General features: G+C 48.3%; 5 protein-coding genes across 6 annotated transcripts; 2 read left to right on the forward strand and 3 right to left on the reverse strand.

Annotated features, from left to right (window-relative positions):
• Window positions 1-143: 143 nt before the first annotated feature.
• Window positions 144-4,884, reverse strand: LOC137306756 (trichohyalin-like). Its single transcript, XM_067976125.1, has 3 exons — window positions 4,836-4,884; window positions 2,589-4,349; window positions 144-1,714 (listed from the first exon to the last, which is right to left on the reverse strand). The coding sequence occupies exons 1-3, from the start codon at window positions 4,882-4,884 to the stop codon at window positions 750-752; spliced, it is 2,775 nt and encodes a 924-aa protein (XP_067832226.1). The 3' UTR covers window positions 144-749.
• Window positions 4,885-14,478: 9,594 nt separating this feature from the next.
• On the reverse strand, window positions 14,479-16,057 carry LOC137306641 (octapeptide-repeat protein T2-like). Its single transcript, XM_067975974.1, has 2 exons — window positions 15,945-16,057; window positions 14,479-15,370 (listed from the first exon to the last, which is right to left on the reverse strand). The coding sequence occupies exon 2, from the start codon at window positions 15,246-15,248 to the stop codon at window positions 14,610-14,612; it is 639 nt and encodes a 212-aa protein (XP_067832075.1). The 5' UTR covers window positions 15,249-15,370; window positions 15,945-16,057; the 3' UTR covers window positions 14,479-14,609.
• A 32,651-nt stretch (window positions 16,058-48,708) lies between these two features.
• Window positions 48,709-60,671, reverse strand: psmb4 (proteasome 20S subunit beta 4). Its single transcript, XM_067975975.1, has 8 exons — window positions 60,537-60,671; window positions 55,457-55,663; window positions 54,607-54,690; window positions 53,815-53,877; window positions 52,910-52,991; window positions 52,698-52,814; window positions 50,366-50,454; window positions 48,709-48,907 (listed from the first exon to the last, which is right to left on the reverse strand). The coding sequence occupies exons 1-8, from the start codon at window positions 60,641-60,643 to the stop codon at window positions 48,895-48,897; spliced, it is 762 nt and encodes a 253-aa protein (XP_067832076.1). The 5' UTR covers window positions 60,644-60,671; the 3' UTR covers window positions 48,709-48,894.
• A 6,494-nt stretch (window positions 60,672-67,165) lies between these two features.
• Window positions 67,166-95,122, forward strand: selenbp1 (selenium binding protein 1). 2 transcript variants are annotated; one of them, XM_067975976.1, is made up of 12 exons: window positions 67,167-67,319; window positions 73,910-73,963; window positions 76,439-76,551; window positions 83,774-83,959; window positions 85,395-85,515; window positions 87,029-87,211; window positions 88,084-88,265; window positions 88,694-88,772; window positions 90,863-90,984; window positions 92,089-92,181; window positions 93,081-93,199; window positions 93,418-95,122. In XM_067975976.1, the coding sequence occupies exons 1-12, from the start codon at window positions 67,316-67,318 to the stop codon at window positions 93,578-93,580; spliced, it is 1,419 nt and encodes a 472-aa protein (XP_067832077.1). In that variant the 5' UTR covers window positions 67,167-67,315; the 3' UTR covers window positions 93,581-95,122. The 2 variants fall into 2 exon arrangements, with proteins under 2 accessions (XP_067832078.1, XP_067832077.1); XM_067975977.1 differs by lacking the exon at window positions 83,774-83,959 and having other exon boundaries at window positions 67,166-67,319.
• A 7,325-nt stretch (window positions 95,123-102,447) lies between these two features.
• Window positions 102,448-121,467, forward strand: rfx5 (regulatory factor X, 5). The gene is given in 11 exon segments (XM_067975981.1): window positions 102,448-102,517; window positions 108,961-109,091; window positions 110,255-110,288; window positions 111,767-111,849; window positions 112,749-112,883; window positions 114,571-114,687; window positions 115,363-115,444; window positions 117,552-117,753; window positions 118,859-118,950; window positions 120,158-121,117; window positions 121,119-121,467. Coding segments are annotated over 10 exon segments (1,974 nt in total). The 5' UTR covers window positions 102,448-102,517; window positions 108,961-108,972; the 3' UTR covers window positions 121,269-121,467.
• Window positions 121,468-121,896: the final 429 nt, after the last annotated feature.

A 121,896-nucleotide genomic window follows, 5' to 3' on the forward strand; every position in this document is an offset into this window, starting at 1 on the left:
TGCGGCTCTGACTCACATGGGTTTGAGATCCGAGGAACCAGAACTCATGGAGGAGTTGACCTCCCAGGAAAGACTGAGTCTTCAGCTCTGGTCCTACAAACACTGCTCAGTCCCTGCCTGCAATTCAAATAGACTCCCTCTTGATCACTGTAGGTCACTTTCTTCTCTGGTGGGATTAATAAGCACCAAACTGGCTATAGAACTTGCAGCTGTCCCAGGACCCAGACTCAATTCTTAGTCATCACCACCACCCATGACCCTTCGCCAGCCTCTGGCCCCTAACCTACTTTGCACTGCCCCAGGCCCAGCCCATTCTCAACCCCACCTCTCTACCTAGGCGGCCTACAGTTTCCTCCCGATCACAGTTTGATGTGGCGCTATCAGGTCCTCAACTACAGGTTCGTTACAACAAAATTATTCAGGCCGTGCAAGAGGTACCTCCTGGCAGAGGGTCATTTTACTGCATTTGTTGGTCTAAAGTTGCAATTTGAGCCCATCAGTAAAGGAACGTGTGAGGGAGGAAGAGAGTGTGAGCCCTACAGAAAGAGTGATGTCAGAGAGAGAGAGAGGGAGAGAGCAAGAGCAAAAGATCGAAACGTGCACAGTGTGGGGCCAAAATGGATGGGAGTTTTACAATTTTTTTCATCCGTTAGCAACACCATGTGAGACCAACTAGTTTGTCCAGAGTAGATTTTTCTTTTAATTAGCTTTCCTAAGTTGTATTTCCCTTTGTTTTATTTTTGCCAGCACTAGTCCAAACTACACGACTGTTGAAACTCACGTTGCGGCTGCTTCTCCTCGGACAGAGATGCCTGAATTCGGGAAAGGCAGGCTCGTTTGCTATCCCGCATTGGCTGGTGCCGCCGCCGGTCCTCTTCAGACAGTGTGGCGCGCTTCTGGGAACACTGGCCAAGTTTGGGAATACGCTGGGGATCACGTTCCTGCAGCTTCTTCCGTTGAAGCTGCGCCATTTGCTTTCGCAGGCGACAGGATCGCTGCCGCTCGCGCTGCTGCCGTCGTTCCTCCTCTATACGTTTCTGCACGGACTGGGCCAGTTCGTGAAGGTGCTGGGGGTCGTGTTCCTGCACCAGCTCTGCCACGTGCTCCGCCGCCCGCTTTCGGAGACGCCAGGCGCGTTGCCGCTCACGCCCCTGGCGCCGGTGCTCCTCCAGAGACAGAGGTTTCGGATTCCGGACCCGCTTTGGGACACATTGGGCAAGTTTGAGAAGGCGCTGAGGATCACGTTCCTCTGGGTGCTCCGCGTGAATCTTGGCGATGCGCATTCGCAGGCGCCAAGCTTCAGTGCGCTCGTACCCCCACCCCCGTGTCAGGCGTGCATGCTTTTGCATTTGTTGGGTTTGTTCAGCGAGGGGCCAATCCTTAAGTTCCTGATTACATTCCTTTTCAACCTGGAGATGGGAGGCTTGAGCGCTCCTGTTCTGCTGCTGATCTTTAGTCAGAAGCCCACCTTCTTGGACCTCTTGGTCAATGTGCTCACTGTTCTTCTGCTGCTCTTCAGACTCAGACTGTTGTGTTGAGAGAGGCTGGTTGTGCCCTGGATGATGCTCACACAGTTGCTGTTGCTCTTCAGACTCAGGCCCTCGCGGGGAGAGGCGCTGTATTTGTCCCGGATTACGATGACACTGTTGCTGCTCCTGAGACTGAGATGCACCCGGTACGAGAGGTTGGATTTGTTGAACACTATGCTGAACCCCTTACAGGACAAATAAATAAAAGAAATCATCTACGGTTTGGTATATTTAATATATTAAAACCTTACGCCTGTCCACACTTCCTGACAACATTTTCCATTATAGATTCTTACATCTACATTTATAATAGAAACTGTCTATGCAAACTTCTATGCTGTAATTACATATTCCCTCCCATTGAAGGTGATAACGCCATCACTGGCAGGAGGGTGTAATTACAGTGTGACAAGTTTACATAGGTAGTCTCCATTATAAATGTGGACATAAGAACTTATAATGGAAATATAAAATTAAGGACTGAATGTATGACTTCAAAATGGGAACTAAATTACATCTGCCGCCTGGTTCAATTATTGCCCTGCCCCAACCCTACTTCACCTGAAAACTACACTTGTTCTCAACTCTCCACGTACAATGCCACAAAAGTTTACCTAATATTGTCTTACGTTTGAGCGCACTTTTCATTTTAAAATTCTACGTCCATATTTATAATTGAAACTTGCATGCTGCATTGACAATCCCTCCCCTCACCCCCTCAGTGGAGGCGGCACAGCACCACCACTGATATGAGGGTGTAATTACAGCGTGACAAGTTCACAAAGGCAGTCCCCATTATAAATATGAACTTAGAATTGAAATATATAAAAATAGGTCGGAATGTATGACTTTAAAATGGAGAATAATTAACATCTGCGCAACCTCGTCCAATCATCCCCGACCGCTAACCACGCCTCCCCTGAAGATTACACTTGGTCTTCAATCCACTGGAGATCAACTAGTTTTTCCTTGATAGAGTTTTCATTAAGTTCACCTTACTAAGTTCTATTTCCTGTCCTTGCCAACACTAGCCCAAACTACATGACTTCCAAGACTCACGCTGTGGCAAATCCTCTTGAGACGTAGGCGCAGCATTCTGGGAGCGTCGGACTAGATCGTGGCAGCGCTGAGATTCTGTTTCCTGCCGGTGCTCCAGTCGAACCTGCCCCAAACGCTTTCGGAGACGGTAAGCGCGCTGGCGCTCGCAGCCCCGCAGCCGCCGTTGCTCTTTGATCAGACTGGCACTCCTCTTCTGGGCTTCTTCGGCGAGATAGAGACGTTGGCGCTCCTGGGCTGCTTCAGCCAGACGGAGACGTTCCCTTTCGCGCTCCGCCGTCGACTTTCCGAGACGGCAAGATCGCTGCCGCTCCCGCTGGCGTCGCCGCCTGTCCTCAATACGCTTCTGGATACATTGGGCTAGTTCATGAAGATGCTGAGGATCATGGTCCTGCACTTGCTCCGCTAGTACCTCCGCCGCCCGCTTTCGGAGACGCCAGGCGCGCTGGCGCTCACGTCCCTGCCGCCGGTGCTCCTCCAGAGACAGAGGTCTAGGATTCCGTAGACGCCTCGGGATATATTGGGCTAGTTTGAGAAGACGCTGGGGATCAAACTTCTCTGGGTGCTTGGCGAGAATCTCTGCTATGCGCATTCGGAGATGCCAAGCTTCATTGTGCTCACGTCCCCGCTGCTCTGCAGTCGGACACTCGCACTTCTGGATTTGCTGGGCTTGTTCAGCGAGAGGCTGATCATCACATTCTTGCTGCTGCTCCTTTGCAAACTGGGATGCCCGTTTCTGGAGCCGGGCGCCTCGAGTGCGCTTGCCCTTACCATGCTGCTGTTCTTCAGTCAGAAGCACACATTTTTGAATCCCTTGGTCAGCGCGCTCACTGTTTTGCTGCTGCTCTTCAGACTCGAGCACTCTTGGAGACAGAGGTTGTATTTGCCCCAGATTATGGTCAGATTGTTGCTGCTCTAAATATAGTGGGTCTTGTGGAGAGGGAAGTTGGATTGGCACCAGATTATGGTCAGATTGTTGCTGCTGCTCTGCATACGGAGGCCCTTGTGGAGAGGCGCGCTGGATTGGCACCGGATTATGGTCAGATTGTTGCTGCTGTTCTGCATACGGAGGCCCTTGTGGAGAGGCGCGCTGGATTGGCACCGGATTATGGTCAGATTGTTGCTGCTGCTCTGCATACGGAGGCCCTTGTGGAGAGGCGCGCTGGATTGGCACCGGATTATGGTCAGATTGTTGCTGCTGTTCTGCATACGGAGGCCCTTGTGGAGAGAGGTGCTGGATTGGCACCAGATTATGGTCAGATTGTTGCTGCTGCTCTGCATACGGAGGCCCTTGTGGAGAGAGGTGCTGGATTGGCACCAGATTATGGTCAGATTGTTGCTGCTGCTCTGCATACGGAGGCCCTTGTGGAGAGAGGTGCTGGATTGGCACCAGATTATGGTCAGATTGTTGCTGCTGCTCTGCATACGGAGGCCCTTGTGGAGAGAGGTGCTGGATTGGCACCAGATTATGGTCAGATTGTTGCTGCTGCTCTGCATACGGAGGGCCTTGTGGAGAGAGGCGCTGGATTGGCACCAGATTATGGTCAGACTGTTTTGGCTGCTCTGCATATGGAGGCCCTTGTGGAGAGATAGGTTGGATTATTTCCAGATTATGGTCAGACTGTTGTTGCTGTTCTATATACTGAGAGCCTTGTGGTGAGAGAGGTTGGATCTGCCCCAGGTTACAGGCACACTGTTGCTGCTCCCGAGACTGCGATGCACCTGGCGCGAGAGGTTGGATTTGTTGAACACTATGCTGAACCCCTTACAGAACAAACAAAGAAAGAAATCACCTAAGTTTTGGTGCATCTAATTATCTATATAAATATATATATTATAATTTTTTTTAAATTGCGAGCCCCACTGGTCAGCCCGACCCATGCCTGTTGCTCCATTCATTTCTAGACATCTGATTGGTCCTGGCTAGCCTTTTGAAAGTTCACATGATTAGCAGAGACCGACAACCTACAAGTCAACTTCAGTAGTCTCCTACTTCAGCAACCAGGCTGCAGGTTTCACACAGACCAACAGGAGCCAAGGCAGTGCCACTGAGATTTCCTCCTGTTCTGGCACACTGAGACATAACCGCCTGGGATCTGAAGGACCAGAACTCCTGGAAGAGCCAGCCTCCAACGTGAGACTTGGACACTATTACTACACATCCTGCCCACAATTCAAATAGGCTGCCTCGTCTTCATTGTTGGACACTGTCTTCTCTGGCGGAATCATCATGCACCATGGCTGAAGTACTTGCAGCTATCCCACAGCCCAGGCTCAATTCTCGGTCTTCATCACCCATGTCCCCTGTCTAGCCTTTGACCCCTAAATCTACTTGCTCCATCCCAGGCTCAGCCCAGTACCCCAATCGCCACCCACCCACACCCCCCCCCCCACCAACCTATCTCGCCTCGAGTTTCTTTCCAATGATTGTCTGTTACACAGGATATGACAACACCAAGTAGAGCCACAGCTGGGAATTCATTGTATCATTCAGCCTACAGAAGGGCTGTATCCTGGCTAAGGGCCATTTTACTGCATTCGGTGGTCTTTATAAAAAGATCAAAGTTGAAATTTGAATCCAGCAGTGAAGGATCATGTGCAAGAGGGGGGAGAAAAAAAGTGCACGTGAGACTTAGAGAGAGTGATGTTCAAAGACAAATGAAAACAAAAGGAGACTGTATGAGAGAAAGCATGGCAGTGGGAAGAAAGAGAGATACAAAGGCCCGTGCATGCACAACTGAGTGGGACAGAAATGGAGGGAATGATGTAATTTTTTTCATCCGCTAGCAACATAAGAGATCAACAAGTTTTTCTTTAAGACTTTTAGTTAGTTTTCTTCAGTTTCATTTCCCTTCTCTATTTTTGCCAGCACTAGTCCAAACCACATGACCTCTAAGACTCTCACTACAGACACAGGCCTGTGCTCCTGTGAATGTTGGACTACTTCAAGACGACATTGGGGGTCACGATCTCTGGGTGCTCGGCTTGAAGCAGTGGCCAGCGTTTTTGAAGGCGCCAATCTCTGCTTCACCTGTGCCCCTGCCCCCCACCGATGGAGGTCCAGGATTCCAGACACCCTTTGGGTTGCGTTTGGCTCCTTTGAGAAAGTGCTGGGTAGCACGTTCCCCCAGGTGGTCGGCCTAAGTTTGTGCCATGAGCGTTCAGAGACACCAAGAGTGGCCACCCCCGCAGTCAAATGCATGCCCTTCTGGAAACACTCAGCTTCTCCAGAGAGAGGCTGATCACCACATTCCGGCGACTGCTCCCTTTCGAACTGTGCTACCCGCTTCGGGAAAGAGCAGGCTTGACTGCGCTTGCCCTGCTGTTGCACTTCAGTCAGAGGCTGACAGTTTTGGACCCTGATCATCCTTTTGCTGCTGCTCTTCAGACTCAGGGACCTTGTGGCAGGAGAGGTTGGATCTGCCCAGGATTACGAGCACACTGGCACTGTTACGAAAAACTGAGTATTAGAGGTCAGGTTTGTTGAACACTATGCTGAACCCCTTATAGAACAAATAAAGAATTCACCTAAGTTTTGGTACCTCTATCTGTATAAATAACAGTGCATTCATCCCAGTCAGCCCCTGCTCTGTCCAACCCTCCATTCCTTTCCAGACATCTGATTGTAACCTTTTGACAGTTTACTGTTTTATTGGTGAAATGATCATCAGGGGCCAACACAAACTGCAAGTCAACTTCAGTAGTCTCCCACTCTAGCCATTAGGCTACAGGTTTCACACAGTCCAAAAGGAGCCAACGCAGCATCACGGAGATTCAATCTTGCTTGGCTGCTGCGGGGGCTCACAGAGAAGAGGGACAATGGGCTGCGATCAGAGAGACCTGAACTCACGGAGGAGCCAGTCTCCAACAGGGGCAGTGAGACTCCGGCTCTGGTACTTCACACTGCTCAACCCTTGCCTGCAATTCAAACAGGCTCCCTCTTCATTGTTGGCCATTGGTTTCTCTTAAGGTGAACTAAACTTGCTGAAGACCAGCTGCAATTGTTGGTCACCACCATCCATGTGCCCTTTCCAGCCTCTGGCCCCACAGCTACGCAGTCTCTCCAAGTTCCAACACCCCCCCCGCCACCCCCCCCCCCCCCACCCCAACCTAGCTGGTCTCCAGTTTTGTTCCAAGCACAGTCTGTTATACTGTGTATAGCAGAATCAATCAAGGCTACAGCTACGGATTCATCAGAACAAGATCATTCAGTTCACAGAAGAGGTACATCCCAACTCGGCCATTTTACTGTACGAGGTGGCCTTTATAAAACGGTTAAAGATGAAGTTTGAATCCGCAAGTAAAAAAACATGTGTAAGGAGGGGGGAAAAAAAGTGTGCGACTTACGAAAGAGTGACTGTCAAACAAATGGAAAGGGAGGAGAGAGACGGACTGAAACACAGGGGAATGCTACTCTTTTTTAAAAAAATACGTTTGCAACACCATGGAAATCAACAAGTTTGTCCAGAGTAGATTTTTCTTATAATTAATTTTCTTAAGTTGCATTTCCCTTTGTTTTATTTTTGTCAGCACTAGTCCAAACCATATGACTGCTGAGACTCACGTCGCGTCTGATCCTCTTCAGACAGAGATGCTTGAAGTCAGGAAAGGGCAGGATCGTTTGCTATCCCGCATTTGCTGGTGTCGCCGCTGCTCATCGAGCAGAGTTGTACGCTTCCAGGAATGTTGGGCTAGTTTGAGACAACGGTGGGGAACATGTTCCTGCAGGTTCTCCGTTTGAATCCGTGCAATGTGCTTTCAGAAACGTCCGGTTCACTCTCGCGCACACCTACTTCCGCTGCCGTTCCTCTTCAGACAAAGACTGTAGCTTCTGGGAAAGTTAGGCTAGTTCAAAGAGATGTTGGAGATCATGTTCCTGCAAGGACTTTGCTTGAATCTGTGCCACCCACTTTCAGGGACACCAAGGTAGAGTGTGCTGGATGCTCCCACCGTCACTCTTTAGTCAGAGGTACACGCTTTTGGAACTGTTGGGCCAGTTCACTAAGATGCTGGGACTCGCATTCCTGCGGGTGCTCCATTTGAATCCGTGACAAGTGCTGTGGAGGTGGCAAGCTCGCTGTTGTTCCCGCTGTTGCAGTCACCATCCCTCCACAGACGTAGGGCGTGCACTTCCGAAAACATTTGGTGAATTCAAGAGGACCCTGGGCCTTGAATCCTTGCCGCCCGCTTTTGGTGACGGCAGGCTCGTTACCGCTCGCGCCCCATCAGCCGCTGCTCATCTGCAGGTGGAGGTGCACGATTCTGGACGTGCTGGGCTAGTTCAATGAAATGTGCGGGGTGAAGATCATGCGCCTCCGGGTGTTGCGCATGAAATCGCTGCCACGTGCTTTAGGAGAAGCCAAGCTTGAATGCACTTGTGCCCCTGCTGCTTCCGCTGCTCTTCCCACTCTAACTGTGCTCAGACGCACATCCTTCGGAAAACGGAGCTTGCTCAGCAAGAGGCCGATCCTCACCTTCCCGCTGCTCCTCCCACTAACTGTGCTGCCCTCTTTTGGAAACGACAGGCTTGCAACCTCTTGCACTGCCACTGCTCTTCAGTTGATGGCCCACCTTCTTCGATCTCTTGGTCAATGGGCTCACTGCTCCGCCGCTGCTCTTCAGACTCGGCCCCTGGTGCTGAGAGAGTTTGGATTTGCCCAGGATTATGGCCACACAGCTGCTGTTGCTCTTCAGACTGAGGGCTCTGTGCTGAGAGGTTGGATTTGCCCCAGGCACCCAAGAGTGAGGTGCTCCCAGCACGAGAGGTTAGAGTTATTGAACATTATGCTGAATCCCTTGCAGAATTTTTAAAAATCACCTAACTACTGGTGCATCTACTTACATTAAAATAATTGTGCCTGCCCTGTCTGTGGTTTCTCCAGTGTCCGTCACTTCATTCATTTCCAGATATCTGGTTGGTCTTTGCTAACCAGGAAGCAGTTTGATGCATGACTGTTCAAATTGTTAGCAAGTGTCTGGTCACAACATTGAAGGGAAATTCAATGATTCCCTCCCTTGTGCAGGGTCAAGAGAACTAAGCCAGCTCTGCCAAAATTCCCTCGAGCTGCTGCAGCTCACCATGGAGAAGTGGTGGGATGAATTTGAGCCAGCAGATCGCAGGATAAGTCAACCTGCACTAACCCACACCCTGCCCCATTGATCAAATAGGTTTCTTCATCAACATCAGCCGCTGAATATCTCCACTCGTCCAACCCAGACTAAAATCGGGTTGAAGAAATGGTGACTATTACAGAGTCTGGCTCATTTCTCAGTCACTGCCACCCCTGCCCCCTTTCCAGCCCTTAGCCGACCTGCTCTAGGTCAGACCAAGCCCCACCCTTGCCTGCAGTCTCTCTCCAATTTGATACACAGGGAATGCCTGTACCAATCTGGGCCACAGCTACGAATTCACTTCAAGTCCATTCAACCTATGGAAAGGTTACAAGCCCGTTAAGGGCCATTTTTCTGTATCTGGTGGTCTATTGAAAAAAAAGGTCAAGGATTCAATTTGAGTACCTCAGTAAAAGGGACGTAAGTGAGTGGAAAAGAAAGAAGAATGCAAGACTTAAAGAAAGTGTGACAGTCAGAGATATACAGAGGTGATAACAGGGGAAAGCATATGAGAGGGCAGAAAGGAAAGAGAAAGGGAAAAAGAGAGACAAAGTTAACATATAAGAAATAGAGTGGTACAAAATGCGGGGGTGCAGTTAAAGTGGGAGAACAAATTTTACATCGGTTAGCAACACCATGGAAGATCGACTAGTTTTTTCTGAACAGAGTTTTCGTTCAGTTAGTTTCTCTAAGATGTTTTTCCCATCAATTTATTTTTGCCAGCACTTGTCCAAACTACACAACTTCTTAAGACTCACACTGCAGCTGGTCCTCTTGAGATGTAAGTGCACGCTTCTGGAAACTTTGAGCTAGTTCGAGAAGACGCTGGGGATCGCGTTCCTGCGGGTTCTCCGCTTGAACCTGCGCAATGCGCTTTCGAAGACGGCAGGCCCGCTTGCTCTCGCGCATTTGCTTCCGCCGCCGTTGTCGCCGTTCCTCTTCAGACAGAGACGCACGCCTCCGGGAACGTTGGGCTAGTTCAATCAGACGTTGGGGATCACCTTCCTGTTGCAGCTCTGCTCGAATCCGTGCCATACGCATTCGGAGTCGGTAAGCTCGAGTGCGCTCGCACTGCTGTCGCCGGCGTTGTTCTGCGGATGGAGCTGGGCGCATCTTGGAGCGCTGGGCCAATTCGAGAAGACGCTGGGGATCACATTCCTCTGGATGCGCTGCTTGAATCTGTGACACGCGCTTTCGGAGACGCCAAGCTTGGGTGCGCTCGCGTCCCCGCTGCCGCCGCTGCTCTTCGGTCAGCGCTGCACGTTTTTGGAGACACTGGGTTGGCTCGGAGAGACACAGGCGCTCGTACTCCTGGACCTGCTCAGCTAGACGCAGACGTTCACGCTCCCGCTGCTGCTCAAACTGCGCCGCCCGCTTTCTAAGACGGTAAGCCCGGGTGCGCTTGCACTGCTGCCAACGCCGCTCCGCCTCAGACAGAGGTGCTCGCTTCCGGAGGCGTTGGGCTAGTTCGAGAAGACGCTGGGGATCGTGTTCCTGCGGGTTCTCTGCTTGAGCCAGCGCCATGCGCTTTCGGAGACGGCAGGCCCGCTGGCGCTCGCGGCCCCGTTGCCGCCGCTGCTCTTCGGTCAGGGGCAGGCGCTTTCGGATCCATCGGTCAATTTGCTTCCTGCTCTGTTGCTGCTGCTCTTCAGACTCGGGCCCTGGTGACGAGACAAGTTGGATTTGGCCCCGATTATGGTCACGTTGTGCCTGCTGTTCTTCAGACTGAGGGCTTTGTGGTGATAGCAGTTGGATTTGCCCCAAATTATGGCCACACTGTTGCTGCAGCTCCCGAGGCTGAGGTGCACCTGGTAGGAGAGGTTGGATTTGTTGAACACTATGCTGAACCCCTTACAGGACAAATAAATAAAAGAAATCACCTAAGGTTTGGTGTGAAGAGAGAGAATAAATTAAAAGATTTATGTACAATTTAGACTCCCCTGCCACCTCAGGAAGGACAATGTGGCTCTGGTGAAGTTGCAGAGAAGAGCAGCAAGGTAGATCCCTGGCCTGAGATCATCGAGCTGTGAAGATAAGACTTGATGCCTTGCAATTGTATTCACTGGAGAGACAGATTTAGAAGGATCTGATCCAAATATTTAACGTTATTAAAGGCATAGACAACATCAGGTAGATAATGTGTTTGAGGTGATGAGCTTCAGAGAACTAGGGGCCATCCAATTAAACTGAGAAAGCAGGGCTTGAGGTTAGATCTCCAGAGGTTTTACTTTTCTCAGAGGGTGATTGACCTGTGGAACTGAGGACTGTCTCTTATACAGACCTCCAAGAAAGTGTTGGATGAATTTTTGGAAAACACGATGATCACAGCATATGGAAGGCAAGACTAATTATCGTGGGAAAGTAACCAATGGGTTCGGGGGTTGCTTGATGGTCTTTCTCAGCCTGATTATGTAATATAGGCTCATCGGTCTGATTTCTTCCAGACATCTGATTAGTTCCTATTAACCACATGATACTTTAAAATATTTGTCAAGTGCTTACTACGGACCAACCCAATCCTCAACCCAATTTCAGCAGTCTCCTGCTCTGTGAAATCCAGCAGGGGCCAAGGCAGCCCCACCGATATTCCCTCCAGCTTGGCTGCTACAACTCTGAAGAAAGCACAACAGGTTGGGATTTGAGGGATCAGAACTGATGGGAGTATCTGGCCTCCCAAGAGCAACTGAGAGACTCGAGCTCCAACAATTCACACATTACCCAGGCCCATGCCCTCAATTCAAATATGCTCCCTTTTCATTAACAGTGGCCGCATTTCTCTTATCATGCTGAAGAACTTGCGGCTGCCCCAGATCCCACGCTCAATTCTTGGTCACTGGCACCCATACCTTCTAACCAGCCACCAGCCCCAAACTACTTGCTCTATTCTGGATGGAACCCTCTCCCCCACCCCCGACCAAATTCTGGCTTCCAGTTTCTCTCATCCAAAGCTGTGACACTGGATATGTCAGAAGAAATCTGGGCCACAGCTATGGGTTCATCGCGACAAGACCAGTCAAGTCCACACACACACATCCCACTCGGGGCTATTTTAAACAAATCTTTAAACTTAAAGATGCAATTTTAGCTTAAAGAACACGCGTGAGAGGGAGAGAGAGCACAAGGCTTAGAATGTGACAGAGACAAATGGAGAGACAGATAGAATGAGTTCCAGAATGGGACAAAAAAAAGGACATGCTGAAGAGTGCAGATGAACAGAGCGATCTAAGGTTTCAACTACATAACTCCCACAGTGCACGTAGATAAAGCCATAAAAAAAGTCAACAGCAATTTGGATTTTATAAATAGGGGCAAAGAGCACGAGAGTAATGAATAATAAGTACTGGTTAGGCCACAGGTAGAAAATTGTGTGCCGCGTTAGAGAAAGGAGATTAAAGCCATAGAATGCCTACAATATAGATTCAGCAGGATGCAAAATTATCGTTATCAGGAGAAGACTCAGTGGAGATTTAATTATCAAGAATTTTGATGATGTGAATTGGGAACAATTATTTTGTCCAGTTGGGGAATTATATACAAGGGGCCATCAATTTAAAATGGTCACGGAGCACGGAAAGATAGGAGACATTTCTTCATTGTTGGAGCATGGAAAGGTTTGCCACGGGGAATGGTTAAGGCAGAGTTCACTGCATCTTTAAAGCTAAAAGTGGATAAATATTTGAAGCCAGGCGGCTACAGGGGAAGAAAGCGAGTCAGTAGACCTCCTCCTGTACATGCTGTAAATGTACCGCCTTCTGTACGTGCTGTAAACAACGGCAGTTCTAGGAGGGGAGATGCACAATATTTTTCAGCCATTGTTCTTCAGACATAGGCGCATGCTTCTGGGGCCATTGGGCTAGTTCAGGACGACACTGGAATCACGTTCATGCAGATGTTCTGCTGGAATCTGTGCTGCGCGATGTCGCAGACGATAAGCTCGGGCGCGCTCACGCCACCGTCGACGCTGCTCCTCTTCAGATAGTGGGGCGCGCTTTTGAGCTTGCACTCCTCCCTGCTGCTCCTGTTCGCACTTTACCGCCCGCTTTCGGAGGCGGCAGGCTCGCTGCCGCTGGCGCCCCCGCTCGCGCCTCCGCTCTGCATCCGATGCAGGTCCGCGCTTCTGGGCGCATCTGGCCAGCTCCAGGAGCCGCTGGGGATCGTGTTCCTGCGGGTGCTCCGCCCGGAGCCGCGCCAAGCGCTTTCGGAGACGGCAGGCTTGTTGGCGCTCGCACTGCCGCCGTCGCTGTTGTTCAGTTAAAGGTGGACGCTTTCTGTTTATCCGGTCAGTGTCCTCACTTTCCTGCTGCAGCTCTTCAGACTGAGGGGCTTGTGGTGAGAGAGGTTGGATTTGGTCCGGATTATGGCCACACTGCTGCTGCTCCTGAGACTGAGATGTACCTGGTACAAGAGGTTGGATTTGTTGAACACTATGCTGAACCCCTTACAGAACAAAAAGAAAACACCTAAATTTTGGTGCATCCCTCTATATATAAAAAAAATTACATCTATCCCATCCATTGGTCTTTCCCCGACTGATTCCCCATTCATTTCCAGACATCCAATAGGTACTTGCTTACCAAGCAACAGTTTTGAATCATAGTCATAGAGAGATACAGCACAGGAGGCCATTCAGCCCAAGATGCCTGTGCCAGCTCTTTGAAAGAGCTGTCCAATTAGTCCCACTGCTCTTACCCCAATAGCCCTGCAAATTTTTCCCCTTCAGGTATTTATCCAAATTCCCTTTTGAAAGTTATTATTGAATCTGCCCTTTCAGGCAGCGCATTCCAGATCATAACTCGCTGCGTAAATTTTTTTTCCTCATGTCGCCTCTGGTGCTTTTGTCAATTATCTTAAATCTGGGCCCTCTGGTTACCAACTCTTCTGCCACTGGAAACAGTTTCTCCTTATTTACTCTATCAAAGCCCTTCATGATTTTGAACACCTCTATCAAATCTCACCTTAACCACCTCTGCGCTAAGGAGAATAACGCAAGTTTCTCTAGTTTGATCCATTACTGGTCACGTAGTTGGCAAGTGACCAACCACAGCCTCCAAGGGAACTTAAACGTCCTCTTGCGCCATGCAGGTCAAGGGAAACAAAGGCAGTCCCGCCAAGGTTCGCTCATGAGCTGCTACGGCCCACAACAAAGGCATGTTGCATCAGGATTTGACCCACCAGAACCCAGGAGAAGGCGACACCCAATAACCCACCCTTCACACCCTCTTCATCAGTGGCCACTGTCATCTCCACAGAGAGACGACCCCAGACCAAAATCATAACGAAGGAATAATGACTTTTTCAGAAGTCAGCCTGCATCTTAGCCTCAGTCCCTGCCATAAACACTAGCATTCAGCACTCGTCTCCAAACTCGCTTCTATTCTTAGCCCTTGCCTCTGTCGTTTCCCAGACTGCAGCCTTCAGTTTCTCCCTCGCTCGTGCATGCTGCAGTGGCTCGCAGCTGTGTCAATACCAGTCTGGGCCGCAGTTCCAGATCCAGATACAACAATTGGAAAACCATGTGGCCCAGAATAAGGTACCTCCCAGCCCAGACCCCATCATATATTGCATGCCCTGGGATATATATAAAAAAAGGTAAGAGATACAAATTGTGTAAATCAGTAAAGGAACGTGTGCAAGAGGCATACAGAGTGTGTGCAAGATATCCTGAGGAGAGTGAAGACAGGGTAAAGGAAAGACAAGTATGTGAGGGAAGAGAGAGAGAGGAGGAAAAGAGAGAAAACATGAATGAATTAGAGCGTGACAAAAGATGCAGATACAGTCACAGGAGGGGAGCATTATTACTTTTTTCATCCGTTAGCAACACCATGGAGATCAACTAGTTTTTCCGTGGTAGATTTTTCTTTAAATTAGTTTTCCTAAATTGTATTTCCCTTCAGTTTTATTTTTTTGCCAGCATTAGTCCAAAATACACAATTTTAAAGCTTCATGCTGCAACTGCTCCCCTTGAGATGTAGATGCACGCTTTTGCGAGAGCTGGACTAGTTCAAGGAGGCGCTGAGGGTCGTGTTCTTCGGGGTGCTCTGCTTTAATCTGTGCCAAGCGCTTTCGGAGACGGTAAGCTCGCTGACGCTCGCAGCCCCGCAGCCTCCGCTGCTCTTTGATCACAAGTGCGCGCTTCTGAGATTCTTCGGCCACACGCAGACACTCCCGCTCCTGGGCTTCTTTGACCAGACGCAGGCGCTCCTGTTCCTGCAGCCGCTCCCTTTCCAGCCTCGCTGCCTGCTTTCGGAGACGGCAGGCCCGCTGACGCTCACGCCCCCGCTCACGTTCCCGTTGCCGCCGCTGCTCAGGCGGGGGTACACACTTCTGGGCAGTTTGGGTTAGTTCAAGAAGACGCTGGGGATCATGTTCCTGCGGGTGCTCCGCCTGGAGCCGTGCCAAGCGCTTTCGGAGACGGCAGGCTTGTTGGCGCTCGCACTGCCGCCGTCGTTGCTGTTCAGTCAGAGGTGGTCGCTTTCGCATCCCTTGGTCAATGGACTCACTTTTCTGTTGCTGCTCCTCAGACAGAGAGCTTTGTGGTGACAAAGATTGCATTTGCCCAGGATTATAGTTAGACTGTTGCTGCCGCTCGTCAGACTGAGGGCTTTGTGGTGAGAGAGGTTGGATTTGGTCCGGATTATGGTCACACTCTTGTTGCTCCCGAGGCAGAGATGCACCTGGTACGAGAGGTTGGATTGGTTGAACACTATGCTGAACCCCTTACAGAACAAATAAAGAAAACACCTAAATTTTGGTGCGTCTATCTATAAACACAAGTCTATATATTGTGTCTGTCCTGTCTGATAGTCCCTCCCACAATTTGTCCCTCAATTAATTATCTGATCAGTCCTTGCTAACCAAGCAACAGTTTGATGCATAACTGGTCACTTGGTCATTCAATGGTTTCAGGACAATGAGAACTAAGACAGCCCTCATGAGCTGCTGCAGACCGTAATTAAGGTATGATGGGCCAAGATTAGAGCCACCAGAACCCAGAGAAAGTCAACCTCCAACAACAGTGGTGGCAGTGGCTCAGGCTCTTCACTGAAGGCCGCTGTCATCTGCAGTGGGGCCAACCTAGACCGAAATTAAGCTGCTGAAGCAGTACTGACTGCTCCACAGTCCCAGCCTGGATCTTGTCCCCTGCCCTGTCCAGCCTATATGCCTCCAGCCTTCTTCTCACTACTTCCTCCTATTCTCAGCCTAGGCCTATATCCTTGCTCAAGCTGCAGTCCCCAGTTTCTCACTCACCCGCTTGTGGTGCAGGGGCCCCATGGATGTGTCAACACTGGTCTGGAAGACCATTTGGTCCAGAGTAGAGATCCCTCCCAGCCCATGCCCCATCGTGTATGGCCCTGGGCTTTTTTTTTAAAAAAAGGGGAAATATACAAATTAGATCAATAAGAAAAGAACATGTGCAAGAGGCAAACATGAGAGATTGCAAGATATACTGAAGGGAGAGCAGACAGGGAAGAAGTGACAAGCATGTGAGCGCGCACGAGAGAGAGCAGAGACAGACAGAGAGAAAAAAAGATTCCCCCACCCCGTACAAACGATGGGAGACCAACTGATTTTTCCCTCATTCCATGCTGTATTTTTGTCACCGCTGTTTGACTTCCCAATTTATGTTTCATTTCTCCCTCAGTGATTCCCCCACTCTAACCCTGTTTTAGCTTATCTCCCTCGCTTCCCACAGTAATTTATTTACGAGTCATCTCCCGAGGAGAGAGTTAAAAGTCTAAGACTGGAAATGACACTACGCACTATTATCTTGCCAACACTTTACGCCTTCGTATCGAATTTGTTTATCAGTTATTCGAGCCTGTTGACATGTTAATATTGCAGACCGTCATTTCTACACTGTGAAATTTCATTTAAAAAAGTGGTTAAAATTTTTTATTTTGGTTCGTTATGTGTGGTTCACTATGTCATTTGATGATTGGCACCAGTAAGGCCAAGGATTCGACTCAGCTACGTGACAAGGAGTAGGGGCTATGTAACAGATACTCTGACAGCTGATATCATCCAGCGTGATCAATATATTTATGGGTCCCTCAAGACACCTTTTTAAAAATATATACGAGTGGTGTTACACTCGGGGAGTAAAGATGGGTGAAAGCAGGGTTAAAGGACAGGGAATAATTGGCCAGGACACACAGACGTAACTCAGTCCCCATTTTAAAGTCATAGATTCTGCTCTTATTTTTATATAATGCTTTAATTTTACATTATTTCTAGGGAAGTAGCTAAATTCCTGGCATCTTGGGAAGCAGAATTGTTTGGAGCAGAGGAGTTTTTCAGAGAAGCCAGGAGACAAGGATTGCCAACTCTGGTTGGATGCATTCCTGAAAGTTTCATCACATGAATATCCGCTTCCAAACACCCTCCCCAGTCCAACAGCCTTCCCCACCAGCCATCTCCAATATTTTTATAAATAATAAACAGAAGTGTTCAAAGAAAATAGAAAAAACGTACAATTTTGTTTAATGCCCCAATGATTTTTCTCCTTGGGTTTTTTTTTTGCTCGCAGCAGTGTCCAGGAGATTAATCTTTAATTTAAGGGCAATCCTGGAGGGTTGGCACCTTACGGGAGACTGAAAAACGAGGAGCTACAATACCATCACTGGCAGGTGGGTGTAATTACAGCGTGACAAGTTTACATAGGCAGTTTCCATTATAAAAGTGGACATAGGAATTTCTAATGGGAAAAAGTTGACACTTGGTGTGACAAACTATGACAAGAGGCAAAGTTTGATACACAGAAAGTGTGCACAGAAGCAAGGTTTTTAATATATTATAGGTTTGGACCTGCTTGTGGTTAAGATGCAACTCCTAACTTTTTTTTAAAACCTGATGTATTTGCTGCTCAATGGACGGCTGAAGGTAAACATAGTTCGTAGTTTTGCTGCCAATTGCCACCCTCAGGGTACCATAAAAAAAGTGTAGAAGATCCACAAGGTATTATTGAAAATCTCATGAAAAAATATTTTACTTTTGTGCTTGAAAAAAACCCCTCAGAATAGATTTTTTTTTGAAGAATGTTTTTGTGTGCTATTCTAATAAGATTCAATTTTCAGTCCTCTATCCTCATATGAAAGTTAATTGCTACCAATGGTTCCCTCGATAACATGAACAAAAATACATTTATCAGAACGGTGCGTGATAGAAAACTATTTAATCCCTAAAAGAATTCCTTTTGTTGAGCTTCACAATATAATAAATGGGTAGCAAATGTCCACACCTCTCAAAAAGCTAAATTTGGCAAAGTGATGGAAGTGCTTTGAGCACTTTGTTCTATTGCTCAACTTAGTCTCACATCTGGCGATCTATTTAAAGTTTTTTGCGCCTTGTGTGTGCCAATGGTTACTTTTGTGGTTGCCGATTAATTGATACTGATTAGCAATACCGTTGACCAATGAAGCGCACGAAGTGAGGGCAGAAGGGGCATTTGTCAGTATTTTAATTACAATAATTGCAACAGCCCCGAGATCCCTGAGCTCATCACCAACTCCAATGCTCTCCCTGGCTTTTGCCCCAGTCTCAAACCCATGCCTCTACCCCACCAGTATCACCATTTCCTTGTTCAGCCCCATCCTGGACAATGGTGGCAGCCTCTTGCTCCTGCTCTCCCAAGCACCAAACACTCGGCCCCCCACTCAGCACTGGGCCACCGTTTTAATGTCCTGCTGGGTGTCAAGAGGCCCAGGACCAGCCTCCCCCACCAATTCTGCAGCCAGCATCCTCACCGAGATGGCCCAGACTGAGTCAATTTCTGGGCCAGAAAGTCCCTCTATCTGCGGCTTGGCCTGTCCTGTCCCTCATCTCCTGTGTTCAACCTCACTTGGAGTAGGAGCTACACCCACACCAGCAACTCCAGCAACCAGACCCAAACTACCTGCAGCACTGGTAAGAGAATCAGGCCAATCCTGAGGATATCAAATCGTAATATAACATTCACAGGACAATGACCAAATATAATTGATTGTAATGCACAACTGTAACCATAAAAATGACAGAAGAGCCCGTTACTGGGGTCCTCAGGGTAGTGCTAAAATAAACAGTCACATGAATAATCACGTTAATAACACTATATAAATATTGAGAGAGACAGCCCACTCCTGTAGCAATAATATAAATACAGTTTTAATATATAAATAGAATATATACTAGTTAATCTCCCATGCTGTGGCTCACAGACAAAAAGAAAAACATTGATTTCTCCAAATAACTAAATCCCTACTCCTGTCCCTCCAATTCTACGTCTCTCTCTGTCTGTCTTTCACTCCATGTCTCCCTCATTCTCACCTTCTGCTGGGCTGAGACACTAAGGAAAAGCAAATCCAAGAACTCTGCGAGCTTGGGGCATACTAACCTCAGACTCAGATTGGGTCTAATGAAGGAAATTAGATGCACAAATCAAAGCAATTATAAATTGAAATCCTTGGCCTCGGTTTAAAAAGAAAACCCTCAAGATATACATAAACTCCAAAGAAATTTAGCAATTTGACAAACAGGCTTGCAGTTTTTGAAGTGCATAAAAATAGGTTTTTAGTCATGAATGGCTTCCGACCTGCCGGCAGAGGCACACAATTAATGTAGCAAGTTCCCTACTCAAGCAGGAAAAAATTAAATAAACAATATTTCCGACCATCTGGCAGAGGCTGGCATCAGTACACAAGAAATATAGTAAAACTGGTCCCAACGCAAGCAGGCAAATGATAACAAAATAAAAGCATTGCAAGGATGAACAGCTAAAGAGGATGCACAGCAAACAATTCTAAAATAAATAACACAGCTTATATTTAATAAATTACAACTCCTGTCGCTCTTCACGCCCCAAACCCAGCCCTACCATATCTTGACCTGATCACTCAGTATATAAAATCTATACCTGTCTTATCAGATGTCTTGAGGGAATTACATAGAATGTAGAGCACAGAAACAGGCCATTCAGCCAAACTGGTCTGTGCTGGTGTTTATGCTCCACACGAGCCTCCTCCTCCTTCCCCTCTTCATCTCACCCTCTCAGCACATCCTTCTAATCCTTTCTCCCTCATGTGTTTATCTAGCTTCCCCTTAAATCCATCTATGTTATTCGCTTCTACCACTCCTTGGGATAGCGAGTTCACATTCTAATCACTCTCTGGGTAAAGAAGTTTCTCCTGAATTCCCGATTGGATTTATTAGTGACTCTCTTATATTTATGGGCCCCTAGTTTCGGTCTACCCCACAAGGGGAAACATCTTCTCTACGTCCACCCTATCGAACCCTTTCATAACCTTAAAGACCTCTACCAGGTCACCCCTCAGTCTTCTCTTTTCTAGAGGAAAGAGCCCCAGCCTGTTCAATCTTTCCTGATCATTATAACCTCTCAGTTCTGGTATCATCCTTGTGAATCTTTTTTTGCACCTTCTCTACAGAGCTAGAGAGTGCCTTTGGGCAGATTGCAGAACCAGAGGCCACTGCCCCTTCAGCTAATCAAGATATACTGACCACGGCCCGTCAGACATCTGTTTCTGCCGTGGGATTTCCAGGCTGAGCATCAGAGACTTCACATTTTGGACTTCTTACATCCCAGTTAGAAACTGGTATATCCCCAGGCTCGCCGTGAGCAATGCGATGAGACGCAGTAATTAAGAAAGCTGGTATCCGGCACACCTGCAGGGCCATTTTTGTGAGTGCTGATCGGTTCAAATGCAGACCATCACAATTTACATGTAACAATCATACTTCATGGACAGTGCTGCTAGAACAATAAGGATGGAGCTTAGACAAAAATGGAGCCCAGGGAAGGTACTCACAGAAATTTTTTTTTAAATGTACACATAATATGACAACTCCAAAACTCTAACCTCATCACCAAACCTGTTGCACTCACTGGCCACCAACCTAGCCTCTGCTAGCCATCCCAACCCAAAGAACCCCTCTGCTCCTAACCTAACCCTCAAAAGCTTTTTTCCAATTCATACCCCACGACACAGCGAGATCCACCCCAGGCACCAGCTTTCCCAGACAGACCAACCCAGGCCCAGGACTTTCCCGCTCCCACTTGCTAGCCAGCGAGAGGGACCTCGCTCTCTCTGCTCTAAATCAGACACTACCCAAGCTCTCCGCCACCCCCCACCCCCACCACGTGCTCCTTTCCGTTGCTCCATGCCATGGTTCCCTCCCATTTCCTCCTAGGCAATCTCTGAGCAACACCACGGGAGATATGCTAGGATATAAAACATATAGCAATGCAATCGCACAATCGAGTAACCCACGACGCCACAGCAATGGCTGGCTAACTCTCAACTATACAATTTAGCCTCGGAACCACACTCCTTTTAAAATAAACTTCCTTGAGTAATCCAAAAATAGGAAGCTGAACACACTGCAATTGCACAAAAAAAACAAGACTTTTCCCAAGTCTACAAAAAGCCTCACAGAAAAAGGTCACCAGTCAGCAACGACTTCTAACCTTCTGGCAAACACTGCAACACTGGCACCGAGAAGAGGCTACCAGGGACCAAAGACAGGGGAGATTTGACATTCACATGATTTTAACAGACCAAGCAAATCTCTAGCAATGGGCAGGCAGGTTTTAGATTTCTATTAAAAAGTAGGCATGTCACCATCTAACTAGTCATCAAAAGGGGGAAAACAGAGAGGGGGGAAAAAAAAGTCTAGATGAGGTTCACCATGCATCGAACATCAGCCACACAGACCGATAAAGTTCTAAATTCAATGCTCAATCTGTGCTGATTCGTTGATCTCAGCCAAAGCTGTGGTACAATTGGCGGCAGCACCCTCGCGTTGAGAGGGAGGGGAAAAAATGCAAGGGTTCCTACTAGTGATCACTAACAAGTGCGCTCGCATGGGCATTGGGGGAGGACAGGCCATAGATGGGTTAGTGATGTCTCCAAATACAGTCGAATAGCAGGCTGAAACTTATCGTAAAGGCTCAGACATGAATAATGGCAACTGCATCTCAGCCAGAGAGGAGGGAAGAGAAAATAGGTGAGGAAAAGAAAAAGAGTTGCATGTTTTAAAGGGGAATGACATTCCAAGTGAGTTTGCTTACTATGCAACTTAATTTTCTTCCTGCATACCTTAATGCATTTATTGAAGGGTTAGGAGCATCACTATCCAACTCTCTTTGTTGCATCCTAATGGGTTTAGTGGGGTGGTAGTGTTGGCAGCTCCTGATATGCAGGTCCTAGCATTGCTCCTGGAAATCCCCCCACAACCGCTGGATTTGATGATGTCGGCTGTCAGGAGGAAAGGGTAGAAACGGATTTTCCAAGCTGCCTTAGAGAATCTGGCAAGTTCACTTTGAGGCCGTCTCGGCTATGCAAGAGCCACAAATTGGGAGCCACAGGCACTAGTGCCAGTACAAAGAGCGGCTAAATCAGGGTGGGCAAACAGGTCCTTTGAACCATCCAGTTGACATAGGCCACAGACTCTTTCTAAGCTGATCATCTATATTTTATCAGCAGGAGTAGCTAGTTTATCAATAATTGAATAGCAAATGAGTTAAGAGAACAATGAAAGGTTATAGCAGGAAATCAATTGCATTTTAACTACTTTTATGTAACATCCTTCCCCTTTATTGATGTACTATAGTCCTTGTTGGCTTAGTTGGAGAGTGTGAATGAATGTATGCTAATTGGCCTATTGGGTAATGCAGTTTTGTTAATGGTCTCTTTGAAATGCATTTTCGAAGGGAAAATAGTTCCAGTAATTCGAAGAGTCACATAAAGGACAATAAGTTCATCATCAATAAAGCCAGTACGAGACCAGGCATTTACACCACAATGCCAGATAATGAAGGGCTTCAATAGGGTCCGATACACAAGAACCCATTGATGTCCCTCCCCTGTTCTCACAACTCCGACTCATGCTAGAGTATGATTCTACTGGCATCAAAAGGTTCTTTGGCTTGAAGTGGCCAATCTCCATGCATGAGCCTCGACGACGTTGGTGGGCTATTTGATCCTGGAGGACGTCGCAGCCAAGCCCAATCCAGACCTTCCCCCCCTAATGTCCACACACGCACACTTTCCAGATGTCACTGGACAGCTAACCTTTGCTGACTGGATCAACAAAAAGCAGGGGTTTTAAACTGGAACCAATATCATCACTGGCAGCAAGCGTGAAGGGAAGGTAAAACCTGGGAAATACGTGAGAGAGTCAGGTCACCAAATCCTGAGGCTTTTTGTTTGAATTTTAAACTACAAACAACAAAAGTATTACTGTGGGCGGCACCACATCCCAGTGTGATCCGTCATCTCACAATCAAGGAATAAGAGAAAACGTTGCTTATATCCAGATTTTAAAACATCAGGATTTACTATAGTAGTACCTATTATGCTAGGGATAATGAGATTTAATAGCAAGCATGCATGAGATTTCATTCTATAACCTACCTGGTCCATTGCTCCACATACCTGGCACTAAAGTCAAAGGTTTAGTTTGGTATGGGGCTGTTCCCTGACCACCCTGTACATTGAGCACGATCCCAACCGGATTCTGTACAGATCTCAGGTCTTTCACGGTGAAACCCTGAGGAGAAGAAACAGAACACAATGTTAATCCTCAAATAACCTTAAAAAAAACACTCTTGAATCTGTGTAAAAAAAAAGTTTTACAAAGATTTAAAGGCAATGGTGCTAACAATGCAATAATAAAAATGCATAAAGAAAAAGCAAGTCCAACAGGAGTTGCTGTCTTTTCAAAGTCTTTACAAAATCTTTTAAAAAGTACTGGTGCCTGTCCCATTGCAATGCTCATGGTCAGTCAGATAATACAATAACAACTTGCATTTATACAGTGCCTTTAACGTAGTAAAACGTCCCAAGGCACTTCACAGGGACGATTATCAAACAGAATTTGACACCGAGCCACATAAGGAGTTATTAGGACAGGTGACCAAAAGCTTGGTCAAAGAGGTAGGTTTTAAGAACCATCTTAAAAAGAGGTTTAGGGAGGGAATCCCAGAATCCCAGTATTACCACGATTGGCGGCCGTGCCTTCAGCTCCCTAGAGAGCTGAAGGCACGGCCGCCAATCGTGGTAATACTGTAAAGTTTGTTGATGTGGTGAGAGACAGTAAACAGAGTGAAATGATTGGATCCTGGGACACGTGCTTTACACAAGACTTAACATATTAATATCTATATTAAAACTCTTGCACTTTGCATGTAATTCCTGCTAATGCCACACTTACTTCCTGTAACACGTTCCCTGATTATGGTCATCAGCACCACTAGAGATCTTCCAGTATATATTTATATTATTCTTCATATTCATTTTTTAAAGCCACTAAATATAGAGTCCTCTTGCCTCAGTCACATCCTGCACGGAGCCCCCTTCGGCTCCGTTCAGGAATTGCAGGAAGAGCTGTCGACTATGGACCAGTCCAGGAGGCAATCCAGCACCACCCAAGCCCAAGAAACACATCAATGGCTGAGTGTGCACCCTACAGGTAGGGTAGTGTAGCTCAAATTCTACCACTGCAAGTTGAGAAACTACATCAATAAATCCGGTAAATTGTAGGCTGGCACTGAAAAATGATTCCTAAAAACACTTCTGGTTCACTAAGATCTCGTCATGTAACTGTAGTCCACTATATGGTTGATTCTGAAAGCCACTCAGTCATTAAAAAAAATCACTATGAAGAATAGTATATCATGGGAGCATCACCACTGCAAGGACTGCAATTTACCTGAGGAAGGAGGAAGCCTCCAAAAGCTTGTGAATTTAAAATAAAATTGCTGGACTATAACTTGGTGTTGTAAAATTGTTTACAATTGTCAACCCCAGTCCATCACCGGCATCTCCACATCAAGAAGGTTCATCACCACCTTTGCAGGGCAACTAGGGATGGGCAACAAACGTGGCCCTGCCTGAATCGCCACATCCCGAGAATAAATAAAAATACGCAGATGAATTTAACTTTCCAGGAACTAGCTGACATGGTGCAGAGGCTTAGGAATTGTGTATGGCAAAAGTCTGCTCTCAACACAGCAGTAAAACCAGCTACTTGGAGGCAGACAAATCCTCCCCAGGGCAACTCTCCCTCCGATTCCTCCCTCCTTCCACTGGGGAACATTCTGGCTTCCAGCCAACCCCTTCCCAAATCACAGATTCAATTTCAGCCTCGAGAGCCTTGCAAGGCATCTAACCTGTACTGTGCTGGTCCTGGGAGTGTTTGATGGGACAGTGCAGAGGGAGCTTTACTCTGTACCTAACTCATGCTGTAACTGCCCTGGGAGTGCTTGGTGCCAACAGTGAGTTCCTGACATGGGACGAGGTACATTGGTACTCTTTGCTCTGGTGCCATCTTTCAAGTTAACATATTTGTGAAAGATGAACCTTCCTGTCATTAGATACCCCGTTCCCAGAATTCTCCGTGACAACTGAGGCACTAAAACCTTAAGGCGGCGGCATCTTTTCTTACTTGAGTGGTGATCAAGATGGGCTGCCCCGACACAGTGCTGGTTGCCCCAGTCTTTGGATCCTGCAGTACTTGCACAGTCGTGGGCTGGTACATTGACGACACGGTCATTTGTGAACCAAGACCAGATGGATTCTGTGCTACAATCAAAGGCTGACCGCCTGAATTCATCACAGGAGCACCAGCTGAAAAAGAAAGAATGGTTGTGAGCACTGAACTGATGATGAATTAAAAAGCATATTCAAATTCTTGTTAACCGATCAAGAGGGAATAACCGATATTTCATATAAAAGTTCAACTTAAATTAACAATGTTAACATAGTATCACTGCTACGTGACAGCTCTGTTGCAACTCTCCTTTGCTGGTCAGCTTCCCATGAACTTTTATCACATGTCTGAATAGATGGCATCTCTTCGTTGTGGATGTCCTTGCAATTAGCACTGGTAAATATCAACTATCTAGCATGTTCTTTCCCTTTCTGAAGGCTATTCAACTCTAGGAACCATCCCACTTACATGTCCACAGACCTCAGCATTTTCCATGGGCATTTTATTTGTGATACAGACTACTTTCCTACACAATACAATGTCAAATGTTCCAAAACATTGATTAGCGATATTATGGTCTAAAGCTACATTTTTATCTTTTTTTAAAAAAAACTTTCACAGTTACACAAATAAAAAAACAAAGCATTGCAAAGCCTCTTTGGAGAAGCAATCAGGTTTGCTGCAGTATCCTTGATTAACCCTTTTAATCCTAATCTCAAGCTAGGTGTCATCCAACAGCAGAAACTTGCAATTGGCATCTGCAACCCAAGTTAGGGAGGGGAATATCATCAGCCAGGGATCCCATTCTAATTGCCATCTAGCAGGTTGTGCTGCACGTACGGACGCAGGACGAGGCCAGTCTCTGCTGTGTTGACCCGCCCATGATGAGGGCTGAAAGTTAAATATATACGTAATCTGCAACTTAAATCTGACACCCAGACATGACAGAAATAACATGGACATGAGTGAGAGATATAGATAATACATCTGTAATCATGCAGGGTTTTTAACTTATACAGAACGAGTGTAGGTAATAAATTACTACTGCCATTTGGATTTAACACACCACATGGATTGACGCCTGAACAGCAATGGACTGAGACCCAATTTATGTTAGAAAGAAATGCGTAACCATCCCAAGGCTGCACACTGGTTTCACTTATGCCAACAAAAGCAATATCGCATTTTAAAATGAGATTACAAAGCCACTGCTGTGCAATTCTATTTGGACAGGAGGGATTTTTGTACAGCTATTCACAAAATACAGGTAAGGGAGGCCTTTCAGTCCACTTTAACTGTCCAAAATGGAGCCTAGCTAACACATATCCCCCTCCCCACACACATACACACACCCCCATCATCACAGTATGCAAGGTTTCTTAAATGACTTCAGGTTTCATTGCATGCAAATATTTTTGTAACTTTTTAAAACTCAAATATCTTGTTCCACTGCGAGTACACTGCAGCAGTGAAAGCGAAAGAATTTGCATTTATATGGTGCTCTTCACAAGCTCTCAGCGTCCCAAAGCACTTCACAGCCAATCAACTACTTTTGAAGTGTAGGCACACAGCCAGGTCCCACAAACAGCAATGAGATTCATGACCAGATATATGCTGGGGTTAGTTCAGGGATAAATATTGGCCAGGACACCAAGAGAACTCCCCTACTCTTCTTCAAATACTGCAGTGGGATCTTCTATGTCCACTTGGGTCCGGGTTTAATGTTTCATCTGAAAGATAGCAACCCCTCAGCACTGCACTGATGCGTCAGCCTAGATTATAGGTCTAAGTCCCTGGAGTGGAGTTAAACCCACAACCTTCTGACTTTGAGATGAGAGCACTACCCACTGAGCCAAGTGCCCCTTCTTTGTACTGAAAGCCTTCAAGAGGGTGCTGGACCGGTTCTGGCTGAGGCAGAGATCACATCATAAAGACGACAAGCGTCTTTCTAGAGAATACCTGGCCAATATGATCTCCTGAACTGGTTTCGATCGCCTGAGGGACTTGGAGAAGAATTTTCACAAGTATTTATTCCCTTATTGGCCCTGTTTTTTTTGCCTCTCCCAGGAGATTACATGGTGGGGGGTGGAGGGAGGTAGTGTTTTGTCTTGATGCTCCAGTCATCATGGTGTGGGGCAGGCTTGATGGACCAACAGTTCTTTTCCTGGCCATCAACTTCACATGTTCGAAAGCTGCCATCTTGCCTGTAGCGGTAGTATCAGCACTGGCCAACTACACAGAAGGTAGGAATCGAAATACACCCCATGTTACATTCCTTTCCTCCTAGTTGAGGGGAATCGGAGGCAAGTACGCTAAAGTAGGAAACAAACAGTACTGATGAAATCCAGAAAGATTTTGCAAATGATCCCTGAACTTACCATTGTTGTTTGAGGAAAGGACTGTCAGCATAGCCTTTTTTCCAGCCTCATTGTTCTGCAGATCACCAATGCTTGCAAGAGCAAATCCAGGCTTAATACCTTGAGAAGCAGAGAAAACATGTACTCTTTCAAAAACTACCAGTCATGATCTCCAGTACACTTTCAAAATGGGATCCACAGACCTCCAGGAGAGCCCTGGCTGTCATTTCTGTGCCCACAAGATTAATGTATTTTGTTTGAATTAGTTCTCGATCAACTTTACTCGTAATGAAGTTTCGATCATTAAATCTGTGGCGTGAACACAGATCAACATGGAACAGACCGGCATCCATAGAAACAGACACAACCTGCAAATTGACCCAAAGTTGAAACAAAACAAACTGAATCTTTCAATGTACCACTCGGTGATTACAAGGTAATTTAACACTGCAGTTGAAATGAAATTAATAGTTTTAAACCTTACAAGGTCTGCCGTCGCGGTTTCTTGATTTGATTACTACCTTCCTAACCCTATATACTATTTCAATAATCCTGTGTCACCAAATCTTCCATTCCAAATGAAAACCAAGACCAATCCCACTCCACAAAACCACAGACTACTTCCTACAGCCTCAGATTTCAAACTGGAGTCTGTGACTGGATTCCAGGTAGCTTGCAAAATCATCACGAGCAAATTCTCAACACTACATCTCCAGGAGAATGCAAATATTTGCAGGGGTACGCGGAAAAACATTGATAGTTGAAGGGGGCCCCCGGGAGACAACTAGCGTTTTCCAGGAGGCCTTCGAGAGAAAGCCAGTATCTGCAAGGGGTTTGGGGGGGGGCGAGCTGATACGGGGAGAATGCCAATATCTTCACGGGGTTCTCCATGAGGATGCAAATATTTGCAGGGAGTCCCCGATATAGGGCCAGTATTTAGGATGGGGATGTCCTCGGGAGACCGCCAATAGTTGCAGAGAGCCCCTGGGAGAATGTCACTATTTGCCAAGGGCCCTTGAGAATGTGTTATGAGCTGCAAACACTGAAAAAAGTTTAAAAACCACTGACCGACAACTGGACAGAGCATCCCACATACTAAATGAACATATTTTCCCACCAATGTTGAAGTCAAATATATTCTTATACAATTCCCAAACATTAGCCAGCACTGGCTGTTGAGGGGGGAGAATAGAGAATCTCAGTCCTAGGCTGAGCAGTCATCCCGGAGAGAGAAAAAGGGAATTGTTTGCGGGTATAGTTATCAGGCACACTCTGGAACCTCACCCAAATGGCCAATCTTCATGTGTGAGCTTAAAGACAGTGACTGGCATGAGGCTACTTCACCACTGTGGAGGGGCAACAACTGATCCCATCCACATGCACTTTCTAGCAGGGGGACACATAGTAATCAGGAGTGGGGACCAGAGCTCCTCTCCATAGGGTATGAGCACTGAAGCTATTTGTAGCTCTGCTATCATCGCCCCAATTCAGATCAGCTGATGCAACATGGATCAGTAATCAAACCAATGGCATTTTAAAAAAATTACCTGTACTGATGTTGGTTGCCGATAGCAACATCCCACCACCAGTATCGTCCACAACATCATCTTCTATGAGCTGCCACGGCTCCAGCTCCTCTTCCTCACACTCCATAAAAAGATCCGTGTCCGCCATCTTTCTATCACCTGAAACAAAGCGAAAAGCCGATTAATTAAAAAAACCTGCGCTGATACATTTATACAGCGCCTTTAACCAAGGCCCAAAGAAGGAGATATTGCAACGGGTGACTAAAAGCTTGGGCAAAGAGGTGGGTTTTAAAGGAGGTTGAGAAACGGAGGGAGGGAATTCCAGAGTATGGGGTCTAGGTGGCTGAAAGCACAGCTGTTAATGTGGGGTAAAAGGGAGAGGTTGATACACAAGAGGCCAGAGTCAGAGGAATGGAGTTTTTGGGGGAAGTGGGATTGGAGGGCTGCAGAAGGTTACAGAGATCAAGAGGGCTAAGGCCGAGAAGGTATTTAAACACATGGATGAGCATTTTAAATTTAGGGCATTGTGAGACCAGGAGCCAATGAAGGTCAGCGAGGACAGGATTGATGACCAAGTGGGACTTGGGGCAGGATAGGTCACAGGCGGCTGAGATTTGGAGAGTGGAGGATAGGATGCTGCCCAGGAGAGCATCGGAATAGTTGAGTCTGGAGGTGACAAAGGCATGGGTGAAGTCTTCAACAGAAGATGGGTTGAAGTAGGGGTGGAGGTAGGTGATGTAATGGAGATGGAAGTAGGCAGTCTTTGAAGCAATGTATAAGTGAATCAAATGTACAACTCACAGTAAAATACTTTGACACTTCTGCTGGTGTCATCGGACTGCCAGACTTTATCACTCAATTTACCATGTCAGCCAATCAATGGGATTATATTTCAAGGTCTTCACAATTTTTCAAAGTACAGTCAATTTCTTAGTTTCCCTATTACTTTGATAGGCCAGAGGCTTTTCAGCACACTAATTTTGATCCCCCTCTAATACGCAAAAATAAGAGCCGCTTTGTTGCGATGGAAGTCAAAAATCTCCGCTGCCCACAAACGTAGGTACAGCCGGTCCTCCTGATTTCTAGTGCTAAAATCGGGTGTTCTGTGGCCCAGTGGTATCACTGGCTCCTCCCCCTACGGGCATACTCGGCAACTTCCCTCAAGTGGCCATTCATCACAAATAAGCCTGAACAGTCTATCTCGAGTGGCTTCACAGGCAAGGCACTTCCGATTTTCACTCAACCTCCACACTTGCTCATATTTTAGGAGGGATCACTGAATAGAAATCAGAAGCACAAAGCTGGCTAATTGTTTCCCTTCCCTCACCCAACTTATAAAAAGAGATGAATATGCCTTCAACATACTACTGATTGGCATTGGAACTTCCAATCTATTTTGCAATCCTCTGAACAGATTCCCCCTCCAAGTATGATATATCCCTATCGAGTTAATGCTCGGTTAGTTCTGTTTGAGTCCAGTGTCTATATGCTCATTGTCAATTAAGTAATTACCTTCCAAGGTTAACTGCACCTTCACTTTAACCCTACAAAAAAGATATGCCTGGTTATGCTTGCTCAATCCTCATACACTACATTGGGACTGTATACGAAAACATTTACTCCCCTCCAATTTGCTCCTTCCTATTTTTGCCTAATATTGCCTAATTTGGGGCTATGACACCAGGGGTGCTGGCCACCCTCTTGTACTTCACCCATTACCATGCTCAAGCCCAGGCAATGAGCTTTGGCTGGATTAGTCGATCACTGAGGATGGGGTGGATCATCACTGCCAGGACCAGTCGTGTCTTCATCCAACATTCAAACACGTGCATTTTCCAGGATGGGTCACAGGTCAGTGACCAGGAGTATGAAAACTGGCTCATGGTTTTTTCCCCTTCCCTAACCTAACTGCATTGGCCTGTTTACCCTGCTGAGATCAACCAATTCAACACATCAGGGATCAATGTTGGAACATTCCTGGACTACATGGTTCAGTATTACACAGGACTGTACATGAGATAGGGGTAGTGATGTAGTGGTTATGGTACTGGACTAGCATAACAGAGGTTGAGAGTTCAAATCCAGCCAGTATGAAATGAAACTGAACTAACTGGTCATTTTTAGCTTCCACTAGAAAAAAAATGACTGAAATTTGTCAGATCATCATAAAAATCCAGTTGGTTTACCTCGCCTTTCAGGGAAGGGAACCTGCCATTCCACACTAAGTGACTCTTAATGCCCTCTAAAGTTGCCTGGTAAGCCACTCTGTTGTGCAAACAATCGCCAAAAAGCCAGCCCATCATCTCCTCAGGGAAACCAGGGAGGGCAAGAAATGCAGCCATGCCCATATTCCAAGAACAAAGAAAGATACATTTTTCTGATATATTTTGGGGACAAACATCCTATTTTTATAATAATCCAGTGCACCAGTGGAATTGGATTATCAAAGGATGCATTGACACAACTGTAGCATTAGCGCAAATCAGTTTAATTGCAGTTATAGTGCATTTACACTATCACTGCAGTGTTTTGCTTTCTAACAACACTGCAATTGAAGTGTAAACGTAGCCCAAATCCCCAGTCAGGACCCGAACAGAGCAAAGTTCCCTGGAGGAAACTACCTCAATCCATTTCATTTTGGAGTCAGTTCAGGCCTCAATGCCCAATTTATGCACTATGAGTTCCGTATCAGTACAAAACCACAATTGCTTCGTGATGACGCTTAACTTGTAGTGTGGATGTACGAATGGACATTTTCAGCAATCTTCCCTCCCCTCTTGTTTTGCAGGTAGACAAAAAAGCCATTTTCTGATCAAAGGCTGATTTCTATCCCTCTTATTGCCAGTTTTCTCCCCTCTTCTGAAAGTGTTGACTCCTTGAAAGGGTATAATTGCACAGGTTCTCTGCTACCTTGTCCAGATGGTCAGTATTCATGTGCAAGCCTTGACAGTGAATATCGCAGGCTAGTCCACCATGGGGAACGTCACAGTAGCTCGCTCACCTGACATTCACACGTGTGCATTTCCAAAGGTCAATGAATGGTGATCAGGAGTGGGAACTCTTTTGGATTTTCCTCTTCCTGACTCAAGGCTGCTAAGGTCAAATGTACCACCCCCTGCCTCTGCCCTGGCTAAAATCAGGTAACTAAGGACAGATCAGGAGATTGAACCTGGGACCTTCCTGATGTGTATGCCTCAGCCATGTGGAGAAGATCATAAATATAGTCAATATGAGCATGACATTTGCTCTGAAGTATTTAGCAAGCCAGATAACATAACTAGTGATTATTCTGTTTCCTTTCTCCATGAGCATGCTTTCACCCGAGTTTGCTTCGTGAGTGCAATGGTTGTTTTTTCTCCCCGCAGTATTTGCTCTCCCATATTGAATTATACAACAATGAATCGTAGACAAATTTTCAAAAGGTACCGAAGTAAAAAATGATTCATTCATAATTTCATGTATAAATACTTGCACCCTTTTAATTTAGGAGCACGTTTCCAGTATGGCAGCACCCGAGTAGAATCTGATCATTTGCAGGTTTTTAATCCACTGATACAGTAGTGCAAATGTTTCTTGGACTGCAGCCGCTTTAAATCCAAGCTACCGTCAAACATCCAGATTCCGTATCGTACTGTTCCTGAAAGATCACACAAGAGAATGGGAAATCGGAGCTATTTGCCGTCAGCGTCAATATACAAAATTATGCCCAGTGAACTCAAGTGCCAAGAGAGATCGGTGAGGGTGCACTTTAAAATGGACAAGATATAGCGGGACAACAACACATAGCACAACTCCGCCCCTTCCTGAACAATGTGTATACCTGGCAATATACTGAAGGCAGCACACTTCACTAACTACTGATTGAGGCCATGAGCAGGGCTCTGTTACCTCACTCTGGCAATTTGACAGCCTTTATTTTGTGAAGTGTTTTCCATGCTGTGGAAACATAGAATCAAACTTTTGTTAGAATTCTCTCTTAACCGAATGGACAGAACACACACATCACCCAATCCACCTGTGAACATTCACAATACGATGACTTCTTCTAACTCCACAGTTCTAAAAGCAGCATCCCAGAATTTTGGTCACTCCACTTTTCTGCCTAGAATGTCTTCACTTTTCTTTTTCGCCGCATTTTTCAGCTTACCCTGTGGAGTTTTACAGCATCATTCTTTTCACACTTTTTTTGTGACTTTGGTTGAGGGCGGATTGTTGTTTGAGGGGGGATTGAGCGCTCTTCCCACAGGGAGAGCACTCCGCTCCTCTTCAAGCAGTGCTGTAAGATCTCGAACATCTACCTGAACAGCCAGACGGGACATCGGTTTTACCTCTTATCGAAAAGATGGCACCTCTGACAACATAGCATTACCTCAGTACTGCATTAGAATGTGTGATCGCTCCACCATTGGCGGCCGTGCCTTCAGCTGCCTGGGCCCTAAGCTCTGGAATTCCCTCCCTAAACCTCTCCGCCTCTCTCTCCTCCTTTAAGACGCTCCTTAAAACCTACCTCTTTGACCGAGCTTTTGGTCACCTGTCCTAATATCTCCTTATGTGACTTGATGTCAAAATTTTGTTTGATAATCGCTCCTGTGAAGCATCTTGGGACGTTTTACAAAGTTGAAGGCGCTATATTAATAGCAAGTTGTTATTATTGTTGTATTCAAATTCTACAGTCCATGTGACATTTTTGTGAAAGCAAGGTTTATGAAACATGCCAAGTGCTTTGTATGCTCACACCTTTCCCAGTAAACAGCACAGCAGCACTTACTACATGGTTTCCAGCCAGTGAACTAAGTTTTGGTTGCAACTCCCACATACATATCATTTAATACAAATTACAATCGCTATGCAACAATATTAAGTACAATGGAATTACATGGCGTGATCAAATGCAAATTAGATTTGTAACGCTAATCAATCTTTGCGCGATTAAGCCTCTCACCTGCATCTTCATTTTGCTCTTCGTCTGAACTCGACTGAAGATACGAAAAGAATAATCTCCTGCTTTAGTTCAGGTGGCACAAAGGAAAGATCTTCACTCTCATACTCGCTCACCGACTGTTGTTGAGTTGTGCTCGGCAGGCATGAATCGACAAATGGCGTCACAGTCAGCAGCTATACTCGGCACAACTGACTGACAGTTTTTTTTTTACTTGGAGCCAAAGGTACCTTTCTAAAAGTTGTCTGTGGCTACCACAAAACTGGCATCAACTACTTTGGCACTAAATTCACCAATGTGGGGTGTTACTGGATTTGCCACTGGTAGTGGGTCCAATGTGCTAGATGATGATCCTTCAGGAAAATCAAATTTAATTTGATCTGAAAGGGTATAGGGGAAGTCAACCGCAGTTTGGACTAAAGCACCTGATGCCTGCAGATGTAAAATTTAAGATAGGTATATGAGTGAAAAGATCCAGTAATACTGAGCACTGACACATACCTGAGTCTTGCCAAACATGCCTACAATCTGCTTCCACCACCCTTTCAGGCAGTGCATTCCAGATCATAACAACTCGCTGCGTAAAGCGTAAACATTTTTTTCCTCATGCACCTCTGGTTCTTTTGCCAATTACCTTCAATCTGAGTCCTCTGGTTACCGACCCTTCGAACAGTAGAAACAGTTTCTCCTTATTTACTCTATCAAAACCCTTCATGACTTTGAATGACCTCTATATAATCTCCCCATAACCTTCTCTGATCAAAGGAGAACAATCCCAGTTTCTGCAGTCTCTCCATATAACTGAAGTCTTTCATCCCTGGTACCATTCTAGTAAATCTCCTTTGCACCCTCTCTAAAGGCCTTGACATCCTTCCTAAAGTGTGGTGCCCAGAATTGGACACAATACTCCAGCTGGAGCCTAACCAGTGTTTTGTAAAGGTTTAGCATAACTATGCGGAAGAAACATTTGCCGATACTGGTTCCAGAGGTATTGTTGCATCCAGGCACAATACAAGTTAACATTTTGAGAAAAGCTTTCAGGGCATGCAATCTGGCTCTAGTATCTAAGATAATTCAACAAAGTGTTATTTAATTTGATTACCACCGTTGTAATATAAACATCATGTGTAATAATCATGTAATATTGAGCACGATGCTAAGGCTTCACGCTCGACAACCTTCCAAACTTAAATATCTGAAAAAAAGCTGCAAATGATCAGATCCAAGTCACAGGATAAACTCTTTGCTCTGACAAAAAGCTGACAGAACCTGTTCAAACCAGTCTTCACTACAAGAATTCTTTTTTTTTAAAAAAAAAGAGCCAAAAGGCATTTTAAATATCTTTCCTTGCCCCCAAGCTCGGAGGGCACGTAATAACCTGCTATCCTGTGCCTCGACAATGCTGCTTGCTAGGTGTGTGGAGAAAGTCCATGGTGATTCTCCCATGGCCTCCGTTTAATTGGCCTGTCCACATCAGCAGAACAGAGAATTGGAAACGCCGCATCTGCAGGATGAAGAGTGTTAACCTACATCCTGCTACTCCATGATGGGGAAATACAGTGTATTCCAGCTATGTTGATAATGGCATCAAGTGGGCCTCAGACTCCAGGTTCAGCTGCATTTGCACTATAACAGCAGAATTAGTGCGAAAAAAACCACTTTAAAAAAAAATAATCAATTGGAGACATGAATATTCACATCTACACAAACCTATATATTCCACTGTACAAGCCTAGCAAAAAATATACAAAATTCTATTTGTTACATCTACATTATTTAGAATTTGATTCAGATTAATTCAGATCTAGGTCTTGAGGAAAATTGTAATTCACGGGTTTCAAAGAACCATCTTTGCTTGAAACCCTAGTGGTCAGACATTACTTAGAATTTACAGCACAGAAACTGGCCATACGGCCCAACTGAATTAGGTTTTAAAATTAGGTTCTGACGCAAGGTCATTGACCTGAAACGTTAACTGTGTTTCTTTCTCCACAGATGCTGCCTGACTTGCTGAGTATTTCCAGCATTTTTGATTTTTATTTAAAATTAGGTTTATTTTTTGTATCTTTGCAATCTTGCCATGGAGAATAGTGAGAAGTAGTGGAAGGATTCACAGGCTGATTTTTAAAAATTTGTTCATGGGATGTGGGCATCGCTGGCGAGGCCAGCATTTATTGACCATCCCTAGTTGCCCTTGAGAAGATGGTGGTGAGCCGCCTTCTTGAACCGCTGCAGTCCGTGTGGTGAAGGTTCTCCCACAGTGCTGTTAAGTAAGGAATTTCAGGATTTTGACCCAATGACGATGAAGGAACGGCGATATATTTCCAAGTCGGGATGGTGTGTCCTTCTAGGTGGCAGGTTTGGGAGGTGCTGTCGAAGAAGCCTTGGCGAGTTGCTGCAGTGCATCCTGTAGATGGTACACACTGCAGCCACGGTGCGCCGGTGGTGAAGGGAGTGAACGTTTAGTGTGGTGGATGGGGTGCCAATCAAGCGGGCTGCTTTGTCCTGGATGGTGTTGAGCTTCTTGAATGTTGTTGGAGCTGCATTCATCCAGACAAGTGGAGAGTATTCCATCACACTCCTGACTTGTGCCTTGCAGATGGTGGAAAGGCTTTGAGGAGTCAGGTGGTCAGTCACTCGCCGTAGAGTGACAGGACTGGGCTGAGTTGTGATGCCCCAAACAGCTGAATAGTCTACCGCATTCTGGTGCTGTGCATTCCACAGTAGCCCACACAACAATAACTGTACTTCAAAGTAGTTTATCGTACGTGAAACACTGTTGCTTCTGAGCGACGTGATAAGGCGCTACACACAAGCACAAGGCTCCCTTTCTTTCACATTCTAACAACCCTTCATGTGGAGAAGTTTTCTCTGGATTTGCTTTTTAACTGCCTTACTTGTAATTTTAAGATTACGTTCCCTTGTTCTGGGCTTTCCCTAGAAGATCGCCTGCTGTATTTCCAGACTGTCTCATTGTTTATCAACTGCAAATACTTTGGATTATCCAAAGAATAAACAAGCCTACTCCCTCATTGTTTATGCCATATGAAAATCAGGCCAGCTCAAGAACATTGCTCATTACCCATCTGTCGCTGGGGGGTCGTAGCCAGGGGAGCAATTTAAGGCCATCACACAAGTAACGCATGATGCTGACTCTTCCTACAGTGCACTGATACCGCTCTCTATAATATTAAAAGTAATTCTTATGGTATGCAACACCACAATTTTCACAAACATGTCATAATCACTTAATTTGAAACCAAAAATATCACCAATACTCACATAATACTTTGTAATAATTTCAATCACTCAACTACCTTACATTGGTGGCCCAGATTATATAGTGTTAAACATATCCTCTGAATCACCACTAGTTCTAAATAAACCCACTATGATCCATCTGCATTCCAAAAATGGTGCATATGCAGTACTTCCTGTCTGTTATACTTCAGATTTTGCACAATAATTCAAATTTCCATGTAAATTATTAAAAAAACAAAGACAGTTGTACAAAAAAACTCTCCAGAAACAGAACATATCACAGCCACAATATCTACAGGCTCCTAATTGAGCTTTCCACAAAGGGCTCCAGCCTGAATAGCAGTTAAATTTTGAATGAACTCACCCAGTGTCTAGTTAACAGACTTTGTAGCCTTAAAGGGACACACATCCAGACCTCAGCAGCTGCAGAATACATAGTGTTTTATATGGTATAATGTCCCTGTCCTTATAAGGGTACATCCTCTGATTTACCTTGTCAGTGCCAGTGGAGGTTGGCTATTTGATAATAAAAACAGTAAAAGGTCTGTGCCAATTCTTGTCCACCATATCACACTTCCTGTATCACATTTAATTACAGGCAAATTTATTCTGGGCAAATTTCCTGCAGCTGATTAGCTCATGCAGAAATTTCTTCCAACTATTTTTTTTAAAAAGCCATTAATACTTTTTAAATCGTGACATTAAAATTTGAATTACTGTATGAGATCTGAAGTGTGATGGACAGAAAGTGCTATATATGTAACATTTTTAGAATTCAGATGGATTGGATATAGTTAGTATTGTTACTAAGTTTATTTAGCACTTTGAATCGCACAAAACGTTAATTATGGTGATTCAGAGAATATGTTGCTTCGAATTAAACAGCACAGAAACAGGCCATTTGGCCCAACTCCGTGTTTATCTCGCTTCCCCTTAAAACCATCTGCTATTCACCTCAACCACTCCATGTGGGAGCGAGTTCCACATTCTCACCACTCTCTGGGTAAAGAAGTTTCTCTTGAATTTCCTGTTGGATTTATTAGTGATTATCTTATATTTATGGCCCAGTTCTGGTCTCCCCCACGAATGCAAACATCTTCTCTACGTCTACCCTATCAAACCCCTTCATAATTTTAAAAACTTCCATCAGGTCACCCCTCAGCCTTCACTTTCCTAGAGAAAAGAGCCCCTGCCTGTTCAGTCTTTCCTGACAGTTATAATTTCTCAGTTATCATCCTTGTGAATCTTTTATTGCATCTTCTCCAGTGTGTCTATATCCTTTTTGTATTATGGAGATCAGAACTGTGCACAGTACTCCAAGTGTGGTCTAACCAAGGTTCTATGCATGTGTAACATAACCTCTCTGCTTTTCAATTCTATTCCTCGAGAAATTAACCCTAAATGGAGAAAATGGAGTCAGGATATCTGTAACCTTTAACTTTAAAATTAAACTTAGCATTCAAATTTTTAAAAAGCCTGACATTTCATCCTGGATCTGACTTGCAGACTGGAGGAATTAAGCTCTGACTGACTTCAACCCTACATTTCCCTCACAGTTAGACTGATTGACCCAAGATTAACAATTGAATGTTATGGGCCTAAAGGCACACAGTTTTGGTTTGGCATTACCATAACATATTCTGCATAGCATGGTATAATACTCATATGCTTATAAAACAATCAACTGACTTACCGCAAGCTTTATCACAAAGAGATCTGCTATTATAAAACATTTTGCATCCTGCATACTTCTGTCACACACAAAAAAAAAGATTGGCGCAATCAGGAATCAATGGAAGCACAGTTCTACATTTTGACCGCCCGGTTACATTTCAAACAATTTCCTCTCTCCTCATCAGTGCAATTATTATTTCCAGCTCACGCTAACCACCGTCACACTTCCTGTGTCACGCTTAATTATAGGCAAATTTATTCTAGGCAAATTTCCTGCAGCTGATTATTCACTCCTGCAGAAATTTCTTCCAACAATTTTTTTTGTTAAAAAAGCCATTAGTACTTTTTAAGTTGCGGCATGGAATAAAACTCTGTAGCCGACACCACGGGAGAATCACTAATTTTATAAGTCCAACAGAATGACACGCTCACCATTAAAAAAAACTCGATCCCCCACCTTAGAATGAGCAATGCCAAGGGAGATCCACTATCACATCGGTTCCTCTATTAAACCTGTTAATGTTTAACTGTAAACAAACTGTAAAGTTGTAACCAAGTTGACAGCCAAGCATTTTTACCTGAAAAACAATCAAGAGCTACCATGTGATTTGTTTTCTTACAATGTGAATGGATCCACAGAACCAAGCTTGTGCCAAAATCAAATCTACTCAATCCACCATTTTGAAAAACAAAATGGTGGTTGTGAAATAAATGCAAATTACATTTTAAATAGAATTAAAAGTATGTAAATAAGCACAATCACAGATTAAATATTTATGAAGCATCTGATGCATATAAGAGTATCACAAAAAGTTAAAATGCTCCAGACACCAAAACGTTACTAGGCTGCTTGACTATCAGATTGGGGGCTGGGGAAAGAGTTGCCTCCCATACAAATATGTTCAAGAAAGTTTCCTGCAGCCGATAATCGCCACTTTTCAGTCCTGCACTATTTTAAAGGGACTTTTGCATCCTAAACTCCCACTTCTCTACTGCACACATCTCAAAATTTACCAGCATTTCAGCAATACTTTTGCAGATTACATCATTAACGAAACGACGCACGAATAATGCAAATTCCATCCTCCAGTACAAACATTATTATTCCACCCACTGGTTTACAGCGGCAGAATAAGTCACATTCCGTTCCTTTAGTTCTCCAACCAGGATTTGGGGGGCCGCGTTGCGACAACTGCGCCCACTTTTCCGCAAAAAAAGCGCAACAACAACATTAAAAAAAATGGCTCTTTCACAGGAATTGCAATCGCGAAAACATTTATGCAGCGCAAATTTTGCACGCGGTGAAATTCATTCAGAAGCAGAATCGTGAAGCGCAGAAAGAGGCCATTCTGCCCATCGTGCCTGTGCTGGCTCTTTGAAGGAGCTACCCAATTCGTCCCATTCTCCCCCACCGCCATTTTTTTTCCCTTTTCAAGTATTTATCCAATTCCCTTTTGAAAGTTACCACTGACTCGCGTTTCCACCGTCCTTTCAGGCAGTGGAATTCCCGATCGTAACAACAGGCCGCATGCAACAAAAATTATCCGCAAGCCGCTGCTTAAGAATAAAATGCACTCTTCTTGTCTTTTTGCACGGGTTGAGAAAACAACCTTTAAAAGTACTTCATCAGCAATGCACAAAAAATAACACTTTTATCCCCCCACCTCCCCAAACACTTTTGCAAAAAAAAAAGAGAATTAAAAAAGGTTCATTTAAAAATGCAAACACAAGTTGCTTTGCACGGTCTCACAGAAACAATACAATTTTTAAAAAACACACAGATTTGAGGAGAGGTGGTGATGATAATGATGATGGAGAAAAAAGTACAGCTGCCTGAAAGGGGAAGGGGGGGGGGATCCATGCAATACAGGTTTACAAACAAAAAAAATAAATAAAAAAGAGAAGCATTTACCTGCAGTTTGTGTTTTTGTGGCTCTTGTTTTTAGGTTTGATTTAAGAAAACAACAAAAGAAAGGGAAGGAGAAAGTATTTGCAGTTCAATAGGAATCGAGCTGGTCGCAGTCGGCCATGTTTATTTGATTAAAAAAAGGGAAAGAAGAAAAAAAGAGGGAGGGAGGGAAGGGGGAGAAAAGTGAGTTGAAATAAAATCTCACAGAAAATAGTCCCTGGATAACATGGAGGATTCGGGCGCACGTTTGCAGCTCAACAAAAAAACAAAACAAAAAAAAATTGATTTTTTTTTTTTAAAAATCACTCCAATTTCAATAATAATCACCGAATTATTTTAAAAGCTGACTAAAAGCCCAGGTGATTTTAACCATTTCTGTTATTATTCGCCTCTCTTTTCTTCTCCTCCTCTTCCCCCCCCCCCCCTCGGACTTTCTCGACCCCAAAATGGCGGCCGCGTTGTTGTCCATTTTCTTCATTTATTTTCTTTTTAAAAGATGATTTTTGAAAAAATGCATTCATCAAAATAAACAATATTTTTTTGTTTGCTTTCTCGCTTCAAATTAAAAAGCATTTTTTCGAGGGGGGGTGGGGGGGGGAACAGGTTCCCCTGGTGGAAATATGCTGACAGGAACCCCCCTCCCCTCATAATCGCCTCACTTACCCTCTGCCTCAATTAAAGGTCGAACTATTTTTTTTCCCCCCGCTCTTCTTTCTTTTCTTCTTTCTTTCTCTCTCTCTTTCTTCCTTTCTGGAATGTTCTCTCCCAATTTTCCTCCTCCCCGCCCCCCCCCCCCCCAACTCTTGGCCGAAGGCGCGAGAAGCCGAGGCAGCCCGCGCGCGCAGGCGCAACCAGGGGCGACCCACTTCCGGTCCCATCGCGCGCGCGGACCGCTACAACACACGGTGAGGTCACTTCCGGCCTGACCATTCCTCCCCCCTCCTCTCTCTTTCTCCCTCTTCCCCCTTCTCTCTCTCTTTCTCCCTCTTCCCCCTTCTCTCTCTCTTTCTCCCTCTTCCCCTTCTCTCTCTCTTTCTCCCTCTTCCCCCCTCCTCTCTCTTTCCCTCTCTTCCCCTTCTCTCTCTCTTTCTCTCTCTTCCCCATCTCTCTCTCTTTCCCTCTCTTCCCCCTTCTCTCTCTCTTTCCCCCTTCTCTCTCTTTCTCTCTCCTTCCCCCTCTCTTTCTCTCTCTTCCCCCCCTTCTCTCTCTCTCTCCCCCCTCCTCTCTCTCTCTTTCCCCCCCTCCTCTCTCTCTCTTTCCCCCCCTCCTCTCTCTCTCTTTCCCCCTTCTCTCTCTCTCTTTCCTCCCCTCGTCTCTCTTTCCTTCCCTCGTCTCTCTCTCTTTCCCTCCTCCTTCTCCTTTTCTTAGACTTGATCCCAAATTGAAGACAAGACCCCTTGACTTCAACAATGAGCCAACCTTTGAGGTTGGGGAGCAGGAAATTTGGTTGTGTTATCTATCATTAGTAGGTTCAGCACAGGAGGAGGACGTTCAGCCCATCCTTTCTGCCCTGGCTCTTTGGGTTGCAAATTTAACTAGAACTGTTTTCCCCTCCCAAACGCCACCCCCATCCATTTGATCTTCGCCAAAGCCAACTCTTGTTTGGGGGTGGAGGTAGCCTTTTTTTTTGCAATCAATCCCTGACGTGGAATGATACGGCACAGAAGAAGGTCATTCGGCCCATTGCGCCCTGTGCTGGCTCTTTGAATGAGCCAGTCCACCTCTCCCCGCACCCCCCTGCTCTTTCCCTGTAGCCCATAAAAAATTTTGCCCCTTCAAGTATCATCTGCTATCAAAAGAAGGAACTTCCATTTCTATTGCGCCTTTCAGGAGGACCCAAAGTGCATTACAGCCAATGAAGTACTTTTTGAAGTGCGGTCACTGCTGTAATGTAGGAAATGTGGCAGCCAATTTGCGCACAGCAAGATCCCACAGAAAGCAATGCGATAGTGACCAGATCATCTGTTTTATTAGCGACTATCTTATATTTATGGCCCCTCGTCTTGGACTTCCCCATAACATCTTCACTCCGTCAACCCCTTCATAATTTTAAAGACCTCTATCAGGTCGCCTCTCAGTCTTCTCTTTTATAGAGAAAATCCATTATATTGTGACATTATATCAACAACAACTTGCATTTACGTAGCGTCCTTAATGTAGAAAAGATCTTACAGCACGTCATAGGGCATGGCATTATTGACATGTACCGTAATGATCATGAATAGAACATAAGGCATGGAAAACTGGCTTAAAAACAGAAGCAAACGTATATCCATAAATGAGAACTGTTCAGGGAGGATAACGGTTATATGCAGGATGTCCCAAAGTTCCTTTTTCGGACCTTGCTATTTTCAAGATATATATCAACGGATGTCCCATAAGCTAAGTCAGCGGACGCACTATTTTATAATGACAAGACTGCTGTACAACATAATAACAAGGGGAATGTTCGCACCTTGACAGTCCTTCACTTAGAAGAAAGCTGTCTGCCTTTAATCACAGAATTTTACAGCACAGAAAGAGGCCAATCAGCCCATCATACCTGTGCCGGCTCTTTGAAAGAGCTATCCAGTTAGTCCCACTCTGCCCCTGCTCTTTCCCAATAACCCTGTGCTCGAGAAGTCATCTTGAGGTCACTTTTGTTAATTGTACCCAGGTGATTTATATCAATTAGTGTTAATTATATCAGGTGGTGGGTATCAAATGGGGACTCTCTTGCATCCATTTATAGGAGGGAGCTTATTTGGGGGGTGCACAATGTGTAAGGATGATCTCTGTGAATAAAGGCTTGGAAGCAACTGAAGATCAGGCTCCAGTATTCCATCCTTCACCACCTGGCGATCCAACTTTTTACAATTTTGAGGGAATTCGCTGTTGCAGATGAAAGTTTGTCTGGTTTACACGGTCTTTAATAGTATAAATTTCCATGAATAAACAAAAACGATCTTATAAAACGCGGAGATGTCAACATTTGGTCCGTTTCCAAGCAGAAAAACAACCTTTAATTACCAAAAATTGTTTATTATCATTGTTCAGAGGAGGGAACTTTTTTTTTTAAGGCTGTATGTAGTGACATCACAAGTCCCAGTCAGAATGGAGATGATTGGGTAATTCCCCCGTCAATCACGCCTGGAGACCGCACGGCTGTAAGTGACTGGGATCGATTTTACGCACATTATTTGTATTGTGTGACTATCTGCATTTTGATGGAGAAATAATCCTGCTTTTGTCAGTAGGCTTTTGGCCATGAGTTCCGTTTGCTGTAGTTCATTGAGACTCTGTTTAAATAGACTCTGTTTGCTGATGGACTCTGTTTGCTGAAAGACTTTGTTTGCTGTAGTGTGTAGAGACTCTGTTTCAAATAGGCTCTGATGTTAGAATCATAGAAAGGTTACAGCATGGAAGGAGGCCATTCGGCCCATCGAGACCACGCCAGTTCTATGCAAGAGCAATCCAGCTAGTCCCATTTCCCCGTAGCCCTGCAAATTTTTTCCTTTCAAGTACTTATTTGCTGAGTAACGAGACTGGGTCTGCTGTACGTCCCGCCCCAATTCCAACTCATTGGCTGATACAGTGATGACAACATTGTGAGCTAAAATGAGGAGGGAAGGACTTGCTGTGATTGACGCGAATGGCAGCCAATCAGGAGGGATAATTCAAATTCCTCTTCCAGATTAAGGTTAAATCACTTGAAAAAAATAAACTAAAGTACTATTCAACTTTTCTATTGAGAAAAATAAATCCATTCTCCATAAACTATCTTTCTGTTCCCAAAATGTTAAGAAAAGAAACCACAGATGCTGATAAGCATAAATGTTGTCTGACTGAAATAAAAAATAAGCACTTCATAATAGAAAAGGGGTTGTTATATTTTAAATTTGAAACTTGCCTGAACTAAAACTTTGAGAATTCAATTTGTTTCAAATTCCTTTTTTTAAAAAAAAAAGAAATCCTCACAGGATGAGGACAGACACCCTGATACTTCACTTCAGAGATAGCTACTGACGCTTGCTGGTAAATTGTGCAAACAGCATATGCTCAGAATTCGCAGATGTGGTTGGTAATGACCTTCAACTGTTCAGGCGGAAAATATCCAGGTCAAAGCATTGGCTTTGAGACAGGCTGGGGCCTTGCAGGAAAAAGCTTTAATAAAAGGTATTAAAAGACAAAAAAAACAAATTAACAGATCGATTTAATCATGTTGTTGTGAAACACATAACTTTTGCTGATATTTTTATTTTGTTTCTCAGTAACTGAGATTTCCAATGTCCCAAAAAAGTTTTTTTGGACATTGGAAATCTCAGTTACTGAGAAAAAAAATGGCGCATTATTTTTTTTCCCCTCTTAAAGCATTTTGAGTGATTCCATTGCTTCACCTGTTTTTAATTGGTAGGTTCTCATGACTGGTCATTCATAAATTTTTCACTGGTAGTCTTTCGAGTCACTTCTCTAGCTTTTGATCTCCACATTCCTTACTTCTGATTTGCTGCTGTTCTACTTTGGGCCAATCAACAAAGTGTGATAGGGAATGTATGATGGGGAAACTGTGATAGCAAATAAATGACACTTGCAAAAAGTGTATGGCATATGCAAAACTTTAATATATCATAAATCTATCTGTAATATATTTTTAAAAATCTACACACACTTATGATGCCCACATTTAAAATAGAAACTGCCTATGTACCACTATAATTACGTTCTCCTGCTGGTGATGGTGCTGTCATGCCTCAGTTTACGTCTCCCAGCCTGTACTGCAGAGAAACTCCTGTGCTCCAAGCAACACTACATCTCTGCTTCTCACAACATGGCAACTTTTGCTATTAAATTATGAATAATAATTTAATTGTGAATAATATCGACAGTGTTATGTAAAAATAAGGACAGATGGGGGTTTGATAGGGTAGGCGCAGAGAAGATGTTTCCGCTTGTGGGGGAATCCAAAACTAAGGACCATAAATGTAAGATGGCCACAAATAAATCCACTAAGGAATTCAGGAGAAACTTCTTTACCCAGAGAGTGGTGAGAATGTGGAACTCACTACCATATGGAGTGGTTGAGGCGAATAGCATGGATGTATTTAAGGGGAAGCTTGAGGAAGAAAGGAATAGGATATCCTGATAGGTGAGATGAAGTAGGGTAGAAGGAGGCTCGTGTGGAGCATAAACACCAACATAGACCAGTTGGGCCGAATGGCCTGTTTCTAGGCTGTAAATTCTATGAATGTATGCCTTTTAAATGAATAGCTCTTCACACCCTGGTCCAATTATCCCTTGCCCCCTGACCCCGCTTCACCTGAAGACTACACTTAATAACTTTGGGATCATGGGAGCAATCCAAACAATGAGTTTGCAGAGGCAGTGAGGATAATTTTAGGCACAAGGAATGTAAATAATGAGTCAAGTATAAAGACTAGAAGGCCGCTTAGTTGAATTCTCAAAGATTATGAAGTGGTGATGCGTTTTGAGAGAATGAGGAGAGGCAATATAAACTAAATGGTACAATTCTAAAGGGGTTGCAGGAACAGAGAGACCTGGCAGTTTACATACAGAAATCTTTGAAGGTGGCAGGACAAGTCGATAAAGCTGTTTTTAAAAAGAAAAAGCACACGGGATCCTGGGCTTTACAAATAAAGGCACAGAGCACAAAAGCAAGGAAGTTATGTTAAACCGCTATAAATCGATGGTTAGGCCTCAGCTGGAGAATTGTGTCCAATTCCGGGCACCGCACTTTAGGAAGGATGTCAAGGCCTCGGAGAGAGGGTGCAGAGGAGATTTACCAGAATGGTTCCAGGGACGAGGGACTTCAGTTATGTGGAGAGACTGGAGAAGCTGGGGTTGTTCTCCTTAGAGAATAGAAGGTTAAGGAGAAGATTTAATACAGATGTTCAAAATCACGAGGGGGTTTGATAGACTAGTCAGGGAGAAACTGTTCCCTCTGGCAGAGGACACAGATTTTAAGACAATTGGCAAAATCAGAGGAGGAGATGAGGAGACATTTTTTACGCAGCGAGTTGTTATGATCTGGAACGCGCTGCCTGAAAGGGCGGTGGAAGCAGATTCAATAGTAACTTTCAAAAGGGAATTGGGTTACTTGAAAATTTGAACGGCTCTGAGGGAAGAACAGAGGGAACTAAATGGAAAGCTCTTTCAAAAGGGCCAGCACAGGCACGATGGGCCGAATGGCCTCCTTCTGCACTGTATCGTTCTATCACTATCTGAAGGGAATTTACAAAGATGACCCAGGCTAATTGTTCACTGTGATGAATGGCGCAAATCCTATGGGACACTAGTAAAAAAAAAATTAGGAGCAAGCAGAGATATCAGGCATAACCAGAGGGCAATCACGCTATAGAGGAAATTACCGGTGTAAATGGGTTTTAAGAGGCCACTGGGTGTGTTTCTGGGGAAAGGGGAGATCGAAGGATCTGTTGGCAGACTATTCTACCATGGAGAGCATCGCCTGAGCTACATCCAAATATACGTACATACTTTTCACTGAATACTAATCCGACCCGTCTCCTCTCCAGCCAAGGGCACTGAGATCAGTTAACTCAGCACGACTAGGTAATTGAATCTAGTTGGATTTAATTGTCCGTGGTCTGGAATTGGTTTATTTTAATTGTAAGCTTTGGAATTCCCTCCCTTAACCTCTCCACCTCCTTTTAAGACGCTCCTTAAAACCTCCCTCTTTGACCAAGCTTTTGGTCACCTGTCCTAATATCTCCCTATGTGGCTCGGTGTCAAATTTTGTTTGATAAACACTGTGAAGCGCCTTGGGAATTTTTAACGACGTTAAAGATGCAAGTTGTTATTATGGTCTTGTATGATCAACAGATCCAAGACTTCCATAACTTAAAAGCGAGGGAAATCCAGTTCTGACGCATCGAAGCTGTTGCATTTTCACTTCAATTTCCAAAAGATGATAAACAGAGTTTCTTGCGTCACCCAGATAAGGCTGGATTTAGCAGCGCCAACACCAGGAGACAGCTTATGGACAGTGGTCTCCCAGAAACCCAAATCGAACAGCACTTGTAGGTTGAACTGGAGACCCCCGTGGATCTGCTGTCTTTTATTCTAGTTAATTTTTAAAAGAGCTCCTGCCAGCCAAGAGGATCGATTAGCTCCCAAAAGGTTTCACCTCGTATCTCATTGCATTGCCACGAAGGTATCCGTTACTATTTGTGTTTTGTCTTGCGTTGCTGGATCAAATTACACATAGCATTTGTATTGTCCTTGTCCCCACCCCAAGGGGATTTCTACACCTGGGACTTTCCATTATACGTGGCTAAATTCAGCATTGCTGGCAGTGGAGCTCCTACTTTTTGTAGTAAGTTCTTTGTTCTCACGGTGCGGGCGATGCCACGTTTAATGCCAGTTCCTCCCATAATTAAGGCGACTCTGATCACATCGCCTCAGAGTTTGGGAGAGCACAGCAACTTTTCCGGTCAGCTGTGGCTCAGTGGGCAGCACTCTGGTGCGATCCCCACTCCGGAGACTTGAGCCCATAATCCAGGCCAGCACTCCCAGTGCCAACACCGAGGGAGCGCTGTACTGTCGGAGGTGCCGTCTCTCGGATGAGCCGTTAAACCGAGGAGCTGTCTGCCTCCCTCAGGTGGATGTGAAAGATCCCACGGCATGATTTGAAAAGCAGGGGAGCTCTCCCTGGTGTCCTGGCCAATATTTATCCCTCAACCAAAACCTGAAACAGGTGATCCGGTCATTATCGTATTGCTGTTTGTGGGATCTTGCTGTGCGCAAATTGGCTGCCTACATTACAACAGTGACTACACCTCAATTGGCTGAAAAGCACTTTGGGACGTGCTGAGGTCACGAAAGGTGCTTTAGAAATACAAATCATTCCTTCTTTGATGGCGTTTTTATTTATTGTTTGTTTTCTCCCTTATTATAAAACATGTACATCGCAGCAAATACAATTAGAAAGATTCAGAGGTGCAGTAGCAAGCGAACAATGGCTTTTACAGTCAGTGTGAAGAGAGGTTTCCGCCTCAGTCCCGTTGGTTCATCAGCTGTTCTGGTCTTCGTTGTTCTACTCAAACCCACTGAAATTAAAGAAAAAAAAAATGGAACTGCCGTAAGATTAGGGATCGAGGACATTGAGAGGCACACCCCACGGCCCTGTGGGTGAATGTACCGTGGGGTATGGTACTGAACTGTGCAAAGTAGGAAGGCCACAGTTCAAGAGTTTGTACAACTATGGGCCCCTGTGGCAGACCAGGCAAGACGCTCACCCACTTCCCCATATCAGCTCAATGGAGCAAGTACTGGGCCAACAGCTGGAGGACAAGAACTTTACTGAAGAAATTCATTACACTGTGGATTAGTATACTGGACAGATGTGCAGGAGGGAGTGAATTACACTGGGGGTTGGTATACTGGACAGGTGTCAAAGAGGGAGTGAATTTTGTTCTTCCCGCCAATACCCTCTGCAAAGGACTTTGATTTGAGGGAAAACAGTTGCCCTTGGCTAACTTGCTCATGTTTGACCTTTGATGGTGAATGTTGGGAAGCTATTAGACTGTGGAGGGCATCACACCCAAGCCTAATCCCATTCTCAGCTAAAGTCCACACACCAGCATTTCCAGTAAGGGGTTGGGGGGGGGGGGGGGGGGAAGGGGTCACTGTATAGCAAGTAGGACCCTGAAAACCTGGCTGATAGTGCCCTGGCTCAGATAAGGGAAAGAGGCCAATGACAGTATCCATACTACTGTCCAGCAAACTCAACCCAGCATAAACCATGGATCAAACCCAGGACTGTCCTGATCTCTCTTAAAAAAAAATTCTTGGGATGTGGGCATCGTTGGCGAGGCCAGTATTCATTGCCCATCCCTAATTGCCCTTGAGAAGGTGGTGGTGAGCCGCCTTCTTGAACCGCTGCAGTCCGTGTGGTGAAGGTTCTCCCACAGTGCTGTTAGGAAGGGAGTTCCAGGATTTTGACCCAGCGACGATGAAGGAACGGCCGATATATTTCCAAGTCGGGATGGTGTGAGTGACTCGGAGGGGAACGTGCAGGTGGTGTTGTTCCCATGTACCTGCTGCCCTTGTCCTTCTAGGTGGTAGAGGTCGTGGGTTTGGGAGGTGCTGTCGAAGAAGCCTTGGCGAGTTGCTGCAGTGCATCCTGTGGATGGTACACACTGCAGCTGCGGTGCGCCGGTGATGGAGGGAGTGGGTGTTTAAGGTGGGGGATGGGGTGCCAATTGAGCGGGCTGCTTTATCCTGGATGGTGTCGAGTTTAGGGTATTGTTGGAACTGCACTCATCCAGGCAAGTGGAGAGTATTCCATCACACTCCTGACTTGTGCCTTGCAGATGGTGGAGAGGCTTTGGGGAGTCAGGAGGTGAGCCACTCGCCACAGAATACCCAGCCTCTGACCTGCTCTGCATGGCTCGGAGACAGCGATCTCCCGTCAAGGCTGGTGGGAGGCTCATATTTCCAAACCCCAGCCCCGAGACAGAACGAAGATCACCCCCGTTCCCACCGTGACCCCTCAGCTCGCTCACCTGATCATGTGCGCTATATCCCAGTTGGTTTCTGCAGACAACGGTCCCTCGATTTCTACCCCAGCCGCGGTTACGGTCGAGATCTCGTACTACGAGGCAAACAACAAGCTTAAGTTACACCGCTGCTGCGATGAGGATTTAAAAGAAAAACATTTTTCAGGAAGGATAATTTCAAATAAATTCCGTTACAGCCGGCCTGCCCGAACCCTATTAGTTAGGAAACCATTTAAAGGGGAAGTCATTAATCAGCATTGCCACCAGGCTTTTAAAGAATGTCAGGCCTGTGTTAGGGCAAGTTATTGCCCATGGTGCAATTCCCACAAACTTCTACACTGACCACGTGCAGAGTCACTTGCTGTCTGAACACTGAATCTGACAAAAAATATTTTTGTTACTTATTTCATAGAATCTTACAGCACAGGAGGCCGTTCGGCCCATCGTGTCTGTGCTGGTTCTTTGAAAGAACTATCCAATTGGTCCCACTCCCCCCTGCTCTTTCCCCATAGCCCCTGCAAATTTTTCCTTTTCAAGTATTTATCCAATTCCCCTTTTGAAAGTTATTATTGAATCTGCTTCCACCGCCCTTTCAGGCAGCGCATTCCAGATCAGAACAACTCGCTGCGTAAAAAACATTCTCCTCATCTCCCCCCTCTGGTTCTTTTGCCAGTTATCTTAAATCTGTGTCCTCTGGTTACCGAGCCTCCTGCCACTGGAAACAGTTTCTCCTTATTTATTCTATCAAAACCCTTCATGATTTTGCACACCTCGATTAAATCTCCCCTTAACCTTCTCTGCTCTAAGGAGAACAATCCCAGCTTCTCCAGTCTCTCACCCCTATTTGTTTTTGGACTGTGGGCACAACTGGCAGGGCAGAATTCATTGCCCCTCTTTCGATGCCCTGTTGGTATTAAGAGCCCACCATGTAGTGTGGGAGTGGTGTCATCAGGTGGCGGGTCCCGTTCCTTAAAAACCCGGCAGCTTTCACCGTTGCTTTTCCTGCTGTTAGTCCACAAAATTACCAGACTTGTTATCTTGGCATGGGTGGGGATCTGAACTCAGGGCCTCCGGGGCTGTTAATCTGGTACCAGAACCACTAGGCTCCTGTACGCTAACCCTAGAACGTCCCAGAGGCAGAGACGACGGCAGCTTACGAGCGAATCCGAAATCATTCGCCTTTGGTCCGACTCTCTGGAATTCCCCCGCCTCTCCACTTCTCGGCCCTTCTTTTAAAGCCGCAACCTTTGACGTGGCCTTCAGTCACCTCTCCGTGTCGTTCCACGTTACTATTTCTGTGCAAAGCACCCCGGGGAATCTTGTACGTTTAAAGGCGCTTTGCCAGAGGCACCAGACACACTCCCGCCGGAGGTCCGGCAGCAATCAGGATTAAAAAAAAGAGTAGGGTGGGTCTTTCCTCTCTCCATTCGTGTTGGGGGGGGGGGAATGCCAAATCCAACTGCACAGACCAGGATCAGATGTGGAACCTCCCAGGACTGTACAGGTTCAGTTCTGCACTGGCCCCCGTTTACCCACATAGTGAGACTGCACCTTAAGCCAGAGCTAAACAGCAAGCGGACTGAACGCAGACAACAGGTGCTGGTAATGGTTCTGCTGTTGCCATTTACACCTCCTCTGGACCCATCTTTTGTTTCTTTACTTGTCCCATTAGCAACCCCCCTTTTGCCTCGCACCATCAGCCCTTTAGTCAATGAATCACTCCTGCCCTATCGCAGATCTGCCGTTAAACCGAGGGCCCCGTCTGAACCTCTCGGGTGGACGTTAAAGATCCCACGGCCACGATTGGAAGAGGGGCAGGGTGGAGTTCTCCCCGGTGTCCTGAGCAGATATCAACCAACATCACTAAAAACAGATCACATTGCTGTTTGTGGGATCTTGCTGTGCACAAATTGGCTGCTGTCTCTCCTATATTACGACACTGGGTGTAAAGCGATTTGGGACGTCCTGAGGTCCTGAACGGAGCTCTGTAAATGCAAGTTTTCTTTCCTCCCCCAGCTCTGTACTTGCTGATAAACTTTTAAATCTCTATCTTCGAATCATAGGAAGGTTGCAGCACAGAAGGAGGCCATTCAGCCCACCCGAGTCCACGCTGGCGGACGACTTCCGGTTCTGACGAAAGGTCGTCGACCTGAAACATTAACTGTTTTTCTCCCTCCCCCCCCACCCCCCACAGATGCTACCTGACCTGTTGAATGTTTCCAGCATTCTCTGCCTTTATTTTAGTGTTAAAGCTGCTCGACCCGCCGCCAGTGACCTTAGCTGCCGCCCCCCGGCTCGGGTACCCGTGTTAACCCAGCACCCCCCCCACCCCTCTTACCCGGTTGTAGGAGCGCGCATCCCGGTAATACAGGACCTTCAGGCACCGCTCGATCAGCTGACGGGCCTCGTCTTTGGACATCAGCGACTGGTTTTCAGCTACTTCCCTCATCAGGGGCTGGACAGGTGGAAGAGGAACAGTGAGTACAGGGGCAGAAGGAATGAACGGAATAATTAAAAAGAGCGCACATCGTGCAAGAAAACAGGACTTACCTGTGCCAGGTAAGCCCCGAAACCGGTTGCCACTGTCTGAGACTCGTAGGCAACGCCAAGCTTGTCCACATAACCGAGGAAACTACAGAAGAAATTTGTTATCAGTTTTTAAAATAAAAATCTGCGTCTATTTGGGCATCTCAGCGTTAACCATTGATGTGTTATCGGCCACAGGGATCAATGCCAGTGGGCTGCCTCTCAGTGCACAGATCTGACTGGCTCTTGTTACTTCAGCACTGCTGACGACTGGGAGGGCAGGGCCTGGAGGTGGTGGGAAAGGGCTGCATATAGTCACACTGCTGTTCCCAGCCAGAATGGAGATGATTTGGTAATTCCCTCCTATCAATCACGCCTGGAGACCACACTGCTGTAAGTGACTGGGATTGATCTCACGCACATAATTCGTATTATGTAACTATCCTCCACTCACTGCATTTTGCTGGAGAAATAATCCTGCTTTGATCAGGAGAAGTTGCTGTAGTTTCAGTCACGAGTTCTGTTTGCTGTAGTTCGTAGAGACTTGTTTTAAAATGGACTCTGTAGACTGTCTAAATTGACTGTTTGCTGTAGCGCACTGTTTAATTAGACTGTTTGCTGCGAGTCCTGCCGTAAGTCCCACCCCGCCTCCAACTCATTGGCTGACACAGGTGGTGTCAAGCGACACTCTGGGTGGAGAAAGTGCATTAATGAACCAGTTGGACTTTAATGACAATCCAGCATCTCCCACAGTCATTGTGTGGTGCTAAATTATTGGATTCAATCTCACCACGTGCCATAACCTCCCAACCCCAGTCCAATCCCTGTGCCCATGGCAGGTTGAGGGTTCGAGGCTGACCAATATGCCCTGGCCCTGCACGTTCCTTTTGATCAGCGTGCATAGCTCCCCCTTTATTTGTTAAAATTACCTTTCGCCGTTGCTCATTCCGCCGATGATAACCGTATTCCACAGAGGGTTCATCTTACACCTCCTGTAAAAAGGGAAAAAGACAGACTTGAACGAGGCAGCACAAGTTTGCAGCTCTTGGTCAGCAAGTAGGGTCTCCCGCCCCAGGAGACCCCACTCTCGTGCATCGACTGACCTACGTTCTCTGGGACAGAAACAATGTTCCGTTTAACATGGCTGCCGTCAACAACAACAACATGCATCTATATAGCGCCTTTAACGCAGTAAAACATCCCCGAGGTGCTTCACAGGAGCGATTATCAAACAAAATTTGACACTGAGCCACATAAGACGATACGAGGACGGGTGACCAAAAGCTTGGTCCAAGAGGTAGGTTTTAAGGAGGGGCTTAAAAAGGAGAGAGAGGCAGAGAGGTTTAGGGAGGGAATTCCAGAGTTTAGGGCCGAGGCAGCTGAAGGCATGGCCGCCAATGGTGGAGCGATGAAAAATCAGAGGATGTGCAAGAGGCCCGAGTTGGAGGAGGGCAGAGATCTATGAGGGGTGTAGGGCTGGAGGAGGTCACAGAAATAGGGAACGGGGAGGCCATGGAAGGAATTTAAAAATCAAGGAGTTGCCGGGCCGGGAGCCAATGTAGGTCAGCGAGCCACTGTAAAAGGAGAAAACGCTGCTGTGGCTGGACGCATAAAGCTACCCCACGACTCGGCCGTAAAAACCAAAGTGCTAGGGTGTCATGCACCAGACGTGGACACGATGGGGCTCGGGTGTGAGGGTCGACCTGCCTGCCAACACTCACCTGTTGTACATGACTCTGGTCAGCCAGGAATGGATCGCTTTCGGACTGTAGCTGTGACCGTCTCCAAGAAGTTCTTCATCAATCCTAGGAACAAACGCAGGAAATTACACACAATACTCAACACAGAAACAGGCCATTCAGCCCAACTGGTCCGTGCCGGTGTTTATGCTCCACACGATCCTCCTCCCACCCCTCTTCATCTCATCCTATCCCCATATCCTTCTATTCCTTTCTCCCTCTTGTGTTTATCCAGCTTCCCCTTAAATCCATCTACACTATTCGCCTCAACCACTCCATGTGGTAGCAAGTTCCACATTTTCACCACTGTCTGGGTAAAGAAGTTAAAAAAAAGACATCCTGTGCAACTGATAGCAACTCAGAACACAAAACACAGCACTACAGCAAACAGTCTAGAGTCTAATTAAACAGAGCACTACAGCAGTCTACAGAGTCTAATTAAACAGCGCGATACAGCAAACAGTCTACAGAGTCTATTTAAAGAGTTCCTACAAAATAAAGCAAACAGAACGCACGACCGAAACTACAGCAATTTCTCCCGATAAAAGCAGGATTATTTCTCCAGAAGAATGCGGGGAGTGGACGATACTAAAACAAATTATGTGCGCAAAATCAATCCCAGTCACCTACAGAAGTGCGATCTGCAGGCGTGATTGATGGGGGAAATTACCCAATCATCCGCATTCTGGCTGGGAATAGAGGGTCACTATATGTAGCTGTGTTTTAATTGGAGGGTCTGTTTTGCTGCAGGTGCACACTTTCCACCATTAGAGGACCCAATAATGCCCCACGGGAGTGAATCAGCGATAGGCAGCACCGACCGTATACTTACATCATCTGCTCGATGGCCTGCTTGAGGTACTGGTAATCAGCGTAGTCACCCGATGCTCCCAGTATTGTGCTGTTGTTCACTTTCATCAGTCTGGATATGTTACGGAATCGCGCCATGGACCCGTAGGAGCCCAGCATGTCGGCAGCAAGAATGACCCCGCCATCGAACTTCACCCCGAGCACAGAGGTACCCGTCACCATGGGACTCCTGTAAAGACAAGGCCGAGTTAGGAATATCGGAACAGGAGGAGGCCATTCAGCCCCTCCAGCCTGTTCTGTCATTCAATTCAATCATGGCTGGTCTGCATCTTAACTCCATTTACCCGTCTTGGTTCTGTGACCCTTAATACCCTCACCCAACAAAAACCTATCAATCTCAGTTGTGAAATTTTCAATTGACCCCCCGGCCTCAACAGCTTTTTGGGGGAGTGAGTTCCAGATTTCCACTCCCCTTTGTGTGAAGAAGTGCTTCCTGACATCACCCCTGAACGGCCGAGCTCTAATTTTAAGGTTCTGCCCCCTTGTTCTGGACTCCCCCCACCAGAGGAAATAGTTTCTCTCTCTCTCGATCCTATCAAATCCTTTAATCATATTAAACATTGAAGAAAACCACCAATTAATTTGCATTTATATAGTCCCCCTTCACGTCCTCAGGATGTCTCAATGTGTTGTACAGTCAGTGAATTACTTTTGAAGTGCAGTCACTGTTATTATGTAGAGAATTGCACCACAAAATGAGACAAATGACCAGATAATCTGTTTTTAGTTGAGGGATAAATATTGGCCCAAGACACCCCTGCTCTTCTTCAAAATAGGGGCTGTGGGATCTTTTACATCCACCCGAGGGGCACAGACGGGGCCGCTCACTGAAAGACGGCACCTCCAACAGCGCAGCATTCCCTCGCGACTGCACTGGGAGTGTCGGCCTGGATTATGGGCTCAATTCGCTGGGGTGGGGGCTCGAACCCACGACCCTCTGACTCCGAGGTGAGAGTGCTGCCCACTGAGCCACGGCTGGAGAAGGGGCAGGGGGAACTGGAAGAATTTTTGTTTAAGTGGTGACCCCAGCCAGGATGCCTTTATATCTTGTATTTCACACACTGAAGCAGGACCCAAACTAAATGTTAAAGATCCAGCTCCAATTTATAACTTTATTAATGCTGTAAACTTACTACACTTATTTGGGGGGAGGAAAGAGGAGGTTCATTTACTGCAGAGACTCTGTACGAAGTGATCACACCGTTAAAGATAACAGACTCCACAGTCAAATAAGCTACAACTTGCATTTATACAGCGCCTTCAACATAGTAAAACGTCCCAAGGCGCTTCATGAGCGATTATCAAACAAAATTTGACACCGAGCCACATAAGGAGATATCAGGACAGGGAAGAGGTAGGTTTTAAAGAGCATCTTAAAAAAGGAGAGAGGTGGAGAGGTTGGGGCCGAAAAACAGAAAATGCAGGAAACACTCAGCAGGTGAGGCATCCTCTGGACCCATCTTTTGTTTCTTTATTATCACATTACCACCCCCTTTTGTCCTGCACATCCTCCCTATTGTCATTTAATCAATCCTGCTCTCCACCCTATCAAAGGCCTTCCCCCCCCACTTTCCCACTTATTTAAAAACTGTTAAATCTCTAACTCCTTCCAGTTCTGATGAAAGGTCATCGACCTGAAAGGTTAACTGTTTCTCCCTCCCTCCCCACGGATGCTGCCCGAGTGTTTTCCAGCATTCGGCACTGCACACGAGCCAACATGCTCTAACAGCGGCACTGTACTCCGCTGCAGGCTGACGGTTTCGCAATGATGGAGGCAGAGCTGACCCACACCGCCGAGCGAGAGTGAAACAATTCTATAACCCGGTGATTATAGTGGTTTCACTTTCACTCAGGATTATGGGTAAATGCAACCTCCATTAGCAGGAAGCTGTGGAGTGGTTTCCACTTTCCCTCAACAGCAAGGGCAGGATTTTTTCCCCCCCCGTTCGTTCTGGGGATGTGGGCGTCGCTGGCAAGGCCGGCATTTATTGCCTATTCCCTGGTTCCCCTGAGAATGTGGTGCTGGGCTTTCTTCTTGAACTGCGAACTGTTTTGATACAACTGAGCAGCTTGCGAAGCCACTTTAGAGGGCAGTTGAGAGTCAACCACGCTTGGTTTGGGGACTGGAGTCACATATAGGCCCCAGACCGGGTCGGGACGGTGGGTTTCCTTCCCTAAAAGACATCAGTGAACCAGTTGGGTTTTAATGACAATCCGACAGCTTCACGGTCACATTTACTGAGACCGGTTTCTTCGTTCCAGATTTTTAAAACCGAACTCAAATTCTCAAACTGCCGGGGTGGGATTTGAACTCACCTTCTCCGGATTATTAGTCTAGGCTCCTGGAGGCTGAGACAAGCAGGAGCAGGAGCCCTGGATGGCTCTCCACTCCCGAACGAACCCTGGAGTCCCGCTGCAACACCCCTGAGGAGATCGAGGAGCTCTGCAGAGATTGGGGATTGTGACGTGAGACTTTCCTAGCCTGCATGACTCAGCTACTTATTGGATAAACTGCAGATTCTGGCCTCTTCCGCATCCCCGATTTCCTTCGCTCCACCATTGGCGGCCGTGCCTTCAGCTGTCTAGGCCCTAAGCTCTGAATTCCCTCCCTAAACCCCTCTCTCTTCCTTAAAACCTCCCTCTTTGACCAAGCTTTTGGTCACCTGTCCTAAAATCTCCTTATGCGGCACAGCATCAAATTTAGTTTGATTACGCTCCTGTGAAGCGCCTTGGGACCTATTACTGCTTTAAAAGGCGCTGTTTAATGGCAAGTTGTTGAGGTAGGAGAGATGGGGGTAAATAGAAAAAAACATTAAAAGTGAGAAAAAGTAAATAAAAAAGGTATCTTGACAAATTGATCTAGAGCAGAAAGAAAGAGACAGACAACCTGCTTCCCAATTTGCCAGTAAGACATTAACCTAATTGTTAAGCGAGTTGTTTTTAGCAACGTAAACACCTGGACTCTGCAAGGACATCACTCTCCCGCAACCCAAACTACAGACACACCAAATCAAAGCGACTTAAAAAGGAAAAAAAGTCAAGTGCTACACACACTGGGTGGCATCATCTACTGTTAACACCACTAAAATCAGAGAAACAACTCTGAATTACACTCCAACTTTATGTACCATTTAGTTAACTGCAGATAATCACCCGATAAATTAATAGCAATGACACTGCAATTGTTAATCCCCACACCAGGGAGAGTGCACAGGCTCAATTATCTTCCATAACAGTCACTGGACTTCAAAGTAACTCATGTGTGTGTGTGTGTGTGAAGTAGGTCATGGGTTCAAACCCCACTCCAGCACTTGAGCCCATAATCTAAGCGGACACTCCAGTGCAGTACTGAGAGAGTGCTGCATTGTTGGATGTGCCGTTAAACCAAGGCCCCGTCTGCCCTCTCAGGTGGGCATAAAAGATCCCACGGCACTATTTTGAAGATCAGGGGAGTTCTCCCCAGTATCCTGGCCCATATTTATCCCTCAACCAATATCACCAAAAAATAATGATCTGTTCATTATCTCACTGCTGTTTGTGGGATCTTGCTGTGCGCAAATTGGGTGCCGCATCTCCTACATTACAACACTTCAAAAATATTTCATTGGCTGTAAAGAGCTTTGGGAGGTCCTGAGGTCATTAAAAGCGCTATATAAATACAAGTTCTTTCTGTCCATTGCTATTTGTGGGATCTTGCTGTGTTCAAATCGACTGCAAAACAGTGATCACACTTCAAAGGTTACGCTGCCTGTGAAGGGGTCTGAGACGTCTCTCAGTTGGGAAGAGACACGAGCCAATTCTTTTCCGACCCAATTCAGACTGGTCAAATGCTATTCTCTCATGTCCGACTCCATTTGTAGCATCTCCTGATGGACATAACATAAGAAACAGGAGCAGGAGTAGACCATACGGCCCCTCGAGCCTGCTCCGCCATTCAGTAAGATCATGGCTGGTCCCCATATCCCTAGACCCCAAAAATCTATCGATCTCAGCCTTGAACATTCTCAACGACTGAGCATCCACAGCCCTCTGGGGTAGAGAATTCCAAAGATTCACAATCCTCTGAGTGAAGAAATTCCTCCTCATCTCAGTCTTAAATGGCCAACTCCTTACCCTGAGACTGTGCCCCCTAGTTCTGGACTCTCCAGCCAGGGGAAACGATCGCTCAGCATCTCCCCTGTCACGCCCTCTCAGAATCTCATATGTTTCAATGAGATCACCTCTCATTCTTCTAAACTCCAGAGAGTACAGGCCCATTCTACTCAATCTCTCCTCACAGGACAACCCTCTCATCCCAGGAATTAATCTAGTGAACCTTCGTTGCACCGCCTCTAAGGCAAGTACATCCTTCCTTAGGTAAGGAGACCAAAACTATACACAGTGCTCCAGGTGAGGTCTCACCAAAACCCTGTGCAACTGCAGCAAGACTTCAAAGAGAAAGAAAGAGACAGGGAACAGACTCCCAGAGCAGCACCGCCTGGTCAGTCTGGAGATACGCTCCCTGAGCTGCGCCCCTTGCTGGATATTATGGGACCAGGTTATAGTCCAACGGTTTTATTTGAAAATCACAAGCTTTCGGAGCTTACCTCCTTCGCCAGGTCATCTGACGAAAGGGGAGGTAAGCCTCCGAAAGCTTGTGATTTTCAAATAAAACTGTTAAGACTATAACCTGGGTGTTGTAAGATTCCTTGCATTTGTCCACCCCAGTCCATCAGCGGCATCTCCGCATCATGGGGACGGCAGGAGAAAGAGACAGGCTGAGCCGCGACGCCTCCCACGGCCGAATAGCCGGGCCAGCACTCACTGCCTGGACTCCTCCTCTCTCCTTCAAGAGTGGCCCCGAGCAGGGAGGGGAGGAAAGAGAAACACGAACCCCACCCACCCACCGAAAATCAACCGGGCTCATATCGACTCGACTCCACTCCACGGGCGGATGAGACAGCACTGAGGCCTAGGCCGCAGGCTGTGGGAGTTTGAGGAGGGTTTTTTTCCACCGGCCCGAAATACTAACGCCGCGGCCCGGGCCCCGGCCCTTTACTCACAGTGTGTGTCTGACCGGATCCAGGCTGCTGCCCGGCACCGAGTAAAACCGCCCGGGCGCCGGCCCGCTGCCCCACATCCCCGCTCCCGGCCCGTCCAGCGCCGCCATTTCAACTCCAATGAATCCAGCGGCTGGTCCGGAGCGCACCACTCCCCGGGCAGAGGGGAGGCCACCCGCATCACGGCGCAATATTATCTCCTCGCACCCTCAACCCGAACGCCTCCCGCATCCGCAAATGAACCAACGTGATTTCACCGAGTGATTTAAATCACCAATGCTCCGCCGCTGAGGTGCCTTTGCTTATTTTTTAATGTGTTTTCTTAATGTGTTTACCTCGGAGCGAATGGAACAGTCCGTGTCAATCAAACGCTAGAACGCACCACTCAAAGGGAGGGGAGAACCGGCACTCTACACCGTATAATTATAGCCGGGCAGCACAAACATTGACCTCCTTCATCCATATTTTGAAGACTAATACTCACTCAACCGATGCTAATTACTAATATGTTGCTAGTCAGATTTTTCTGCTGATTTGGAATTTGTTTTCCTAATGAGCACTACCTATTCATGTTTATGGAATAGTCCGGGCTTGGAGCCCCGGAATGGACCATTGAGAGGGGAATCCAGCACTCTATAATTGTACAATTGTACACCCACAGCGCAGTTAATCACTTTAATGTTAATATTAAATGCGATAAATTCGTCAGTCAATTATAATGCCCGGTGTGCTGCTGATCACGCGTGCCTGATTACGTTTATATATTTTAGTTCATTGATCCCCTCCAAATATATGGTATAGTCTATCAGTCAATGCCGAGCCGGGTATTCCAGAGCGAACCATTTAGAGAAAAGGGAACTACTACAGCTCCTCATTTCACAATTATATCAGCCTCTTACAGAGAATTACTGTTTTATCTATGATTTAATTATACTTTTGAAGGGATGTTTAGTTACCAAAGAAAAAAAAAATGCATCTGCTGGAAAGCTGAAACAAAACAAGAAAGTCCTGCAAAAACACTGCAGGCTGGTCAGCAGCGACAAATAAATAAGTCAGATTAAAGTCCTGGGTACAAAATTTGGTCAGAACAGTGTTAGATGTGGCACCGCGGGTAGCACTTTTGCTTCTGAGTCGGCAAGTTGTGGGTTCGAGTCCCACTCCAGGGATTCGAGCGCATAATCCCCGGGCTGGCACTTCCCGCTGCGGTGCTGAGGGAGTGCTGCACTGTCGGAGGTGCCGTCTTTCGCGTGAGACGTTGAACTGAGGCCCCCGTCTGCCCCTCTCAGGTAAAAGATCCCGTGATGCTATTTCGAAGAAGAGCAGGAAAGTTCTCCCCGGTGTCCTTGGCCGGTATTTGTCCCTCAGCCAACATCCTGTGAAGCTGTTTCCCCCTGGCTGGAGAGTCTGGAACGAAGGGGGGCGCAGTCTCAAGGGAAGGGGTCGGCCATTTAGGACCGAGATGAGAAAAAATGTCTTCGCTCAGAGGGTTGTGAATCTTTGGAATTCTCCACCCCAGAGGGCTGTGGTCGCTGAGTCATTGAGTATATTCAAGGCTGAGATTGAAAGACCTTTGGAATCTAGGGGAATCAAGGGATATGGGGATCAGGCAGGAAAGTGGAGTTGAGGTCGAAGATGAGCCATGATCTTATTGAATGACGGAGCAGGCTCGAGAGGCCGTATGGCCTACTCCTGCTCCTATTATGTTATGTTCTTAACATCACTAAAAAACAGATGATCTGGTCATTATCTCATTGCTGGTTGTGGGATCTTGCTGTGCGCAAATTGGCTGCCGCATTTCCTGCATTACAACAGTGACCACGCTTCTAAAGTGCTTCACTGGCTGTAAAGCGCTTTGGGACGTCCTGGGGTTGTGAAAGGTGCTGAAGGAATACAAGTCTTTCTTTCTTTCAATGACTAGCCTGCATTTATGGCATTTAAAAAGTACTTGGATGTGCCCTTGAAGTGCCGTAACCTACAACATTATGGACCAAGAGCTGGAAGGTGGGATAGCCCTTTATCGACTGGTACAGACACGATGGGCCGAATGGCCTCCTTCTGTGCAGTAAATTTCTATGATTAACTGCACCCAAGCAATCCAGGTGGCATTGAAACTACCGGATTGTCGTAAAAACCCATCTGGTTCACTAATGCCCTTTAGGGAAGGAAGCCTGCCGTCCTTACCCGGTCTGGGCCTATAGGTGACTCCAGACGCACAGCAATGTGGTTGATTCTTAATCCCCCTCTGAAATGGCCAAGCAAGACACTCAGTTGTAAAATCTCACTAAAAAAAGTCATAATGAGAATAAAACCGGAAGGACCACCCGGCATCGGACCACTAGGCACCGGACATGACAAAAGCAAATCAAGCCCAGTCGACCCTGCAAGGTCCTCCTTACTAACATCTGGGGACTTGTGCCAAAATTGGGAGAGCTGTCCCACAGACTAGTCAAGCAACAGCCTGACATAGCCATACTCACACAATCATACCTTTCAGCCAACGTCCCAGACTCTTCCATCACCATCCCTGGGTATGTCCTGTCCCACCGGCAGGACAGACCCACCAGAGGTGGCGGTACAGTGATATACAGTCAGGAGGGAGTGGCCCTGGGAGTCCTCAACATTGACTCTGGACCCCATGAAATCTCATGGCATCAGGTCAAACATGGGAAAGGAAACCTCCTGCTGATTACCACCTACCGCCCTCCCTCAGCTGATGAATCAGTCCTCCTCCATGTTGAACACCACTTGGAGGAAGCACTGAGGGTAGCAAGGGCACAGAATGTACTCTGGGTGGGGGACTTCAATGTCCATCACCAAGAGTGGCTCGGTAGCACCACTACTGACCGAGCTGACCGAGTCCTGAAAGACATAGCTGCCAGACTGGGCCTTCGGCAGGTGGTGAGCAAACCAACACAAGGGAAAAACTTACTTGACCTCGTCCTCACCAATCTACCTGTCGCAAATGCATCTGTCCATGACAGTATTGGTAGGAGTGACCACCGCACAGTCCTTGTGGAGACGAAGTTCCATCTTCGCACTGAGGATACCATCCAACGTGTTGTGTGGCACTACCACCATGCTAAATGGGATAGATTCAGAACGGATCTAGCAGCTCAAATCTGGGCATCCATGAGGTGCTGTGGGCCATCAGCAGCAGCAGAATTGTATTCCAGCACAATCTGTAACCTCATGGCCCAGCATATTCCTCACTCTACCATTACCAACAAACCAGGGGATCAACCCTGGTTCAATGAGGAATGTAGAAGAGCATGCCAGGAGCAGCACCAGGCGTACCTAAAAATGAGGTGCCAACCTGGTGAAGCTACAACTCAGGACTACATGCATGCTAAACAGCGGAAGCAACATGCTATAGACAGAGCTAAGCGATTCCACAACCAACGGATCAGATCAAAGCTCTGCAGTCCTGCCACATCCAGTCGTGCATGGTGGTGGACAATTAAACAGAGAAGGCTCTGTAAACATCCCCATCCTCAACGATGGCGGAGTCCAGCACGTGAGTGCAAAAGACAAGGCTGATGCATTTGCAACCATCTTCAGCCAGAAGTGCCGAGTGGATGATCCATCTCAGCCTCCTCCTGATATCCCCACCATCACAGAAGCCAGTCTTCAGCCAATTCGATTCACCCCAGGTGATATCAAGAAACGGCTGAGTGCACTGGATACAGCAAAGGCTATGTGCCCCAACAACACCCCGGCTGTAGTGCTGAAGACTTGTGCTCCAGAACTAGCCGCGCCTCTAGCCAAGCTGTTCCAGTACAGCTACAACACTGGCATCTACCAATAATGTGGAAAATTGCCCAGGTATGTCCTGTCCACAAAAAGGACAAATCTAATCTGGCCAATTACCGCCCCATCAGTCTACTCTCAATCATCAGCAAAGTGATGGAAGGTGTCGTCGACAGTGCTATCAAGCGGCACTTATTCACCAATAACCTGCTCACCGATGCTCAGTTGGGGTTCTGCCAGGACCACTCGGCTCCAGACCTCATTACAGCCTTGGTCCAAACATGGACAAAAGAGCTGAATTCCAGAGGTGAGGTGAGAGTGACTGCCCTTGACATCAAGGCAGCATTTGACCAAGTGTGGCACCAAGGAGCCCTAATAAAATTGAAGTCAATGGGAATCAGGGGGAAAACTCTCCAGTGGCTGGAGTCATACCTAGCACAAAGGAAGATGGTAGTGGTTGTTGGAGGCCAATCATCTCAGCCCCAGGACATTGCTGGAAGAGTTCCTCAGGGCAGTGTCCTAGGCCCAACCATCTTCAGCTGCTTCATCAATGACCTTCCCTCCATCATAAGGTCAGAAATGGGGTTGTTCGCTGATGATTGCATAGTGTTCAGTTCCATTTGCAACCCCTCAAATAATGAAGCAGTCCGAGCCCGCATGCAGCAAGACCTGGACAACATCCAGGCTTGGGCTCATAAGTGGCAAGTAACATTCGCGCCAGACAAGTGCCAGGCAATGACCATCTCCAACAAGAGAGAGTCTAACCACCTCTCCTTGACATTCAACGGCATTACCATCGCCGAATCCCCCACCATTAACATCCTGGGGGTCACCATTGACCAGAAACTTAACTGAACCAGCCATATAAATACTGTGGCCACAAGAGCAGGTCAGAGGCTGGGTATTCTGTGGCGAGTGACTCACCTCCTGATTCCCCAAAGCCTTTCCACCATTTACAAGGCACAAGTCAGGAGTATGATGGAATACTCTCCACTTGCCTGGATGAGTGCAGCTCCAACAACACTCAAGAAGCTCAACACCATCCAGGACAAAGCAGCCCGCATGATCGGCACCCCATCCACCACCCTAAACATTCACTCCCTTCACCACCAGCGCACAGTGGCTGCAGTGTGTACCATCCACAGGATGCACTGCAGCAACTCGCCAAGGCTTCTTTGACAGCACCTCCCAAACCCGCGACCTCTACCACCTAGAAGGACAAGGGCAGCAGGCACATGGGAACAACACCACCTGCACGTTCCCCTCCAAGTCACACACCATCCCGACTTGGAAATATATCGCCGTTCCTTCATCGTCGCTGGGTCAAAATCCTGGAACTCCCTTCCTAACAGCACTGTGGGAGAACCTTCACCACACGGACTGCAGCGGTTCAAGAAGGCGGCTCACCACCACCTTCTCAAGGGCAATTAGGGATGGACAATAAATGCCGGCCTCGCACATTGCATGAACGAATTTTTTAAAAAGGCACCGGACAACCTGCTCCTATGTCTGCAATGATGGAACTGTTTTCCTTTGGGTAGGTGATGCTGTTCTTCAGAAGTTGGGATCTTTGAAGTCAGTGGAGTGTATAATTGCGCAGGGCGTAGAGCTGACGTCAGGCCCAAAGCGACCTGCCCCCGCTGGGCGGGTTGGTTTAAAATCGGGGTTTAAATGTAAGAGACTCAGGATAAAATTCTTATCCGTGGCCTCGCCCCTCCCTATCTCTGTAACCTCCTCCAGCCCCCACAACCCTCCGAGATCTCTGCGCTCCTCCAATTCTGGCCTCTTGCCCATCCCCCGATTTCCATCGCTCCACCATTGGCGGCCGTGCCTTCAGCCGCCCGGGCCCTAAGCTCTGGAATTCCCTCCCTAAACCTCTCCGCCTCTCTCTCCTCCTTTAAGACTCTCCTTAAAACCTCCCTCTTTGACCGAGCTTTTGGTCACCTGTCCCTAATATCTCCTTCTGTGGCTCGGTGTCAAATTTTGTTCGCTAATCGCTCCTGTGAATCGCCTCGGGGACGTTTTACTGGGTTGAAGGCGCTGGATAAAGGCAAGTTGTTACTGTGGAGAGCAGGAAAGCCATTTTCACCTAGATATTTAGGCAGGGGAGGGGACGGGAGAAGGGTAGCAATAAAAAAACAGAACTACAGATGCCGGAAATCTGGAATAAAAACAGGAAAATAAAAGAAAGAATTTGAATTCATATGCGGTGCCTATCACGGCTTCAGGATGTCCCAAAACATTTTACAGCTAATAAAATAACTTTTTGAAGTGGAGCCACTGTTGTAGTATCAGCAGTGGCTCGGTCTGTAGCACTCTTACCTTCTGAAGGCAGTAGGTTGTGGGTTCAAGTCCCACTCCGGGGACTTAATCCCAGCTGACGCCCCTCGCTGCCAGTACTAAGCGAGCGCTGCACTGTCGGATGGCGCTGCGTTCTAGACGGGACGTTAAACTGAGGCCCTGCTTGCCCTCTAAGGTGGACGTAAGAAGATCCCACGAAGAGTTCTCCCCGGGGCCAATATTTATCCCTCAACCAACATCACTTCAAAAAAAAAAAACCCCCAGATTATCTGACCGTCATCACGTTGCTGTTTGTGGGATCTTGCTGTGCGCAAATTGGCGTTTCCTGCATGACAACACTGACTACATTTTAAAAAGTACCTCATTGGCTGTAAATGAGGTCGTGAAAGGTGCTATATAAATGCAAGTTCTTTTCCCTTTTTAAAGTAGGGAAATACACACCGTCTGATAAACATCAAACATTTTTTTTATTTCGTTTCCGCAGAACTGCTAATCTGCGCTGCAAAGAGTTAAAATGCATTGGGTGTTGGCTTAAAGGTTGATCTAATACTCCCACCGCTTATGCGTAACAGTTGAAGCCTCTTTTAAAGTTTGCACTCTGGACTTTCAGCCTGCGAGTGTGTGCTTGCTGTGTTTCTCTCGCTCTCGTGCCTCAGTATTCCCAACACCTCCCTCGCCACGAGCTTTGCGGCGTCTGTCCAGCCCGCAAGAGGAAGGCTTTGTGCCGAACAAGGATGGGTGAGTCGGAAAAATTCTCTTTTTGTTCTTTAAAAAGGAAAGAATTCTCCCCCCTTTGCGCCCTTACCACAGAAAGGTCACAGCACGGAAGGAGGCCGTTCGGCCCATCGAGTCCGGGCCGGCTCCGCGCAACGTCCCGCTCCCCTGCTCTATCCCCGTGGCCCTGCAAATTTGTTTTCCTCTCGAGCACTTGTCCAGTTCCCACTCGAAGCCCCCCCTCGATCCGTCCCTGGTGTTTCGGAGACCTGCGGCATTGTGTCGTCCGCCGGGGTTCGGGCTGCGCTTTGCGAATGCCAGCTGACGACAAGGTGACGGCCGACTCCGCCGGTATTGGGATCGCGCCGCTGCCCGAGCGGGATGTCGAGCGCTTGGGATCGGTTCCCGTCTCTGGGAGAGAGCGATGGGCCGCCGTCAACAACGACACCTTGGCGTTTGGACGGACGGCGCCTTTATTGTCGGGGAGGGGGGGGGTGGTGGGGAACGTCTCGATGTGCGTCGCAGAGGGAATAACGGAGCCACGGTGGGGAAAGTCACAAGAAGTGCCTGAAAGAGGCTCGTTCGGGAGGACGGGTTTCGAGAAGGTTTTTTTTTTTGTCCAGCTGGAGAGAGAGAGGTGGAATAGGGCAGGAGTTGGAGGGAGCAGGGCTGAGGTGGTTTCAGGCCCTGTCATTAACAACACTTTATCCGATTACATGTATTTTAAATGTGCCAGCCTCTCCCTTTGTTCATTAGCAAGGGAACGTTGAGACTTTATGGAGAAGGAAAGAAGAAAGAACTTGCTTTTGAATTGCGCCTCAGGACGTCCCAAAGAGCTTTACAGCCAATTAAGTACTTTTTTTTTGAAGTGCGGTCACTGTTGTCAAGTAGGGAAACGAGGCAGCCAATTTGCGCACAGCAAGATCCCACAAACAGCCATGAGATAATGAGCAGATAATCAAAAAGAATGGCCGTGGGACGTTTTACTTCTGAGAGGGGCAGACGGGGCCTCGGTTTAATGTCTCGTCCGAAAGACGGCACCTCTGACAGTGCAGCACTCCCTCAGCACTGCACCGGGCCTGGATTTTGGACTCAAGCCTCTGGAGTGGGGACTCGATTCTGACCCAGGGGTGAGATTGCTACTCACTGATTGAGCCTTGGACCTTTCTGATCGGTCACAAAGAACCACGCGACACGGTGCATTCCCTACTGGCTCTTTTCCCTTGTTCTGTGCCGTACTTCTGTCTGAAAGAACTGGCTAGCTGCTCCTTCCCAAAGCTCAGCCAATGCTGAATTGCTCCAGGGAAAGGAATATTAGAACAGGAGGAGGTCATTCAGTCCCTTGAGCCTGCTCCACCATTCAATCAGCTCACGGCTGATCTGTAACTCAACGCCTTAGCTCCAAATGTCTTGCTACTCCTCTTTCCCTATGGGGAATAGTGTTTGTCTGTATCACTCCCTGTCCAGGTGGGGGGGGGGGGTCTAGCGTTGATTTTGGGACCCTAACTGGAGTTGGGTGACTGTGGGTGCGAATTCTCACCTGGCTGCGCTCTGGCGCAGTGCACTCCACGTGGTGCACAGTTTGTGGTACACCATTTGTTCTGCACCGTTTGTTCTGCACCATTTATTGTGCACAGTTTATTGTGCACCGTTTATTGTGCACCATTTATTGTGCACCGTTTGTTGTGCACCGTTTGTTGTGCACCATTTGTTGTGCACCGTTTATTGTGCACCGTTTATTGTGCACCGTTTGTTCTGCACCGTTTATTGTGCACCGTTTATTGTGCACCATTTATTGTGCACCGTTTGTTCTGCACCGTTTGTTCTGCACCATTTATTGTGCACCGTTTATTGTGCACTGTTTATTGTGCACTGTTTATTGTGCACCGTTTGTTCTGCACCGTTTATTGTGCACTGTTTATTGTGCACCGTTTGCTCTGCACCGTTTGCTCTGCACCGTTTGTTCTGCACCATTTATTGTGCACCGTTTATTGTGCACCATTTGTTCTGCACCGTTTATTGTGCACCGTTTATTGTGCACCGTTTGTTCTGCACCGTTTGTTCTGCACCATTTATTGTGCACCGTTTATTGTGCACTGTTTATTGTGCACTGTTTATTGTGCACCGTTTGTTCTGCATCGTTTATTGTGCACTGTTTATTGTGCACCGTTTATTGTGCACTGTTTATTGTGCACCGTTTGTTCTGCATCGTTTATTGTGCACCGTTTATTGTGCACTGTTTGTTCTGCACCATTCATTGTGCATCATTTATTGTGCACTGTTCATTGTTCTGCACCGTTCATTGTACTGCACCGTTTGTTCTGCACCGTTTATTGTGCACCGTTTGTTCCGCACCATTTATTGTGCACCGTTTTTTCTGCACCGTTTGCTGTGCACCGTTTGTTCTGCACCATTTATTGTGCATGGTTTATTGTGCACGCATTCGTGTGCACTGTTTATTGTGCACCGTGTGTTCTGCACCATTTTTTGAGCACCGTTTGTTGTGCACCGTGTGTTCTGCACCATTTTTTGTGCACCGTTTGTTCTGCACTGTTTATTGTGCACCGTTTATTGTGCATGCTTTCGTGTGCACAGTTTATTGTGCACCATTTATTGTGCACCGTTTGATATGCACCGTTTATCGTGCACTGTTTGTTCTGCACCGTTTATTGTGCATCATTTGTTCTGCACCATTTATTGTGCTCCGTTTGTTCTGCACCATTTATTGTGCACGGTTTATTGTGCACAGTTTATTGGGCACCGTTTGTTCTGCACCGCTTGTTGTGCACCGTTAATTCTGCACAGTTTATTGTGCACCGTTTTTGTGCACCGTTTATTGTGCACCGTTTGTTGTGCACCGTTTGTTGTGCACCGTTTATTGTGCACCGTTTGTTGTGCGCGGTTTATTGTGCACGGTTTATTGTGCACGCTTTCGTGTGCACAGTTTATTGTGCACCGGTGGTGTCAATAGTCACAGTGACCATTCTGGTGAATCTGCGCTGCACGCCCCTCCAAAGCCCACATATCCTTCCTGAGCTGCGGTGCCCGGAACCGAACGCAGTATCTCCAGCTGGAGTCCATCCAGAGCTTTATACAAACTGCAGCATAACTTCCTCCCCTTTGTATTCCAGGCCCCCTCTTGAGAGAAAGGCCGACATTCCATTCGCCTTTTTTGTGGAAGTTGGAGCAAAGAAAGGCAACAGCCAATAAATCGTTGAGGGAGACACAGCGTGCGAAGGAGCAGGAGAGTCTTTTCCTGGCAGAAGTAAACAATCTGGGGCTATTTGGTACAAATCCAATGAAGGCATGAACTACAAAAACAGGCTCCATTCTGCCTGCAGTGAAGCTTGTGGATAATGATTAACCCTCTCCCTGCTGGCGTCACGCATGGGCGGGCTGGGGTTTGGAGCACAGTGATAATATTAACAACCTAGCCTGGCTCTTTAAAGTCATTGCTCAGGTACACAACAACATCAGCCAAGATGTGCATCAGCCGTGATCTGATTGAATGGCGGAGCAGGCTCGAGGGGCCGGATGGCCTACTCCTGCTCCTATTTCATATGTCCTTACAGTACCTTTAACATAGTAAAACATCCCAAGACGTTTCACAGAGGTGTTAGTTATTGGGAACAGGGATGGGCAATAAATGCTGGCCTTACCAGCGACGCCCACATCCCATGAATGAATTAAAAAAAAGTGACCAGAAGAGGTAGGTTTTAAGGAGCGTCTTAAAAGGAGAGGCGGGGAGGTTTAGGGAGGGAATTCCAGAGCTTAGGGCCCAGGCGGCTGAAGGCACGGCCGCCAATGGTGGAGCGATAAAAACTGGGGATGGGCGAGAGGCCAGAATTGGAGGAGCGCAGAGATCTCGGAGGGTTGTAGGGGCTGGAGGAGTTTACAGAGAGAGGGAGGGTGCAGCGAGGCCATGGAGGGATTTGAACACGAGGATGAGAATTTTAAAATCGAGGCGATGGCGGACCGGGAGCCAATGTGGGTCAGCGAGCACATGTGGGGTGATGGGTGAACGGGACTTGGTGCGAGTTAGGATACGGGGGGCAGCAGAGTTTTGGATGAGTTCAAGTTTATGGAGGGTGGAAGATGGGAGGATATTGGAATAGTCGGAGTCTGGAGCTAACAAAGGCATGGATGAGGGTTTCAGCAGCAGGCGAGCTGAGGCAGGGGCGGAGATGGGAGGTGGTCTGAATCATAGAATATTAGGCCATTCTGATCATCAAGCTTTTTTTGTCCATCTAGTCACTCGCTCCCCGTATCTTTTAATATTCCTCTCTTGGATAGAATTTACAGCACAGAAACAGGCCATTCGGCCCAACTGGTCCATGCCGGTGTTTATGCTCCACACGAGCCTCCTCCCACCTCTCCTCATCCCACCCTATTAGCATATCCTTCTATTCCTTTCTCCCTCATGTGTTTATTTAGCTTCCCCTTAAATGCATCTATGTTATTCGCCTCAACCACTCCATGTGGGAGCGAGTTCCACATTCTCACCACTCTCTGGGAAAAGAAGTTTCTCCTGAATTCCCTATTGGATTTATTGGTGACTATCTTATATTTATGGCCTACAGTTTTGGTCTCCCCCACAAGCAGAAACATTTTCTCTATGTCTACCCTATCAAAAACAACAACTACAGCTTGCATTTATGTAGCGCCTTTAATGTAGTAAGACGTCCCAAGTTGCTTCACAGGAACGATGACCAAACAAAGAATGAGAGGTGATCCCATACAAAATTCTTACAGGGCTCGACGGGGTAGATGCAGGGAGGATGTTTCCCCTGGCTGGGGAGTCGAAAACCAGGGGGCATAGTCTCAGGATAAGGGGTCGGCCATTTAGGACTGAGATGAGGAGGAATTTCTTCACTCAGAGGGTGGTGAATCTTTGAAATTCTCTACCCCAGAGGGCTGTGGAGGCTCAGTCATTGAGTACATTCAAAACAGGGATCGATAGATTTCGAGATATTAAAGGAATCAAGGGATATGAAAGGAACGTTGCATTTTTACTGGTGAAACTGCAGAGGAACCGGAGCGACTGGTTCAGCCGGTCGGAGCAGGCGTTGCCGGGAAGCAGGCGAATTCTTCCGCGGCCTTTAACAGCTCCAGTTGTCAGCCGGGGCCAGCACCCCATCTGTGCGGGCAGCAAGACTCAGCCAGATTGTTAACGCTTGTGGAGGGACGCAGGGTTCAGGCTCGCTCACAAGGACAGTCACTAGGGTGCCGAGTCGGAGGACTGGTCTCCCGCCGGTGACTTCACGAGACGAGGTGGAGAAAATATTAAAGTGTTTTTAACACTCATCATTTTTCGGTGACTGCGTCCCTTCGCAGTTTGGTGTTTCCCCAAGTGCCCTGATTCAACGATTTCCAAACAGTGGGTTATAAGGAAATCGTCGTTATAATGGTGCAAGGCTGGCCTTGGCACACAACTTGTTTGATGAGCTCGGCAATTTTACAATCCAACTCATCTTTAAAAGAATTTATGCACACTCTGCTTCAAGAACGGATTGTGGCAGAGAATTCCACATTCCAACCATCCTCTGTGATCTTTTAATATAAAAACATGTGGCCCTGCTCCTGGCTAGCACTCATACTCTATGCACACACACACACCCATATAAACACACAGACACGCGCACACACAGATACACACCCATATAAACACACAGACACGCGCACACACAGATACACACCCATATAAACACACAGACACGCGCACACACACCCATATAAACACACAGACACGCGCACACACAGATACACACCCATATAAACACACAGACACGCGCACACACAGATACACACCCATATAAACACACAGACACGCGCACACACAGATACACACCCATATAAACACACAGACACGCGCACACACAGATACACACCCATATAAACACACAGACACGCGCACACACAGATACACACCCATATAAACACACAGACACGCGCACACACAGATACACACCCATATAAACACACAGACATACACACACACACACACACCCATATAAACACACAGACACGCGCACACACACATCCATATAGACACACACAGACACACGCACACACATACATGCACACACATACCCATATATAGACACACATACAGACACATGCACGTGCACACACATGCCCACATAGATACACAGAGACAGACACTTGCACACACATACCCACTTCGGCACGCACATGCACACACAGACACGTACACACACATACCCATATAGACACACAGACACACACACATGCCCACATGGACACACACAAACACACGCACATACACACAGACACACAAACACACGCACATACACACACAAACTCCTTTCAGAAAAAGCAATCATCATTATAATAAATATAATGCCTTCAGATAGAACTGTTTGGCACTCCTCCCACAGGCTCACAGACTAAATGGATAAAAGAAAATTTAACTAAAACAGCAGCCAATGCTTCTACAATAAAACTCTGTGAACCATGGCCTCACTACAAGTTAAATCATAAATCGAAATGTTATGGGGTGAAGCTGGGCAGATCCCTGTTTCTCTCACAGTGGCCTCAGGTGACCGAGGATGGCCCCACTTGAACTGTTTTGATGTCTTGTGTTTATTCTGCAGCGAAATGTGGAGCTTGCGGCCCAGGATACAAGACTCCTCTCGAGGCCATGAAAGGTGAGCAGACTTTGTCTAAAAAAAAAAGTTTTCTACAAAACTTGCATTTCTACAGCGCCTTTCACAACCTCAGGACGTCCCAAAGCGCTTTACGACCAGTGAAGTACCTTTTAAGCATAGTCACTGTGGTGATGTAGGAAACGCGGCAGCCAGGTTGCGCACAGCAAGATCCCACAAAGGGCAATGAGATAATGAGCAGACAATCTGTTCTAGCGATATTGCTTGAGGGATAAATATTGATCCAGGACACCGGGGAGAACTCCTAGTCTGTGTTGATTGAGGCAGTGTTGAGGGAGAACTACAATAGCTCTCTGTGACCATGGGCTAGGGAGGAGACAGAACCCATTGGATCATAGCCCAGCCTGTGTTAAGAGTATGATTTACATCAATTTGCGTTCAGTTCCATTTGCAACCCCTCGGATAATGAAGCAGTCCGTGCCCGCATGCAGCAAGACCTGGACAACATCCAGGCTTGGGCTCATCATTCAGCAAGTATCATTCGCGCCAGGCAATGACCATCTCCAACAAGAGAGAGTCTAACCACCTCCACTTGACATTCAACGGCATTACCATCGCCGAATCCCCCACCAGCAACATCCTGGGGGTCACCATTGACCAGAAACTTAACTGGACCAGCCATATAAATATTGTGGCTACAAGAGCAGGTCAGAGGCTGGGTATTCTGCGGCGAGTGACTCACCTCCTGACTCCCCAGAGCCTTTCCACCATCTATAAGGCACAAGTCAGGAGTGTGATGGAATACTCTCCACTTGCCTGGATGAGTGCAGCTCCAACAACACTCAAGAAGCTCGACACCATCCAGGACAAAGCAGCCCGCTTGATTGGCACCCCATCCACCACCCTGAACATTCACTCCCTTCACCACCGGCACACAGTGGCTGCAGTGTGTACCATCCACAGGATGCACTGCAGCAACTCGCCAAGGCTTCTTCGACAGCACCTCCCAAACCCGCGACCTCTACCACCTAGAAGGACAAGAGCAGCAGGCGCATGGGAACAACACCACCTGCACGTTCCCCTCCGAGTCACACACCATCCCGACTTGGAAATATATCGACCGTTCCTTCATCGTCGCTGGGTCAAAATCCTGGAACTCCCGACCTCGCAGCACTGCGGGAGAACCTTCACCACACGGACTGCGGCGGTTCAAGAAGGCGGCTCACCACCACCTTCTCAAGGGGCAATTAGGGGATGGGCAATAAATGCCGGCCTCGTCAGCGACGCCCACATCCCATGAACGAATAAAAGAAAACTGTTAATTGTATTCAGTTGGTGCGTCTCAATTGGGGACTTCCTTGTATCCATTTATATGAGTGCCGATCTAGGATGGGGGTTGGTAATGTGGAGCTCTGTGAATAGAGGCTCGGAAGCAACTGAAGACCAGGCTCTAGTATTCCATCCTTCACCACCGGGCCATCCAGTTTGTAACAGCCTGAACCTGTTTTCAACAGAAGTCATAGAATTATCCAGCACAGAGGAGGCCATTCGGCCCATCGTGCCTGTGCCGACTCTTTGAAAGAGCTATCCAATTAGTCCCACTCCTCCCCCCCGCCCCCCCCAACCCCACATCCCGATCTTTCCCCCATAGCCCTGCAAACTTCTCCACGCACAAGGGGGTAGAAATTTGTCTTGGGAGAGGAGACGGAGAACGGGCGGTGTCAGATCGACCACCCGCTATATGCCCCGCCTGATATCCAGCTCTGTTGACTGCAATGGAATTGAATATCGTGCGGGGAGTGTAACAGGCAGTCGATCCGATACCAAGTCACGCTGGAGTTACAAGGATGAACTGTAAACCAGGACTGAGAGGCTACACCCATCAGGAAAGATTGAACAGGCTGGGGCACTTTTTCCTCGAAAAGCGACAGCTGAGGGGTGACCTGATGGAGGCCTTTAAAATTATGAAGGGGTTCGAGAGGGTAGAGACGTAGAGAAGATGTTTCCACTTGTGGGGGGAGACCAAAACTAGTGGGTCATAAATATAAGAGAGTCACTAATAAATCCAATGGGAAATTCAGGAGAAACTTCTTTACCCAGAGAGTGGTGAGAATGTGGAACTCGCTCCCACATGGAGTGGTTGAGGGGAATAACGTAGATGGATTTAAGGGGAAGCTGGATAAACACATGAGGGAGAAAGGAATAGAAGGATATGCTGATAGGGTGAGATGAAGATGAGGAGGTTCGAGTGGAGCATAAACACCAGCATGGACCAGATGGGCCGAAAGGCCTGTTGAGTCGATGTGATTCAATGTTGACACCAAGAATGTCAAGTGAAAACAGGTTCAGCTTTGATGCCTCCCCCCTCCATGGTTGAGTAGCGTCACTGTCCACGACACACACTCGGGTGAAGCCGTGTCTGGTGAGGGGCGTCCCCTTTGGGAGGGGGAAAGCGAAGAAGGTTAAGAAAGATGGCGTGGTGCTGTGTTTCACATTGAAACGTTCTGTCTTTAAAAGGGCCGCGGGAGGAAATTGTCTACCTGCCCTGTATCTACAGGAACACTGGAATTAACAAACCAGACTATCTGGCCACTGCTGATGTCGATCCCAACTCACCCACGTACTCTCAGGTAGGTTGGCTCGCTGCAGGGGCTGCACCGACCAGGGGTTGCCAACCCTCCAGGATTGCCCTGGAGCCTCCAGGAATAAAGGACTTAATCTCCAGGATGCTGCCGCGAGCAACACCCGGGAGAAACAGCATTTTCTTTGAACACTTTGATCGAAAATATTGGAGATAGGGAAATGGCTGTTTGATTGACAGTCAAGAACCATCCAATCGGGTAACAAAGAGTCTGCTCGCTTTCCGATTGGCCATGGGAAGGTGGGGCTCCGTGCGGACAGACGCGTCGGGCGCCCAATGGCGGGAGTGGGGCGGGGCGGTTGGAGGTCATGTGATGACACCTCCAGGAATAGGTCCAACCAGAGTTGGCAACCCTAACTCCGACCCGGGTAAACTATCCAACTGTGTAACAGATTACCGTGTGCTACAGAGGTGACTCTGGAACAGTTCCTACAGATTGGAGGGTGGCAAATGTAACCCCACTATTTAAAAAAGGAGGGAGAGAAAAAACAGAGAATTACACACCAGTTAGCCTGACATCAGTAGTGGGGAAAATGCTAGAGTCTTTTATAAAAGATGTGATAACAGAACACTTGGAAGGCATTAACGGGATTGGACGAAGTCAACATGGGTTTATGAAAGGGAAATCATGCTTAACAAATCTACTGGAGTTTTTTGAGGATGTAACTAGTAGAATAGATAGGGGAGAACCAGTGGATGTGGTGAGTTTGGATTTTCAGAAGGCTTTTGATAAGGTCCCACACAAGAGGTTAGTGTGCAAAATTAAAGCACATGGGATTGGGGGGAATATACTGGCATGGATTGAGAATTGGTTGACAGACAGGAAACAGAGAGTTGGAATAAACGGGTCTTTTTCCAGGTGGCAGGCAGTGACTAGTGGGGTACCGCAGGGATCAGTGCTTGGGCCCCAGCTATTCACAATACATATCAATGATTTGGATGAGGGAACTAAATGTTAAATTTCCAAGTTTGCAGACGACACAAAACTGGGGTGGAATGTGAGCTGTGAGGAGGATGCAAAGAGGCTCCAATGTGATTTAGACAAGTTGGGTGAGTGGGCAAGAACATGGCAGATGCAGTATAACGTGGATAAATGTGAGGTTATCCACTCTGGTTGTAAAAACAGAAAGGCAGATTATCTGAATGGTGATAGATTGGGAAAAGGGGAGGTGCAACGAGACCTAGATGTTCTTGTACACCAGTCGCTGAAAGCGAGCATTCAGGTGCAGCAAGCAGTTAGGAAGGCGAATGGTATGTTGGCCTTCATTGCAAGAGGATTTGAGTACAGGAGCAGGGATGTCTTACTGCAGTTATACAGGGCCTTGGTGAGACCACATCTGGAGTATTCTGTGCAGTTTTGGTCTCCTTATCTGAGGAAGAATGTCCTTGCCATGGAGGGAGTGCAACAAAGGTTTACCAGACTGATTCCTGGGATGGCAGGACTGACATATGAGGAGAGATTGGGTCGACTAGGCCTATATTCACGAGAGTTTAGAAGAATGAGAGGTGATCTCATCGAAACATATAAAATTCTAATAGGACTAGACAGACGAGGATGCAGGGAGGATGTTCCCGATGGCTGGGGAGTCCAGAACCAGGGGTCACAGTCTCAGGATACGGGGTATGCCATTTAGAACCGAGATGAGGAGAAATTTCTTCACTCAGAGGGTGGTGAACCTGTGGAATTCTCTACCACAGAAGGCAGTGGAGGCCAAGTCATTAGAAGGAGATAGATATATTTCTTAATGCTAAAGGGATCAAGGGGTATGGGGAAAAAGCGGGAACAGGGTACTGAGTTAGACGATCAGCCGTGATCACTTTGAATGGCGGAGCAGGCCCGAAGGGCCGAATGGCCTACTCTTGCTCCTATTTTCTATGTTTACTGTTTGCTTAATAGGCCTCGCTCAGTGCCCGAACACACCATGTGGTACTGAGGCTTAGAGATCAGAAAGATCCCAAATTTGATCCCATTAGGGAAGGAGAGGGGTGTAATAAACATGCACCCTGCGGGAGGGGGTGTGAGACCCCGTACCCTGCGGGAGGAGAGGGTGTGAGACCCCGCACCCTGCGGGAGGAGAGGGTGTGAGACCCCGTACCCTGCGGGAGGAGGGGGTGTGAGACCCTGTACCCTGTGGGAGGAGAGGGTGTGAGACCCTGTACCCTGCGGGAGGAGAGGGTGTGAGACCCCGTACCCTGCGGGAGGAGAGGGTGTGAGACCCTGTACCCTGCGGGAGGAGGGGGTGTGAGACCCTGTACCCTGCGGGAGGAGGGGGTGTGAGACCCCGTACCCTGCGGGAGGAGAGGGTGTGAGACCCCGTACCCTGCGGGAGGAGGGGGTGTGAGACCCCGTACCCTGCGGGAGGAGGGGGTGTGAGACCCCGTACCCTGCGGGAGGAGAGGGTGTGAGACCCTGTACCCTGCGGGAGGAGAGGGTGTGAGACCCTGTACCCTGCGGGAGGAGGGGGTGTGAGACCCCGTACCCTGTGGGAGGAGAGGGTGTGAGACCCTGTACCCTGTGGGAGGAGGGGGTGTGAGACCCCGTACCCTGCGGGAGGAGAGGGGTGTGAGACCCCGTACCCTGCGGGAGGAGAGGGTGTGAGACCCCGTACCCTGTGGGAGGAGAGGGGTGTGAGACCCCGTACCCTGTGGGAGGAGAGGGGTGTGAGACCCCGTACCCTGTGGGAGGAGAGGGGTGTGAGACCCCGTACCCTGCGGGAGGAGAGGGTGTGAGACCCCGTACCCTGTGGGAGGAGAGGGTGTGAGACCCTGAACCCTGCGGGAGGAGAGGGTGTGAGACCCTGTACCCTGCGGGAGGAGAGGGTGTGAGACCCCGTACCCTGCGGGAGGAGAGGGTGTGAGACCCCGTACCCTGCGGGAGGAGGGGGTGTGAGACCCCGTACCCTGCGGGAGGAGAGGGTGTGAGACCCCGTACCCTGCGGGAGGAGGGGGTGTGAGACCCTGTACCCTGCGGGAGGAGAGGGTGTGAGACCCCGTACCCTGCGGGAGGAGAGGGTGTGAGACCCCGTACCCTGCGGGAGGAGGGGGTGTGAGACCCCGTACCCTGCGGGAGGAGGGGGTGTGAGACCCCGTACCCTGCGGGAGGAGGGGGTGTGAGACCCCGTACCCTGGGGGAGGAGAGGGTGTGAGACCCCGTACCCTGCGGGAGGAGAGGATGTGAGACCCTGTACCCTGCGGGAGGAGGGGGTGTGAGACCCTGTACCCTGCGGGAGGAGGGGGTGTGAGACCCTGTACCCTGCGGGAGGAGAGGGTGTGAGACCCCGTACCCTGCGGGAGGAGAGGGTGTGAGACCCCGTACCCTGGGGGAGGAGAGGGTGTGAGACCCTGTACCCTGCGGGAGGAGAGGGTGTGAGACCCCGTACCCTGCGAGAGGAGAGGGTGTGAGACCCTGTACCCTGTGGGAGGAGAGGGTGTGAGACCCCGTACCCTGCGGGAGGAGAGGGTGTGAGACCCCGTACCCTGCGGGAGGAGAGGGTGTGAGACCCCGTACCCTGCGGGAGGAGAGGGTGTGAGACCCCGTACCCTGCGAGAGGAGAGGGTGTGAGACCCTGTACCCTGTGGGAGGAGAGGGTGTGAGACCCCGTACCCTGCGGGAGGAGAGGGTGTGAGACCCCGTACCCTGCGGGAGGAGAGGGTGTGAGACCCTGTACCCTGCGGGAGGAGAGGGTGTGAGACCCCGTACCCTGCGGGAGGAGAGGGTGTGAGACCCCGTACCCTGCGGGAGGAGAGGGTGTGAGACCCTGTACCCTGCGGGAGGAGAGGGTGTGAGACCCTGGACTCTGTGGAGAAAGAACTTGCATTTATATGGCGCCTTTCACAACCTCAGGATGTCCCAAAGCGCTTTACAGCCAATGAAATACTTTTGAAGTGTAGTCACTGTTGTAATGTAGGGAAACAGGGCAGCCAATTTGTGCACAGCAAGATCCCACAAACAGCAACGTGATAAATGACCAGATAATCTGTTTTTTTAGTTATGTCGATTGAGGGATAAATATTGGCCCAGGTCGCCGGGGAGAACTCCCCCCTGCTCTTCTTCGAAATAGTGACCGTGGGATCTTTTATGTCCGCCCGAGAGGGGCAGACGGGGACCCGGTTTAAGGTCTCATCCGAAAGACGGCACCTCCGACAGTGGGAGTGTCGGCCTAGATTCTCTGGAGTGGGACTTGAAAGCTCGACCTTTGGACTCGGAGAGGAGAGCGCGAATAAACTGAGCCGAGGCTGCCTCTGGAAGGAGAGGGGTAATAATCCTGTGCACGACTGAAGTCAACAGAATTAAAAAATCAGGGGGAGATGTAATAGGGACTTTTACACTATCAAAATTAGCCCTTCAGAGCGGGAAGTGACACACAGAGGTCACTCTCCCAAAAAAAAGCACGAGGTGTTAAACTCCTGCAGCGTAACTCTTGGTATTCCTGTACCACGGATCGATACTCAGGACTGTTTTCCAGTTATCACCTGTTTTTAGGGAGAGCTGAGTTTTTAAGTCGCATTGTGCGTGACGGATTATTATCAAATATGGGATTTGAACGGTTTACTTGAAGCCTGGTCAGGAGTGGAAACGTCAGCGTGGATAGCAGACAAAGCACTTTTTTGTGTGGAGGCGACAATTGCGAGATTTTAATTTGGCATCTGTTGAGAAGCAGCTGGTCGTGACCCAGAGCTTCAGGAACGGGAGGAGGCCATTCAGCCCCTCGAATCTGCTCCACCATTCAATGGCTGATCTGCATCTCAACTCTATTTACCCGCCTTGGTTCCGTAACCCTTAATCCCCTTACCCTACAAAAGTCGATCAATCTCAGTTTTTGACATTTCCAATTGACCCCCCGGCCTTAACAGCTTTTTTGGGGGGGAGAGAGTTCCAGATTCCCACTCCCCTTTGTGTGAAGAAGTGACATCACCCCTGAACGGCCTGGCTCTAATTTTAAGGTTCTGCCCCCTTGTTCTGGACTCCCCCCGACCAGAGGAAATAGTTTCTGTCTGTCGACTCCCATCAAAAAAAACAATGAACTTGTATTTCGATAGTGCATTTCATGACTCAGGACGTCCCAAAGTGCTTTACAGCCAATGAAGTACCTTTGAAGTGCAGTCACTATAACAGGGGATCCTTAAACCATCTTAACACCTCGATTAGATCACCCCTTAATCTTCGATACTCAAGGGAATACAAGCCAGGTCTACGAGGATTGCTGGAGAGCAGCCAGGTGCAACCCTTGCTGTCCCCTTCGACCAAATGTAACGCACTGGGGTGTGTCGGCCTAGATTTTGTGCTCGGGTCTCTGGAGTGGGGGCTCGAACCCACGACCCTCCGACTCGCAGGTGAGAGAGTGCTGCCCACTGAGCCACGGCGGTAACAAAAAGGCGGCTGAGAAAAGACACCGGGGCCAACTGTGCTCGTCCCACCCTCACGTACCGCTCTCTCATCACCGACAAGTGCCGTCCCCGGGGAAAGGCAGGAAAAAAAAAAGAACACCCCAAGCTGAGACCAATTCATGAAGTTCTTTTGCGGCTCCCGAACGCGATCAAGCAAGCTCCAGGAAACCACGGTTACCAATGATGGATAGCAACCTTAACTAACTAGTCACTTAGTGCCCATAAGAGACAATGGTCTCCTCTTTTAAAGGGCCCGTAACAATGAAATCAGCTAACCCAGCACAGGCTGGGGACTGAACGTTGGGCCTTAAGTGGTGCCAATTATGAAAAATACAGATGTTAACGTCAAGATAAGTGACTCTAATATGATTTTCTCCACTTGAGGAAAGATAATTTCACGAACAGCTGAACTAATTCTGTTGACATTTCCGAGTGTGTCCGTGTAGAAAGATATTTAATCAAATTTCTCGGAGAATCAATGTTACACATTACATGCCTTATCGAGCACAAAGGACTCTGTTCCAATGCATAGCAATCACAGTGTCGCCAACATGACCCTCAATTTCCATTTATTTACACAAAAACCCTGCCTTGAATACTGTATCCGATTATATCTCCACGCTTTTACCGACACTAACCTTGGTTTGATAAAGCTACGCCACAGCTCAGTCTTTCTTTGTTCCCCTCCTATCGGCACTGACCTTCAGTAGGGTACGATACTACAATGCCAGGTGCCCCACAGGCAAGTCTCTGTTCTGCAGATAGTGAATTTCGGCAAGCTATTTGACCACAGTGGGCATCAGAGCTGAACCTGATCCTGGTGGTGTTAGGTCCTTTTCTAAGACTGGGCTAATGCAAACTGTTAGAGCTTTACTCTGTACCTGCCCTGGGAGTGTTTGATGGGACAGTGTAGAGGGAGCTTTACTCTGTATCTAACCCGTGCTGTACCTGCCCTGGGAGTGTTTGATGGGACAGTGTAGAGGGAGCTTTACTCTGTATCTAACCCGTGCTGTACCTGCCCTGGGAGTTTGATGGGACAGTGTAGAGGGAGCTTTACTCTGTATCTAACCCGTGCTGTACCCACCCTGGGAGTGTTTGACGGGACAGTGTAGAGGGAGCTTTACTCTGTATCTAACCCTGTACCTGCCCTGGGAGCATTTGATGGGACAGTGTAGAGGGAGCTTTACTCTGTATCTAACCCGTGCTATACTTGCCCTGGGATTGTTTGATGGGACAGTGTAGAGGGAGCTTTACTCTGTATCTAACCCGTGCTGTACCTGCCCTGGGAGTGTTTGACGGGACAGTGTAGAGGGAGCTTTACTCTGTATCTAACCCTGTACCTGCCCTGGGAGTGTTTGACGGGACAGTGTAGAGGGAGCTTTACTCTGTATCTAACCCGTGCTGTACCTGCCCTGGGAGTGTTTGACGGGACAGTGTAGAGGGAGCTTTACTCTGTATCTAACCCTGTACCTGCCCTGGGAGTGTTTGATGGGACAGTGTAGAGGGAGCTTTACTCTGTATCTAACCCTGTACCTGCCCTGGGAGTGTTTGACGGGACAGTGTAGAGGGAGCTTTACTCTGTATCTAACCCTGTACCTGCCCTGGGAGTGTTTGACGGGACAGTGTAGAGGGAGCTTTACTCTGTATCTAACCCTGTACCTGCCCTGGGAGTGTTTGACGCTGACACTGGGTGTAGAAAACAAATTAAAAGTGGGAAAGCCTTCCATTCTGAACATGAACCTGACGGCCACAAAAGTTACCTCAAACGCTCTTCGTTGTCAAGACTCTCCAAATCACCTTGAAACGTCTTCATCTTCTTCCAGGTCATTCACCGCCTGCCCATGCCCAACCTGAAAGACGAGCTCCACCATTCCGGGTGGAACGCTTGCAGCAGCTGCCATGGCGACACATCCAAAAAGCGTGACCGGCTGATCCTGCCGTCCTTGATCTCATCCAGAATTTACGTGGTTGATGTGGGAACGGATCCACGGGCTCCCAGATTGCACAAGGTGATCACTCTCAGTCCTGCACCTCAACTGCATCAACTCACTTGGGAGCACTCGTGGTCTCCATGTTATGAAAAGGATATGGGGGCACTGGAGAAGGTGCAAACAATATTTACTGGGATGATCCCAGAACTGAGAGGTTACGCCCATCAGGAAAGATTGAACGGGCTGGGGCTCTTTTCTCTAGAAAAGAGAAGACTGAGGGATGACCTGAGAGAGGTCTTTAAGATTATGATAGGGTAGACGTAGAGAAGATGTTTCCACTTGTGGGGGGAGACCAGAAGTAGGGGCCCATAAATACAAGACAGTCACTAATAAATCCATTAGGGAATCCAGGAGAAACTTCTTCACCCAGAGAGTGGTGAGAATGTGGAACTCACTCCCACATGGAGTGGTTGAGGCGAATAGTGTAGATGGATTTAAGAGGAAGCTGGATAAACACATGAGGGAGAAAGGAATAGAAGGATATGCTGATAGGGTGAGATGAAGTAGGGAGGGAGGAGGCTCGTATGGAGCAGAAACACCAGCATGGACCTTTTGGGCCGAATGGCCTGTTTCTGTGCTGTAAATTCTATGCAATATGTTTGCAGACTGTGGTCAGTATTCTGTCCAATTCAGGAGACACAGGGGCCTGTTTAGTCTTGCTGTTCTCTTTTCAGGATGTTTTCATGAGACTTTAATCATCGCAGTCTGTCTCTTCTGCCATTGGTGCTCTCTAGTTTCTGAACAGTTCTGTATGAAAGGAAGGGTTTTCTTTGAAGAACTGTAGACCTGAAATACAACGAGCTTTGCTGAGAGCAAGAGAGGGCTATTGCTAGCAAATGAATTCCGTTTTACAGAGGTATGTATTAGAAGATTAGCTAATCATTCATCTCATTGCTGTTCCTTTTGGAACTTTCCTGCAAAATGGCTCCTCTGTTTGTCTGCTACAAAAACAACAACTTGCATTTATATAGCGCCTTTAATGTAGTAAAACGTCCCAAGGCATTTCATAGGAGCGTAATCAAACAAAATTTGACACCGAGCCACATAAGGAGATATTAGGGCTGGTGACCAAAAGCTCGGTCAAAGAGGTAGGTTTTAAGGAGCGTCTTAAAGGAGGAGAGAGAGGCGGAGAGGTTTAGGGAGGGAATTCCAGAGCTTAGGGCCCAGGCGGCTGAAGGCACGGCCGCCAATGGCGGAGCGATGGAAATCGGGGGATGGGCAAGAGGCCAGAATTGGAGGAGCGCAGAGATCTCGGAGGGGTTGTAGGGGCTGGAGGAGGTTACGGAGATAGGGAGGGGTCGAGGCCACGGATGAGAATTTTAAACAACAATCTTTGCACTTCGCACAATGCGTGGGATGTTTCTGAGACCTGGTAAAGGACGATATAAACAGAGGCAAAGTCTTTCTTTCCTTTAGAAGTCAACATCACAATCTCTTGTTGCACTCTTTTCAGATTGTGGAGCCAATCGACGTATTCTGGAAGTGCAACCTCGCCAATCCACACACCTCGCACTGCCTGGCCAGTGGGGAAGTGATGATCAGTTCAATGGGGGATCCGTCTGGGAACGGCAAAGGTAACACGTCAATGGTAGCATCTCCCCTCAATGACCGTGGGCCCAACGGACAGTCGGGAGTTGCACTTATAGCTACCCGACGGCTCGGTGCATTGATGAGAGGGTGGGGCAGAACCGTGGAGACCAGGAAGGGCCCAGACTCGATCCCAAGTCTGCTGGGTTGGTTGGCGGCAGCTGTTGGGAACGTAGGAACAGGAGGAGGCCATTCAGCCCCTCGGGCCTGTTCCGCCATTCAATTAGATCGCGGCTGATCTGTATCTAAACTCTATTCACCCACCTTGGCTCCATAACCCTTAATACCCAGAAAAAAATCTATCAATCTCAGTTTTGACATTTTCAATTGACCCCCAGCATCAACAGCTTTTTGGGGGGAGAGAGTTCCAGATTCCCACTCCCCTTTGTGTGAAGAAGTGCTTCCTGACATCACCCCTGAACGGCCGAGCTCTAATTTTAAGGTTATGCCCCCCCCCTTGTTCCAGACTCCCCCATCAGAGGGTCTCTCTATCTACCCTATCAACTCTTTTAATCACCTTGAATGCACAGGCCATCTCTGAGCCACGCAGATGAAGAAGGCCCAGGTTGGATCCCTGGTCTGTGCTGATTAAGCTTTCCCCCCCCCCACCAAGGGCTGGAATTGGTCCCAGCAGCTCAGAGTTGAGAAGGGAAAAAAAAAAATCAGCCAGGGTTCCCTCTCCTGTTCGGTACCCGGTGATATCCTGCTGGGAAGTGTGGTGGAGATGGACATCAGGTGGGAGACAGGAGGGGGCCGACACTCAGTCTTGGCCACGGGCTGATGTACCAGAGGGCGACCACAGTCCACCGAGCTGTATCACAGAAAGGGAGTCAACGCCTTCAGGAGAGGAGCGGAGAAAACTAGGGGGAGGGGAGGGGGTTAAAGCGCCTTTCGTGGTCGCTCCCTGGAGTCGAAGCTTTCTCTCCATTCAATAAACGGAAAATGATGAAAGCTTATATCTTTCTGTAACCATTGTATTCTTTCCTGTTACCTGGTTACTTCCACCCGAACTGCTCCAGATATGGGAATCGGGCAGGAAAGTGGAGTTGAGGTCGAAGATCAGCCATGATCTGATTGATTGGCGGAGCAGGCTCGAGGGGCCAAATGGCCTACTCCTGCTCCTGTTTCTTATGTTCCCATTAAGCAATTCCAACATTGCCCATGTAACACAGATCAGATAGGGCTTGTAAAGCCCAAAGTTTGCCTACTCGACTGCCCTACATCCTTCCTGCTGTTGACTTCTGCCTGCGACATGTCAGCTATGAGATTAAACATCTCCCAAACCAACTGTTATCGGACCTCTCTCTGTCACTCTCCCTCGAGTGAGATTCCATTTCCTGTGAGCTAAGGGCATGATTGATGGGCAGGGGCCATGATTGATGGGCAGGGGCCATGATTGATGGGCAGGGGCCATGCTCCCCGAGAGCTGGATTTAACCCTGCTCCCGGCACGTTGCACCTTCCCCGGCTGGAACTGAAAACGTCCTCCCTTGTCGAACAGGCGGCTTCGTGTTACTGGACGGCGAGACGTTTGAAGTGAAGGGGAACTGGGAGCGGGAAGGGCAGGCAGCTCCCTTCGGGTACGACTTCTGGTATCAGCCCCGGCACAACGTCATGATCAGCACGGAATGGGGCACGCCCAAAGCCTTGGCTGACGGATTCAAGATAGAAGACCTCAAAGCTGGTGAGTAAGCAATAACTGAGGGCGCTTCCCCCACCCTCCCTCCTGTCCTGTTTGGATAGAATGTACAGCACAGAAACAGGCCATTTGTCCCAACTGGTCCGTGCCGGTGTTCATGCTCCACACGAGCCTCCTCCCTCCCTATCAGCATATCCTTCCATTCCTTTCTCCCTCATGTGTTTATCCAGCTTCCCCTTAAATGCATCAATGCTACTCGCCTCGACCACTCCATGTGGTAGCGAGTTCCACATTCTCACTACTCTCTGGGTAAAGAAATTTCTCCTGAATTTCTTGTAGGATTTATTAGTGACTCTCTTATATTTATGGCCCCCTAGTTCTGGTCTCCCCCCACAAGTGGAAACATCTTCTCTACGTCTACCCTATCATAATCTTAAAGACCTCGATCAGATCACCCCTCAGCCTTCTCTTTTCTGGAGAAAAGAGCCCCAGCCTGTTCAGTCTTTCCTCATAGTTATAACCCCTCAGTTCTGGTGCATCCTTACAAATCTATTTTTGCACCTTCTCCGGTGTCTCTATATCCTTTTTGTAATATGGAGACCAGAACTGTGCACAGTGCTCCAAGTGTGGTCCAACCAAAGTTCGATACAAGTTTAAGATAACTTCTCTGCTTTTCAATTCTATCCCTCTAGAAATTAACCCCAGTGCTTGCTTTGCTTTTTTATGGCCTTATTAACATTCGTTGCTGATTTGTGTACCCCTTTGCCCCTCGACCCTGTTTAGACTCGTTAGGTGGCCTCCTTAATCCTACCAAAATGCACCACCTATACTGAAATTCACTTGCCATTTACACGCCCATTAAATATATCAATAATCTTTAAAGGTTTTCACAATTTCGCTGGAATGTTTTTTTTTAGGACATTACGGGCAGTCCCTCCACATCTGGGACTGGGCTAAACACACGCGTGTCCAGACGATCGACCTCGGCTCAGACGGGGTGATCCCGTTGGAGGTGCGCTTCCTGCACGACCCCGCTGCTGCAGAGGGGCTGGTCGGCTGCGCCCTGAGCAGCTCTGTCTTCCGATTCTACAAGACAGAGGTAGGTCGTGTAGATTGCACTCTTCCTGCCTCAGCAGGAAAGGGAGTGAGGTGGTGGGAGGGGGGGGGGGGGGGGGCGGGAGGGGAAATGGTATTTGCACCTCTGGGAGTTGTGTTTGAATCAGGGAGGCCAGCTAGCAATTTGAGGTCCGGGCTTTTGCGGGGAGCCTGTACGGTGTCCGGGCCTTTGCGGGGAGCCTGTACGGTGTCCGGGCCTTTGCGGGGAGCCTGTACGGTGTCTGGGCCATGCAGGGAGTGCTGCAAATGCACACCTTATGACCTTCCGACATAGCCCAGACACTTTGCAAACTCCCTATGTAGCTCATTGGCAGTGGGAGGATGTCGAAGTTTACAGAATTCCCCCGTACTAAATTTTTGTTTTAATGAAGCATTTTAAAAAAAATTTGAATTGTTCTTTTTCTTCCACAGAAAGGAGATTGGGCAGCAGAGAAAGTCATTACTGTCCCCAGTAAAAAAGTCGAAGGCTGGATTCTGCCAGAGATGCCAGGCAAGTGCAAAGTATTCGAGCTGGCCTGTTACTGTGACATTTAGGAGAATCAACGATCTACTATTTTTCACCTTTAAGGGTGGCGTCGACAGGTGATGGTAACGTGTTGCATCAAACCACTGCCAATGGACTAGGACGGGATTTTGCAAGTTGCAGGTGCGTCACTGGACCAGCAAACCAGAGGTCCCTTTCGGATGAGACGTTAAACTGAGGCCATGTCTGTCCTCGCAGATGAGCGTAAAAGATCCCATTGCACTATTGGAAGAACTGCAGGGGAGTTCTTCCCGGTGTCCTGGCCACTATTTATCCCTCAACCAACATCATTATCACATCGTTGTTTGTGGGATCTTGCTGTGCGCAAATCGGCTGCCATGTTTCCTACATTACAACAGTGGCTATGCTTCAAAAGTACCTCATTGGCTGTAAAGCGCCTTTGTTGGGATGTCCTAAGGTCACGAAAGGCACTGTATAAATGCAAGTTCCTTCTCCTTTAATAATCCGGAGGACGCGAGTTCAATCCCACCACGGCTGTTTGGGAATCTGAATTCAGTTAAAAGCTATCAGGAAATTAAAAAGCTGGTATCAGTAAAAGTGACCATGAAGCTAACAGATTGTCGTAAAAAGCCAACTGGTTCACTCATGCCCTTTACAGAAGGAAACCTGCCGTCCTTATCTGGTCTGGGCCTACATGTGACTCCAGTCCACAAACAACATGGTTAATTCTTAACTGCCCTCTACAGTGACCTAGCAAGTTGTATCAAAACTCAGGTTTTTGCCACCGGATAGGAGATATAGGTAGACAGATAGATATATATTAGGGTTTTTACAAGATAATCCAGATCCAGACCCCTTTAAACAAACTCGAAAACAATGAGACATTGGTTTAATGCTTTTTACTCATATTACACAACCCACAACATACAGTGACCGTGGGATGACTGGTACAGACAGAGACTCACAGGGGGACCTTTCAGGAAGAGTTGTCAGCTCGAATCTGTCTACGCTGGTTGAGGCTAGAAATTCAAGTCCCCTGAGCTTGTGTGTGTTGTACCATTTATAGTGTTAGTAACACCTTGCTAACGAAGGTAACTTGTCAATACGTTAGAGTTATTTCTAATTAATACGCAACACACGTTAATCCATTAGGTCATCTTGTAAATTATGCAATCCTCTTTAGTGCGTCTGCGCCACTATCAATGCTTTTCCCACGGTTATTACTCACTATCTCACATTTTTCTGATAGTCTTAATAACATCCTTTGTATTAAATTCATCTCCTGACTATCTGGCTCGGTGCCTACAACATACCCTGTCTGCCCGAGCAGATTATTAGAACAAACATTAATATTTGTTCACAGATTCTAATCTTATCCTTAATTTGACACCTTAGAACCTGTTTATAGTGCAGATTCTTAGTTTCAATACGTACAAGTCTTTAATATTGAGAAATGTTCAATAAAGTCAGCCATGTCTCAGTCGGTAGCACTTTCACCCGAGTCAGAAGGTTCGAGTCCCACTCCAGAGATTTGAGCCCAAAATCTAGGCGGACACTCTCCAGTGCCAGTTCTGAGGGAGTGCCGCACTGTCGGAGGTACCGTCTTTCGGGTGAGACGTTAAACCGAGGCCCTGTCTGCCCCTCTCAGGTGGACGTAAAAGATCCCACGGCCACTATTGGAAGAAGAGCAGGGGGGAGTTCTCCCCGGTTTTTAGGGCCAATATTTATCCCTCAACCAACATCACTAAAAAACAGATTATCCGGTCATTATCACATTGCTGTTTGTGGGAGCTTGCTGTGCGCAAATTGGTTGCTGCGTTTCCGACATCACAACAGTGACCACACTTCAAAAGTACTTTTTTGGCTCTGAAGCGCTTTGGGACGTCCTGAGGTCGTGAAAGGCGTGATAAAATGCGAGTCTTTCTTTTTTTAAAATTAGAATTATTAGGGTCTTCCCCACCCGGGGGCAACCAGGGATGGGCAATAAATGCCGGCTTTGCAAGTGACACTCACATCCCGAGAATGAATTTTTGAAAAGGCTCAGCGCCCAGGCCAATAGCCGGAAAGTTTGACACGTGACCTTGCCTTCAATCCAGGCCTCATCACCGACATCCTCATCTCTCTGGACGACCGTTTCCTGTACTTCAGTAACTGGATCCATGGTGACATTCGACAGTACGACATCACAGACACCAGGAAACCCAAGCTGGTTGGACAGGTGAGGGCGGACGGAAGGCTTGTGTTTGTCTGGGATTCCAAATAATGCGACGGTCACAGAGGGAAATGCACCGGGGGGGGGGGGTCCAACAGGGTGGGGGGAGGGGGGAAGCCTATGCCGGCCCTGGGGACATTTCATGGTTCGACTGTCCCATCGGGAGGAGGGGGTAAGGCTTGTCACCCAGTGGTCTCAAACCATATTTACACTGCAGCGTGATCTGGATTCGTTTGTTCGAAAATCACCTCACTTATAGTGCGGGGCAGGTTTGGAGGTAGACGCCAACATGTAAGTCACGGGCCTAACATTGAACGTGTGATCTGGGGCCCACATGTAGCTGCTGTGAAGTGGCACTTGTCGACTTCACCATTCTGACTGTACATCTTCCACAATGTAAGCCATTTACCTTAACAACAGCACCTTTAACGTAGTAAAAACGTCCCAAGGTGCTTCACAGGAGCGATTATCAAATAAAATTTGACACCGAGCCACGTAAGTAGATATTAGGACAGGTGACCAAAAGCTTGGTCAAAGAGGTAGGTTTTAAGGAGCGTCTCAAAGGAGGAGAGAGAGGCGGAGAGGTTTAGGGAGGGAATTCCAGAGCTTAGGGCCGAGGTAGCTGAAGGCACAGCCGCCAATGGTGGGGGCAATGAAAATCGGGGATGCGCAAGAGGCCAGAATTGGAGGAGCGCAGAGATCTCGGAGGGTTGTGGGGCTGGAGGAAGTTACAGAGATAGGGAGGGGGGTGGCGAGGCTATGAAGGGATTTGAAAACAGGGATGAGAATTTTAAAATCAAAGTGTTGCTGGACGGGGAGCCAACGCAGGTCAGCGAGCACAAAGGGTGATGGGTGAACGGGACTTGGTGAGAGTTGGGATGCGGGCAGCAGAGATTTGGATAATCTCATGTTTACAGGGTGCAAGGTGGGAGGCCGGCCAGGACAGCATTGGAATAGTCAAGTCGAGAAAGGCATAGATGAGGGGAGGGTCACTGGGCAGGAGTCCCTGAATTTTTTAGACCAATGTTTAATGGCACCCTCCTCTTTGCTGCTCTGAAGGAACAAAATCACGCACCACTTGTTTGAGGACTAACTAGGTTTTCCTTTTAGGTGTTTATCGGAGGTTGTATTTTGAAGGGAGGGCCGGTGAAGGTTCTCGAAGACAAGGAACTGAAGAGCCAGCCCGAGCCACGTATAGTTAAAGTAAGAAGAATTCTTTGATCCCTTTTCTTATTTTCCCCCTCTCTTCTGAGGGCGCTGGCTCTTGCCGGGTGGGGCACGCTCCGATGGGTGCTGGCTGCCCTCCGTGCCTCAAGCGGCACTTCCTCCAGCGCGAGCCTGGTCGGCGTGTCGGCAGGCTCTACGATGACAGCCGAGCTCGATTCTGTTCCCACCCGACGTGCGCATAAGCAGGCACGTTCCAGCAGGGATCGCTGGAAAAAGACTTGTATTTCTACAGCGCCTTTCGTGACCTCAGGACATCCCAAAATGCTTCGCAGCCAACTGTTGTAACGTGGAGATAGCCAACTTGTGCAAATTATGCACATTATTACAACGACTCCACTTCAAAAATACCTTGTTGGCTATAAAGCGCATTGGGACAGAACAGCATAAGAAATAGGAGCAGGAGTAGGCCATACGGCCCCTCGAGCCTGCTCCGCCATTCAATCGGATCGCGGCTGATCTTCGACCTCAACTCCAATTTCCTGCCCGATCCCCCATCCCTCGATTCCTATATATCGAGTTCAAAAATCCATGGCTCTCAGCCTTGAATAGACTCAACGACTCCACAGCCCTCTGGGGTAGAGAATTCCAAAGATTCACAACCCTCTGAGTGAAGAAATTCCTCCTCACCTCAGTCTTAATCTTTCTCTTTCGTTGCTCTCTCAGCGGAGGCCGGGGATGAAAACGAAACCCAGGACTTACCCAATCTGTACGATGGGATGTAGTCACTGCTGTAGTGTGGAGATACGCAGCAGACAATTTGCACAAATTATGCACATACATTACAACAGTATGGAGCCAAACTCTGTACTCCTATATATGTGCACAAATAAAGATTCCCCAACACCGGTAAATAACTTTTTTTCATATTGAAACAGGGGACGAGGATTTGGGGCGGACCACAGATGATCCAGTTGAGCCTGGACGGGAGGCGCCTGTATGTCACCACCTCCCTATACAGTGGATGGGACAAACAATTCTACCCGGATATTATCAAGTAAGTCGATCATCGAATCATACAGCAGAGGGAAAGGCCCTTTGGCCCCTCTTTGAAAGAATCATAACCCCCTGCTAAATCCCGCCCCCCCCCCCCCCCCCCCCCCCCCGCTTTTCAATAATCTATCCCATTCCCTTTCGGAGGGAAAATTGAAGGCAGTGGAAATTTAAAGGATTTTAATTTTTGTGAGGTGACGTGACCTCCCCTTTGTATTCCAGGGAAGGGTCGGTGATGCTGCAGGTTGACGTAGATGCGGAAAAGGGAGGTCTGAAGATTAATGAGAACTTCCTTGTGGACTTTGGGAAGGAACCCGAGGGGGCAGCCCTCGCCCATGAAGTGCGGTATCCTGGTGGTGACTGCAGCTCCGATATTTGGCTGTAGTTGGATTTGGGGGGGCGGGGGGCGAGAGGGGACCAGAGATCCTCGGAGACTCTGGGAGGGCTCCGTTTTCATCAAAGTCCATTTCGGTGCCCTATCTTACTCTCAGTAGCGGGTGGTGGCTGATACGACGAAGAATTGCTTTTATTTTAATACAATGATTAAATTTTCCAATGGACGAGCGCAAACGCAGAGATGATTTGAAGGGGCATTTCATCAGCAGCACTTTGATATGCATACAATTTACAGCACCAGAAACAGGCCATTCGGCCCAACTGGTCGATGCTAGTGTTTAGGCTCCACACGAGCCTCCTCCCTCTCGACTTCAATTCAACATATCCTTCTATTCCTTTCTCCCTCATGTGTTTATCTAGCTTCTCCTTAAATGCATCTACGCTATTCGCCTCAGCCACTCCATGTGGGAGTGAGTTCCACATTCTCACCACTCTCTGGGTAAAGAAGTTTCTGCTGAATTCCCTATTGGATTTATTAGTGACTATCTTATATTGATAACCTCCAGTTTTGGTCTCCCCCACAAGTGAAAACATTTTCTCAATGTCTACCTTATCAAACCATTGAGAATAAAATCTTACCCCTCTCCATCACACCATCCCCCCGACCTGATGGCTTACTGGAAGGTTTCAGGTTCAATTACTGGTCTGTACTGAGTTAGATGATCTGAGTCAAGTCAGCAGATGGGGAACACTACCACTGGCCCTCGCCAGGGTTCCTGCTCCCAGCTGATTTTCACCGACCCCCAGGAACAGGAATGGGCCATTCAGCCCCTCAAGCCTGTTCCGCCATTAAATTAGATCATGGCCAATCTGTATCTTAACCCCATCTACCCGCCTTGGTTCCGTAACCCTTAATATCCTTACCTAACAAAAATCTATCAATCTCAGTTTTGACATTTTCAATTGACCTCCAGCCTCAACAACTTTTTGGGGGAGAGAGTTCCAGATTTCCACTCCCCTTTGTGTGAAGAAGTGCTTCCTGACATCACCCCTGAATGGCCTGGCTCTAATTTTAAGGTTCTGCCCCCCTTGTTCTGGACTCCCCCCGCCAGACGAAATAGTTTCTATCTACCCTCTCGACTCCTTTAATCATCTTAAACGCCTCAATTAGATCACCCCTTAATCTTCTACACTCGAGGGAACACAAGCCTAGTGTACGGAACCTGTCCTCATAATTTAAACCCTTTTAGCCCCCCATTTCTGTAGGTTTGATGCTTATGAAATGCTTCTTCCAATGATGCTTGTCCTACTGCTTAACAATCAGCTGAAACAATCCTTTTGTGCTTTACAAAGCAAAAATATAGAGTACATTTTGAAGCCTCCCCCAGCACACGACACTGCGAGCTCCAGCACTGCGCCTGATTATTTTCTTTAAGATTTTACACTGCCTCACGATTCTTTCGCCTACATTGGATTATTGGTTCAGTAACACAGAACGCTGGCTCAAATCCCACCGCGGCAGTTTGAGGCTTTGAATTCACTTCAAAAAAAAAAATCTGGAAATAAAAAGCTTGTTTTAGTGGAAAAAAAAGTGACCATGAAGCTGTCGGATTGTCGTAAAAACCCAACTGGTTCACTAATGTCCTGTAGGGAAGGAAACCTGCCGTCCTTACCCAGTCCGGTCTTTTGTGTCAGCCATAGCTCAATGGGTAGCACTCTCGTTTCTGAATCAGAAGGTCGTGGGTTCAAGTCCCCACTCCAGAGACTTGAGCACAAAAATTCAGGCCGACACTCCCAGTGCCAGTACTGAGGGAGTGCTGCACTGTTGGAGGTGCCGTCTTTCGGATGAGACGTTAAACCGAGGTCCTGTCTGCTCCTCTCAGGTGGACGTAAAAGATTCCACGGCCACTATTGGAAGAACGGCAGGGGGAGTTCTCCCCCGGTGTCCAGGGCCAATATTTATCCTTCAACCAACATCACTGAAAACAGGTCACTATCACATTGCTGTTTGTGGGATCTTGCTGTGCGCAAATTGGCTGCTGCGTTTCCTACATTACAACAGTGGTTACACTTCAAAAAGTACCTCATTGGCTGTAAATCTGGGACAGCCTGAGGTTGTGAAAGGCGCTATAAAGAAAGAAAAACATGGATTTCTATATGTGACTACAGTCCCATGCCAGCGTGACCCAGCAAACCACTCTGTTGTATCAAACTGCTACATAGCGGGGGCTCCCACCACCCCTCAGGGCAACTAGGGGATGGGCAATAAGTCCCAGCCTTGCCAGCGACGCCCACATCCCCAGAACTAACAAAGAAAAATTTTAAAATCCTGCCAGCTGTTTGGTTTTCGATCAGAACGACAATGACATCTTGATCAGAACAGCCTGGAGTTTTGGGGCAGTGTGTCCCTTCTCACGAGCTCCTGTGAGAAAGGAGAGAGAACTTGCATTTCGATGGCGCCTTTCATGACTTTAGGACGTCCCAAAGCGCTTTACAGCCAATCAAGGACTTTTGAAGTGCAGTCACTTGTCATTTAGGAAACGCAGCAGCCAATTTGCACACAGCAAGACCCCTTGGACGTTTTACTACATTAAAAAGGCGCTCTATAGATGCAAGTAGTTGTTGTTGTCGTCCCACAACGAGATAAATGACCAGATAATCTGTTTTAGTGATGTTGGTTGAGGAATAAATATTGGCCAGGATACCGGGGAGAGCTCCCCTTCTCATCTTCGAATAGTTATGTGGTTTTTCATGGCCTCCGGGCATCCCAAGAGCTTCATGGCCGATGAATCACTTTTGAGCGCAGTCACTATTGTTTTGGAGGCTGCCAACATGTGCATAACTGGGCCCCACAAACAGGAAATCAGCACTTGGAACTGAAAGGCAAATCCTGAACTGCAGATCTCTGTGTAAACACAGTCTTCCGCGGTTTGGCTCCCAAACTCTTTCTTCCTGGTGCAGGCAGTCACCAAACATCATGGGGCTTGAAAAACGGCTTCAGGGAAAGGGTTTGAAAAAGCCAGTGTAAATCGGCCTTCTGGGACTGCAGCAAACGCGAGGGTGATGCACTCTCAGTTGACCCATGTACAGTACAAAGGAGACACCAGGTACCATCTGCAAGGCTCACAGGAACTGGGGGGAGGCCCATTCAGCCCCTCAAGCCAGCTCAGCCATTCAATCCGATCATGGCTGGGCTGTACATCAACTCCATCAACCTATAAAAATCAATAAAACAGATTAGCTGGTCATTTTCAAATTGCTGTTTGTGGGATCTCGCTGTGTGCAAGTTGGCCGCTGCGTTTCCCACATTACGACAGTGGCTACACTTCAAAAAGGTACCACAATGGCTGTAAAGTGCTTTGGCTCGTCCTGAAGTTGTTAAAGGCACAATATAAGTGCAAGTTTTTTCCTTCTTTACCCGCCTTGGCTTCATATCCCTCGATATCCTTAGCCAACAAAAATCTATCGATCTCAGCCTTGAAAGCTCCGACTGTCCCCCAGCATCTTTTGGGGGAAAAGGTGAACACCATATTTCCATTAGCCTTTGTGAGAAAGTCAAGAGTGCGAGGAAGTAGTCACCTTGGATAGGTGCAGCCAGAACAGCACTCAAGAATCTTGACTCCATCCACAACGGGGCAGTTTGTTTGATCGAAGCCCCGCCACCAGACTCAATGTCCACCCCCTCCACCACCGGGGCTGCAGGAGATTCTGACTGCAGCATCTCCTAGCCCCGCGACTGCTGCTAACCGAGAAGCAGTAGAGCAGCAAGACCGTAGCAGCACACTCCAAGTCACACGCCATCCTGACCAGGACATTCAGTCATTGCCACTGGGTCAGATCCCTGGAACTCCCCTCCCTGACAGCACTGTGGGAGCACCATCACCACACGGGACTGCAGCGGTTCAAGGCGGCGGCTCACCACCACCTTCTCAAGGGGCAACTAGGGGGATGGGCAATAAATGCCAACCTTGCCAACGACACCCACATCCCAACATATAAATATTCCATTCTCAAAAAAACTTCCCTCACCATGATGATTAAGAGACACAAAAATATAGCAATATATTAAGGGCCCTGAATATTTTTTGGCTGCAAAAGCAAATTGCTTCCCTTTTCCTCTTACGTCTTTCCATATTGCACTTTTGGCACTTATTTCCAGCTGGATTTTGTTAATTGTGATTTATATCAATTAGTGTTAATTGTATTCAGGTGATGCGTATCAATTGGGAACCCATATCCATTTATAAGAGAGCTGATCTTGGGTGTGGTTTTTTAAAAAAAAAATTTGTTGATGGGATGTGGGCATCGCTGGCAAGGCAGGCATTTATTGCCCAGCCCTAACTGCCCCTTGAGATGGTGGTGGTGAGCCGCTGCAGGCCGAGTGGTGAAGGTTCTCCCACAGTGCTGTTAGGTAGGGAGTGCCAGGATTTTTGACGATGGAGGAAAGGCGATATATTTCCAAGTGTGTAATGTGGAACTCTGAACAAAGGCTTGGAAGCAACTGAAGACCGGGCTCTAGTATTCTGTCCTTCACCACCCAGTTTATAACATTTTGTGTTCTACCATGCCCTCTTATAATGTACCAGCAGATTTGCCATGGCATTGGCAACAGTGAGTTGGAGGGTTATAACCACATAATGCACAATATATTATTCTGCCTCTAAAAAGGTGAAGATATGGTTAATATACCTTGTCTCTTTAACGTCACAAAAAAAAAGACTTGCATTTATACAGCACCTTTCACAACCTCAGGACGTTCCAAAGCACTGTACATCCAATGAAGCACTTCAAGTGTAGTCACTGTTGTAATGAAGGAAACGTGGCAGCCAATTTGCACACAGCAAGCTCCTAAAAACAGCCATGTGATGAGCAGATTTCTACCAATACCTCTGCACGCACTGGGGTTTTCAAGCCTTTGCCGTTGTCAATCTGCGCTTCAGTAACTTATTTTGCAGACTATTACGCATGAGAATAGATTTCTCCATGTGCCATACACTCAATCGACCAGAAAAAAAAACACTTCATTTTGAACTTGCATTTTAATTAAAATTAAATTGTGCATATTATGAGAGGTTTTGATCAGAGTAGATAGGGAGAAACTGTTTCCACTGGCAGGAGGGTTGGTAACCAGAGGACACAGATTTCTAACAAAAGAACCAGAAGGGAGATGAAGAAAAGTTATTTTATGCAGCAAGTTAGGATCTGAAATGCACAGCCTGAAAAGGTGGTGGATTCAATAGTAACTTTCAAAATGGAATTGCAAATGTACTTTAAAAAAGGAAAAATTTGCAGGATTACGGGGAATGAGCAGGGGTGTGGGACTAATTGGACAGCTCTTTGAAAGAGCCAGCACAGGCATGATGGGCCGAATGGCCTGCTTCTGTGCTGTAAGATTCTTCGATATTTTAGTGTTACCATTGGATTATATTAATTATTTCAGTATCTCAAACTGAAAATAAAGCTGTTCCAGTACAGCTACAACACCAACATCTACCCAACAAAGTGGAAAATTGTCCAGGTATATTCTGTCCACAAAAAGCAGGACAAATTCAATCCAGCCAATTATCACCCCATCAGTCTACTCTCAATCATCAGCGAAGTGATGGAAGGTGTCATCAACAGTGCTATCAAGCAGCATTTACTCACCAATAACCTGCGCACAGATGCTCAGTTTGGGTTCTGCCAGGACCACTCGGCTCCAGACCTCATTACAGCCTTGGTCCAAACATGGATAAAAGAGCTGAATTCCAGAGGTGAGATGAGAGTGACTGCCCTTGACATCAAGGCACCCTAGTAAAACTGAAGTCATTGGGAATCAGGGGGAAAACTCTCCAGTGGCTGGAGTCATACCTCGCACAAAGGAAGATGGTAGTGGTTGTTGGAGGCCAATCATCTCAGCCCCAGGACATTGCTGCAGGAGTGCCTCAGGGCAGTGTCCTAGGCCCAACCATCTTCAGCTGCTTCATCAATGACCTTCCCTCCATAAGGTCAGAAATGGGGATGTTCGCTGATGATTGCATAGTGTTCAGTTCCATTCGCAACCCCTCAGATCATGAAGCAGTCCGAGCCCGCATGCAGCAAGACCTGGACAACATCCAGGCTTGGGCTGATAAGTGGCAAGTAACATTCGCGCCAGACAAGTTCCAGGCAATGACCATCTCCAACAAGAGAGAGTCTAACCACCTCCCCTTGACATTCAACGGCATTACCATAGCTGAACCCCCCCCCCCAACCAATAACATCCTGGGGGGGGGGGGGGGGCGGGGGGCGTCACCATTGACCAGAAACTAAACTGAATCAGCCACATAAATACTGTGGCTACAAGAGCAGGTCAGAGGCTGGGTGTTCTGCAGCAAGTGACTCATCTCCTGACTCCCCAAAGCCTTTCCACCATCTGCAAGGCACAAGTCAGGAGTGTGATGGAATACTCTCCACTTGCCTGGATGAGTGCAGCTGCAAAAACTCTCTAGAAGCTCGACACCATCCAGGACAAAGCAGCCCGCTTGATTGGCATCCCATCCACCACCTTAAACATTCACTCCCTCCACCAGCACACTGTGGCTGCAGTGTGTACCATCCACAGGATGCACTGCAGCCAAGGCTTCTTCGACAGCACCTCCCAAACCCACAGCTTCTACCACCTAGAAGGTCAAGGGTAGCAGGCACATGGGAATACCACCACCTGCACGTTCCCCTCAGAGTCACACACCAACCGACTTAGGGCACATATCAACCGTTCCTTCATCATCGCTGGGTCAAAATCCTGGAACTCCCTTCCTAACAGCACTGTGGGAGAACCGTCACCACACGGACTGCAGCGGTTCAAGAAGGCGGCTCACCACCACCTTCTGAAAGGGGCAACTAGGGAATGGGCAATAAATGCCGGCCTCGCCAGCAATGCCCACATCCCAAGAATGAATTGAAGAGATTTTTCCCTGGATTTGTTGGATGTCTGGGGGTTAAACATAGGACAGCAGGTAAATCGTGCTAGTTCCTTCACTGGTTCAAAATAACAAATATTTGGCTTAAGTAATTAGGTTAAAATCTCAAATATTCAAAAGCCTCTCCGCACTCCAACCTAACTTGAAAACTAAGGTGACTGACGTGGCCGCTGACCAATCAGAACATAGATTACGCACCCACCCACACCCTGTAAGCCAATCAGCGACGAGCAGGCCGCTCCCAAGTTAGTGTGTGACTTGAGGTAACCGCCCCCCCCGTTTAATTTTATAAAACATGACCAGATTTTTGAACACTTCCATTACAAATCGCTGAGGGGGAAGGAAAAAACTAATAAATATAATACCTTAACCCCAAATAAACTGGTTATCGCCACCACAAACATCACTCTTACCGTTTTCCGCGCCTCAAATCGGACGCGCGGCGCTTAAATATGCGCCGTCAACCTAACGTGATGGCCTCCTGCTTGATTGACAGCCGGTGCGCCCTATGAGAAGCCATGATCCGCAGCCGAGCGTCCAATGGGATCAGGAGAGGGGGCCGACCTTCCCGTTAAGCAAGCTAGGTTGACTCGGGCAGCTTTTTTTTCCCCCCTTGTAAACCGAATTCAAAAAAAATAAAATAACAAACAATTGTCGGTGGCGACACGAATTATTTCCGAAAACCGGTCGGCTATTCCTGGGGGGTTTTTGTTTTGGAAAATGAAAAGGCGAGCCGAATCCGCCGTTGGGCCCGCTCCAATGTTTACATGGCGGAATGATTGACAGCGCGCCCGGCCAATCGGCGAGCGGGGCCGCCAGTTCCGGCGCGGGGTTGGCCAATCGGCGGGGGCGCGGTGAAAGGAGGGGGGGCGTGACTTCCGGGCCGAGGCCGAGCTGTTTTAAGGTATTTGGTTTTTTTAATCTGTTGTGAGGGGCAAAAGGCGGTTAAAAGGTTTTTATTCGGCCTCTGGCGCCCCTCAGGGGCCCAGTGTGAGAGGGGGGGGGGGGAGAGGGAGAGAGAGATGGAGTGTGTGGGGGGAGTGATGAGAGGATTGCCATGGGTGATGGGAGTGTGGTCATGGAGTGGGGGGGGGGGTTTGAGCAGGAGGGGTAGGCCTGAGGAAAGAGGGAGGGGGGAGGGGGACAATTGGCCTCAATACTATGACCCCCTCCCTCCCTCCCTCCCTCCCTCCCTTCCTCCTACAACAGCCTACCACCCTCTCCACCCTTTGACCCCAATACTCTGAACCCCCCTCCTCTGCCCTAGGGCTCCATGCACTAACCCCCCTCCCTCCCTCCCTCCCTCCCTCCCTTTTCACAGACACTGTGTTTCCCCCAAGTCTCCACTTGGTGAATGCACCCTGATGTGCCAAAGGGCCAGCTCCAAAGTTCTGATCATCTCCTGGGCGGCAGCAGGGACGCCACGATTGCTTTGGTCCGCAACGGAATTCGCTCCCTCAGCCACCTCTCTTTTTTTTTTATCGTTCGTTCGTGGGATGCGGGCGTCGCTGGCCAGGCCGGCGTTTATCGCCCATCCCCTAATTGCCCCTTGAGAAGGTGGTGGCGAGCCGCCTTCTTGAACCGCTGCAGTCCGTGTGGTGACGGTTCTCCCACAGTGCTGTTAGGAAGGGAGTTCCAGGATTTTGACCCAGCGACGATGAAGGAACGGCCGATATATTTCCAAGTCGGGATGGTGTGTGACTTGGAGGGGAACGTGCAGGTGGTGCTGTTCCCATGTGCCTGCTGCCCTTGTCCTTCTAGGTGGTAGAGGTCGCGGGTTTGGGAGGTGCTGTCGAGGAAGCCTTGGCGAGTTGCTGCAGTGCATCCTGTGGATGGTACACACTGCAGCCAGTGCGCCGGTGGCGAAGGGAGTGAATGTTTAGGGTGGTGGAAGGGGTGCCAATCAAGCGGGCTGCTTTGTCCTGGATGGTGTCGAGCTTCTTGAGTGTTGTTGGAGCTGCACTCATCCGGGCAAGTGGAGAGTATTCCATCACGTTCCTGACTTGTGCCTTGTAGATGGTGGAAAGGCTTTGGGGAGTCAGGAGGTGAGTCACTCGCCGCAGAGGTGGTGCATCGAAGGTTCGCTCGGTTAATTCCTGGGATGAGAGGGTTGACCTATGAGGAGAGGTTGAGTAGAATGGAGTTTAGAAGAATGAGAGGTGATCTCATTGAAACATATGAGATTCTCAGGGGGCTTGACAGGGTAGAGGCCGAGAGGTTGTTTCCCCTGGCTGGAGAGTTTAGAACTAGAGGGCATAGTCACAGGATAAGGGGATTTAAGACTGAGATGAGGAGGAATTTCTTCACACAGAGAATCTTTTGAATTCTCTACCCCAGAGGGCTGTGGATGCTCAGTCATTGAGTATATTCAAGGCTGAGATCGATAGATTTTTGGACTCTAGGGGAATCAAGGGATATGGGGATCGGGCAGGAAAGTGGAGTTGAGGTTGAAGATCAGCCACGATCTGATTGAATGGCGGAGGAGGCTCGAGGGGCCGAATGGCCTACTCCTGCTCCTATTTCTTATGTTCTTCCTTTAAAGACGCTCCTTAAAACCTACCTCTTTGAGCAAGCTTTTGGTCACCTGTCCCTAACCTCTCCTCCTGTGGCTCGGAGTCAAGTTGGTAACGCTCCTGTGAAGCGCCTTGGGACGTTTTGCTATGTGAAAGATGCTGTATAAATGAAAGTTGTGGCTAGTTAGGCAGTGTTGTCGAATATGTTGGTCACTAACCATATGAGACTAATTAGGAATACAGATGTGGATAATTGATTAGTAAAGTGAGGAATTGATATAGTCGTTGGGTGTGTGATCTCAATACGCATATCCGCAAGCCGTGGTCATGTGAACTTTAATCTTTTTGTGCGTTGTAAAATGGTAGGACAAAAAGCAGGGAGTATTTTTTTTGATCGTTGTGGCTGCTTTACTTCCTTGGTTAATGAATGGTGGTAGATGTTTGTTAAGTAAATGTACACGCATGAAGTACTTTCACCTGTCTTGTGTGTAAGATGTTATCTGCTAAAATTAGTGCATGTGGCTTAAAAAAAAACGGTCTTGCTGTGGCTACTCAACAATTTCTGTTGGAAAACACTGGGTTAGGAAAGTCGGGGGGGTGGGGAGAGGAAGTTAGCTGGGGTTCCTGCTCCTGATTGCTATCCAGTGACCCCCGCTAGAAAATGCTCGTACTTGAACTTGGTCTGAGTACAAGGTCAAACTCGGCCGTGAAGCCCTCTCCGTACTCCCTTCCGCAGATGCTCACTGACTTGGCCACTTGAGCCAGCTTCTGGAAAGCACCTGATATCTGTGGAACCATAACCCAGCAAGAGTGAGCGCCTTCAGGAGAGGAGGGGGAAAATATTAGGGCTTTAAGAAAGAATAAACTTTCATTTATCTAGCGCCTTGTAGTGTCTTCAGGATGTCCCAAAGAACTTCACTGCCAATTATTTGCTTTTGAAGTGTAGTCACTGTTGTTATGTAGGCAAACATGGTTGCCAATTTGCACACAGTAAGATCCCACCAACAGCAAATGAGATGAGTGACTGGTTTATCTCTCTCCGGTGGTAATATTTGAGAGAGCAAGGTTGGCCCAGGGCACTGGAGAACTCCCTGCTTTTCTTTGAATGGTGCTGTGGATCTTTAATGTCCAGCTGAACAGGCAGGCCGGGTCCTCAGTCTAACGTCTCCTTGCAAGGACAGCTCTGCTAACCACGCGGCACTCCCTCAGTACCGCCGTGAAATGTCAGCCCGGATGACGTGCCCGAGTGCTGGACTCGGAGGCTTTCCTTAAAAAATGCACTTGGAGCCGTTCCCTGGCAGGGAGGAGGCGTTTTGTCTGGAGTGGTGCCCCATGGCTGTGGGTGTCACACATTTCCAAAGTTGTCCAAAAGTTGGTTAGCAACCTTTTAAAGAGACGTAGAGGTGACTGTTGGGTGTTTGTGTGTTTTAACACATACCTAACAGCGTGTTATATAGAGAATAAATGCAGTAATGTGCTCAACATGGAGTAAGGTTTTATGTGGGGAGACTGGAAGCTGGGATTGTTCTCCTTCGCGCAGAGAAGGTTAAGGAGAGATTTAATAGAGGTGTTCGAAATCATGAAGGGTTTTGATGAGAGTAAATAAGGAGAAATTCTTTCCAGTGGCAGAAGATCAGTGACCAGAGGGCACAAGTTTAAGATAATTGGCAAAAGAACCAGAGGCGACATGAAGAAAAAAAATGTTTACGTAGCGAGTTGTTATAATTTGGAATGCACTGCCTGAAAGGGTGGTGGAAGCAGATTCAATGAGAAATAGGAAACACTTTCAAAAAGGGAATCTGATAAATACTTGCAGGGCTACGGGGAAAGGGCAGGGGAGTGGGACTAATTGGATAGATCTTTCAAAGAGCTGGCACAGGCCCTATGGGCCAAATGGCCTCCTTCTGCGCTGTATCATTCTATGATATGATGGCATCTAAGGACCAGGCAGCTGAAAGACTGAACGACTTGTGCAGCCATCTGAAGTCTGGAAAGGTGCAGAATTTAGACCAAGTCTTGTGGCGTAAGCATGGTTTTCTGTGCAAATGGATATCAGCTGATTTTTCTGCCTTCGGGTCCTTGCCTGTGACTGCTGCTTTCTCTTTCATTCTCGGGATTTGGGCGTCGCTGGCAAAGGCCGGCATTTATGGCCCGTCCCTTCGCTGCCCTGAGAAGGTGGTGACAGCCCTTCTCTTCGGCACAACTGAGTGGTTTGCTCGGCCTCTTCGGAGTCAACCACATCGGTTCGGGACTGGAGTCTCATGTAGGCCAGATCAGGTAAGGACGTTTCCTTCCCTAAAGGATGGGAGTGAACCAGTTGGGTTTTTCCTGTAATCTGATAGCTTCATGATCACTTTTGCTGATACCAGCTTCTTAATTGCCAGACATTTTAAACCGAATTCAAATTCACAATATGCCGCGGTGGGATTTGAACTTGCAATCTCTGGATTAGTAGTGCAGGCCTTGGGATCACTGTTTCAGTAACATAACCACTACACAACTGTACTCTGCATGTTCAGCCGTGTTGCTTATTCTTGGGCCATCTCGATTAAAACAAGGCACTTGCGAGGTGTGGTCTGAAGTCTTGAGGGCATATTGTGATCTTTAATATACTTAGGACCACGACTTTAGTGCTGTTTTCATTTTATAACGAACTGGCTCCTGTGGAGATACACATGCAGCGTTATGACCCGGTGTAGTCTTCAAGTGAAGCAGGGTTAGAGGGTTGGGGGAATAATCGGACCAGGACGCAAACAGACGTAAGCTTTTTAATGGGATTATATAGATATTATATAAGTTGCATATAAAATTGTGTTGCAAGGGGCAGTATTGTGTAAACTCTCCATTTGATCCTCGCACATTTTTGACATTTGGATTTCAGTAAAGTGCAAAAATTAGCGTGAAATATTCACACTTGTCCACCTGAATTGTAAAAAAACACGCAACAGTTCAATTATAGACCATCTCCTTACCTGGATTGTGTCTGGAGAGAGAGCATTGAACACATAAGAACAGTTAATGCACTCCAAAAAAAACAGTTCATTCAGTTTGAGACTTTTGGATGATGTGATAAGCTGCTATATGAGTGGAAATGTTATTCATAATTTTTTGAGCTGTATAACACGGATACAATACTGGTGGGTACAGGTCCGTCCTTGGGTAACAGGTACTGTACTGGTGGGTACAGGTCTGTCACTGTATAACACTGGGGTACAGTACTGGTGGGTACAGGTCTGTCACTGTATAACACTGGGGTACAATACTGGTGGGTACAGGTCTGTCCCTGTATAACACTGGGGTATAGTATTGGTGGGTACAGGTCTGTCCTTGCATAAAGCAGCCCGCTTGATTGGCACCCCATCCACCACACTAAACATTCACTCCCTACACCACCGGCGCACTGTGGCTGCAGTGTGTACCATCCACAGGATGCACTGCAGCAACTCGCCAAGGCGAGTTGCTTATTCTTGGGCCATCTCGATTAAAACAAGGCACTTGCGAGGTGTGGTCGCTGGGTCAAAATCCTGGAACTCCCTTCCTAACAGCACTGTGGGAGAACCGTCATCACACAGACTGCAGCGGTTCAAGAAGGCGGCTCATCACCACCTTCTCGAGGGCAATTAGGGATGGGCAATAAATGCCGGCCTCGCCAGCGACGCTCACATCCCGTGAACGAATAAAAAAAGACACGGGTACAGTACTGGTGGGTACAGGTCTGTCCCTGTATAACACTGGAGTACAGTACTGGTGGGTACAGGTCTGACACTGTATAACAAGGGTACAGTACTGGTAGGTACAGGTCTGTCGCTATATAACACAGGTACAGTACTGGTGGGTACAGGTCTATCAGTGTATAACACTGGGGTACAGCACTGGTGGGTACAGGTCTGTCCCTGTATAACACTGGGGTACAGTACTGGTGGGTACAGGTCTGTCCCTGTATAACACTGGGGTACAGTACTGGTGGGTACAGGTCTGTCCCTGTATAACACTGGGGTACAGTACTGGTGGGTACAGGTCTGTCGCTGTATAACACGGGTACAGTACTGGTGGGTACAGGTCTGTCCCTGTATAACACTGGGGTACAGTACTGGTGGGTACAGGTCTGTCCCTGTATAACACTGGGGTACAGTACTGGTGGGTACAGGTCTGTCCCTGTATAACACTGGGGTACAGTACTGGTGGGTACAGGTCTGTCACTGTATAACACGGGTACAGTACTGGTGGGTACAGGTCTGTCCCTGTATAACACTGGTGTACAGTACTGGTGGGTACAGGCCTGTCGCTGTATAACACTGGGGTACAGTACTGGTGGGTACAGGTCTGTCACTGTATAACACGGGTACAGTACTGGTGGGTACAGGTCTGTCACTGTATAACACTGGGGTACAGTACTGGTGGGTACAGGTCTGTCACTGTATAACACTGGGGTACAGTACTGGTGGGTACAGGTCCGTCGCTGTATAACACTGGGGTACAGTACTGGTCGGTACAGGTCCGTCACTGTATAACACTGGGGTACAGTACTGGTGGGTACAGGTCTGTCACTGTATAAACTGGGGTACAGTACTGGTGGGTACAGGTCTGTCCCTGTATAACACTGGGGTACAGTACTGGTGGGTACAGGCCTGTCACTGTATAACACTGGGGTACAGTACTGGTGGGTACAGGTCTGTCACTGTATAACACTGGGGCACAGTACTGGTGGGTACAGGTCTGTCACTGTATAACACTGGGGTACAGTACTGGTGGGTACAGGCCTGTCACTGTATACCACTGGGGTACAGTACTGGTGGGTACAGGTCTGTCGCTGTATAACACTGGGGTACAGTACTGGTGGGTACAGGCCTGTCACTGTATACCACTGGGGTACAGTACTGGTGGGCACGAGTTTGTCGCCAACATACCAACTCGCGCCCTCACTCTTTTATGCCATTTCCTAACCTATATAACTCTTGGATTCTCTGCCTCCTTTCCAGGTTTCTCCAGTCCTTCCTCATAACTCTTAACTCAGTCACAGGAACAGGTGCAGGCCATTCAGCCCCTCGAGATTGTTCTGCCATTCTATTAGATCTTGGCTGATCTGTACCACAACTCCACTTACCCATTTTAGCTCCGTATCTCTTGATCCCCTGACCCAACAAAAATCTATCGATCTCAGTCTTGAAAGCTCCAATTGACCCCCAGCATCCACAGCCTTTTGGGGGAGAGAGTTTCAGATTTCCACTAGCCTTTGTGTGAAGAAGTGCTTCCTAATTTCCCTAGCTCTAACTTGAAGATTCCCCCACCAGAGGAAATAGTTTCTCTGTATCCACCCTATCTAATCCCATTTACCATTTTAAACACCTCAATCAGATCACCCCATAATCTTCTATATTACTACAATAACAACTTGCATTTATATGGTGCCTTTAAAGTAGTAAAACTTCACAGGAGCGTAAATGGACAAAAGTTGACACCGAGCCACATAAGGAGATATTTTTGACGGGCGACCAACAGCTTGGTCAAAGAGGGAGGTTTTAAGGAGCGTCTTAAAGGAGGAGAGAGAGGCGGAGAGGATTAGGGAGGGAATTCCAGAGCTCAGGGCCCAGGCAGCTGAAGGCACGGCCGCCAATGGTGGAGAGATGAAAATCGGGGATGCGCAAGAGGCCGGAATTGGAGGAGTGCAGAGATCACGGAGGGTTGTCGGGGCTGGAGGAGGTGACGGAGATCAGGAGCGGTGGGGCGGTGAGGCCGTGGAGAGATTTGAACACAAGGATGAGAATTTTAAAATCGAGGCGTTGAGTTGTGCACTCAAGCCAAGTTGAAAAAGAAAGAATAAAAGCCTGCGAATGTTTTATTAACTGCTGCGGAAAAGTGAAGCAGACCCAGAGAGAGCTGTGCTGCTGCCGTACGACCGGCCGCAGCTCTGTCGTGTGAAGGACCTGTGCGTTCGCTGTTCTGTCAGTGGCTCTGTGTAATGTTATTTCTCCTAGAGACTGGATCTCATGGAGGAGGAGGAGCCTCAGCTGCAGATCCCACACCGAGGGAGCCTGACCGCAGCCGATTCCGAGGCGGTGGACACCGAGCCCAGCACCCTGCTGCACAAGATAAAGGGCACAATTACGTAAGAGGCGGACCGAGGAGTGTTTTAGCACAGCCCCCCCCCCCGCGGTCCGTTAGCTTGTGGGACGCGCTGCTCCGCGGAGTCGAAGAATGGAGGGTCTCGTTCCTCTGCCCCCACCCCCACTCCGATCCCTGACGTGGTATGCTCCGGATCCCCCCTCCCTAGGGCAGAGGGAGAAATGATGTTCCCCTGAGGATTAGATCCTTGAGGTGCTCCTTTAGAAGTATCGCTCGAGAGCAGCACAGTATAATGGGACCGCACGCACCGCACCGTAGCGTGGTAAGATGGATCTGCCCGCGTTAAGTGTTCCCGTCTCAGCCACACCCTTTTCAGGGGGTTAACCTGGAGCGGATGCCCTCTGCCCTGGTATAAGTACCCAGAGTAAGAGGGCAGAGCACCTGCTGCCACACCCCCCCCCCCCCCCTTCATGGTGACGCTCAGTAACTTGCTGCTGAAATGTGCAGTCCGTGGGGGGGGGGGGGGGGGGGAGTTTACCTCTGCTGCTCCCCTCCCCCTCCCCGCATTTAAACCTCCGCCCGACACCTGTCTGTTTCGCACCTCGCGAGAATTCCCATCCATCCGGGAGGATCCCTTGATCTCCCATGCCCGCTGCCACTTCCCGACATCGCAGGCAAACCCTCCCGTTTGGACCAGTGCAGTCGGCCAGTGTGCCCGTAACACAGGGAGAGACGGGGGATTGGCAGCTTTTTTTTTATTATTCGTTCATGGGATGTGGGCGTCGCTGGCGAGGCCGGCATTTATCGCCCATCCCCTAATTGCCCCTTGAGAAGGTGGTGGTGAGCCGCCTTCTTGAACCGCTGCAGTCCGTGTGGTGAAGGTTCTCCCACAGTGCTGTTAGGGAGGGAGTTCCAGGATTTTTGACCCAGCGACGATGAAGGAACGGCCGATATATTTCCAAGTCGGGATGGTGTGTGACTCGGAGGGGAACGTGCAGGTGGTGTTGTTCCCATGTGCCTGCTGCTCTTGTCCTTCTAGGTGGTAGAGGTCGCGGGTATGGGAGGTGCTGTCGAAGAAGCACTCATGAAATCAGCAACTCGCTGTATTTCACCCTGCTGGAGTTCGGTGCCCTGCCCCTTCCCCCAGTCAGTATTGCATGCACCAAGATTCCAGTTAACTGCATTCTTTGTATTTATTCCCCACAGCAAAAATGTTCAGTTCAAAGTGGATAATGTTTTGGTAAGTCCTTGTTCTGTTTTATTTCCCCCACTTTGGTGGTCTTATATTTCTGCAATCAATGTAAGTTATTTATTATTGTACCCAGTCCTGCGCCTCACCACAGCGTGCTAAGATGGATCTGCCCGCGCGTTAAGTGCGCCTGCCTCATCCGCTCCCTTATCAGGTGGGTACACCTCGGAGCGGATGTGATTTGTGTCACGATGGCTGAGGTAGAATCCCCATCATTGAGTCCTGCACAGGAGGAACGTCCCGCCTAGCATCCCAGTCTGTGCTAATCTCAGCCGGGACCTTTGCTACTACGATTGGCTGGGGTGCCTGAGTGAAGTTGGCGGTCGGGGTTTGGGGTGGGGTGGGTGTTGGAGGAGCAAGGTTTCCCACTCCTGATCGCTCTGGCCCAACCCCTATTGGAAAGTCAGCGTGTGCTCTGGTCGGATCAGGCTAGGCTGCTATGCCCTCCAAGGCCAAATAGCCCGCCCGTCCGCCCGCCACTTGCGGCAAAGGTACCAGAGGAAGCTCGGTCACACGGAACGGAACCCCATTGAGGCTAATTAGAGAGAATGAAGTTCTCGAAAGTGCTGAGCCTGTGATGCGGGCTGGACCCCACTGCAGGAGGGGATTCTGCCACTTGACCTCACTGGATTCTCAAGAGTTCCTCTTGATGACTTAATTCAGAAAATTGACGTGACTTGGTTTTTCTTCTCGGTTTTATCTTCGTCTCTCTGCCGGGGTGGGGTATGGCCTGCTCCCAGGTGACCTCTGCCACAGGAATTACTGGGGACAATCGGCGGCGGGGGTGGGAGGCCATCACCTCCTGTGGTTCTTTCTGATCAGCCGCTTGCTGAAATCAGCTGAGCGAGAATCGAGGCCTCCACCTCACCCAGAACATCGCGCCTCTGAGTCAGAAGGTCATGTGTTCAAGTTCGACTTCAGAGACTGGAGCCCACACAATCCAGGCCGACACTCTCAGTGCCAGTACTGAGGGAGCGCCGCACTGTCAGAGGTGCCGTCTTTCGCATGAGACGTTAAACCGATGCTCTGCCTGCCCCTCTCGGGTGGACGTAAAAGGGTCCCACGGCCACTCTTTTGCAGAAAAAGCAGGGGAGTTCTCCCCGGTGTCCTGGGCCAATATTTATTCCTCTAACAACATGACTTTAAAAAGAAACCAGATTATCTGGTCATTATCACATTGCTGTTTGTGGGATCTTGCTGTGTGCAAATTGGCTGCTGCGTTTCCTTCATTACATTACTTCAAAAGTACTTTGTTGGCTGTAAAGCGCTTTTGGGATGTCGTGAGGTTGAGAAAGGCTCTACAGAAATGCAAATCTTTAAGCTGTCCAGGGAGCTGCAGTCGGATTAACTTTTCCATCTTTCAGGCCTTTCGATAATGAGAATAGATATTTTTAAAGGAACTGAGCGGACTCGGAGCCTTTAATGGAAGACTGACGTTATTTTTCTCCTTTCTCTCAATTTGTCTGCAGCAAGAAGTCAAAGGGTTTTCAGATGCCGAGAAGCTCTACCTCTATCTGCAGCTCCCTTCGGGCCCCAGCCATGGAGAGAAAAGGTATTTAGCAGCCGCATGCTGAAAAATTGTACTAAACGGGAGCTTCCAGAATTCGAAGAGTTCAGACCTCCTCGCTCTAAATTCTGAGGAGACTTGCCAAATAATTCACGTAAGGAGTCTTACAACACCAGGTTATAGTCCAACAGCTTTCGGAGGCTTCCTCCTTCGTCACTCACCTGACGAAGGAGGAAAGCTTGTGATTTCAAATAAAGCTGTTGGACTATAATCTGGTGTTGTAAGACTCCTTACATTTGTCCACCCCAGTCCATCACCGGGAGTGTGAGCTCCAAGTGGGGGAGTTGTGGCACCTTGAATCTCAGTGTTTGCAGAAGCTTATCTGTGGAAATATGGTGGTGTGTTTCACCCTGCTGCTGTTGTGCTTGATTCCTGCTGTTAGTTGTCACTCGTGCGGATTGATCGGGTCGATAGAGAGAAACTCTTTCCTCTGGTCGGGGGAGAGTCCAGAACAAGGGGGCGGAACCTTAAAATCAGAGCCAGGCCGTTCAGGGGTGATGTCAGGAAGCACTTCTTCACACAAAGGGGAGTGGGAATCTGGAACTCTCTTTCCCCCCCCCCCCCCCAAAAAAGCTGTTGAGGCCGGGGGTCAATTGAAAATTTCACAACCGAGATTGATAGATTTTTGTTAGGTAAGGGTATTGAGGGTTAGGGAACCAAGGCGGGAAAATGAGGGTAAGATTAGATTAGCCATGATCTGATTGAATGGTAGAACGGGCTAGAGGGGCTGAATGGCCTCCTTCTGCTCCTATGTTCCATAGGAAATGTTTACAGAGGGATTTCCAGTGGATTACTCAACCCATGCACTGATTTGAAATGTATCAGATAGACCTCAATGTTTGTAGTTTCTCATCGTGCGATTTGTGCATTGGATCCCGTTGCAGCACCAACATCAGCAGCAGCGACCAGTACCCCTCGAGCACCGCTGATCAAATGCACGCTTGCAACTGGATAAGGAACCACCTGGAAGAGCACCCGGACACCTGTCTGCCAAAGCAAGACGTGTATGACGCCTACAAGTAAGTACCTGAGGGACGAGAGGTGCAGCCGCCGTTCCCCCCCCCAATCTGTTCCCCTCCCCCTCTTGTCCGCTGCCAACGGTGTCTGAGGGACGAGGAGCTCCTGGGTTCGAGAGCGAATGGCGTGGACGCATTGAATGGCGTGGGCGCAATTAATGGGAAGCCACGTAAACGCATGAGGGAGATAGGAATAGAAGGATATGCTGATAGGGTGAGATGAAGAGGGAAGGGAGGAGGCTCGTGTGGAGCATAAACACCAGCACAGACCAGTTGGGCCGAATGGCCTGTTGCGTGCCGTAAATTCAGTGTAATCTGGTCGCACTGCCCAGTGTGGCACCGAGGCGTACAGAGCAGGAGGTTCCCATCCAGTCAGGGCTCAGTCAGTCGATTTCAGCTGGGGCGGGCTTTTGGCACTGGCGAGAGTTCAAATCGGCCGGGCTCCCTGCTCCTGGCCGTTACCCAGTGACCCCCTGGTGGGACGCCTGGGCTGGGCTACGATGACCCCTGCCATACAATAGAACTGCTGCCACTCCCTGTTTCCGCTCGCACGGGAAGAACGGACACTTGGGTAACAGATGGTGCCAGGGACCCATGAAACCAAACCCCGCCACGGAGAGGACGAGGGATAGACACTTGCCATTTGAGAAATAAAAGGGAAAGGAAAGAGGAAGGTTAGACACTGATACTATTTTATTATAACAGCAGCAGATCTGGAATGCGCTGCCTGAAAAGTTGATGGAAGCAGATTCAATAGTAACTTTCAAGAGAGAATTGGATAAATACTTGAAAAGGAAAAATTTTGTAGGGCTATGGGGGAAAGAGCAGGGGGGAGTGGGACCAATTGGATAGCTCTTTCAAAGAGCTGGCACAGGCACAATGGGCCGAATGGCCCCCTTCTGTGCTATGTCATTCTGAGTTACGCTGTTGGTTTTTAGCACATTTTATATTTGAACAATCTTTCCTCTTTAGATGCTGGAAAAGTGAAATGCTGGAAACACTCAGCAGGTCAGGCAGCATCTGTGGAGAGAGAAAGAGAGTTAACGTCTCAGGCCGATGACCTTTCATCGGAACCGGCCATTCTCCTGGATGTGGTCTTTCACGCTACGTTCAGGATCTTGGCCTTACTATTGGGGGCGGGCGGGGGGGGGAGGTGGGGGGCGATCTACTGAAGGGAAGCTAGGCACATGTTGGGAGGCGGGGAGGGGGGGAATGAATATTGGAGAGCACCTGGCCCCTCAGTACTACTCTTGTGTCCCATCTGTGGGCTGATTCTTAGAGTCCAACAGGGTGATCTGGGAGCAGGTCTTTTTAAAAAAAAAAATTCATTCTCTGGATACGGGCGTCGCTGGCAAGGCTGGCATTTATTATTGCCCATCCCCCTAGTTGCCCCCTTGAGAAGGTGGCGGTGAGCGACCTTCTTGAACCCGCTGCAGCCCCGTGTGGTGAAGGGGCTGTTAGGCCGGCAATTGTGACCCAGCGACGACGAAGGAACGGCCGATATATGTCCAAGCCGGGATGGTATTTGACTTGGAGGGGAACCTGGAGGTGGTGGCGTACCCACGCACCTGCTGCCCTTGCCCCAGGAGGTCACTGGTTTGGGAGGTGCTGCCGAAAGTAAACAGGAAAGAACGTTAAACGCTCAACAAATATTTATTTTTTTCCGATCGCTTTTGTTCCCTTAATACAGACGATACTGTGACAATCTGTCTTATCGGCTCCTGAGCGCGGCAAATTTTGGAAAAATCATGCGCGACGTCTTTCCGAACTTCAAGGCTCGCCGGCTGGGAGGACGGGGCCAATCCAAATATCCTTTTCCATCTTGTTTGTCCTTTTGCTTTTAAAAGGAAGAAGTGTCTTTGTCACTTCCATTGAGGTGAAAGAATCAGCCGTGGCTCAGTGGGCAGCTCTCTCGCCTCCGAGTCAGAAGGTCGTGGGTTCGAGCCCCCACTCCAGAGACTCGAGCCCGTAATCTCGGCCGACTCTCCCACTCCCAGTACTGCGGGAGTGCTGCGCTGTTGGAGATGCCGTCTTTCGGATGAGACTTTAAACCGATGCCACGCTGAGGCGGATGTAAAAGATCCCATGGCACCATTCCGAAGAAGAGCAGGGGAGTTCTCCCCGGTGTCCTGGCAAAATTTGTCCCTCAGCCAACACCTAAAACAGATTATCTGGGTCATTTATCACACTGCTGTTTGTGGGACCTTGCTGTGCGCAAATTGGCTGCCGCATTTCCTACATCACAGCAGTGACTGTACTTCATTGGCTATAAGGCACTCTGGGACATCCTGAGGTCATGAAAAATGTTGCATTAATGCAAGTCCTTCTTTCAATTCTCTCTTTCCCCTTTCTGTCCTCTTTGCCTTCTCCTTTCTTGCGCTCTCTTTTGCCTCTCGCACACTTTCTCTCGTCATCTCTGCATCGGTCTTTTCACTTGGGTGTTGATGGTCTTGTTAACTTTAAATACTTAACTCTTTCCAACATACTGCTATGGTGGGATAAGGAGGAAGACCGTGGTTAGTATGCCTTCACTTCCCAGCCTGGATTTGAAGCTTCCAGACCCGGTAAGTAGGATTGCAGTTTATCTTTGTGTTTACCGCACAGTTATTGTTCCGGACAGGAGTGGCCTCATCATTTGAAAGCTGTCCAATATTCCTAATTATCTGCCTTTGCAAGACAGGGCCTTCTATGAGATGATGCCTCACTGCACAGCTCACTGACTCCAGTCTCCTCCTGTCTGACACAAGTCAGCCTCGCCGTCCGAGAAAGATTACATTCAGTTTCTGTTATTCTGTATTGTCCTTTACTTTCGAGTGTCAAGGGAATTGCCGAGCCGTGTCAGGTTGCCAGCCTTGGCTCAGTGGGTAGCACTCTCGCCTCTGAGTCAGAAGGTTGTGGGTTCAAGTCCCACTCTAGAGACTTGAGCACAAAATCCAGGCTGACCCTCTCGGTGCAGTACTGAGGGAGCGCCGCACTGTCGGAGGTGCCGTCTTTTCGGGTGAGACCTTAAACCGAGGCCCCGTCTGCCCCCTCAAGTGGACGTAAAAGATCCCGCGGCCACTATTCAAAGAAGAACAGGGGAGTTCTCCCCAGTGTCTTGGGCCAATAATTATCCCTTAACCAACATTATTAAAAAAAACATTATCTGCTCATTATCACATTGTTGTTTGTGGGATCTTGCTGTGTGCAAAATTGGCTGCAGTGTTTCCTACATTACAACAGTGACTACACTTCGAGAAGTACTTCATTGGCTGTAAAGCGGTTTGGGACGTCCTGAGATCGTGAAATATAAATGCACGTCTGTTTTTAATATGTGTAAGAGCAAAACTGATTGGGCACTCTTTTACGATGACTAAATAGGTTAAATTCTGCTTTTATCACACGTGACTCTGGGACCTTCACTGCGGTTCTGTTAATTTTTCCAAGCCAACTGCAAATCAGTAGCCTCGTAAATTGGAACCTAGTTACTCTTCAATTTTCATTATCAACCAACCCGACCGTCTCCCCATTACACCATCCAGCTCTTCCCTGAATAAGTGGGAGGGCTCGTAAGTGCAGCTCCGAATAAGCATTGTAGTACGGCAGTTGTGGTCAATTGGGCGTCAGACACTCCTGTGCAGAGTGATCTGAAACGAGCTTTACCGGGTCCCTTTCTATCAAAAGCAAAACGCCGCAGGTGCTGAAAATCTGAACTCGGAACAGAAAGTGCTGGAAAACTCAGCAGGTCAGGCAGCAGAGAGAAACCGAGTTCAAGTTTCAGTTTGTGAGTTTTCATCAGTCCTTTTTATCCCTGGTGGGGGGGAGAGGGTTTAGCGGAGCTTTTGTGAAAGGTCTGTTTTGTTCAGGAAGGTCTCCGACCTTACCCCCAGGTCTGGGACGAATCGTATGATCTCAGCTGGTGGGGCCGAGGGGCTACAATTGGCCTCCGCGGGGGCAAATCAGCTTCTGATCGCTTCCTGCAGTACCCGCTGGGAAAGTGTGAGAGTGCGGGGACGGCGGGTGAGGATATGGAGGAACTGTTTCCTCTGGTGGGGGCGGGGGGGAATCAAGAACGAGGGGGGCATAATCTTAAAATTAGAGGCAGGACGGAAATCAGGAAGCACTTCTTCGCACAAAGGGGAGTGGGAATCTGGAACTCTCTTCCTCCTTAAAGGCTGCGAATGCTGGGGTTCAATTGGAGCTTTCAAGACTGAGATCGATAGATTTTTGTTGGGTAAGGGGTATCGAGGGATATGGAGCAAAGGCGGGTAAATGGAGATAAGGTGCAGATCAGCCATGATCTGATTGAATGGCGGAGTAGGCTCGAGGGGCTGAACGGCCTCCTCCTGTTCCTATGTTATCAGGGTCTGCTGTGACGCCCCCCACGGTAGGACAGTCTAGGCCCACGCATGAGGAATGGCTCCTTGGGCCACGTGCTGGAGGCGTGCGTGCGTGTATCTACCTTCAGGAAGGGAGGGAGTGGAGAAGGGAACTGAATCACCATTCTGGACCCTGTGTAACTTCTGTCGTCACTCAATCTGAGAACAGAGAGGTAGTGGATTTGAGAAATCGTACGGGCCAGGGCTGCGATCTGCTTGTCCACCGCCCCCCACCCCCCATCCCGTGCTGTCACTCGGGGCGGGACACCAAAGCCAACTAACGGGACGTGGTGTGCGTGTGACCTCTTGACAGCTGGACACCAAGGAAGCCGACAAGTCGCATCAGAACGAGGTGCTGATGTCGGCGGCCATCAGCCTGATCTGCGAGTGGGCCCAGAGGGTGCTGATGAGGCAGTTTGACACGGTCGTGGACCTGGCGCGATTCCTCGTGATGGAGCACCTCATCAGCCCCAGGACCAAGAACGCAACGGTGGTGATGGAGGAGCTAATGACAGGTGAGTGACAAGAGGGCTGCGTACCTCGCTCGACCCGGTTTGAAGCTGCAGAACCTATCCCTCAAAGGGTCAGATTTCAAGAATCATACAGTACTGAAGGAGGCCATTCGGCCTGTCGTGCCTGTGCCGGCTCTTTGAAAGAGCCTTCCAATTAGTCGCACCTCCCCCCCCCCCACTCTATTCCTCCATAGCCCTGCAAATCTTTCCTTTTCAAGTATATTTCGGATGAGACTTTAAACCGAGGCTTCCAGCGTTTCCTGTTTTTATTTCACTGCCTGTTGGAAGTTCCCCTCCACGGAGTTGGGATGATGACCGCTGTGATTCCCCTCCCCTCCTCCGGTCTGACAGCCCGCCGACGCTGGCCGCGTGAGAAACGGCCACTCGGGCGAGGCACCGGAGGACGTCCAGCACCCGTGGAACTGCACTGCAACAAGGAGGCAACGTCGGTAATTGCCCTCGGTGGCCGTGGCTCAGCGGGTCGCACTCTCGCCTCCGAGTCGGAAGGTCCTGGGTTCGAGCCCCACTCCAGGGACTTGAGCACAAAATCTAAAAAAAAAACCCAAACAGGCTGAGGCTCTCTTCTCCAGAAAAGAGAAGGCTAAAGGGTGAACTGATAGAGGGCTTTAAAATGTTGAAAGGGGCTCGATAGGGTCGACGAAGAGGAGATATTTCCACTTGTGGGGGGGAGACCAAAACTAGGGGGCCATAAATATAAGAGAGTCACTAATAAATCCAATAGGGAATTCAGGAGAAACTTCTTTACCCAGAGAGTGGTGAGAATGTGGAACTCACTCCCACATGGAGTGGTTGAGGGGAATAGCGTAGATGGATTTAAGGGGAAGCTGGATAAACACGAGGGAGAAAGGACTAGAAGCAGTGGGAGGAGGCTCGTGTGGAGCCTAAACACCGGCATAGTCCAGTAGGGCCGAATGGCCTGTTTCTGTGCTGTAAATTCTATGTAATCTTCGGGGGGGAGGGAGAAAGCTTGAGGGAAGAAAACTGACGCTAACACGAAAGAAATGTTGAAGGTTTTTTTTCTTACTTTTTGAAATCTGCAACCGTCTCCTGTTCGCCCCCACTGGTGTTTATCTGGCGGAACCCGCAGAAAGCATGCTGAAATCCCAGAAAGACCCAAAGCACCGGCCGCAGCCCAGGAACGCAGGGAAGGACATCGAGGAGAGAGCACCGGACACGCAGGTGAGTGCTGCTCATCGCTCATTCTCGGCCTGTGGGCGTCCCTGGCATTTATTGCCCACTCCCAGTTGCCCTGTGGTTCGGTACAACTTGAGCGGCTGCCCGGGCAACTTCACGAGTCAACTACGTTGGTGTGGGGACTGGAGTCACGTGTGGGCCCAGACCGGGGGGAAGGACGGCAGGTTTCCTTCCCATAAAGTGCGTTAATGAACCGGTTGAGTTTTTACAACAATCTGACAGGCCCTCCCCCCCCGACAAGAGTCAGAAGGTCGTGGGTTCGAGCCCCCACTCCAGAGACTTGAGCCCATAATCCAGGCCGACACTCCCGGCGCCAGTACTGAGGGAGTGCTGCACTGTCGGAGGTGCCGTCTTTCGGGTGAGACGTTAAACCGAGGGCCCCGTCTGCCCCTCTTGGGTGGATGCAAAAGATCCCACGGCCGCTATTGGAAGAAGAGCAGGCATCCTGGGCCAATGTTTATCCCTCAACCAACATCGCTAAAGCACCCCCTACATATTGAATTCACTCTCATCTCCTGGGAGAAAGACTTGCATTTCTATCACGACTTCAGGACGTCCCAAAGCCCTTTACAGACAATGAAGCACTTTTTGAAGTGCGGTCACTGTTGTAATGTAGGAAACGCGGCAGCCAATTTGCGCACAGCAAGATCCCACAAACAGCAAAGGGATAAATGACCAGATAATCTGCTTTTGCTGTTTGTTGAGGGATAAATATTGGCCAGGACACCGGGGAGAACTCCCCCCCCCCCCCCCCTGCTCCTCTTCGAAATAGTGGCCGCGGGATCTTTTACGTCCACCTGAGGGGGACCTCGGTTTAACGTCTCATCCGCATGACGGCCCCTCCGACAGCGCGGCGCTCCCTCGGTGTTGCACCGGGAGTGTCGGCCTGGATTCTGCGCTCGAGCCTCTGGAGCGGGGACTTTGGAAGGCATCGTAAGCCACGTGCGGTCCTGTCCTCACAACCCTCGCGTTGCGGCCGGCCCATGTCACCGGACGGCGGTCGGGAGCCGGAGCTCTGGACCTGTCCTCCTCTCCCGAGCCCTCGGGCGCTGGGCTCGGTTAGTCGGGCGCAGGCTGCGTGCCAGGTCCCGAGCCCTTGGCGCCCACTTGACCGCCGGCAGGACAAACGCATTCGCGGGCATGCCGAGGGAGGCGGAAGGGCCTCAATTTCTTCTTTTTTCAATCCACACAGACAGAGGCTTCCAAAGGAACGGCGCCGAATGCCCAGAGTGGGAAAGATGACGCCGCTGCGGCCAATCGAGTGAAACAGGCGGCGGCGACTGACGTTGACAGTGTGATAAACCGCTTCGCCCCCATCCGGCCCAAGTCGCAGGCCAAGCAGCTGGTTGCGGTGGCCCCGTCGACGTTGCCCGTCCAAGTGGGCACCCTGGCCCTGCCCCCGGGGGCCAACGCCACCGGGATCGCCAACCCGGGGCCCGTCCCGCTGCTGACCAAAGTCACCGTCATCCTCCCCGGCCTGGCCCCGGGCTCGGTCCGGCTCCCCGCGCCGGAGGTGCCCTCGCGCAAGAGCAAGGAGCCGCCGGGACGCCCCAGGGTCTACAAGATGAAGGAGGCCAAGTGCCGCCTCGCCCGGCCGAAGAGCCCGTCGCCCGCCGGCGCCCTGCCCCGCAAGCGTCCCGCCGCCGGCGCCGCGGGGGAGAAGAAGGCCACCAAGAGGAAGCGGGGGCGGCCGAGGAAGGTGACGGCCGGCCACCGTGGCCGGGAGAATCCCACCGGCGCGGCCGCCCGCGGAGATGAGCCCCCGGTGCCCGGCGGCGGTGGAAGAGTGGGCGCGGTGGCACCGGATCCTCAGCCCGGCGCCGAGGGAAGCCCCGCCATCCGACCAGACCCAGACGCCGCCCGCCGCCCTGAGGACACCGGTGGCCCCCCGCCGACTGCCCGGCTGTCCCCGCCCGCCGCGGCAACTTCACCGGCAACGGACAGCGCCGCAGCCAAGACGACGACGACGGCGACTCCTCCCTCCTCGCGCCCGGAGGACTCATCGAAGCCGGCCGGGACCGCGCCGACGGACGGCGGGGCCGGCTCCCCTGGCGAGCCCCCGCCCTGGCCCCCCGCCCCGGGCCAGCCGCGAAGCAACGGCAGACCCCCAGAGCCGGCGATGGCCCGAAAGACCTCGGTGATCAGGCCGGTGGCCAGCTTGGTGGGCCGGGACGCCGGGGAGCCCAAGGCCAGAACCGCCGACGCGCCGTGCGCCCACAGAACGGAAACAACGGCAGCTCGTACCCCTTCACCGGGGTCGTCTTAAGACTCGCTGGGGCGGGGGTGGGCGGAAGGAGAGATGACATTCGACGAGGGCAGGCGGCACAAAATGGGTGGTGTCGCCTCAGCCACCCGTAACACGCCCGGCCTGATAATTGATTCGGCGTCGACTTCAACAGGACTGAATGTCGGGCGGGAGGTATAACGGGCCGCTCATTGTGCGCCGCCCGCCCAAGTCGAATTTCACACCCTCCCCCTGGCAAGGGGCGTGTGGTGGGTGGGATGGGCGGGAAGGGGTGGGCGGTGGTGAATGCAGCTTACTATTCGAAATGTCGATCTGTTTAAAAACTTTCTTTTCCCCTTGCGACGATTGGTTGATATTTTGTTAATTACACGTCTTAATGTTTTCATATATTTCTACACAAAAATGAACGTCTCGGTTAAAATCTGACGGTAGAAAGTTTTGTTCCCCCCCCGCCGCCCCCACTCAACAATTTTTTTATACCGGATTCATGCCTGAAGCACCCCCTTATACCCTTCGCTGTCCACGGTTTGGGTGGCTGAGGGGAGTGATTGCCATGTGTTTTCAGAGTGTCTGTTGACACCATTATGTCAGCCAATGAGTTGGAGGAGGGGGGGGGAGGCGGTACTTACGGCAGGACTCACAGCAAACAAAGTCTATTTACTCAGCAGAGTCTGTTTAAACAGCGC

The sequence above is a fragment of the Heptranchias perlo genome, chromosome 44 (genome assembly GCF_035084215.1).
Source record: "Heptranchias perlo isolate sHepPer1 chromosome 44, sHepPer1.hap1, whole genome shotgun sequence".
NCBI classification, from domain to species: domain Eukaryota; kingdom Metazoa; phylum Chordata; class Chondrichthyes; order Hexanchiformes; family Hexanchidae; genus Heptranchias; species Heptranchias perlo.

What these genes read in the sequence shown, in the direction of transcription:
- psmb4 (XM_067975975.1), bottom strand. Translation starts at nt 60,643, where the DNA reads ATGGCGGCGCTGGACGGGCCGGGAGCGGGGATGTGGGGCAGCGGGCCG. An exon ending in CAGGCCATCGAGCAGATGAT is followed by an intron (nt 54,691 to 55,456) that starts GTAAGTATACGG and finishes GTTTGTTCCTAG; the next exon opens with GATTGATGAAGAACTTCTTG. An exon ending in TCGGGGCTTACCTGGCACAG is followed by an intron (nt 52,815 to 52,909) that starts GTAAGTCCTGTT and finishes CCACCTGTCCAG; the next exon opens with CCCCTGATGAGGGAAGTAGC.
- LOC137306641 (XM_067975974.1), bottom strand. Translation starts at nt 15,248, where the DNA reads ATGCAATCTTTGTCACCACAAAGCTCTCTGTCTGAGGAGCAGCAACAG.
- selenbp1 (XM_067975976.1), top strand. An exon ending in GGGCTCCCAGATTGCACAAG is followed by an intron (nt 83,960 to 85,394) that starts GTGATCACTCTC and finishes CACTCTTTTCAG; the next exon opens with ATTGTGGAGCCAATCGACGT. An exon ending in AACCCAAGCTGGTTGGACAG is followed by an intron (nt 90,985 to 92,088) that starts GTGAGGGCGGAC and finishes TTTTCCTTTTAG; the next exon opens with GTGTTTATCGGAGGTTGTAT.
- LOC137306756 (XM_067976125.1), bottom strand. Translation starts at nt 4,884, where the DNA reads ATGGGTGATGAAGACCGAGAATTGAGCCTGGGCTGTGGGATAGCTGCA. An exon ending in GGGCTGTGGGATAGCTGCAA is followed by an intron (nt 4,350 to 4,835) that starts GTACTTCAGCCA and finishes TTGTTCTGTAAG; the next exon opens with GGGTTCAGCATAGTGTTCAA. An exon ending in TCAAGAGGATTTGCCACAGC is followed by an intron (nt 1,715 to 2,588) that starts GTGAGTCTTGGA and finishes TTGTCCTGTAAG; the next exon opens with GGGTTCAGCATAGTGTTCAA.